The sequence below is a fragment of the Panicum hallii genome, chromosome 9, assembly GCF_002211085.1.
Source record: "Panicum hallii strain FIL2 chromosome 9, PHallii_v3.1, whole genome shotgun sequence".
NCBI lineage: Eukaryota > Viridiplantae > Streptophyta > Magnoliopsida > Poales > Poaceae > Panicum > Panicum hallii.
Window position 1 is genome coordinate 4,340,277 of NC_038050.1, and position 104,753 is coordinate 4,445,029.

Consider the following 104,753-nt stretch of genomic DNA (forward strand, 5'->3'; position numbering starts at 1 on the left):
CCGCTCCCCCCCACTTTCTCGTCTAACACCAGCGAGCATTGGAGTTCCGGCGCTCCAACAACCATAACCCTGCCGCCGGCCTCGACCACCACCCCGACCGCCGGCGGCCGCTCCTCCCACTTCCTGCCCACCCTTATGCACCCCCAACCCGGAATCCTAACCTGGTGACGGCGGCCGGCGGCGCGGGAGGTAGCGCCGGCGCGTCGAGAGGAGGAGGAGGAGAGGAGGAAGGAGATCATGCTGCCCATGTGGACTATACGAATCTCAAATATTGGAAAACAGATGAGCTTTCCACCTTCTGAAAAATGTATTCTTGAAAATGTATAGGATTAGCCCTGCTGCCCTGCATGCCTGCATCCGATTTGTTCCCCACGGGCCCACGGCATGCTTGGTGCGAATGCAGCGAAATTGCAAAACGTCATCGGCAATACCGGCAGGAGCGAGAGCGACGCCCGCTAATAATACAGGTCGCGCGCGTGGGTGGCTGTCGACCTATCGCAGAAGGCCCAGCGCAAGCTGCCACGCGCATGCAACGGCCCAACAGCTGACGCTTGCATGAAGAGGCCCAGCGCAGAGGGCTTTCGTCCGCGTGCAATGGCTCAGGGCTTGACGCCCATGCACAGGCTGTCGCATGTAGCAGGAGGGCAACGGTCTCACACCTATGGAGATTTGTGCAAACTTATATTAAAAACAGCTACAGTTTATGAACCGATTATATTCAAATTAAATTTTCATTTGCATTATTATATTTTTTTAGGATGAGATCTTCGAAACTAGACACACATATAGCTATGTGTTGGATGAGGTTTGTTTGGGAACAATTTTTTCAGAACATTTTTTTATTCTAGGAATAATTTCTATTTTCTAATGGAACATTTGTATTTCTTAAGAACAATTTTTCTTAGAACATTGTTCTAGAACAATTTTCTATTTTTTAAGTTGGAACAATTCTCTTGCTTTCAAATGAAATTGTTCCAACTCCAGCCTAAAAAGTTGTTCCAATTAATAATGGATGATTGTGCACACAGCAGGACGGTTATTCTTGTGAACTGGATACGCTAGGCGCGCTCGTGGAATTATAAAGAGGTCCAAAACTGTCGGCCCAACAAGCTAGCAAAGAAATAAATTGCGGAGATAGGAAAGCGCTTCTGTGACCGAACGCATCGTGCATCGTGGTCACGCGCGTTGCTCCTAGCAGCGCCCTGCCCCACCATCTATGTATGGTTGACTGGTTCCGCAGCTACGTTTAGATGGAAAAATATGGACTTCTTCCAATCCACGGCCTAAAACCCGAAAAGATTTGCTGCCATGGGCCTTATGTGACTATTTTGCACGCAGTCGCGCGAGCTACCTGGAACAGCGCCCGGCGCCAACCTCGCCTGCCCCCGGCGCCAGCTCCCAGACGCACGCGGCCCACCGACGCAAGCCCACCCGCGGTTGGGGAGAATTGGGGTGGCGGGCTCATTTATCCCACTGGGCCAAGACACGCAAGGAGCCTAGACAGGGCACATGCCTCTTTTATCATAGTATATCCCTTCTGACAATAGCGGACCACACAATTTGTCAATCATGAAGGATTATCTATGCGAAGATGTTTCACAATTTGTCGATCCAGAGCCACCACAAGATAGAAAATTCTAAGACCCCATTTGAAACTTTAGAATTAAATTTTATTCTAATAATCATAATTTATATATAAATTTATTAAGTTAATATGATTATATATGCAATATATTTGTATATTATTGTTGTCCATATAAGGAAGATATTTATATGCTATATTTTTATTATAGAGAGGTGAGCCAAAAAATATGCTATAAGTTACGGAATAGAAACGTAGCTTAGTGGTGTATAGAATCAATTTTCATTTCTCACCGTATAAATTTAGGATAGGCGTATATCTAAACTTTGGAAAGTGGTTGAAAAGTGGTGAGATGTCAAATTCTAAACCAAATAGCCTAATTTATTAAGTAGATTTCAATTCCTCCAAAATAAGAGGATCCAAAAGGCCCTTAAAAAAAGCGAGGACCCATGTCGGCGAGGTCATGAGCTCCTCGATGTCTTTAGAGATGAATAATTTTAGTTATTAAACTATGTATTTTGGTTTTCCATTTTCTAAAATTTTCCATGTGCATTCCCTTTGTGTCTCATGTCTTCCTTATTGCATCAGTATTGCCTCATTTCATATGGCACATGATTTTGTCCCTTTGTGGTGGCGACTTTGGTCAGCTTGGTGCCATGGCTTCAGCGAGACCTACTTATTTAGGATTCTTTCACCTCGTAAAATCCAACCAGCAGCTGCTACGAGAGAAGTGAGATGTGATGGTACAAGTAAGAAATAGGATTAAAGGTGGCGCCATTAGTTAACCGAAATAAGTTTCCCGCTCACTAGTCCAATTTGAAGGGTGAATGAAATGTATGGTATGCTAGAATTGGGTGGGCATGAAAGAAAGAGACCTCAAATGGCCCGTGGCGACATAATATTTGAACACCATGAATAATTTTGGTGTATAAAGGTATTTTGCTTTGGGGCACTTGTGTTCTTGCCACCTACAATGTAATTGTGAATTTATCCTTATTTTTCTTAACTTTGTGATTTTGCCCAAACTATTTTCAAATCAACACCATTTTATCCCTAGTCAACATGATTTTTTAAATAAACAACAAGGCTATACGGTGAAGTTTAGCCTATTTCAATGCATACAATACAAGCCCATAAAATGGAAGGCCGCAATAAAAAAAAGTTCCAAAAAAAAACCGACGGCTCACACGCGCCAAGCAAAGCCCCATGAAAACAGTCGGCGAAAGTCCAATACCAGGTGCGCGGAAGTGGAATAATCTCTCAAGTATCTCAAGATATTTCTTTATCGTTCCAGAACGTAGTTTTGTACTCTCAAGATATTTCTTCATCGCTCCAGACCGTAGTTTTGTACTCTCGCTGGCAGACCATTTCACTGACTGGCACTCGCCAGAATTCACTCTAAGCATTATAGTCCCCACAAATCGGCACGCACGGCTGTGTATTCTTCCTCTTGTTTGCGAAAATAATAATTCTGTACAGGCGAAGGACCAGTCTGCAAAAAGGGGAAAAGTTCAATCATGTGCTCCGATCCTTATCCGTTCTACCACTTGCCTGTCTCGCTGCTTTATATAGCTTTCCCGAGCCAATCCACTCGCAATTCTGCTACGCGAAAGCCACCAAATTCACTGCAAAAAGTGGCGCAAATGATGTCTTCCACCACACTCCGGCCGCTGGTGCCGGCGGTGGCGTCGCCGTCGGTTTCGCACCTCACCACCGGCGCCTCGCCCGCGCCTGGGCGGCGCTTGGCGTCGTCGTCGGTGCGAGCCGTACGGAACTACGACTCGATCCCGAAGCGGGAGCCCTTCAGCTCCAGCCGCAGCATCCTCGACGAGTTCCTCAGGCAGGAGAAGCCCCTCGTCCAGCGCACCAAGGACCAGATCACAGGTACGATGCTCTGCTGCTGGAGTGCTCTCGCCTCGTTGCTCCATCTCCATGGTCTACTTTTGTGAATTTTTTATGCTTGTGATGCGGCATCCTGCCGGTGTCTTTTTAGTTTAGCTTTGTTTTCTGATTTTGTCATTTTCCTGATTAACCTGTACTTTACGATGCCACTGGTATGTTGTTATTTTTGCCTAAAATTAGGTAGATTCGTAATCTACCTTCTGTTATAGTAGTTCACCCCCCTGGTATTTTTGTAAATCTGTAGGGCCAGATAGCTAACGTGTAATACTGAATCACAGATTTCTGACTGGTTAGAATGTGGTGGTAACAAGCACAGGTAGAAAAAAAAAATGTTCTGCTGTGCTCAGTCTTCAGTATATTTATTTAAGGCAATGATATCTGAATTAGTTTAGTGGGATATGCTTGTTACACACACAGAGTCTCGTTGTAAGATGGAGTTTGTGCTGCTAAAGTCTGTAAATAGGCATACTATTCAGTCTTCACTATCGACGAGGCTGCACTTTAATTAGAATTGCAGAGTTGTTTCATGAGATGCATAATCTGAATCCTGATGTCCAACAGTGAAATTAGAGGCATCTTAAATTAGGCGGATATAGTGCTGGTGGAGAAATGTAGATAAAGTTTGACCGAACTAACAAACATTTTCAGTTAGCCTTTTTTCTAACTTGTTTGGATCAGGTAGGAATAGGATCTCAATTGAGTAAGTTTGTGCCTTCTAACTGGTCATATAAGCTGTTTGCAACTACTTAACAGTGCTTCTTCTTGTTCGGGTACAGATTATTGCACGACCATAGAAGGTGATGAATGTTGCAGCTGTTGGGATGCATACTTTGAACTGAATAAACTTGAGGTATGTGCTAATTGATCCATAGTCAGCTAATTGTAATCCGGCATGTTACCTGGACTCATCTAACTCTCCATCTGTTCAACAGCAAGAGCTACCCAAAGAGGAAATCGCAAGGATGGTGAAGGATTCAGAGGGAGATGTGAAATACCTGATCGATAGCATCCATCACCGTTCAAATCTACGGAAAAAGATGGCTGAGAAAGCTCGTCATACCGTCTCATCAAGCTCCCAGGGGCAAACGGCGAAGCCAAGGCCTTTCCCTGTGCCTGACGGGTTGCCGAAAACACAGGAAGAGCTTGCCGAAGAAGAGGAAGCCCTGATGCCGGAGTCTCCTTACACAAGGTTACTGAGAAGGATGGGGAGATACCCTGATTGGTACACCCCGCGCCCTGATCATGAGACCGACTGAATCAAGTCCATTCACCACCATCCAAATGTCCCTTTTCGAAATTTTGTGGCATGATAGCCTGAAGCTGTATGTGGCCTGTGGTAAGATTAGTGTTGCTGTTGCACCTATGCAGATTAGGTTCTTAGGTTCTTCCTCCCTGGTTTTTCTATCTTAACTGTATAACGTTATCTGTTTTGTGCTGTACAGCTCTTACGTCCAGCATAGCTTTTATTCCGCTCTGTACTCCCCTTCGACTTCGAGGTTCTGTGTATTGATGCATCTATGCATGTGTACATATACTGCGTGTAGCCTGGAATAAAAATCTCTGGGTTTTTTTAGTGTTTCTGGACATCATAGTTTATTTTTCTTTGGGGAAACATTCTGAACATCACAAGTTAAGATTGATGAATAATGGCTTTTTTAGCTGTCGTTCTGATGGCATTTCTGCTGACCGCTCATGACTGCCATTTTTCACTAGTTCCATTTGTTACAAAATGTGTCTAAAATCTGCGTTCATCTTCCTACTCGCCGATTGCCTCGGCCTCGGGACAGCGCAACGCCACCAGCGGCGCAGGCCGCCCCAATGTCCGGTTCCGGCGTCTCAACTTGCCAAGGCAATAAAATGCCCCTGCCGCGAAACCCCAGTCCAGGCCCCACGCAATTCACTGGGTCCTAGAAGGGCAGATCCGTCCACTCCACGCCACCCGCCCGGCGAGTAGGCGACGCGCCCCTTCTCGGCTTCTCCCATGCCTGGCCTCGATTGGGACCTGAACCTGGACCCCGACCTGCAGGCCGCGGCCAGGCGCCTCAGCTTCTCCGACGCCGACTTCCCCTCCTCCCGCCGCGGGCTCTCGGACATGAAGGTGCCGCGTCTGGATCCGAGAATCCACGCCACCTCGCCCAGAAAGAACCGTCTCCCGACGATCAACGAGAAGAGCTCCGATGAACTAGCGATGGCGCAGGCACCCGCCCTCGAGCAATGCACCTGGCCTCCGTCATCTCTGGGGACGGCTGGGTGGCTGTACCAGGAGCGGGGAGAGACGCTGACGCCCACGGGCGGTGCGCCCGTGGCGACTTTGCTTCCCCTTGCGCTTCCTGGGTCATCGCAGTCTCAGCAATTGCTGGAGGCGGGAGCGGCGGCGAGAACGTTGGAGCAACTGCGACAGGAGGAATCGCTGGCGTCGTTTGGGGAGCATCAGCAACGGTGCCAGCAGGCTTCGGCCATGGAGGCAGGTTTGCAGCAGGCGTGGGCGGCGGCGGCGGCCGCGGCGCTGCCGCAGTCGCAGGTGCGGATGCTGTACACGGTGGATGGGGGTGCCGCCGGGTACGAGACCAAGTGGGACGAGCTGCACCCGGTCTGTCAGGGGCTTCTTCTTCAAATCGAGTAGGGCTTGCTATCCGCACTTTGCTTGCTGTTCTACAATTGAGAGATTGGTGAGAGGGGCGTTTATATCCACGAGGTTTGGTTGCACTGCATTTATTTCTTTATTTGGTGAATGGAGGGCGCGTTATGTTGTTGAGATCAGAATCGTGGGGGTCACATTGTGTTTGATTTATTTAGCACGGTTTAATGGAGGGGTGCATTCTGCTTTTGGGATCAGAGTTCTGAGCTTTTGGGTTATTGTGTTATTTGATTTGTTTCGTGTAGTGAATGGAAGGTGCTTTGTGTTATTGAGATCAAAATCATGGGTTTCTCTGGTCACATTGTGTTGTTGTTAGTATGATGAATGGAGAGCGCATGGCGTGGTTTAGATCAGAATTGTGGGTTTCTGGATCATATTATGTTCTGAATGTCGTTAAAGGCACTTCGCATTCCTCACCATTGTGTATGAAACTTCCTGCCGAATTTGTTTCTGGTACGTTTTTGTTTCCTACTGTAGTGACCTTCTGGGGTTTTCCACCAGATTGTGTTTATGAATTCGAAGATTTTCGGATAGATCTCGATAGAGTTTTCATGTATCAAGCTTTTACTGTGCATCATTTGAAGTGATCTGTGATAAAAATCCTATGATGATCACCAGGTTCATGCTTGATTTCAGGGAAAATATTAGGGAGTACAGAGATGATAGTGAGCGGTTGGATCAGTGCAGCCACTTTGATGACCTATCACCGTTCAATTTTGAATTTGATGCTGGTCAGATTATTCAGGTCGGTTTTACTACTTTTGTTAGTAGTATTCTTAACAAACTTTTTGTTTAATAGTTGTTCAATCTGCGGTGCATGTTTATGGAGTAGTAACTTCGTTATATGTTGCAGCCTTCACAGATCAGAGTATTGTCGGTGATATTAAATGTTCTTGAGTATATTCATTTGCAATTGCATGTTTGATATTTGCTTCAATTATATTTCAGCCTTCATAATTTATTACACCACCAGCTTATATCAATTGTTGTTATAACCTGGATTTCACTGGTAGAGTTGTCTTAATTCAAATGTTAGCACTGCCATCGCCTGAATGCTGTTTTCAAGTGGACGTTTGTTTTGAGTTTGACAAGGGCTGTTAGAAACATATAATGTCAGGTAATTGGTGTAACATATTCTGAATGATTGGAATGTTCGACAGAGTTCTGGCTCCTTCCTGTCTAGTTTATTTCTTGTGGAACTTACTTTTAATGAAAAGGCGCTTCAAAATATAGGCTGTTTCACATAATTAGCACCTTTAACTTTGTGAGACTCTTTGTCATAGGAAGATTTGTTTTCTTCATGTAACAGGAGGCTGTATCTATTTCTACCATCATGAATAGAGAGAAGATTTCAATTGAGAGCTTAATGACTGTTATCAAAGAAATTATGTGCAACACCGATTTTGCTATACGTTCGTATGTAAAGCTGAGGCCACGGTTTGTGCGTTTAAGTACTGGAATTGCAAATCACTCTGGATCTTCTGATGCTCAGACTGATTTCAGTCAGCTCTTGACTATGGCACCAAGCTTTCATCATTGCAGTAGTGCTACAAGGCGGCCTTCTCCTTTTGTGCAACAAACAGTTGCCAGGTTTGAGGATCATCTTGGAGAATGCTGCAAATGGATTCTAGAACTAGAACAGCTTGTCCAGATTAAGAACGATAAAACCTTTGCAGAATCTTTGGAATCTCTGTCAAAAGTTATGTCTAATATCCATGACTATCTAATCCATGTGGCGTCTAAGGTAAGTCTTACACAAATACTAGCCATGACAGATACTTCAGAATTTATCACAACATCTGTTTTTCTATCATGATAACAAAGCTCACAAATCAAGTTCTTCAGTCACTATGAATTTATAATAAAGTTGTCTCTGCAGGAATGCAAAGTCTCACTCACTGTTGTCTATGTTACTTTCTGTTTTGAGCTTCCTCCTAGGTCACCTGCTCCTGTCCATCTTATTAACTTCCTGTTGAAATTCTAATAAAAACGTGACCTGATGCATATTTGGATTTAATAACAAAACGAGGAGGTATACTGAGAAAAATTTGTTCTGTATATGTTGATGACTGTAGCTTGATATAATATTTTTATTTGGTAACCGACTGCTCTTCCTAATCCTATCTGTGTGTTGTATTTGCACCCTTCTAATAGAACACACTTGACTTTGTAAAGAAAAAGATAATCTCCTGTTTGGAACTACTATCTTGGTACGTTTTCATTTATACAAAATTTATATTTTGTTTGTCCAGGTGGAACATATTCATCAGAGTGCTGAAACAATGAAGACTCAGTATCTGAAGGATCAACAATGCAGGGGTGATTTGAGTAATCCTTTTCACAAGGCAAATAGAAGAGAGGAAGCTAAACAACAAGCAACTGCTGGAATAATCCATCCGATGTTGCATCTATCACCTCTAGGCCAGCCAACAACACTGGTTGCTGTGCCAATGATATCAAGCCAGCTACAGCAAACTTCATTCCCCATTGTAGCAACTTCCCCAAGCTCTTACCCAGCTCTTCCGCTGCCTTCTGTTTTGCCTTCATTCAGCATGCAAACAAGTCCTGCTCCATCAACCAACCCTTTCAGTTCATCCGGGTCTGTGTTGCAGTCAACACCATTTGGTTCATTATCCACACTTGAACTTGGATCCATGCCGGTTTCATCTTTGTTCAGGACTGGCATCCCATCTTCTGCTACTTCGCTTTTCTCAATACCATACGGAGGTATACACCACATGCTATACGCAACTGGATAGAATCAGAAAACAATTTGGCCTCTTGAATAAGAAGTTACAATTTGTTTACTTGAAGTTCAATAGGGACTAAATGGAATCAGCAGCAAACACAATTTGAAAAATATGGTCAATATCATGTGCCTTCTTCATGCAGAATTTGTAAAAAAGTAATGCATTCTGCTGTTGGAACATGAAGGATAAAATGCATACAGGGATTTCTGGCATATTCGATGCGTCCTTATTTGAATTCAATCAGGCCTGTATGCTGTTTGCATGTATCAGAGTTGCATGCAGTGAAAGTGGTCAAAGGAGAAGGCATCACACCTTTTCTTTTATCGTTCCATACTTGCAATTGTGATAGTCTTTGTTCATTGTTCCTGATAGTTAGTTTCCATTGTTACAGGATTAAACTTACTCCCTGCCTGATCCTCATGGTTAATTTGGCATTTTTGTTCCAGATAATTATAATCCTGGTTCTCTTATTTGTTCATATAGGTGGAACGGCAGCTTCAGACATCAATCGTATACCTTCTGCTGTGAGTGAACTTTGATTTTTGCAGAGAGCTTTTCTCATGTCATCTTATCATGTTGATTGCTTTATCCTTTCATTAAATTGATGTCATTTTCCTGTGCTTGCCCAATTGTTCACAGGGAAGGAAGCCACCCAGAAGAAACCGCTAGCCGTGCATTTCATCTTCTCTTGTATGTCCATTTGACTCCATCCCTTTCCCCTCCTTTTTATTGCAGCAACTTGTGGTCAACGTGTTACCCCATGTTTCTTTGGTCTATTGCACGGCACATTTTTACACTTCCACACACGTTCAAAGCTTTGACTATTGCACATTCCTGTTGCTACATACTAGGACCAAAAATTTCAGCTTCTTCAATGGTGCAGTAGATCATAGAAAAATCAGATCAGGACCTTTGTACAGTATACCTGTTTAGAGCATTGGTTCATCAATACCAGTATACTTCTGAAGTGGCAAGTTGCATGCTTGTTCTGTGTTCCCGAAAAAACCCATAAAAGCAAAAGCAGCCACATGTGTTGTCATGGAGGGTCCCTGATGTGTTTATGGCACGTTGTGATTTCATTATCAAAGTCTGGTGGTTTGCCGATCTGGATGCTCCCTTGTTTCGTTATTTCCTCCTTACACAGATACTATTATGTATCTGCCTCTGGGCTACGTCAGTGCTTACGGCAGTTCCTATGTCAGAAGCCTAACAGAAAATTAGTGGAATTTTCAGATGTCGAAGTTCTACTACTTGACGATTCCTCAGCTTATGCTTGTATAGAAAAGCAACTTTAATTGTTATATGGACCCTATGCTGGCGATCATGTCATTCATCTTTGCCCCCTCTGAATCGTTCTAACCACCCATGCGGTGCCCCTTCAGACGTTGTTTATTTCTGTTGGAATCTGGACTGGTTCAACTCTAATCCGAATCTAAATGTGTTTCCTGAATCCTCCCTCGCAGTTTGGAGGTGTCATGGCTGTGCGCTGCTCTCTCTTACGGCTCGTGGGCGGCAACCACGTGAGATCTGTGACCTGAACTGGGGATGGGGAAGCTGCGAAGAAGCATCGCCCTGGCAAGTTGGCAACCATTCAACCAACCAACCACTGGAGGCTGGTCAATGCTTTGCTTTGAGGCATAGCAAAGTGACGTCACTGTGGCGCGTAAAACTAGTGGGTCGAATGTGCTTCAGGGGTCGTCGTCTCAAGTGGAACCGGAACAGGTTCTTTTCCGGTGGTGGGAATCGGAATGCTCAGAAATGCTCCTCCTCTCGAATGCCAAGAAGGCAAGAACTGTAATTTTGTGCATTTTAGGGATCCTGTACATGCTTTGGTATAGCTTTGATGTGAAGATGGTGACCGTAGCAACGATTGTATATAAAAGAATGATAGAATTGACCAAACTTTGTCAAAGTGTGGCAATGCTCGCTGTTTACAATGAGTCGTCAGCCGTTAGTACATCTGTGTAACACAGCTGTAGTATTTTTGATAATAAAGGAAATTGACCTTAGAATTCTTCGGCATTAACGGTCGATGGTTGCAATGCTTGATAGAAGATCACTGTTGTACTTATCTACAATGTGTAATCAATCCCGTGACTTCTTCAAACTCGATCTCTTGAAAATTTGTTTGGTTAGATATACTAAAATTTTCTTCTCTTCTTTTTTGAAAAATGTTTGCCGGAAAATATCATCGAAACAATATTCTTTTTCGAAACAGTATTCAGTAGATAAGAACAAGAAACATAATAATAGCAAAAGATCTAAACGCGGAAGCCGGAAGGTACCCTGCCCTACAAAAGAGCCACTTTTTATCTCCTTTTCGGTTTCTCTTCCCAGAACTTTGCAACATGCCGATATGGCGATATCCGCCCACCACACTCGTTCCAACCTAAACGGGGCCACCCCCGTAAACAAACCCCGAAAATCCGAGCGGCCTCCACGAACTCCTCCACTCTGCAACGACATAAAAGAGCCGCGTCGTCGCTTCCCTTCCAGCCTTCCAGGCTTCCACACGCATCTCCCCCTCTTCCTCCCCGACCTCGCCGCCTCCGCCGTTGACCCCGGCGGCCGCCGCCGGCGAGGCAGCACCTCGCCGGACGCCCACCCGCGCTCCTTGATCTGCTTATTCCCCCTCCGGCAATCCCTGTAGCCGCCTCCGGCCGCCCTCCAGCGGAACCCTAGATCTCCGATACCCCGCGCGCCGTCCCGCCGACGGCCACCCGATCGGAATGGGCCGCCATCTCCAGTAAGGTCCAGCGACCCAGGAGTACCCGCCTCGGCCTTTGCGCGTGTGCGAGGCGCCGCCGCGATGGCGATACGCATCACCGTGTCCTACTCGGGCTACGTGGCGCAGAACCTGGCCGCGTCCTTCGGCCTGCGGTGCACCAGCGCCGCCGCTGCCGGCGCTGGCGCGGCGCCCGGCCCGGGGTCCCGCTTCCTCCAGGACGCGCTATCCCGCCCCTTCTGCCTCTTCGCAACCTCCCGCCGCGCCGACCCCCACCATGACGCCGAGGATCACAACCACCCGAAGCCCAGGCCCAGGGCTCTGCCTCCGGCCGCCCCCGCGGGAGGCGGCCATTCGCTGTTGCTGCCGCGGTCGTCCTTCACGAAACCGCCGGTGGATGACCCGCCAACGTCGCTGGCCGTGGGCCTGCTGTCGGTGTTCGCGTCCGGGATGGGTTCGACTGGTGGCATTGCGGGGGCCTCCTCCCTCGCGGCGTCCCCGTCAATATCAGCCGGATTCAACCCTGCGGCGCTCCTTCCGTTCCTGCAGGCGACCAAGTGGCTCCCCTGCAGTGACATTGTCACTGCTGCCACGGCGTCCCGCGGCTCAGGACGCCCAGCAGTTGCCTCGACTGCGCCTGCACCGCGAGCAGCAGGTGCCTCAACAGCGCCTGCACCACGCGCAGCTGTCCCATCACCCGGTCATGCACCACGCAGGGCTGTCCCATCGCCCGGTCCTGCACTTGTGCCATCACCTGCTGTTGCTGCTCCTTCCAAGGTGGGCATTCAAGCTTTGGTTGGTAGTGCCAGCATTGCCTCAGGTTCAGCTGGAATTGGTAGTGGTGCGATTGCCTCCGGTGCAGCTGGGATGGTGAGGAAGAGTGGTGCTAGTCTTGCTGCTGGTGCAAGGGTGAGCAGGAAGGCCGGTTGGCTCTCAAGGTGGGTGAGCTCATGCTCGGATGATGCGAAGACTGTCTTTGCTGCTGTGACTGTGCCACTGCTCTATAGATCATCCCTAGCTGAGCCGAGGTCCATCCCTTCCAAGTCAATGTACCCAACATTTGATGTTGGTGACCGAATCCTTGCTGAGAAGGTATAATGATTTCCATTCACTGTATGGATTTCTCTTGTCTATGTATTGTTTGTTGATGTTGGTGACCAAGCATTTAATGTCTGCGCCTATCATGACTGTAGGTTTCTTACATTTTCCGGGAGCCGGAAGTTTTGGACATTGTGATCTTTCGTGCACCTCCAATCCTTCAGGTATGATAATCTTGTTTCTCCATTTTTTTCTGATCTAGTTCACCAAGGTTAGATATAACAAGGACGATCTGTAGGCATTGGGCTACAGCTCCAGTGATGTATTCATCAAGAGAGTTGTGGCGAAGGGTGGGGACATCGTTGAAGTAAGCTTTTATCCCAATGGTAGTAACCTCTTTATGTTTTCTTTCAGTTTTACAATATTGTTTGTTAAACAATTTTTCGGTGTTATATGATCCACTTATGATTTGTACCCATCGGCATTCCCTGTATTTGATAGGTACGTGATGGTAACTTGTTGGTTAATGGAGTAGTCCAGGATGAAGAATTTGTGCTGGAGCCAGCTGACTATGAAATGGATCCACTGGTATAACAGCTTCTCTTCTTATTACATACTAAAGCACCATTATTTGTAGTTTGTACTTTGCGGTAAGTTGACACAATAGTTATGTGACATCAATCGTATGTCAAATAACTTTTGATCCTGTGAGAGAAGATGTTAAGATGTCAATTATTTGATAAGTTGAAACAGCGTGTTCAATAAAAATTGATAGGTTGAAACATTCAATTGGCTGCAACCCCAATTTTTTGTGTGCTATCTTGGTTGATCTCTATTGGCTGGGCCTTTTATGGGTTGATCACATACGAGTATGAAGCTAGTAGTTTTATCTTCCAAAACGACATTAGTGTCATGTGCTAATTAATTGTTGTTGCTTGGCCAGACTATCCCTGAAGGCTATGTATTTGTATTGGGGGACAATAGAAACAACAGCTTTGATTCTCATAACTGGTATGCTAAACTTCTAGTAGAGGATTTATGCTTCATGTTTTAGCCCTGATTTCCACAGTAATAGCTCATGTGTTGTAATATCTCTGCAGGGGACCGCTTCCAGTGAAGAGCATTCTAGGGAGATCTGTGCTTCGGTACTGGCCACCATCGAAAATAACAGATACAATATGAGCATGATATGGAGCAATTCACAGTCGCCGCCTCCTGAGATATGCATTGTGGCAATACCACATGGAAAATCCAGTCCCATCTTTCCTCCTTTTTTTCAGGCTGGGCTTTACTGACAAGTGATAAGCTGAGCCGCAGTTTTTGCATTCTTATTTATTGGATGTCGCCTTGCCGCAGATGCCCATTGGCAGCTTGGCTGACAGATTAGTTTTTCCCTCCCTACGGGCAGATGCTCTTTTGAAGGAAACAATTCCTGTACTATGTAGCTTAAGATGGAAGCCCTGTATGCATGTTTGTAAAGGCAGATGAATGAGCAGCATGTCTGGCAGTAGGCTTAGTATCACATGGCAAGTTCTGTTATGTTTTGAGACATGGATATGATGTTTGAAATTTGTGTAAAGGAAATAGAAGCAGAAAAAATTGCTCGTTCTGCATTATGTGGCTCTCTTCATTCGTGTATTGGCCAGCATGGTGCCGATGCCGAGGGAGGGCAACCGTATGGTTGGACAGAATTCTGTATTCAACCCGACAAGGAATTGTATGATGTAAAATTTTGGACTTCAATTTTTGCCATACTAGCTTATTATCTTGAGGTGTTCGTGTCATTTTAGCGAGATCAGCCTGTGTACTGTTTTATTTTTCCTATCTTAGCTGATGCGTTCACTTGTTTTGGAACATCTAAATCATGTGATACTGTTATTAGTATTTAGCGGGCAGTGATGGAGCTCAAGTTCATGAGAAGTCTGTAGCTCTCATCTTCGTTGATAGAGAAGAACTGAGTATTGTACAGCCATTGGACAAAGAAAGCAGATATAACTAAAAAATACAGGCTGAGAAATCAACAGTACAGCATGACTGATTTTTTTGGTGGATCCGCATAGCTATAAAATTGAATTAGGCAGATACAACTCAACACGCAAGGCACTAAATAACAGCCGTTGCACAAAGGTACTATGAACAATGTAAGACGTTACTCACATGGTTGCCAGAAGCAACACAAAACTGTAACAAGATGATACAGCAATAGCATTTTTTCAGGTACACTTCCAGCCTAATCAAGTATACACGGAATTGATGTATATGTGCAATTTCCTATCATCCCTATGAGAAGCAGATCAGAGCAAAAGCTATCACCATTTTACATCCAGCGACAGCGGTTCTGGTGGTAATACAAATGACATAAACTCTGTGAACGAAACATTTGAAGTCAGGCTGCCCCAAGTAGTAGTGTCCACTATAGGGAACGGTTGTCTAACCTTCTTCACTGAAATAGCCTTCAGCCTATCGTCATCTTCCACCCTAGCTATAATGTCAAGAGTGACTCGCTGGACTATTGGTTTCGTTTTCCACTCTGGAACATCTTCCCAGATGGGATCCTCTTCAGTGATGTCCCTTTCAAGCTCCAAACGGAATTTCACCAAAGGTATCCATGTCACTTTAGCTTCAACGAAGCGCATTGAGCTATTCATGTGGTTTCTTTTGCTAAACCAAGTCTTCAAGATCCTTTCAAGCTTTATCAGTCTTGGGCTAATTGAGCAGAACAAACATGCCGAGATCAATCGATTTGACAGGTTGACTTGACACTTGTCCAGCAATAACTCCATGGTGTCATCTGACCTCAACGTAGTCTTCACATGGCCTCCAGACACACTGTTCTGATGCACAACAATAACGACTGATCCTACAACACCAACTTGAAGTAGCGGGGCACAGGTTGAGTAGCTCCAAGGCCATTTCTGGCTTAGGTCATTGTTACTAGTCAACAAGCTTCCATTTGCTAAAAGACCTATACTGTGTGGGTGGGAAAATGAAACTTTCTCTGCACCAATGACCTTAATTCCAACGCCATCAGCGACAAGTATCCTCTTCAGCCTTGTATATGTGAGATTCCCCTGCACACGAGGAGCAACATAAGATTCTGTAACAATCGAGGGAGAAGTTACAGTGTGCATTTCCTGCTGTTAAGAGTTAAGATGCTGAGTAAAACAGGGTGACCATAAGTCTACAAAAGGAAAGGCAAAATTAGCCTATGAATGTTTTGTTGTTAATTCATGAAAAGATGCTAGCACAGAATGTGAAGAGGATAGACCTTACTAATTTGTTAAATACTGGGCGAACCAAGAAAATTTGAAAAGTGAGTCTAGTACTGGGCACACGACAATTGAAGAGTCTAGTAAGACAAAAATTTTAAAAGCGACCTTGGTAGCAAACTCTAATCAAATATGTAAAACCTAGCCAGCAAAGTTATAAAACAAGAAGCATGAAGGTGGTGTTGCTGCTAATGCAACTTGCACGCCTTTATGCATTCATAATAGCACGATCTTATGAATAGGTAGTCAAAAACAGATCAAGAAAGACTTCTGCTAGCTAATTGCTTTGCACGATGTTATTCATGTCCTTTTCCATTACACCCACGACAGCCAGCAATACTCTGATTACATGGCAAACTAAAACAGAGTGTTTGCTCTGTTTTACCGTTCGTTCCATCTTATCTTTTGTTGCTGAGCTACACCCTATTCCAACTTAAACAATTATAAAGATACATTCACTTCAATAAGAAAGCAGGAAGTGAAAAGAAAGGAGCATCCCAAATTTAAATATCTAATAACAGGCATCCACTTGTATTCATGAGTAACAGATTCCCATATTATGTGTGACAATTAGTATCTAGAGAAACTTAAATGCATCGCACTATGCTTAATCACACCACATGCCTACATGGACCATTTCTAGACAGCTCCAATATAATCAAGTCAGAACAACACCTTGAACCAAGATAAGTGTTGATTCTGTACAATTACCAAATACTAGCAAAGTTTTGGGCAAAAAAATGTTGAAGTCTCGGCATACCACATGAAATTGCACACAAGTAACAAACTAAACCAGGGATCCGTACTGATTTAACGTTGAACTACTACACAGCAGCAATCAATGTGAAGTCATCAGCAACACTAAATATTGTGACAAAATATATTGAGGAAGATGTACTTCTACAGTAAAAAAGCTGCTACTAAATCAACTCGGCTGTTGAAGTCTAACCATCAAGGCTTTGAAGTTTGAAGTAACACAATTTCCGCACCAACCCTAACACGCAAGCAAACCGATCGGATGCAACATCGGGAGCAGCAATAAGTCAAAGTCAACCCACTCACCGATGGCAACTGGAGCTCGACGAGGCCGCCATCCTCATTGCCAGCGAGCTTCAGCTCCACCGGCCCGACCAGCTCCACGTCCCTCACGCCGGAGCTGAACCCAAACGCGCCATCGCCGGGGACGACGTCGATCCCGTCCGGCCCGTCCACCTCCTCGACCGCGGGCGAGGTGGGGCGCCTCCACTTCACGGCCTCGTCGGAGAACCGCGCCAGCGCCGCCATCCCGCCCGCCCGCGCCCGGAACTCGTACCGCTGCACTGCGCCGACGCGGACGGCGTCGGCGTCAAGCGGCCAGACCCTGACCTCGGCGTCGAGGTCCCAGTCGTACTTCTCCGAGACGGCGTCGATGACCTCCTCGAGGAAGGTGGGCTCCGGGGCAGGGTCCTCCAGCTCCGGGTCGGCGAAGGTGGAGACGGAGGTGTTGGAGGAATCGGTGAGGAAGGAGAGCGAGGCGGAGGCAGACGGGGATGGGGCGGAGAGGAGCAGCAGCGCGAGGAGGAGGGAGGTGAGAGGGAGGGGCGAGCAGGCCATGGGGGTCGGAGGATCCGGAAGATTCTAGAAGGATTGGAGCTCGAGGTCGAGGAGGGGTAGGTCTCCAGGGCCGCCTCCCCCGAAGAGGGGGATCTCTTCGCGGCGGAGGAAGAGCAGAGACGATGAAGCCTGGTGGGTGCGCTCGTGGATGGTTAAAGCCGTACAAGCAAAGGCTGACGTGTGGGGCCGGGAAGCAAGATTGGTTACGGCGTGGCGCCAGCCGGTCTGGGCCAAGGCAGCTTTGCTCAGTTGAGCCGGCTACTCGCTTCGCTTCCTCTGCTCCGGTCCGTAAGTCCGTCGCCCTATAGAATGAAGCGCGCCTGAGCAGACGAACGCAAGTGGTGGCAGCTTCCCGGTGGGGAAGCGCGTATTTCGTTTTGAAGTCACCATGATATTTACATAGCCTCTCTTTTTTTTCTTTTTATCTATCAGAGAAAATATTCTTTTCTCCATGGCGGGCATATCCGTATTTTGTTGCTACGGACCACAGAATTACTAGTACCGTCAGTACGGATCATAACTCAAAATACTGCAACAATGATAAATAAGGTCCCCACAGGCAAAACCACATTCCTCTCCACTACCATCAATGTTCTCATTTACAAGATGAAACACACAAGCGCTGCATCCAACATCAATCAGACAACAGAATCCTCCAGGCTCCAGCACAAACCTACTTCGGAACTTTCAGAACTACAAACATCCAAAGTGTCATCATATTTGACCTCCAGAAGCGACGAGTTCGGCACATCACATCAGTAACGAACATGTGATACTGGCAAACAAGTGCTTCGCCAAAACGGGCCGATTTTCAGATGAGCACAGGCTGCAGAGGAAACCATATTGAAATTTAGCAAAAAGTCATAGTGATACTCCACAGTAATTGCGTGTCATCTACAAGTAGTCAGCAGAGCAAAAGGTGCATTGCTGATCCAAGCAAACGTGCAGACTGATTAGGAAAAATGAGCTGTCCTTTTGTCCAGACCAGGTATCTCAGCCGTGCATGAAAGTGTATTACCACATAGACCAGGTATCTCAGCCGTGCAATAATCATTAAGTTCTTGCATTTGACAGATCAATATAGTCAGACATGACAAAGATAAAGTATGTGAAGCTAAACAAGAATACCATACTATGGGGGCAAAATAATATTTTCCATGCTCAGCAAAGTACTAGAGTGTTGTAACAAAATAATATTAGGATTTGAAAACGTCTTTCAGAGCACACTTTGACCATTAAGTTCTCTTACAATATAGTATTATCAATTATTACAAAATTAATACCCTATTAAAGGTTTGTGAAACACAAATTACTGATATAACTTTCTTACATAGATATGGATAAAATTTGATTGGTTGTTGGTTAAAACTTATGAAGTTTGACTCTTTCACACCCTCATACGCCCTATAGAAACAAATGGGGGGATTATCATTTACCTTAACTCTTCCTAAATCTTTTTGCTTAATGCAACTCCCTGAAGGTTCCGCATTCTTTTTTATCCATGGATGTTTCATTATGTCTTCAAGAGAAAGCCTCTTGCTTGAATCCTTCACTAGAAGCTGCATACAAAGTCGCAATTTAAGTCAATTGTCCAACCCACACTCAACGCTTTAATTAATCTCTAATATATGATATATATACAACTAATAATTTTCGACCTTACCTTGGAAATGAGATCCTTTGCTTCTGAAGATACACAAGGACTTGAAGGGAATGTCAAATCCACTCTAACTATCCTGCTCAATTCATGTGGCACAGAATGTTAAGGAATGAATATAAGGGAGAAAAAGAAAACAGATGTCTCAGGCCATACCTTCTCAAGGTGTCATCCTGTTCATCAGCTTCAAAAGGAGGTGAACCATATAAGAACTCATAGCACAGGATTCCTAAAGTCCAGTTGTCAACGGCATAGTCATGAGCTTTTTTCTCTATCATCTCTGGTGCCAGATAATCAATTGTGCCACAGAGTGTGTGTCGTTTAGCATTTGACCGAGCTGCCCATCCAAAATCTGCAATTTTAAGCCGGCCCTGGAGAAGAAGGAAGCTAACTAGTTATCCAATCAAACACTCAGTACTTGGTGCATCAAGAACTCAAGACAGCGGCATGAGGCATGAGCCCTGATTCTGCGCCCCCCCCCCCCCCCAACTTTCAGAGACAGGCAGCATAACTAACAATTTTTCTGCTAGCATTTAGTAATGTCCATCGCGACAATAGAAGTTCTTTAGAAATACTGAGACATTTAAGAAGCACTTGCATTTGCATAACCATTTATCCACATATGTTATGCGTATCAGCCACAATATATGTGAATTTTCAAATCTATTCGTAGAGGCATCCTGCATATCCTGCTCAGCATGAATTACATGCAAGATGAGTTACCCTTATTGAGCTGTAACAGCAAATATCATCTTCATCATTCAGTGCCTTGAATTTCACATTTCGATGGCTGATTTCACATTTTACAGTTGTCTACCCTTCCTACACAACATATAAACATCGTACACTCACTGTTGTTTACATGCAAAAATACTGAAATACTTTTATAATGTACAGTTGTAAGGTTTCTTAGTTGGTCAGGTCTCACCCTTGTATGCTCTATCTGTAATTTTCTACAGGTGTCCTATGTAAGGGCATGATACAGGCCCCTAACTGTATCACCCGGGGTTCTTACCCCTCTCTTTCTTCTTAATATATTGATGCGCAGCTCTCCTGCGGGTTTGAGAAAAAAAAATGTACAGTTGTACAATGTACACTTAAGAGGAGCTAAACATTTAGAGAAAGATTTTCAACTCTATGAGATTTTATGCTATTAGCTATAGATTGGACTCTTGAGCAAAACTTACAGCAACGGTTCTATTAGAGTCTTAGAGTTTATGGTGTCCAGAAATAAGATCATCAGCTAATTAAAAATATAACAAAATGGTGTAAAAAGTATGGGCACTACTTTTGAGCAAGGTTTGCTGTATAACAGTAATAGTTATGTTAGAATACATGTTGAGCAGAAATAAGACCATTGGATTAGAAAAGCTACAACAATACAAGGCAGTTAAAGTACAAAGACAATAATACCAGCATTCAGGTGCAACAATGGCATAAGAGGAACCAACCTCAATATCAAGTAGCAAATTCTCTGGTTTGATGTCCCTATGAATGACCTGCTTCTTGTGACAGTATGCCAGTGCACCAGCAAGGCTTGCGACGTACTAAAACACGTAAGGTTCAGTGCCATTAGAATCTAATAAAAGAATGGCAAATCAGAAGGAAGCCTGCATATGTATATCATATTCTAGGGCTTGGTATGACACTGCTAGCACATGTTCTTGGCCATTATTGGCACTATCAAAAGCTGACTAGCTGAAACGGTATCATGCTAAAGGAAATGCTATGTGTTTTCACATTGTTTCATGTATAATGTATAGCTCGAGGGAAGTAAACCGCAGAGTGCACTTCATAAGGTCGCAGTTTGTGGAAAACTTTGTTGCAGCTTAACTTGTAAAATGGGATGGATCCTTTGCATTGTATTGCAGAGTTTCTAAGGATATTTAATGTTGCAATCAGATAATATGAAAATTAATAAACCCCTAAACCATTTTGACAACATATAAAATGGAACTAAAGTTTTCAAATATCAAACGGTTTACTACTTCAACCACCTCTTTTATGAACTGTAACTTCAACTTGTTTCCAATGCACAGGGAACCACTATTGAGGAATCAACAATTAATGAATTATACATTAAGTTGGAGGCGTTTCTAAAGACCCTCTTGCTCTCTTTCATGAGTCGTGTAGTAGTATCATACAATTGCCAACTTAAGACCTAATCATCTCATGGACTAGTTGTCTGAAACTTTGTAGAGATGCTTTTCTTCCTCCTCATTCCTTTTTCTCTCTTTCCTCGGTCGTTTTCATCTTGGCTTCGTTTTAATAGAAGTAACAGTAGAGGAGCCAACTGTATCTCCCTCACAAATATCATTAAATTGCGGCCATAAGAGGCTTGCTTGAAATATTATGCTTCAGGCTAACATAATTTAAGTCGTAAACAGTAGAAGGAAGCGCAATGGGTCCAATCCAACCGGAGGCACAAAAGTTTGGGGTGAAAATTAACAGTGAAACAAAAACGACAGGGGAAGAGGGGGGTCTTACGGTGGCGGCGGTGCGCTCCGTGAAGTGGCCAGCAGCGCGAAGGACCTTGTATAGCTCACCACGGGCTGCGTATTCGAGGACGAGGACGACGCGCTCTTCGTCCTGGAACCAGGCGAAGAGGCGGAGTACGTTGGGGTGGTCGAGTCCATGCTGGATCTCAATCTCCCGGCGTAGGTGCGCGTGGAAGCGGTACTTCTCCAGCTTCGCCTTGTACGTCACCTTGAGCGCCACCACGTACCCGCTCTGGATCATCGCCACGCGCAGGTTAGCCTCATCGGAGGCGAAATTTGGGGGGAAACTGGGAGAATCGGCGGGCGATGCTTCCGAGAACCAACCTGCTTCTCGCGGGCGAGGTAGACCTTGCCGAACTTGCCCTCGCCGATGTACTTGCCGATCTCGAAGTCAGACATGCTCCACTCCTGACGCGCCGCCATCGCACACGAGGGTGGCGGCCGCGGGAGAGGGGCGGGGTGAGGAAGACGGCGACGAGTTGCGAAGAGGAGGAGGCCGGAGGGAGGACACCGCGGGTCGGAATTTGAAATGGGGAGCGGCGGCCGGCGGATCGGGACTGGCAGGCGGCAGGCGGCAGTCGCGTTCGGTTTTTTGGGGGGATGGGGGGGTTGTGAACGTTGGAGGAGGAATGGGATTGGGGACTCTGGGCTCGGCTTTGCAGGCTGGAGAATAGTACCACTTCGGGCCAATAGACCGCATCTCTTCGCAGAACATAGAGGCCCATCGTCTGAGAAACAGCCCATTTGCGCGCGCCTCGTACCCATCCTCACGGGCCCAAATTGGTTGAGAGTGCAGGCAGAGCCCAAGCAGAACGGTCTTCTCCTACTACCCCTTCCGCCCTGCTGCAGGGTGCAGTGCGCCGCCGTCTACCCAGCGGCCGTTCTGCAGTTTCCACGGCACCTGTCCGGATGCCGTGTCCGAGTCCAGTAGCTACCTGCCAACCTCTGTCCTGTCGTCGCACAGTGGCGTAACTCTCTATAATAAGGTCGCTGCTGCAGTAGCTTTAGACCCTGTTCGTTTCCTACCCTCTAATCTTCAGACCCATCACATCAAAGAGAATCTTACTATTTAGAATTATTAAATAAAATCTGTTTATAAAACTTTTTCACAGCTGGGTGCTAATTCGTGAGACAAATTTAATGAGCCTAATTAATCCATAATTTGCCACAGTGATGATACAGTAATCATCCGCTAATCATGGACTAATATACCTCATTAGATTCGTCTCGCGAATTAGCACTGGGGTTCTGCAATTAGATTTTATTTAATACTTCTAAATAATAAGATTCTCTTTTATGTGACCCCTTTAAACTTTAGGTCACAGGAAACGAACGCACCCTTAGTTTCAGTTCTCAGGGTGTGTTCGTTTCCTCCCCTCTAAAGTTTGGACCCGTCACATGAAAGAGAATATTGCTATTTAGAAGTATTAAATAAAATCTGTTTATAAAATATTTTGCACAGATGGGTGCTAATTCGCAAGACAAATTTAATGAGCCTAATTAATCCATAATTTGCCACAGTGATGCTACAGTAATCATCCGCTAATCATGGACTAATATACCTCATTAGACTCGTCTCGCGAATTAGCCCTGAGCTTCTGCAATTAGTTTTGTAATTAGACTTTATTTAATACTTCTAAATGACAAGATTATCTTTGATGTGACACATCTAAACTTTAGATCCTAGAAAACGAACACACCCTTACTCTGGAAATCCGTTGCTGTTAAGTAACAAAACTGTTGAACTACTGTAGGAGCTATGTCCATTAACCAAAAAAATTGTATGAGCTACTAAGTGCCCTTACCTAGGCACCTGGTGCTCGTGGTGTCTCTATCTTTCACTCTCCAGCTCGTTGTTGCCACCTTTCCCATCACTACTCCAAGATTACACAAACGGACAAACTAAAAAAACTCTGCTGCACGCATTTGAAAGCGAGTCCGGGCAGCACCGAATCCCAATCAGCGACGCGCATTGGCAGACAGTAATCATGCGCCTGGGGTTTGCGACCACGATCTTGATCGCCGTTCTTTTTACCCCCACCGCTCATGATTCATGCCGGCCGGCCGGTGCGCTATTAGTATAACGGCCGGCGCGCGCCTCGCCTGGCCTGGATCACGCACGTTATGGGCGCAATGGATTCCTCCTCGTGCCGTCCAAGGCGGCGGCGTGCATGGCACGGCGATCCGGTCTTCGATTCCCTCATCCTCGCGCTGTCACACGCAAGCACAGTCCTGCTGGCTGCCGCCGCGACGCACACTGCCCTAGCCTAGCCTAGCCCAGGCCTAGCTATTGAGCACTGAGCGCAGCAGCGAGCGATCGATTACTAAACAAAAAGATTGGGGGGGGCAAGGATCTGATGCGTGGGAATGTTCTTGGGGGGTGGCGCCGATCGATGGAAGGCAGGCGCAGCGCAGAGCAGGTGCTCCTGCCGTGATGATGGCGGTTCCCGAATCTTTGCTTGCCGCTCCGTGCCTGTGTGCGTTGGGTTGCCGCCTCTGGCAGCGCGCGCCCGATCCGCGCTGGATTGGAAGCACCAGGCTTGTTGTTTTCACTACTCTTCTGGTGGGTGTGCCTGGCTCGGCTGCCGCTCGCGCTCTTCCCCGCGTGTGGAAATTCCGAGGAATAAAGCGCGGTGATCTGATAAAGCTGTGACGTATCCGGCTGCCATTGTTAATTTGACGGGGGCAGTCCTCCTGAGCCCCCTGATCACACCACTGTGCACTGGTACTGTGTCTAAATGGACACAACGGAACGAACGGAACAGTATACCAGGGCATGGCATTGTAGAGTGCAAATTCGTCAAGTATTCGAGCTGAGGGGTGAAGGAGTAGGTCATCTTGTAGAGACCTCGTATATTAAGCCTTTCTTCCTATATAAGAAAAGCTTAATGGATCGTAGGCATGCATTCTACGATAAGCCTAGAACGCGGTTCGATACCGAATTTCCAAGGGCATTCCAAGCTCTCGGTCTCAAGAGATCGAGACCACCGAAAGATTCTGGTGGCAAGATCACCTCGTTTCCAGCGTGGATTCGCGAGCGCGGACGCCCAATTTTCAAGCGCGTGCCGTCTCGCACCTTTTTGAACAGCTTGCTAAGCGCAGGACGGGCACGAATCCCGAGCTTGACCACCATCATCATGCTTCCTTCCCTCCTTCCTACTGGTACCATCATCTGCAGTCCCGTCCCTCGCTCCGGCCGGCGAGAAAAGACGCGGCGGCCCCACCCGATATTCTTCTCTTCTGACGTGCATGCATGCATCGAGCAGCGTGCGGCTCAGAGCACACTCGCTCACTCCTCACGTCGCAGCCGCGGCGAGGAAGAAGGTGACTCGCTCGCTCACTCCTCTCACGTCGCAGCCGCAGCGAGGAGCACGCAGCGGAAGAAAAAGCATGGAAGGGTACAAGAGTTTGTTTGCTCATGTCACGTCGTGTCATTCGGCGAGACGCCGACGGGCGGCGGACAAACATGTGTTGGCCCTGCACCCACTCTGCCTGCCTGCCTGCTGCCTGCACCCGTCCTTTCGGCCGTCCATCAACGCATCCATCCGTCGACTCATTCATCTTTCCCGAACTCCGAAAGTGCTGGCCAGGCCAGGCCCAGGCACAATTGAGTGACCTGACCAGACTCGACACCCTCGCCACTCGCCCAAGATTTCAGCGTGCCCAGACTCCGATTCCGGAGTGCTTCTTGATGTCTGATGCCTCTCTTTCCCGGTCTCTCTCTCTCTCTCTCTCTCTCTCTCTCTCTATCTTTCCCTCCCAGGAACCCCTTCCTCTCCTTTCCATCTTCACTCATGAGCCATCATGAGACACACCGCAATTTTGGACCTTTCCATGTTCTGAGCCCTGATCAGTTGATCATCACTAGCTTCCCTTCTAACTCTGAGCTTTTGATTGTACTACCGCTTCCACATTGCTTTTGTGTCATCCAAAACATGTGCTCCTTTCATCAAGTACAACATTGCCACTGGTTTCCAAATAATAGCAAGAAAATTCCTATGTTTTCTATCCGTTACCAAAGACCATGCATACAGATCAATGGTGCTGTGCATCCATGGGAAAACAAAGGAATAAAATGAACAGTGCGTCTACTCCGTCCTACTAGCAGGATAGCCAGTGGGGGTCAGTGTAGCGTGTACCATCATGGCACGGAACGAGCTACTCCTGGTAGAGTAGTAGCTAGCACACGCCAGACATGGTAGGTGGCAGGGGGGTCGAGTCGAGGTCGAGGAAGAGAATCTCCCATGCATCGCATTCGCATCTCTCTCGTCGAGGCCTCCCATGATCAGTCGTCGTGTCCGGGAGAAGCGAAGCAGCCGCAGCGAGGTAAAGGCCGGCCCGGCCCGGGCAAGGACTAGGGAGCCCGGGTTTCTAGGAGTCAATCCATCCACCGGCGCACCGCCACCAGACCACCAGGCCACCAGGGAGCCGAGCCGCTAGGTAGCTAGCCCAGCCTCCTGGTAGCGGTAGCTCCTCTCGCTTTTGCGCGTGTCGCTTTAGCGCTTTGCGTTTGCCGGCCCTCCCTGCCGCTCTGGACGCCCTGCCGGTGCCGGCCCTGCCTTTGCGCCCATCGGGGTCGGCCCCAAACAAGAGGTGACCCTGCCCCGGCCGGCCGGCCGCTGGCACGGCGTGGCATGCCGCGCCGCGCCGAGGGGACGAGACGAGCGCTCGGCGCGGCCGCGTTGGGTTGGGTTCGGTCTGGATCAGGTCGTGCTGCGCTGGCGCAGGAATCCAGGGGGCGAGGCAAGGCGTGGGGCAGGCCGGGCACCTGCACGCGGTCGTCTCCGCCGGGGCACCGTACGACCGCCTGTCGGCTGCCGCTGCCCCGCCCCCGCGCGGCACGCTCCGACGCGCCCCCACCCAGCGCCCGCCTCTCGCTGCGCCGCCGTGTAATTTGACTGGGCGGCGTACGGGGCGCGCGCCCCAGGCTGTGTTCATCATTCGCCGCCGAGTTGCCGCCTGTTTGTACTTGGCTAACGACCCAACGCTCAAGTGGTTTTGCCGTCGTGGAAAAACATTCTTTTTCCTGCAGTTTTCGGCGCGTGTCTGACAGATCGGAACCGATCATTTGAAGCTTGAGATTAGTATTCTGAAAGGAACCGTGAAAGGATGCTATTTTCGCAGATCAAATGGGAACGGAGACCTGGGTTTGGCTACCAGTTGGAGTAGCTTTTCTTTTCTGCTTGTGATTGGTGAATAATCTGTGAGGGGATACGACCGTGCTGACGACAGGCGGCCCCACGGGGCCTTGGGGGATGGGCCACCACGCCGACCGACCGAGACCGGTCCGGATGCCGGCCGGATGCGCTTTGCAGCAGGGATACTAGGGCAGCAGGGGAGGATTCCAGTCTGCCGCGGCGCGGCGTACAAACATGCCAACATGGGCCGCGCGCGGCAGCAGACGGCAAGCGAAGCACGGTATGGTACTAGCATATGCGTCTTGCCACGTCCGGACAAAGCCTGATTCCCTTCGGAGCACTGTAGCAGCGCCCTAGGGATCCTTGCCGAATTCTTCGGGCTGTGACCAACATATGATGAGTAGAGTAACAACCAAGTGATGTACTCGTACAAAAATCTCAGTAACAACGACATGCTTGTTTGTGTAGAAAAGTTGATCCCTGAATTGAACAAGGGATAACCCTGTAAAGCTTTCTTTTTAGCATGTTCCAATCCCCTATTGTTACTTGTACAGCTTCTGCATTGTTCTCTTCTCTGAACCTGCAAATGCTCGGAACGTGACAGGCAAGACCGTGACATCGGTAACAGCACTCGTAATCATGCAGTGGTGATGACCAAAACACCACGCCAAAAGCAGCTGCATGCCTCTTGTAGCTTGTTCAAACCAAATTGCAGGGGGGGTGGGGGTCAAGGCGGGTTGTCACCTCTAGCACGAGTCACAGAGCTCTGGCGTTTCCCGGGACGGTCAAGGCAGTTCCCTGCCGACCAACCTGGTGGGCGATAAGCCCATTTTCAGAGCCTTCCAAGGCCCCAAATTGTCAGGCTCACCACCCACATCCCACAACACTTTCTTTTTCTCCTCCATTTGGATTTTGGAACAAGAATGCAGCCACGCGGCTGTACTCTTGCAGGCGTGCATGGCAACGACACATGGCCTTGTACTCTTGCGGTCTCTGGGAAGTCTGGGCTGGCCTCTCCGATCCCGGGCATTGACTGCATGATTGGGGAATGGAGCCCGTCTCCACTGCTAAGCTAGTATTTGCTCATGAGTCATGACTCATGAGCATGTTCCTTTCCTTTTGGCTTAGAAAATTCCTGTGATGATTTGATCTCTCTATCTCGCGCAACTTCTAGTGCTCCGGACTCTGAGTTGGAGTGCCATGATCACACGCTCCCGGGCCGGGCCTACCCGGGCTGATCGTGACGTTGCCGTCGTTGCGTGCCACGGCCCGCTGACTGTGATCCACGGGCTCCACAATCACCTCCGTATACTCCTATCGCTACGTGTTATACCCATGGATACACGATGATACATCTCGTCACCGTCACGCGTATGTACGTGGATTCGTAGTTTCCTACGCGCCGTTACTCTTTTTTTTTCTGATGAAAGTACGGTAAGGAATCACCTCTGCATTTTCAGGAAAGGGAACAAAGATGTGCTTCTTTTGAAAAAGTGCCGAAAAATAGACTGTTTATTCTCGAAATTATATTTCAGAGGAATGTACATGGGGGTAAAAACCATTTGTAAAATTAGGATCTAGGCTAGATAATTTGGTAAAGGTGAACAATGATCACCTGCATATGGGTACAAAAAAGAGACCCCAAACGGGGAAGGGACAACTTGGTCAGTTAGAACTAGAACATGGCAGTGTTCCAAGCTGTGAAGTGAAGCCCTACCATTCATCATTCCAAGGTAGTACTGCTGGTGGTCCCCACGTTCTTACATTCCTAAAACCCCTGGTTCTACCCACATGCAGACAACAAAGTGTCCAAGGTAATTACACATCAAGACAAAGCTTAGTTTCTGAACAGAGACAAAGCCAAGGCACAGGGACAAAGCAGCTAACCCTAGCTCAATCCAATCCAATCCATGGCAGGATCCTTCTCCTCCTCCCCCAAGCTCCAACCTCTTTATAAACCGCCACACCCCAGTACCACTGCCCCACCCCACCCCATCCTCTCCTCTGATTCATACCACAAAGCAAGAACCTGAAAGCAACCACACCGCACCATCTTTGCCATCTCCAAGAAAGAGCCCATCCCCTTCTGCTTCAAGAAGCCTTTTTGAGATATTGAGTTTTCGCCATCCATCACCATGATCCAAGAACTGCTCGGAGGGGCAGCCATGGACCAGCAGCTGAAGAGCATGAACGATGGGAACCCGGCATCTCTTCCCCTGTTGCTGCACCCTATCGTCTCCAACCCGTCGCCCACGTCGTCCTCGTCGACGTCGTCACGCTCGTCAGCGCAGCAGCAGCGGTCGACTTCGGCGACGTCTTCGCCGCAGGGGCAAGGGCAGGGGCAGCAGCAGGGGCAAGGGGCGGAGCAGGCGCCGCTGCGGTGCCCCCGGTGCAACTCGTCCAACACCAAGTTTTGCTACTACAACAACTACAACCTCACCCAGCCGCGCCACTTCTGCAAGACGTGCCGCCGGTACTGGACCAAGGGCGGCGCGCTCCGCAACGTCCCCATCGGCGGCGGCTGCCGCAAGCCGCGCCCCATGCCGACGCCAGCGAAGCCGGCGGTCTCCTGCAAGTCCATGGGTGGAGCGCCGTCGCTGGGCCTCGGCGTCGGCTTGGGCATGGGCGCCGGCCCCGCGCCCTGGGCGTCGTCGCAGCAGGCGGCCGCCGCGCAGCTCATGGCGCTGCTCAACAGCGCCAGGGGCGTGCAGGGCGGCCACGGCGGCAGCAACATGCACAGGCTCCTCGGTCTCGACACCATGCCCCACCTGCCCCTCCATGTCTTGCCTGGCGGTGGCAATGCCGGTGGCGCGCCGGCGTCGCTGTGGCCGCCGGCCGCGCCGCGTCCCATCCCAACACCGCCGCTCATGGACTCCCAGATCGGCATGGGGGCGCTGGGGCAGCACGACGTGCTGTCAAGCCTCGGGCTAAAGCTGCCCCCGCCGTCGTCGTCGCCCGCGGCGAGCTACTACAGCGACCAGCTCCACGCGGTGGTGAGCAGCGCCGCTGGACGCCCACACGAGTACGACGGGCCCGGCGCCACGTCCCTCCCCTGCACCACCGCGGCGACCTCCCTCCCACCGGCCGCGTCGGGCGTCTCGGCTGCGCTGAGCAGCGCCACGGTCGGGCTAGACCTCCCGCCGGTCTCCCTACCCGCGCCCGAGATGCAGTACTGGGCCGGCCCGGCGGCGATGTCCGTGGCGTGGCCGGACTTGCCCACCCCCAACGGCGCGTTCCCATGAGAGCCGGACCCGACGTACGCGGCTGTTACTACATGACACACTAGCTAGTACGTGATCAGTAGCTGGATCATCAGTTCAGCCTTCGGTGTAGCTTTATCGTGCGCGGTTTGACTGTGTTTTGAGTGAGAAGCAAATCCACTCGGGGGGAGGTTAATCGAGGGTGTTTAGTTACTGTTGTTTTTGTTGATCAGTGGGAGAACGGGAGTAACTTTTAATTGCTTACTGTTAATCAGAGTTATCTTTGTTCCTTCTCGATCTGCTGTAGTGTAGTAGGGGTGATGGATAGCTTTGTATTTGGTGTTTTACATGAGGCCGATCATGGATTGATCATATAAGTCTCAACTCTCAACGGCATGATCAATATGCATAGATGATGGACTGGTGTGTGCCTTCAAAGGTGTTGTAGATCATCTAGTTTGGTAAACCTATTTGAAGTATTATATGCATGTGTGTTAGCTAAAAAAGCTTAATTTATGTATTATGAATGGTTTCAAGACTGCATTTCCTGCAAGATAGTACATGTAACCAGTGCTCACAGTTCAGTAGGTATCAGTACTACTTTCACTTTGGTTTCTCATGGACCTCCAAGTACAGAGTTGAATGCATGCGGCTGCAGGTTTTGCTGCAAAAGCAGCAACTCTCCTCTTTTGTTTGCGCCGGATCGATTTTAGCTGGCATTTTTTTGGTGATTATCCTTTAGTTGGCTGTTGCCAACGTGCGATCCTGTTCGGCAGAAATATGTAGCAGATCCACTAAAGTTTAGATCTTCCATGTACATCTCCTTCCTAACAGTAGCTTCGTTCTTTTAGTTAGTTCTGTTCCCATCTAGTAGATGACTAACTCTCCGTTCTTGTGATCACCTGCCAAACAAGCTAGCTAGCGAGCAGTACTGATATGATGCCCAACGCACGATAAGATACGACGAGAGCCAAGTAAACACTTCCATCTCGCATCACCAATACATAATGCGCCTAACAGGATTTTAACCGACCCTGCTAACAAGCATTTGTTGCCTATGTTTAGGCTGCCCGCACCGAGGTATATATCCCATCCTCCAGTACCAATATAGAGTAAAAAGAGCTGCACCGGAAACCTCCGTCCCATACTCTACCAAAACGGAGCGGCCTCTGTCCGCTACTTCCACATTCCGCCATCGCGGAGGACGTGGCATGGACCCGCGCCCCCTCGTCTCCCTCCCTTCCCTTCAGACCACCCCTGCTCCTCCTCCTTCTTCCATACCACTCTCCACCTCACCGCCCCTAGCCGCACCGCCCTCCTTCTCCCTCCCTCCGCCGCGAGATCTAAAGGCAGCCGCTGCTACGGAGGCCGGCGTCCCGCCATTGGAGGCCGGCGCGGCGGCATCCCGCCGCGCGAGCTGAAGATGAGCCGGCGCGCGGCGGGGCCGGAGGAGGGCGGCAGGGCCATGCTTGCGTGCGCAAGGGCAACGACGGCCGCTTGGGGCCGGAGCTGATGCTGCCACCGCTGTCCGGAGCTGCCGCCCCCCCCCTGCCGCCCATGCAAGCCGCCGCTCGGAGGGGGAGGAGAGAGATAGAGAGAGAGATAGAGAGAGAGAGAGAGAGAGAGAGAGAGAGAGGCGAGCGGGCGCTTGATGGGGAGGATCTCACCACGACTCGATTTTGGTAGCCGGTTGGAGACCAGGTGGCTTGGGAGGAGGACTTCACCGGTGGCGGTTGAGCTTAGGCCGGCGGTAATGGCGGCCACTGGAACTCTAATACCCGATGATTGGGGTCATGCTGCCGAGCAACAAGTGGTGGAGGAGGTAGCTGGGAAGGTGTGCTAGTTGTGGGTAGCGGTGATTTGGTTTTGGTGGCTGGAGGTGGGAGTAATCGGCCGGCGGGTGAAGCTCTGTTCGCTCAGTTTGTCTCTGGTAGAGGAAGAAAGAGAGCAGGCGAATGGAAGGGAGAAGGAGTCAGGGGACATAAGAGAGGAAAGAAAAAAAAGAAAATAAAAAAAGATAATTGGAGATGGTTGAATAAAATACGTGGTGGTTGATATAGAGTATGAGAGTGTGGAAGAAATTGGTACAGAGGAAAGAATCTCGATGACCGGGACGAAATATTTCTTTTAGAGGATGAAAATAGACTATGACAAGTGTGGACAGCCTTAAGTGCCTACAAGTACACACTTCCCTAACACATGTCATATGTATCCAATGCATGATGCATCTCAAAGTTGGTAATCACGAAACTGTCATGGTGATCTCGGTAACTAGCAAAAACAGCAACTAGTTGGTGATATTGTGATGAAAGCATGAGACCCTGCATGTCTAGCTAGTACAATCCGATTGGGCCATCATGGGCACCTAACGGGACCATGCGTGCCAAAAATCTGCTCGTTCAAACTTGTTTCTGAATTCTTTTTTTTTAAAAAAACTTGTTTCTGAACAAAACCGAGCTCGGAGCTCCGAAACTGTACCCTGAAGCTCGCCTTGCCTGCTCCATCTCCTTATCTCCTTTAAGCACGACGTGCAGGAAGCGAGGGAGCCGGTTTTGTCTTCACTTTGAGGCAAGAACGCACTCGTCTCAGACCGTCACGCGACAGAGATTCAGAGCAGCCATATCGGAACGCTGGCGCAGTCAAGTGCCCAGAGGGAAGAAAAAAAGCAGAGGCCGGCTGAGGGACTGTCTGAACTGGCCATGCATGCCACGCCAAAGCTGGCAGATACACGCATTCAGACCAGTGCTTGTACGTACGGAGAAAGAGGGGGAGAGAGCGCAGTGGCCAGGGGGCCATGCCATGCCGCCAGGGACATGGAGACTGCCCTAGCTAGGAAGGTGCATGTCCATGCATGCTGTGCACGGCGTGTGTGGCCTACTAGTAGCTAAAACGGCAGCGTGCAGGTGGGATTCGATTCTCCACCACAGTGCGCAACCAATGGCAGGGCTGGGCGGCTGGGCGGCATAGCCGCATAGCTCGCTGCTACTGCTTGCTACTGACTGCTGCGAGATGCAGCTTTATCATGCCAGTGTGGTGCCGTGCCTGCCTGCCTCGGGTTGGTGGAGAGGGAGGGAGGGAGGGAGCGCGCGCGCGAGGAGAGAGAGAGAGAGACGATTGGTTCCTTTTGTTCCGTCGCTGCCTCTCACGCAGCATGCACGCACCCGTGTCCTCCATGGCTCCATCCATCGCTGATCGCTACGTACCCCGGTAGCAGGCACAGAGAGTACATTACATTAGCCTGAAGAGGAGACGGAGAAGGGCAAGCCGGAAGCGAGCGAGCTACCATGCCGGAGCAGTGGCGTCCTCGGAAGCCGGAGCGCGCATGTAGCAATATTCCCCGTCTCGATGCCGGGCTCTGCGTCGATCGACAAGCCTGCCGATTTCTTTTCTGGAGTGCCGCCGGAACCGCTAGGCTTTATCCTGTCTCTCGGTAACCGTTGTTAGTTCTGTCTCCCCTCCCAATCCTTTGCCAGTTTGCTGTCGGGCTCCGGTCTTTTTTATTAACGCTTGCTTGTTTGCAGTTTTTTTTTCACGGTTCGGCGCGGTTGTTGGAACTCGCTTCTTCATTTTGTTCAGGACTCAGGCCCTGAGAAGAGAACAATTGTCTCTAGCGCCAACTCTTCGGAAATCGAAACAGGGTAGTGCGGTACTAGCTGTGCTGGCGGTAGGAGTATGCTCCATTGCCAATTTGCTTAACAGAAGGCGTGTCATAGCCCCTTTCCTTCCTTCGTTTCTCATGAAGAAAAATAATTTTAACTATGGTGAAGCTTTTCTTTTCATGAGAGCAGGCCGAAGGCTGAGTGTGAGGTGGTTGCTGATCAATTACAAGAAGAGGTATTAGTGGGGACGTACACATGCCCTCGCCAATTTTAGGTGAGGATGGGTGGGATGGTGTTGACGCACAGTTGGGGCCAAGAGCTAGAAGAGAGCACTTGGTGATGTCCACATGTTGATAAACTTTTTAATTTTAGGTGGGCCAGGGTAAAAAAATAAAAAACCTGCTAAAATAGTAATGATCGGAGTAGGTTCCACGACAACACAAGAGCCGTGGATATCCAAAGCAATACCAACTGTAAACTAAACTGTTAGACCACTCCAGCGTATCCTCTATCAATCCTCCTACCTTAAATTTGAAGGGCGGAGAAAAAAATAAGGGCCTGTTTATTTAGGTTTATAGATTATACTATCCAGCTTATTTGGTAGCTTATATAATCTAGCTTATTTTTTCTGGATTAAATAAACTGAGTCTTACTGTTTGTTTGCCTAGCTTATTTGAGCCCAGCTTATTTGTCTTAGACGTGTAAAGACAACAATGCCCTTTGGTACTAGACTTATTCATTTGCTTACTATTTTCACAACATTAGCAGTTTTGAAGGTCAGGGAGAGAGGGGTGCGTGGGGAGGGGAGGAGGGAGCGAGCCAGAGAGAGGGGCGCGTGGGGAGCCAGCCAGGGAGAGGGGCGCGTGGGGAGGGGAGGAGGGAGTGGGCTGGTGGGACCCAATGGCAATTGCGGGTAATTTGCTCCTCTTTGCCATGGGTAGTGGATCTTTTGGGTAGAAATAAGTTGAAATAAGCTCCACTTGACTAGCTTATGAGATTGTGGTGTTTTTTATTCTAAATTATATAATCTGAGCAAATAAGCTGCCTGTTTGTTTCCTTTACAGATTATTTAAGTTGGTTTGTATAATCTACAGCTTATTTAAACTTAAACAAACAGACCTTAACTCCAACGTAACTTTTACTTGAGTTCCAAAATAAAAAGATCTCCAAATCTCCCCATTCACCCCCTAAATTTCAGGTGCCTCTAGGGAGTCCTCCATCCATGCCCCCCCACTCAAATGCCTCTTCTTTCTCACTCCCAAACACGTGCTGTGCTCCCCTCCTGCCGCGCAACGCCTCTTTTGTCAGGACCTTCGACGCATCCCGCTGCCACCTTGCCATGCTGCCTCGCTGCACCGCACGCTCGAGCTCTGGACACCCTCCGCCTCTCCGCGCCACGCACCCTTCGCTCACCAACGCCACCCGCCCGAGCGGCCACACGAGCTGAGCTCCGGCCGGCCCCTACCCGCTAGCACCGCACGAGTCGAGCTCTGATTGCCCTCCGCACGCCGGTATGCCAAGCCCGAGCTCCAACCACCCCTCCCGTCAGCGCTCGTGCTCCCGAGCTCCAGCTACCATGGAGAAGAAGAAAGGAGAGGCAGAGAAAAAAAAGGAAAGAAGACATGATAAATATGATAAATAGGCGTCACATGTGAGGAGGAAGTAGAGGCCGAGATTTAGAGATCTTTGCTGCAGTTGGAGAAAAAAAAATCAGATCCTCAAAAAATAGAAAGGGAAAAAGTCCATTTACTCCCTCCAACAGTTCATTTTGTCCACTTAACCTCTAAAAAAATTTAGGCTTAATTTACTTCCCCGAACTATTTCAATTGGTCCAATTTACCCCCTATTGAGATTTCTCTTTTTTATTTCTCTACGTACAAGTGGAACTTCAACTTCAACTTTTGCAATGTAACTTATGATTTTTCATGAATATCTTTCATGCATAATTGTATCTCTGCGATAAATTTTATGAAAAAGTCAAGTTTTTAATGTATTGTTTAACATAGAGCATCATTTTCTGTATCCACTCACAAAATTTGAACTTAGAACTCAATTTTTACGCGGAGAAAAAAAGAAATATCATTAGAAGGTAGATTTAGACTAATTAATTGTTGGAGAAGTAAATTGAGTTTAATTTTGCTCAGAGGGTTAAGCGGATAAAGTGAATTGATGAAGGAAGTAAAATTGACCTTTTCCGATAGAAAAGGCCCCAAGTAGTTGGTCTAGTTTGGGGGTATTGCTAAGCGGATTCGGGATATCCGGTTGTTATTGTAGGCCGTGACGCGGGCATCCTATAATCCTACATGATCCGGCCCTCTTCCAGTGAAGTCTAGCAAAAGCTTTCACTTCATTTTTGTCATCAAAGGTACAACACTCCGCTGGCGGCCGGGGCCGCAGCAGGGCTCGGAACGCGCCATCAGATGGTGCACGCCGGTCCCGTAGGGTGGGGTTATACATCATTGCGGGTGATGAAATCGCCATCCATCATCTGAAGGAGGCGCGGAGCGCGGCCCATCAGCCCATATCTTCTTCCTCCGCCCATTATCTTCCGACGCCACGCACCCGCCGTCCGCCACCCAGTCCCTCCCCCACCCCACCGGCGCGGGCGGGCTATGGTCCCGCCGGAGCTCCGAGCCGGCCGCCTCCGTCCGCCGTCGTCGTCTCCATCGACTCCCCCGCCCCGGCGCGGCCCAACCGCCATTTGCCGCTGCCCGGCCGTCAGCGCCCCCGCGCCCACCTCCTCCACCGGGCCAGCCTGCCGCCGCTGGCCCTCCCTCTATGGCCGGCGGTGAGGAGCCGCCCCAACAATCCCGAACCCGAACCCAACCCTAACCATGGCTGGCGAGCAGAGCACCAGCGCGAGGAGGAAGAAGGCGTGTGGTTAGGCCGCCATAGACCGCGAGAGGCAGTGGGAGGAGAAAGCAATCCAACATTACCTTCAGGCGATGGATCCACGAATTGTAGCATAGGCTATGTATAGCCTCCCGGGCCCGCGCATCAGATTCACGCGTGCCGTGGTAGCGTGGTACCGTGTAAACGGCGGCTACAAAACGAAAGATGGCGCAACACGTAGACGACCGACGACGTTCAGTTCATCCGGCACGTGACGCGCTTTGTGATCGAAACTCTCGAGAGCGCCCAGAAACCAGCTAGCGTTAGCGTATACCGCACACGTAACCCATTTTGATGTCGATGGTGCATAAGGAGAACATACCAGACGTACGCACGTGCACCCTGAACACGCACGCGTGAATGTACCCCATAACACAATTTGTTTGTGTGCCTCTAACGCACGCACCTGTGAATGTGCCCCAATCCTCCAAACACAAATTTTGGTATGTCCCTAACACGCGTACACATGTGAAAGTACTCCCTAACACACGCAAATATGAACGTGCACCAACCACAAATTTGAAGTGCGGAAACTGGGGAAATCCGCGATCCAGTAATGAATTTGGATGCCCCAAGCACAAACTTTAAAATGCAGAAATCGGGGATACACACTAGCTAGTAAAACTACCAGCAGGCAGCAGAGACCAAAGTTCACAGATCAACAGGAGTAAAACTACTTGTACATATATAATAGTAACACACAGGTCGAAGCTTGAGAGTATCCAAACCTCAGTACACAAGAAGCAAGAGGAGGCTAGTTTCCCGAGGGAAGTAACCCCAGTTTGGCTACAACATCTGTATTCCACAGAAGACACAACAGGATTGCGATGTCATTTGCAGGAAACCGGGAAAACTACAGGACGATTTTTCACAAAAGGATGCTAGTTCTTGCCAGAGTATACAACATCAGGGCATCCCATGCCTGATCGGTTCTTTGGTGGATTGGTAAGATGGTTATCTGAGATGCGGCTCACATTGCATACACAATCTCACCGCTGCTGTCCACATCAAGATCCGAGTCGGATTCAAGGTCATCCATGTCGTCGTCCATGTCTAGTCCATCAGCTAGGACATTTATACTGCGAGAACAAGCAGGTGGTATGGTGGCCTCTGTCAAAATCTGCATGATCTGATCCATAGTCTGCATTGGCTGATCAGGTTCCTCGTATTGGTTGCTCATGCTTTCATCATCCATCAGATCAGCAGGAAGGTTCTTCAGGAACCAACTATGGTTCCGTATTTCAGGGATTGTTATCCGCTGCATATTTTATATAACAAGAAATGTCAAGAAAACTACATAAATATGACTATATTCGAAACAGCATATCTTCTGATTTCTGAACCTTTGATAGCAAGGATCAAAGCCTGGTTATTACAACAACAAACAAGGACTTACCATGGCAGGGTCGCCAACAAAAATCCTTGAAATTAGATGCCTGCACTCTAGAGATATGTTCACATTATCTGGAATCGCATACTGAACATTCAAGATACGCTGCAACAAGATGCCACTATTAGCTTATTTGTTAGCTAAAATGGGAGAACGCGTATAGTGAAACATATGGAAACAAGGAAGTACCCGACCTAGTTTATACATTTAGAAGACACGCGCACACTTGTGTGCACTCAACTTGTATACATAAAAAAATGTAGCTAAAGCATGAAAAGCGAATTAAGATTACCTGAATTGTTTTACGGAAGTTCTTAGGCTCTTCTGGGTCTTCAAAAGGATACGCACCAACAACCATAACATAAAGGGTCACTCCACATGACCATACATCAGCAATCTGTTTGTCATTAAAAAATCCATCAGCGAGGAGAAGCTTCCCTCATATGGGAGGTAACCAGACAGTTACGCTACTAATGACAAATCATAAGTGAAAGTTTTCTGACTGGCGCGCGCACACACATCATCATCATCATCATCAACAACAACAACAAACACACGCAAACGCCCCTGCGCGCGCTACACGCACGCACACACAGAGCACCAACAACCATAACTTAACAGATCACTCCACATGACCATACATCACCAATCTGTTCCCTCATACAGGATGGAACCGCCTAAGGGCTTGTTCCCTCATATGGTGGTTGAGGGGGATTAGAGGGGATTGAGGGGGATTTTGACTTGTTGGGGATCCATCCCAACCCCATCCAATCCCCTTCAAATCGAACAGTGACAAATCATAAGCGAAAGCTTCTGACCACTAAGTGCGGGCGCACAACACGCATACACAAGAACAGCAACAACAATAATGCCATCACTACTGCATGTTTATGGAACTTCAGTGCACTGCCATGAAGGTATACCCAGCTTCCAAAAACACATCTGTCGAGATATATTAGGAAAATGATAGAAGAAGTACCTTGCCATCATATTCTTTTTTCAGTAGAACTTCAGGTGCGATATAAGCAGGTGTTCCAACAGTCGACTTTGGTTGCGAATGAAGAACAGATGACTGCAGAAAATGAAGGATGCATGGCACTGTTCATTAAAAAGAAAAACCAAAACCATAGGAGCATGTCCATCATTCTATGAAAGTGTATTCATCAAGCCAAACAGCGAACACATACACATGCGCCCACGCCTGCGTGCAGACGCAAACGAGCACGCCCATGCCCGCGCGCCCTCCCACCCACCCAATATTTCAGAAAGAGTTGCAAATAATTAAACAACCGTAGGTAACATAACCCAGAAATATTAGCTAAAAATAAGATTAAGTTGACACAGAGAACAAACCTTGGAATAACCAAAGTCACATATCTTCAAGCGAGGAGCATCACTCCCATCTAGCAGTGTGTTCTCCAGCTTCAGATCACGGTGACATACTTGCTTGAAAACAAGGATGGAAAAAACACAAGTCAGCTTAATGAATGGATGAGTAAACAGTATCAATAGGATAGAAGATATGTCATTATAATAACTTGTACCATCGAATGGCAGTAGCTTACTCCTGAGATAAGCTGCTGGAAGAAGTAGCGAGCCTGAAAACACATACAAATGCATTTGGTAGGATCAAGAAAGAGATGCATCAATAAAGATGAACCGAGTGACAGGCACAAACCTCATCTTCACTGAATCGCACATTCTTACATATTCTCTCGAAAAGCTCACCGCCAGAGGCATATTCCATGACAATAGCAAGATGTGTCGGGGTTAAAATAACCTAGGCGTACATAAGAAATATAATTCAGAAATGATTAATGATGAAAGGCCGGGGAAAAACAGCATCACAATCCTGACTCACCTCTTTAAACCTAATAATATTAGGGTGCTTCAATGATCTATGGTTAATTATCTCGCGCTGGACATTTTCATCTATCTGCACACGATAATAAAATATATATATAAGAAGACCAAATGTATGACAATTGGATGCAGTGATAACTGATTACCTAGCATTTATGAAAGAACAAGAAAATACACAAAATGGGACAGATTAAGGAATACGCACGTGTTTGCATGAACCACGGACATTTGAATTATTTAAAATAAATCACCAAATGAATGGGAAGGAGGAAATTCCATAAAATTAGGCATAAAGTCTGGACATTGATAGGGATCATAAATAATATCGGACTTTTAGTATGAATTGATGTTGGTCTCTCAGGGGCAGAAGCCCAAAGGGAATTAAAAAGCATCTGTTTAACTATCCTTAGTTTCAGAAATTAGACAAATATTGATTATTATTCTGTCAAGAAGTACTGAAACAGGTGGCCAAAGAAAGAGTAAAGGAATGGTATAAAAAAATGCACGAGTACCTCCAGTTAGATATATACATGGATAAAACGTGGCCATTCAGTAAAGAGCTTACGCGCGTCAATGTAATTGCATGCCTGGGTGGAGCTGAATGGGATGGGATTATTTATGCATTCCACTTCATGGTTTATCAAAAGGATTCCACTCTGTCCCCTTGTCAGCTCTTGTACAGTGTCACAAGTCAGCAACTACCTCAATATTAGCTATCAGAGACAGGATAGGCTTGTCACTTGTGAAACTGGAAGAGTGCATATGATGGCAATGCTTATAATTTTACATGTTATGCAAAGGGAAGCATGGTTAAATGAAATTAACACTTAAAGTGTGGTTTTATCATAATTTTTCCAGTATAATGTGGTTTTGTGAAATCTACTCTATACTTTGTTGGGCCCTGGACATATAATCTTTCCACGTCGTCTGATAAGACATACACTCCTATGCATCAAGTAGTAGTACTTAGCTGTGGTATAGAGTTATGGAGCATCATTACCAATTAGATTATACATGTCTTGGGCCAAATCATACGCGATTACCATGGTCCCAATAACAGTAGATGTGGTATCCACAAATGTTGGATCCAGATGGATAAGTAGATAGGATCAATGGATCATGCCTAATGGCTAACATCAAGCGGTAAGAGCAAAATCCAGTATATGGACACAGCCAACAAGAAGTATAGTCCCAACAAGTCAGTTACCTGTGTTATTTTTAATCATTATCTGAAAAGAAAATGATAGGACCTTAGGGGCCTAGGACTTCAAAACAAGGAAGTCTTTGCTTTATTTTTTTTATGCGACAGCAAAAAGGGGAAACATTTTTCGGGATTCACTAAGTAATAGTAATAATTCAATACCACATACCGTATATTTACTAAATTCACACAAAATAAATCCAACTAGATATATTGGGCCTACATAACCTATGACATCATAGTGGTGGAGGCGTGGGAGTGTGGTGCTCATGACCTGTGTTTGATCCCCTGGGTGGCACAGGTGCGAAATACCATTTTCAAGAAAAAAAAATACCGGTGATAGCCACATCCCTTAAACTCAATGAAGAATCAAACAATCTAGATCTTTGTCTTTGTGCTTGCTGATATTGTTTAAGATTAAACCATAAGTCCAAGCTCACAACCACCTGGCCAGACGCATCAAAATTATGAAATTCACTTAAGCAAGCAGGGTGATTAAATTGCTGTTCCAATTCAATTATCAAGCTGGCACTAAATCAGCATAAGTTTGCTTGTTTAGTGATTTAAGTGGCGAATGCTTGATTAACCCCATTACAGCACACCCGAGCAAAATCTACACATAAACAAAACTATAATTTAAGGGTAATCAAACACATCAGATGGAACAAACGGCAAAAAGTTGCAGTCAATATTCACACAAGCAACAAATAATAACCCAAATTATATACGTCGGCTGAAGATACGGCGGCCCTAACCCACGAAACGAATAGCACGCGCACGACAAAGGATTCACCACTAATCGCGAGAATCCCAAATCGGATAGCCCCTTCCGAGCGCAGACGCACCAACGGAACCAACCAACGTGCGACGAATAGATGCGTGACTAACCACAATCAGCACCGAATCGAATCCAATAGGGGAGGGAGAACGGGATCAGCACGATACCTTCTCGCCGCGCTCGATGTACTTGACGGCGACGAGCTCACTGGTGCGGCGGTCGCGCATGAGGCGGGCGACGCCGAAGTTGCCGGAGCCGATGTCGCGCACGAGCTCGTACCGGTCGCTGTCGTGCATGATTGGCATGTCCATGCCAGGCCCCACCGTCAGCGCCGCCCGATCCGGCGCCGGCGCTGCCATGGCCTGAGACGGCGATCAACGGAGGCTAGGGTTTGTCGGGTTCCGTGACCCGATGCCCCGGGCGCAGGCTCCCTGCTCCTTCCCCTCGCTCCCTTTCCCTCCCCCTCGCTCGCTCTCCCTCTCTCACTCCTCTTCTCTTCTCGAATCGGCAACGAGCTCGTGCTCCCTCCCCTCCCTCTCCTCTCGACGAGTTGGTGATGTCACTGGCCGACCAGGAGAGAGAGAGGCTTCTCGCCTTGCGAACCGTTCGGGGGCTGCATGAGTGATGCTGGAAGTGGTTTTTTATTGGGTGTCATCTTTTAGGATCTGTGTCATAAATGGCCATGCAGGGATGAGCTTTCATTTGTGGAACTCTAAATAAGTTATTTGAGTGTTTATGCAGCTAAAAATGGTGACATTAAGTTTAAGAACATTAAATAACTACAGAAAAAAATCACTAAATACTGTGAAAAGAAGGGGTGAAAAGTACCCCTCCATTTCAAATTATAATTCATTTTGATATTTCTAGCTATGTGTCTAAGAGTATAATAAAAATTATACATCTAAAAATATCAAAATAAATTTTAATTTGGAACGTATAGTAAGAAAAGGAGAAATGTGCTTCCTTGCTAACGTGGTCCTTGTTAGAATTCACTTAGAAAGAGAAATTTGCCTCTGACTATAGGATTTTCAGAACATACGGCCAAATAGCAGTTTGGTATTTTAGCACCGATGTCTCAATGGCAGGTGATACCAGACCCACATGTTATTGAGACACCCTATGGTAAGAAAGCAGGCTGGTCGGTGGTATGCATGCGATTTCTCTTCACTTTATTTTAATCGACATGTTTTAAGTTGTGTAAATCGAAATTGCAACTTCAAGCCCCGTATGAGTAGCATCTGGTGCTGTGTGGGCCGAAGCCTTTCCCAGCCCAATTGTCGCAAAGCTCAGCCCATCTCACATTCCCACGCACAATTCGGCCCACTTGACTCGCCACTTAAATTTGGCAACGGCGCTTGAAGTTACAGCGCAAAAGGCAAACCTATAAAATGCGGTAAACGATTGGGATTAGGCCGTGCTCACGTCTCACTAACCTACAAGTGGAATTGCACCTTATTATATCTCCTCAATCCTTTTCATCAGCAGGTACCTACCCTCAGTCTCTGTCTCCTCTTTACAACCGAAGATACGCGGTTCTTTCACTATTTTTCATCTTGCTTTTCTTTACCTCCAATTGATCTATATCCATATTAAAAAAATAAAGCTTCTACTATCTATCTCATGGCAAAGATGGCAGAAACGGAACACAAGAAATCGCGTGCAAATCCTCTCACAATTTTGTTTTTGAAACGAAACCGGCAAGAGCTTTGCCGTTCTTATATTAATATAGGAGAGCGAGAACAAAACCTTTCACAAAATTGACACCTTTCACTATCTTTACCGCTCACATATGCGTATCCAGATCCCCGCTTACACATTAAGAGAACAGAGCGAGAAAGACAGGGTTCCTCCCTCTTTCCATCTCCTTGTTTTTTTCTTTCCATCTCCTTTTTGAAAGGCCCAGTTTCTTGTTTCCTCGAACCAGTTATCTGTATCTGCAGAGTCAGCACCACCAGAAAAAGGGCCCGCCGAATTCGGTTCCGGCCGCCTGATTGGCCGGTCGCTAGCTGTCCCTGCGTCCAGTCCAGCAACAACAAAAGACCGGCCGGAGAGCGCAGCACCGAATATCCATCCATCCATCCACTGCCCACATCGAGCGGCGGCCATGCCTTCCCCTATCACCAGCAACGGCTGGCCAATGGCAACTAACCCACGCGCTCAATTAACTAGCTTATCTCCGTGGCGTCGGCCACAGCCGAGCGGGCGAGCATGCTAGCTGACACCTCACCCCGCACGCCCGTCTTCAAAGCGGAAAGGACGGGCGCGCGCGGCAGATGCTGCAAGCAACCGCAAGAATATTCGCATGCTGAAAGCGCCTTGCGAGCCAAGCGACGCTGCTGAGCTGATCGGAATCGGAATAATCCCCGCGATATTTTATTTTTTTTCAAGTGCCAGTTGATGCGGGAAAAGAGCCCCAAAATTTTGCTCGGGGCAGCGAGGCGGCCGCCGGCAACGTGCTTCTGAACGCGTCGGGTTATACTAAGCTCCGGATAAGCATGGGCGGACAGAGATAGAGTTGTTAATGGTTGTTGACTCCAACTCTGCGAGAAGAGGTAAGGAGTGCTGGACGGGGCATGCACGAGACAGCGACGTGCAACTTATCGGAGATCCACGGGTATCCGGCTGGACGTGAAAGGGCGAGCAGGCATGCAACCAACCAGGGTGGGAGAAGCCGTTCGGCCTCAGGAAAGAACGGTGCAGACTTTAGCTGCTTCGTTCAGAAACATGCTGGTCGAAAAGGTTAGCAGCGATGCTGCTGATTACAAAGGTTTATGGTGGCGTTTTTTAAGCTCATGGTAATTGGTTCGCTACAGTTTATGGTCCATAGGGAATTCTGATCTCTGTCAGAAACCTAATTGCAACTACATGGTTGGGCATTGGAGCTGTACTGAAGCTCAATCTTCAGAGACGCTGAAAAAGACGTATGTGATTCATTAAAACGGCAAGTATTCGCAATCAATAACATGATAATAACTTAACAAACAGAAAACAGTATGTGAATCTCGCATGTACTATATAATTCTCAGGGCGAAAATTTGGATCTGCCCGGGAACTAAAGTCAAGAAGCCTCATGAAAACTGGTATCAGCTTTTCATGTACATGACAACCAACAGCCCAACTCATGATCAGTTCATCTCTTGGGCGCTCTCATCTCCCAATCTCCCTGTATGCATGGCCTGGCTGCACTACAGCCTCTCCCTGACTGAAGAATCTGTTATTGCCACAGATGCGCAAAGCCGCGACGCTATCTCTACACTCCCAACCGACCTTCTGCAAACGCAGCCTTACAATCATTTCCGGCTGTAGCCTTCATCAGACTTGTCATCTTCGTCGCTGCTGCTGCTGCTGTCGCCGCCGACGGTGGCTGCAGAGACGGCCGCCCCTGACCCAGAGAACTGAAGGGGGCCCTGAGGAGACCCTGACAGTGAGCTGCTTTGCTCCTGAGAACCCCAGAGGCCACCCACCAGCAGAATCGACTGGCTCACCGGAGCCACGCCGGGCGATCTTCTGTTGTGCAGCCGGTATTTCTGAATATGAACATGAGATGATCGAATTGGTTTCCAAACAGGATACATAACTAGAAATGGCCATTAGGAAGAAGTAATAGCTGTATATAGATGCCTGGACAAATAAAATGGATAATTGCTCACCTGGAGATGGCTTTTCACTTCGTCGTTTGTAAGCCCGTCCACTTGCATCACCTCTCTGATCTGCTTCGGAGTAGCAACTGCGATCACGATGGAACAAGTCTGTAAGGCTCCAATATTCGTTGTATTTTTGTAGCTACTAATTGTAATTTATATTTTTTGAACAAAAGGTGAATTGATTGGTCGCTTTTCTTACCTTGTGGACCGCCGAGTTGATGCAAGGCAGCAACAAACTGCCGGTGAAGCTCCGGCGACCAGCACCGCCTTGCCTTCCTCGCCTGCTGCTGCTGCTGTTGAGTCTGAGCATGCAGGTTAAGTCCAGGACCAGATGGTGACATGGTGGCAGACAATCTTGCGGCGGCGTTCTGCCTGTGTTCATCAACAGCAGGGACCGGAGAGATCGATGTCTTTGCAGCCGGTGGTAGCAACGACAGACCGGGCAGCCCGACAGTGCCGGCAGCGTTGTCATCCCTCCTGAAGCACGGTGGCGGCGGCGGCGGCACCGCCGGAACAGCCCGTATCGGCATGGGGCCACCGAGCAACTTGGGCTCCGGCGAGGTCATCGCATTCCGTTGCTCTTTCTCGGACTGTAAACACGTATAACCAGTCTTTTTCAATAAAAACCGGAAACTTCTTAATAATCCTAACAAGTAGGAACGCAATTCAAATTCGAGCGTTTGGCGAAAAATCAAAACTGCAGAACAGCTTACCTTGGATTTGGCGTCGGAATCCACCCAGAGCTGCGCGGTGCTCATCCATTTCCTCTTGTCGCCGTCGTCCGGCCTCAACTCCAAATCGCTGCCTTTCCTCGCGGCCTCCTCCTTCAACTCCTCGATCACTGCCACCGCACACCGTGTCAGCTAACCGCGCCGCGGAGAAGAAACAGAAAGAGGGAAAAAAAAGGACGCAACGCGACACAAGCCAACAACAACAACAACAGGAGGTGTGGTGTTCTCACCGTCGGCGAGGAGGCGGACGCAGAGCGGGAGCTCGCGCCTGAAGACCTCGATCTTGCGTCGCTCCTCCTCGAGGCTCCTGATGCAGGCCTCGATCCCCGCGGGCGCGCCCTTGGCCGCGGCCGCCGCCATCCCGCCGGCGCTCCGCGCGGCGAAGAGCCTGAGGTCCAGCCCCAGATCCAGGCCCATCCCGATCTCCGCCACGTCGAGCCCCATGCACGCGAACCACGAGCAGCGAGAGCGAACGAGCACCGCCACCACAGAATCTCCGCGCGGAATCAGCGACCGGAAGCCGAGACGAACACGAACAGGGAAAGGAAGGAAGGAAGAGGAGAAGGCGGTGGTTGGGCGACTGGAGGATCTGGATTCCGGAGGTGCGGCCGCCGGGGGGGCATATATAGACGGGCGGCGGCGGGCGGGGGCGAATGGAATCTGCGAGCTGGACCGCAGGATGGGAGGGGAGAGAGAGAGGAGAGGGGAGGAGAGGGAAGGGAGACCACGCGGCGCGTGGGGTGGGTGGGCGCGCTGCGTTGCCGATTCCTCACGTCGCGCCCAGCGCGAGAAGCTCGCGGCCGGACGTCGTCCCACGCACACTTCCCCCCGGTGAATCACCCACCCCACCCCATCATCATCCATCGCTGCCTCGAGTTACCGCTTCTCACGGCCCCCGCTCCCGACACGGCCCCCGCGGTTCCCCCATTTCGCACCCCGGCCCACGGCAGCCTCTCTGAAGTCCGAACATTTGCACCGACACCCCTGCCTTTCCTCTGAGATTCACGGTGCGGTCCCTTTTTCGGTTTCCTCTAGCTTGCGTTCCGTGCAAGTAATGACAGCAGGCGTGTGGTTAACTGCATCTCGCCACCGCCTTAAAAGCTCTCGGCGTTTGCGTGCCCGGGCGAGGGATCCTGCGTGGATGGCGATGCCCCTTTTTTAGACCGGGGGTGGATGATTCGATGACGATTCCTCCCTCGCCAGTCGCCCCGCTGTTCTTCCATTCCCTGGTCTCGCGGGCGCGAGGCCCATCGGTTACTTCGGGCGGCGCCGTGGCGGAACGGCTCGGTGTCGCGGCCCCCGCGCGGGTCGGGGAAGATGGATTGTTCTTGGGTGGCGGCAATGACCGCACGCGCAACGCTCCGTAGTACGGTGGTCCTGCCATTTGTTTTTCTCTGGCTGTCCTCACGATGGAAGAAGGGGCAAGTCGGTGACACAAAAGCCGTACGTTCCGGATGGTTTTCTTGTGTGTGGCTTGGTATGGAGATTTTTCTTTTCGACGAAAATATGGAGATCTTTTCGCTGGGGAAAGGTGACTTCTTGAATAAGTGTTTAATTTGGTGAGACATGGGTTGGTAATGTACGTCAAGCGCCAAGCCAGTGGTGGTATTACCAAACAGCACAGCTATATTTGTTAGATGATCCAAATGCAACAAATTCTTATACTATTGTTATCATCATCTTTAAGAAATTGGTCCGGCACATTTTAAGACTAGCAACACTACGTACACCTCAGCAACAAGATTATGTATCATACAGGCCGGCATATATCTACAATATAATTCAGTGCTTGCACATAATGAGAATACCAAGTAAACTTACAGCGTTATCACGGTAATCTAGTGCACTATTGTACCGCAATATGTCTCCATCGTAGAGCTTGAGATTCAACAAGAGAGGACTTAAAACTTCACATACAGGTGAATCTTGCACAGTTACCCGTCTCAATTATGTACATGTAACCCAAATGGCCAAATCATGGATAGCAGCAAGAAGCAAAACCCCCACTCGCGCACAGATGATCCGCCTCGCCGTGCGCAACCGGCCAACCGACGCGACACGGCACGGCCGTGACTTCCCTTTCCCGGCGAGAGGAGGATCGCAAGTGGGCGCATCTGGATATGGATTGGCCAGAGATCCTCTCCCCTCTGGGGGCAGCGCAGGCGCGGCGGAGCAGAGGCAGAGCAACGGGGACCGTCCGCTGCCGCGGGGCCCGCGCCCACGCGCACGCTGTCGGGGCGTGCGCGGTGACGCGTCTCCCACTCAGAGCCCCCCAGGTCGTCGTGCGCGGGATCGGCTCGCCGCATCCGGTAGCTAGCTAGCGTACGGCCTCCGCCCGCCCGCCCGCCCGCCGAGTTGCCGCGCGACACGTTACGCGCGCGCCGCACCTTATCTCCATTTATCCCCCGCCGTTTTTCTTTTCTGGAAAAAATTCTGTCCCTCCGTTTCCGTGTCGCAGCTTGCCTGCGGCAGCCGGAATCTGCACTGTTCTTGGCTCGTTTTCGCGTCAATCCTTTGGGTTGGGGATGGACTGACTTTTGCACCCTGAATCACAACGGTTTGCTTTGCCTCATTTTCACTCCCGTGACTGGAGCGAACTCCTTTTACCAGGTACTGCTACTCTACTTTTTTTTATTGTCGCTTTGCTGTGCTGTATGCGATAGACAATACTAATATCATATTTAGCATAGTTTATTTTAGCTTTAGCTTCACCTGTTTCATGCGAATTGAGATACTATAGCATAGAGATGTTTTATAAGCTCGTATTAAAATGAAGTAGAAGTCAAGTGAAGTCAGGCGAAGCTAGTTTTTCTGGCTCCACCAGCTTCAGCTGTGAAGCTATTTTGGCATAAGTTATACCAAACGGAGCCTAACCCGATTAGTTCGCTTGCGGAACATATCCCATAGAACATGATTCATGGGAGAATATAAATTAGATAGCTATTTTGAGTGACTAAGCGCTCTAGGTTTATTGTTGTGGAAATTGTATCTAGACTCATAACAAATGCTCATATTTCTTTTAAATTTATTCCGAAATTAAACAGCACTATTATTGGCATATATTTTGATTTCGTTAATCTCAATATATATTGGCACAGTCTCCCGAATATGCTCATAGTTAAGATGTGTGTGTGTGTCTATGTCCGTTAATAGTGTACAAACATTGTTTTTTCTAGGGAAGTGTGCAAACTTTTTTACTATTGTTTTTATATAAAAGGTATTAATCAAAGCTACTCTATATATTAGGGACCTTTTCCATCCAAAATGCCATATATCTACAAAAACCCAAAGTATATATGATTGGGCAACTAATCGCATCTCGGTCCACTCCATCGTGTAGCTAATCTTCTAGCACTTTACCAAGAAGACAGAATCTTGGCTGGCAAAGGATAGATGTCGATGTCACTCCTTGAGACCTCAAGAGAAGATTGGAACAGACACAAGAATCCATTGTACCTGCCCTCTCTTATCCAAACCGTAGAATGTGGATTGCTTGCTATCTCCAACGAGATGAAAGGCACGGTGTGTCACCTCTGAGTTGTGGCCACTTGAAAGCATCCGTGAACACAGCGTGAAAAGTGGTTGTTCCTAGTATTTTGTATGCACCAACTAATTTTGACATTTTGTACACAATACCTTATAGCTTTATCCTTCAGAAAATGGGAAGCATATTGAATAGTACGTTTGCACTTAAATAGTTTGCGTGTCTTACTATTTATCTAGATTCAGTTCTTGAACCTACCGACTCCATCAAGTTCGCCACAAGACAGTTTCATGCTAGTATAAAACTTCATCCAGAAGCTGATCAACAAAGAGATGCCACTGAAAACAATTGTCCATCAAGAATTGATTTCCAGTGCCGGCCTCTAACCGTATGAAATGAGAATCCGAGAGAACCTATACATCTGCCCGCATCTTGACAACGGTAGGTTGGGTTCTGAAGCAAAACAAAAGGCGCGCACTTTGGACGTGCAGGCTGAGGAATCTCTTTCTTTTTGAGCCACCATGCCCTGATGCACCCGAAAGGAGGAATAGCCAGATGATAGGACAAAGGGATGCCCCGGAAATGCAGAGTGTGGACTGCTCTGGACTCTGGCCAAAGAAGAGCATTATCAGTGCTGAATAGGATTCCTTGATTGGTTAAGTGTCTCTCCAATTGCACGATGAGTGGCATTTGATGCCTTTTCTGTGATTGCTACCTGGCTAGGCTAGCTCGTCTTTTCCCCTACTGATTATGCAGGGGCTTTTTATCCCATGCATGTATGTAATAACTCGAGCGAAGGCCTGATTTCTCAGTCTCTCCAATTTTAGGGATGTTTTTTTCCCCTTCTGTAGATCTGATTATTTACCCATGGACATTTGAGAACTAGTTCCAGCTAGCTAGTGATACTTCCTCTAATCTAAATATAACTCTATCTAGGCTTGTCCTAAGTTCAGCCTTTTTTAACTTTATCTAAAGGATTATATAGATTGACAGTGTTTGTAGATTTTTCATGAAAAATAGTTTCATAGTATGATTTTTTTTATTTAAATAAATATTTTTAAATGAAGTGAAAGAACACCCGCAAAAAAAAACTGAAGTAAAACAACATTTAATTTGGCATTGAGCAAACCTAGATAGTATTTGTGATACGAGTAAATAGAGATCTAGATCCTGCAGTATCTTGTACTGACCTGAGATGACGGATGAGAAAAGACAACCCTATCCGGCTACATATATTTGTCTATTTGTTGGTTGTTCGGTTTTATAACTTATAGCATGACCTTTTAGTTTCTCCCAAAAAAAAAGCACGACCTTTTAGTCCCTGCGGTAAGCAGCAAAATTCATTGAGCTCATATATATATTGGTGAAACGCATCGATTGTATTCTCCTTGAAGTACTGACCAATGTGAGTTTAAAATGATGATACAATATACCATGTCATCAAGGTAGTAGACTGGAGAACTATGGATCCAAGCGCCGTCTGGAAATCTCTCACCACAATTCAGATAGGGTCAAGAACTCATGGAGGTCGCAAAGGAGAAGTCGCATTCCTGGCCGTACCTAAACCGGGACTAACCTAAAACGGCCCATGGCTGCCTCGAGGAGCCAGAGGAATCTACTAGAACAGCATTGCCAACATGGCCCTTCCTAATCCTCTTCCTCTACGCGTTCAACGACAGCTTGGCCCCTGGCCCTAGCGTCCACACACGTATCCAGGTGTCCGAGAGAGAGATGCAGGGACGCAGTTCTCAAACCATTTTTTAGTAGCTTTCGTTTGGTTGGGACTGCGTGATTGGCTCGGGTGCAGGAAACGTCTGACCTGGAGCAGCTAGTTTCCAACATGTGGTTCTTTTGTTAGCAACTGACCTTATATTATCTCAAGCGTTCAGAATCTTGCGGACATATCCACAAGATTCGCCAGCTAATAATGGAGGATAGGCGAGACCTGATAACATATAGAAAGTCGGGCCCTTTGACGTAGTAGGAACTAGGAACAGCATGTCTACACAGTTGCTCTTGATCTTTTGTTGATGCCTTATTATACAACTAGGAATAGGTGCGTAGCAGTTGAGATCTCATGGCTATGAGAAAGGGTACGTAGATGTTGTTACTACAACAACAAAAAAAAAAGCATAATTTTTCCCCACAGTGGCTAGTTTTTTTTCCTCTCTGAATATTGCAGTATTCACACCATTTCCCAGTTAATGAGCATAGAAGAAAAGTTTGACCTTGGTATTTCTTCACATGGAGAACAGGGACCTAGGAAGCAAGTACAGAGTACAGAGCTTGTAGCCCTGTCCTGCACTCGGATGAGGACCGATAGAAGTGGCGATAAAAAGGGTTGCTTGGCCAGTTGCCAATTTCCAGCCATTTAACTCTTTTTTTATTTACACAAAAAAATGTTTGACTTTTGCAGGAGTGCGTTGAAGCAAAGGGAGGGAACGCCATCAAGTCTCCACGGCGCACACCAGCACATCGAGCTGCGCTTTATCCTTATCTTTCTGCCTAAAGATGTTGGCTTTAACCTCTCCTTCCTCTATGATATTTTCGAGACTCTCTTGTTAAAAGGGCATGTAAACCACACTGGCCCCCGTGTAATTTCAGCGACTCAAAATTGACCACAGCCATACTCTCATTCTTGTATGCAACGCATGGAATTTCCGTTGTCGAAATATTGGTCGCTTGAATTTTGTTTGGAGATCATATGGATTTGAAGCATGCTAAAGGGTATTTGAATTTTGGAGTCTCTTCTGAATCTGAGTAGCATAACTGAACAAGTTTGACGACAGCCAGGTATCCCCATCTTCGTTTGGAGCCAAAAGAAAGAAAGTTCGGTGGAGCGGACAGCGGAGACTGAGAGAATCTGAAACATTTGAGGACCTGAGCCCCTCCTGTTACATCAAAAAAAAATCTGAAACATTTGAGGCCGTCGTCCACTGATTTTTTACCGGAAGCAAACGATGGGGGGCGAATCCGGAGGCCATCTGGGCGACAGGGACGGGTGCACGGGCCACACGGCACTCACCACCAATCTTCGGCGATCTCTCACCGGATCTTTCTCTCTTCCTTTCCCCACAGCAAGTATGATTCACGCCCAGCTCGCGTTGGTTGGAATCTGGCCCAATCTCTGCGATGGATACCGACGCGACGCACGCTAGGATCCTGTGCCCCTCCCCCTCGACTGAGACGTCGCTGTGCTTCGCTGCCTCTATTCCTCGCGTTTCTCGGGGACCATCGGTTTTCACTTGAGAACCAGAAAATTGGGTCGCCGCTCGACTCAAAACACCAGAAAACATGCGTGCTGAGGAGCTGCAGGCTCCGCTTCTTTTCTTCCTCCTAGAAACTCGCCGTTCATGTCAGTCTCAGAACAGCTTATGAAGAAATCCGATCAGAAGAATAAATATAAATGAGTCATGAAAAAAAATCAAAGATTCGGTTGCACAAGCCACAAGGGCACGAGGAAGCTGCACTCCTGCAGTATTGGTCCAACGACCCCACTTCACACGATCCCGGCAACCCCTACCTGGCTGCAACAATGACCAAAGACCACGACGCCCCACCTAACAGCTAAAACAGAAGAGACTCCGACCTTATCAGATTCACATTCTGCTCGTGCAATGTGCACCGGTTGACACCGAAAATTCTCAGAATTCCAAGAAAACAGATTACACATCTCTCATACTCTATATATTTTTTCTCTCCATCACAGCATCAACAATAATACTTTTATATTTTTGGTAGCTCATACTATAAGAACATCTCCAGCAAATTACTCATTTCTCTCCCTAATACCAAAATATTGTTCTTTTGGTAATGGAAGGTGCTCCAGCAGATTATCAATTCCATCGCTATTACCAAAAAAATTTTGGTGGTCGCCAAAACACACCTCTCTCCTGCTCAAATGCAGGGGATTCCTCCATGCATACTATCCATTGAGTAATCTGCTACGACACTAAGATCGCTACCAAAAATATAAAAAGTGCTATTAGCAACGGAGAGAGAAAATATACACGATATTGGAGATAAGTAATCTGCTGGAGATGTTGTAACAGATTACTCAATGGATAGGATGGACGGAGAAATCCTCTATATCTGAGCAAGAGGTAGGTGTGTTTTGACGATCACCAAAAATATTTTGGTATTAGCGATGGAATTGTTAATCTGCTAGAGCACCACCTATTATCAAAAGAACAGTTTTTTGTATTAGAAGGAGAAATGAGTAATGGAGATGCTCTCACAATCAAATAAGAATCCGAAAGCACCACGGCGAATGGTAGCAGCGGGTGAAAACGGTTACTAGAAGTTGCATCCTTAATACAAATCTGAAATGCCATCCACATGATAAAACAGATGCAGTTTAAGTGAACCGTACACCTGTGTCCCCTAAACAAATGGAGGAACAAAGCAACCAGTACAACTCAGTGGGAAGATACAGCAAAAGCGGGTGCAGTACTGCTACAAACTTCATCCATACCAGGAGCTAAAAGGATGAAAGGTTCACTGAAAAGTGGAAACCCCTGCAATCCTAAGAGACAAGCGCTAGTGCTCCCATTTGCCCTTTACGGCGCCATGAGCAGTTGAGCACTATCGTTTGAGGAGGCCAAGCAATCGCATCCTCAACCCTGACCCTGAGCATAAACATGGAGGGGCCATAGTACCAGTAAGAACAACACACTAGAAGCGGCACACACAGAGTTACTTATGCCCCTACATTTTCGGAGGGTGTGAAACGGTTAGTCAACAGTTGATAACTTCATTAGACATTGAGGAACCTACAGGTAATATTCGGAAAGTGCCAACAACTCCCACAAGTTAAAATTTCACATCACTCACATAGCTCCTAACTGTTCCATGATTACACATTCTGCAAAACAAAATCACCCAGGCTTTTGGGTTTTAGCAGATCTGGATGGCAGGTTGCTACTTCGTCTTGGTAAAATGGGGAGCAAGCAGCTTTGAAACCGTGAAGCCGTTGAACGATTCAACTTGCAATAGGTCCTTGAGCTTCTCATCGCAGATTATTTTCCTCCGATCAGAAGGATCCTTCCACAAAAGAAACAAAAGGAGCATAGCAATTAAGAACAGATTTGCTATTGTTTAAAGAAATAAGCACAAAATAGGAAATGGTAGTGGATAAGGCTAGTTCAGTCTTCCTTGCTACTATTTCCACAGAACCAATCTCAATGAACGTGCAAATACATGAACAAAGGCTGGACTATAAAAGATAGAAACTGGAAAACTTCAGGCCCAAATGGTTCAACTCAATCAATGCCTTGATTTTTACAAAGTAGCGCCACTTTAGAAATGTTTAGTATTGAATGAAGGGAAAATGGAGCTCAACAGCATCACTGCGACTGAAATTTAGGAAAACAACATTGCAACTGGTTGAGCTAGAAAGTAGCACTCAAAAGAGAGAAAAACGGAAATTATGGAATATACTATTACCACTGAGATTACCTTTTTCTTTTTTATGGGTGGACTAGTTAGCACAAGCATATACATGACAAAGTTGTCTATGGTACACCACAAAGAGAAATTAGATCAGAATATGAGTTACATGAGGGGAAAAAACAAAATGGAGAAGTGCAAGTCCTACCCGCCTATATATAGCTTTGATTGACAGGGGAGATGGGGGGGTGCATACACTACCTTGTGGCTGACAACTTAATGACAAGGCATTTTGCAGAAACACCCCGGGTACTATTTACCAGCACAACACAATTGCAATGTTACTTCCTAACATTTAGTCTCAGTGATGCTGCTGAGCTAATGTTCCTTGACTGAAAGAGGTGACAGCGACATGTATGACAACTAAAGTTCACATTCTTGAATCATGAGGCATGCTAATTCTTGCAACAAATTTAAAACTGGTTTGGCTATTCAGTGACTATTTGAAAAGACAAGCTCACAGCACATCTAAAAAGGGTGAATTGCTCAACCTAGATTCTAGACCAATCATGCATCAGTCACCCAAGTTATTACTTATTACACCATTTCTTTGGATGTCTAAAAAGCAACACTGGGCCTGAAGCTGCAGAAGTGCAACCATAGCGTGGCCAATGAACCTACACAGGAAGTACTGCAATCAGGGTTTCGAAACCTGTTTTCAACAACCACAATTTCCCAGACCTTTGGTTGGGAGCCAGGAGACATCTGACAACAGGTCGGATCCCAGTCATATTATGTTCTCTTATTTTCTTTCAAAATTTCAATAACTTTCACAAAGGGCAACATAAACAGATAGTAGAGTTGAAAACAACAAGAAAAACATGTCAAAATGCCCTAGATTTTTCTCCCAGTACCCACAGGGAATTCCTGTTTGTAAACATGCATGTACATGATCTTTGTATAGGACCTATTCTTTAGGCACTACTCCTAGTCTGTAGTGCTATGGTTATTGGCCAAGGGCCATCCGCCTGTACCTCTACATGTACATCACCACCACGATGTTTGTATCGTGGCAATCAATCGATTCTCAGTTGCTTACACAGTTATTGGCAGTAATTTGCTGGTTACTTCTGCGACTTGGAACTCTGGCTATTACCCATAGTGGATAGGCAGACAGCCTTTTTTTTTGGAAGGCAACTGAAATAAAAGAAGGGCATGAAAGAAAATATATCTTGAATATTAGCCACACTAGAACATCTGCTGAGGTGGCTTCTATGGGTTCCCAAGTGAAGGATACAGCAGAATACAGATGATACTTGCAAGTGATCTGGACCAGGGTAATAAGGCACTAGATGCTTATGTAGCAGGCAATATCATTCATTGTCTCATTGATAACAAACGCTGACGCTCCATATTATTTCATGATAACAGTGGATCCAAAAGTTCTAGTTTAGCGGAACTCATAAGCTAAAATTCCAAATAGAACCCCAAATATAATTACATAATGCAAGAGTACAATTCAAAAGCAACAGCTCAGATGGGATGTGTATTCAAGCATAAAAAACAAGCCTTAAGGATCACAAACCAACTAAACCACATCAACCAAAATCTGAAAGACCAAGCAATTCCACATTGATAATGCAAACAGCAACGCAGTATCCAAGGAAAGAAATTTACCTGCAGGTTGTTCTCTTTTATGTATTCCCACATTCTCTTCACAACATCTGATCGTGATAACATACTCTCACCGGTGCCAATAAATTTCACTAAATCATCGGAAAGCTGAAGAGGGACAAGAAGACCAGAACCAGACCCCGAAGAGCCACCCTTTTGCTTCTTTCCTGCAAATGATATTTCAGCAACAGATTGATGAGAACAGAAATCATGATTGCATGAAGACAAGTAAATATTTCTAACCTTCATTCCTGTCTCTCTTTTGTGGCTTCTCTTTGGGTGTTGATCTGTCAGGAGAGGCAGGACCTGACAAATCATACTCAAATAAATACTTTAGAGCTAGAATTGGGAAGGTTAATAAACTAGAGATAGGCTAACAAAAAACAGCTAACAAAATAATCTAACTATGGGGCATGGAACCTGGAGGCCATCGTTTTCCTCTTGTGCAAACATGATAAATGGCACTATGCCTAACTAAAGCAATAAGCAAAGCTAGTAAACAATCAGGCAGAAGCCCACACGAAAAGTTTCAATGAACAGGGATCAATTAAGTACAAACACTCACAATAGCCAAAACAAACTACAGTCAAGGAACACATATGAATAATAAGGGTCAACATGAAGAGTTCTTAAAGATTTCAATTAAGTTCAGGTTTAGTTGCATTTTCGTCCACGATATGAACATCTACGGTGTTAATATTCCATTCCTCATCCTTGATTTTCCTTCCTGAGTCTTTTTCTATGTTCATTTCCTTTTACCACTCCAGAGCAAACTCTACTAGCTATATCCGGTTTTTTTTTATAACATACTAGCTATATCCTTGGAGAGGGAAAACATTGGTGTTGCACTGGTTCAAAGCTGGTACACGCAGAACTAAGAGTAGGAAGGATTGGTACCCTCAGAATTCAATGGCCAGATATGCTTGGTCAAAGCTTTATTCATTTGGAACATATCGATGGAATTCACATTGAAGATCTTCTTCAATCTCTCATCAGGCAAAATCTTCCTCTTATTGCTTTGGTCTTGTAGATTATTTTCTCGAATATATGCCCAAAGCTTCTTCACAACCTGAAAGCAAACAAGCACAGCAAGAAAAAACTCAACGATAGTAGGCTTTTCATGATCAATTGATCTGCCATTCATCCAATGGAAGATAGATACAGAGACAGAATTAAGTTAATAGTGTCACCTCTGTCCTGGCTAACTCAGAGGCACCAACAAACTCTTGAAGTGCGGGGGAAAGACTGCATAATTTTGTAAAGCCACCACCCCTTTTCTTGCCACCATTACCTTTATCCAATCTAATATTGTGAAAATAAAAGGCATATTTAACACGATGTGATTATCCACAAAGAACCAGAACTGCCACTAAGAAAACTTGTGCACATGTGTAACAAAGCTGGTAAAACATATTTAACAGTTAAAAAACCAGAAATATGACATGAATATGCATGAAGCAATAATAGGAAATTGATTTCTTAATCTCAAAAGTCATATAAGACTAAAATTCCAGAGTAATTAACAGAAAGAATAATGGTATGGGATAATTGACAAGCTTCAGGTAGCCAAAGGCCGAGAATAATCTGTCAAGACCAGTAGTTGTACTAATTTCAGCTACCATATTCCCATGCATATAAGAACTACTCCATTATGATCCCAAGTTATCGAAGAACATATTGAACAAAAGGAATGAAAAATGAGTCAAATCAAAGCTAACTGGTATAAATGAGAGTCACTGATGGCCTGTTCTGTTAACGAACTTCAAACATACAAACATGATATTCATTCCTAATGGAAACAACAGTTTGTTGAGTCTGTCGAAGTAACAAACATCAGTGCACCTTTCAATGCATCCATAGTAAAAGGAACAGATGTGACACTCCATAACTCATATCATCTTTCAGCCAAGCCTCTCATGGTGGACTGGTTAGAGCGTTGAACTCCAGGAGTCGTTGAAACTCCCGTCCCAACCCGAGTTCGAAACACGGCACCTTCTTAGAACAAAGCCCTGGGGGAGTCTCCACCCATGGTCAGTTTTTTTCTCATATCATCTTTTAAGATAACCAAGCAACAGCACAATCCAAGTAGCTAATATTCCACACTCCATATCACATGTTGGGATTTATTTGTGGAAGAGATCACAGGGGCTAACTGAGGCATGATTCTGGGCATTGCCTGGACGTTGTCAGCGCTGCATAGGTGCCATGGTCAGCTACCGATTGACTGCATCACTGAGGTGGGGCTGAGAAGGATACCGGATGATAAATTGCTATTCTTGCTCAATTAATCCATACAGCTTGGCTGGCCTATAAAATTCCATTTAGGGATAACTTTCCAATTTGACTAAGGCTCCATATAGAAATACCTTTCCAACTAACAGCAATAAGATACTATGATAATAATCTCAATAAAAAAATTTAGCGAAATTAACTCTGGATTGGACCACTGAAGCTGCAGTGGCTTTCACGGCCCATCTTGTGCCTAGCATAGGTTAAGTACCACACATGACATCTCCAGTCCTTATAGGGGAGAATACACTGTGCAGTGCAGAAAGAGTGTATCAATGCTTTTTAAGATGTCAATGAATTAATCAGAGGGCACAAAGCAAAGGAGTAAAATGGGCACAGCATATGAGGATATTATGCTAGAAAGCAGAAATTAGCAACACTTATAGATTTTAGCTCAACAGAATATTAAACACCAAAAAAAATATCTACAGAAAGTGGGAGGTGCAACTAATAGCACACCAGAGTACAGAAATTCACCAAACTACACTCACTAATACATCAAACTCACACAAACATAATCATATCTAAACCATCCTAACTAGGCTATGGAAGCCATAAACCGTAAAAGATGCAATGACATATGCTTCTTTCCAGCATTCAGACAACAAATTCAGAAGAAATTTACAAGCCAGACAAAGCAGAAATCACCATAAAACAACTGAGAGATTGCACTAAATTCGCAGGAAACTCAGCAGCTTCATGCTGTAAACAAGTAATACCGAAGGCATGCAAAATCTTACAACACCCCGCCATTAGAACCAAAATCACACCACCAACGCTAATCAAAGAGCCATTTCCTACAGTGCAATCCAGAACCCTCCGGGAAGGAATGCCGAGCTGGACCCTCGAATCCGGAATCCCCCTCACTATTCGCATCGAAAAGCACACCACAACGCACGGCGCCGGCACATTCCCTCACGATTCGCCCAAACGGCGCATCCACAGAACCCTATACATAGCAGCAAATGCAAGGGGAGAGACGGAGAGCAAAAGCCCCTTACCGCTGCTTCTTCCGGGCGCCGCCGCTATCCCCATCCTCGTCTTCCTCCTCCTCCTCCTCCTCCTCTTCCTGCTCTTCCCCCTCGCCCTCCTCCTCCTCCCCCTCGCCCTCCTCCGGTTCCAGCTCCGGCTCCTCCTCCTTGGGCACCGCTGCCTCCTCGGGCTCCTCCTCCTTGGGCTCCTCCGGCTCGGCCTTTGCGGCGACCTCGGCGAGGAAGAGGTCGACCTGCTCCCGGATGAAGGCCTTCTTGTGAGAGAGGTCGGCGCCGAAGTCCTCCTCGAGGCGGCGGCGCAGGGCGGCGGTGGTCGTGGTGTTGAGGTCCGACGACCGCAGCACCTCCTGCAGCCGCTCCACCAGCTCCGAGTCCGACACCATCGCCGCCCGGTCGGTTTGAGGTCTGTGGCTGGCTGGCGCACGGGTGCCGGGGTTTCGCCTGGTTTGGTTTGCTTGGGCTGAAATGGGGTGGCTTGCGGGCGTTGGGCCGCCAAATACACCGTCACTCACGTGCCCTGCGAGAGGGTACTTGCCTTTTTCTCTCTCTTGTTGTGTCCGTAATAATTGATCAATTGTCAAGTTAATTAACTGATGGATGAGTAAAGGCATGGCCATGAACTGAGGGTAAGTATAACTTACATCATATGGTACCGGGCTTAGATTTCGTGAATAATTTCACCTAAGCCCTTATATTATCAAGACCGCCAGTTCTAATTTAGATATGTATGCTAGGATGAACTAATCCTACTGGTCTCTAAGTAACATGAAAAGATTGATAGATGCACTGCTTCTAACAGCATGGTAATTTAGGACAGTATTTTTTTATTTCATAACTCATTTTTGTTGCTCCTTAAGATTGATCACATAATGAGCCTCTGGTTCGAGGCAACTTGTAATATCTTTTTTATGATTCTTTTTTATCTGTTTGTTAAGAATCTAAGAATAGAGATAGCGATACGTAGCCTAACGAGGGACGGATCTTGAGCTCATCAAAAGTAGTACACCCCTATATCTCTGCGGTGCGGCTGCCAATGCAACCCCAAAAAGCTAGCATGACAAGACCCGGGGCCATAGCCATGGGACTGTGTATATAACGTAGTTTAAAGAGGTTTAAGAGATTAAGTCCGTCTTATCTCTTATTTATCTCGTTTATCTCTTATTTATCCTATTTAAATAAGAGATAAAACTAACCGATACGGAAGGAATCTATCCGAGATATGTTCTGGTACAATTCCTTGGCTTATATCGGTTAGGATTTTGTAACCCTGACCTCTCGGATATATAAGGGAGGACAGGGGCCCTCTCAAAACAGATCTCCATATCATTCTACACCAAAGGCAATACAAATCATCATACAGGACGTAGGGTATTACGCATCTTGCGGCCCGAACCTGTCTAAGTTTTGTGTTCCTTGCACCTTCGAGTTTCTAATCTCGGCATCCCCTCACCTAAACTTACCACCTTGGGTATACCCCTCGGTGGGCAGCCGGTAAAACACCGACAACTGTGTAGCCTATAACGGGCAAGATGGGCTCAATTTTTTATATTCGATGGATTCTTAATGGCAATTGGTTTTAATTAATTTTTAGAGCTTTCATATTAGTCTTCGTGCAACATGCTAGAAAAGTAGATAATTCATAGTTAGTCTCACAACAAAAGAAAAACACCTATTAACCTCGATTGCGGTACTACCATTGGATCTAAGTATATCTTTAAATTACTAACAGTTTTTATGATAAGAATAACCTAAAATACTCCTACTGCCTACTTCCAAATTACCCACCTTTATTAATATAAAAATAATAGTTCTAAAATACCACCTAGCACATTATTCTAAAATACTCACATCTACCATCATATCAAAATTAATCCCGTTCCATATGCTTTCACTTAGACATTAAGTTACGTCTATCATCTAGTTATACAATGGAATTCAAAGACCAAAGGGAAAAGGTTAATATATATCATGCATGATGACACACAATGTAAGTGTATAACTAACATCATGGGGTGAAATATTAAAAAATAACCTTATACAACTCATTAATATCATGTGGTGAAATATAAAAAATAATCTTATACAACTCATTAAGGAATAAGAACTATAATAATAAAGAATACAATACGCTAAATGTAACAAGAATTTTGTTTTTTTTTCTAAAAATTGTTGGCCTCAGAGTCACCATAGATTTGATTAGCTAGTACATATGGGTATTAAGTATTCTATTTATATTTACATGACTAATGGTTTTGCTAATATGTTAATGATATTAGAAGAGCATGCACCCTAAACTTCAAATATCAAGATAATATATTAGTTTACTATCTCTACACACTATTGTTCTATCTCGGGTGGTCTTTAAAAGTAGCAAAAATTATCTTAAAATTAAACAAATATATTTAAAATTAAACAAAGATATTTGAACGTGCCTATCAAAGCCCGCGATAAGGAAGGTTGAAGGAAAAAGCTGCAGAGAGAAAACGAAACAGGAAGGAAGCCGTGTACAGCACTACGTGATGTGTGTGCTGCATCAGAAGAGCATTGACTCGCTGGACTTCTTTCCCACAAAGCCGCGTGGCCCCCGATAGCCACCGGCCGGAGCCGCTCTCCCAGAAAAACAACAAACCAACCCCGACTCCCAAGACACACCCCCCAGCGAGAAACTAAAAAAGCCCAAATGGCGGGGGGAGGTCGTCGTCTCCCCTCCCAGCGATCCCCTCCCACCGCGACGCCATTTCCGCCACTCCATGTCACTAGGGTTTCGCTCTTTTCCCCATAAGCCCTCGTCCCGATGCGCTGGTGGAGGCGCTCCGGTTCCCCCTCCGGCTCCTCCCAATCCTCGTCCGCATTCACGCCCGCGTCCCCCGCGCGCGCCTCCACCTCCCGCCTCATCGGCGGCGGGGGCAGCGGCCCCAGCTCCCGCCGCGATGGAGGCGGGGGTAGCGGCGAACCGCAGCCGCGGCTGAGCAGGGCGCCTCGGATGCGCTACGTCGTCGACGACCTCGAGATCGGAGTCCCCGCGATCGGCGTGGACCCTACGGCGAGGAGGGACGCGGCGGCCGGGTTCGGGCTTGCGACCGCGAGCTCGACGCCGATCTCGAGGTCGCCGAGTAACATGGAGGTGGCGCCAGCGAGATCGTCATCGACGCCCATGCTGCTGCCGCATCCGCTGCCCCTGCCAGGGGATGGGGAGCCTTCGTGCCGCGGGCCCGGGAGGCCGCTTCCGTCGCCGACGTCGAGGATGCTCGACGGGGACTGGAACTTGCCTGCAGCGGAGGCTCCAGGGGTTTTAGAGACTGGGAGTGAAAGGATGCCGCCATTGCTCGCGCGGAGGTGATTCATTCTTAGTTTTTATTATTTTTGATCCTCGCTAGCCAAATTCACCCCTAGTTTAATTAGTGTGCTTGTAAATCATGACGCGAGTAAGGGTGTCACACTCACAGCTTGAGGATTCCAGAGTCAGTTTATGATTATTGATTAATAGCAATCTGTGCATTTCAAAAAGGGTAACACTATTTAGTCATGCTGTGGCATCAGTGAGATATCAGACACTTAGTTTTGGGCAGGTTATTTTGCAGTAAATAAGAACAGTTTTGGGGGTGCCTACGGGGTTTAGAGACTCAGGGGATGGTATCATTTGCTGTAGGGTATAGTGATTTTGATGATAGACATCAGGGTTCAGGAATGGAGCTTTCAGATATGGATTATGATTTTAGTAAGTTGAGTAGTTGTAGGATGTTACTAACTCATGTTTATTGGAGATCATGACATCAGGTTGCATTTGGATGATACATCACAGAATTGTATTTCTTATGTATTTCGTCACATGTATTGAGTTGCGATGATCTGTGCACATGATGCTTTCACTGCAGATTTCGGCATATAACAACCCATAAAATTGCACACAATGATTCTCTTAACTTTTGGTGACTTGATTAGATACTAACATGATGGAAAGAAGTAGCTAGGATGGGATTTTAATAGATGAATGACTTGGTGACTTGCTGTACTGTCATTGTACTAGGTTGAAGTGGATTCCTGTGAAGCTTCTAAACTGAACTGAAAGACTGGACAAGTTTAGGATCGTTAAATCAATCTACTGTTGAAACAACCTAGTTCAGTAGTGCTATTAATAATTGTACCATGAACAGTAAAGATGCACAACACTTCATTTTTATATTTTGCTTCTTTTGAACATTTGTACTCTGCATGACTCATTGCTCAAACTATTTCCATTTCGTCAATATGTTTTGTGTTCCTTTGGAGCACTGCAATTCTGTATCACTGGTGATTCTGATGTTCATATTTGTGAATTCTTTGATGTTTTGTATATGATAATAGAGTGGTGGCCCAAACTCTACCAAAGACTCATGAGCACAATGACTTTCGGTTAAATGGGACTACCTGTGGTGAACGGAGAAAAGCTTTTAAAGAGAAATTCCAGGATAAGAACTCAGATGAAACTTTGAACTTCAGATTGAACATTCCTGCTAGGAGTGCACCGAGTAGTGGGTTTTCGAGCCCTGTGCAAAGTCCCCGAAGATTGAGCAATGTAGACTTCTCATCTGCTGCAATATCCATCCAAGATACCAATGTATGGTCAGCACGGTCTATCTGGTCTTCTGATCTGATGGGATCTTCGCCTCCTTCTCCCTCACCTGATAAATTTGCGGGTGGTCAGGAGCGTTCTCCTCGCTCAAGTCCACTGAGAAATCCAGTTTTAAGATCAAGAAACCCAAGCGCTCCTCCATCACCAATGCATCCAAAGTTGTTTCCGGAGAACCATGTTTCTCGTAATGAAGGCAATGGAAGTGCCAGTTTTCACCCGTTACCTCTCCCTCCTGCTTCTGTAAGCCCAAAGCAGACTAATACTAGCCACCAGGTAGTTTCAAAAGTTGAGATGCCGTCAGTGGCTGGTCAATGGCAAAAAGGAAAACTCCTAGGCAGTGGAACATTTGGATGTGTATATGAGGCCACTAATAGGTACATCATTGTATTTTATCATCATGAAGCCATGGTTGTTACTTCATTTTGGATTCTGAATGTTATTCTCTTACTTCTACATATAGGCACACTGGAGCTCTTTGTGCCATGAAAGAGGTTAATATAATTCCAGACGATGCTAAATCAGCTGAGTCTCTGAAGCAATTGGAACAGGTTTGGCCTTATTTCTTTGCTGTTTATTCTGCACTGATGGTATCACTACATTCAAATTTATATGATTGTTCCCTACCAAATTTGTTTACATAGCTTCATGGGTTTTAAGTAACAAAATTTTGCCTTTGCTTATATTTTATTTGCATTCCTTTTGTACCTCCTGTGATCCTACATACTGTATGCTTCTCAAGTTCAATCCAGTCTCAGGAATTTTATTGAATAATGCTAAACTGATTGTGGTATAGCACTATCTTCTTCTGCATAAAAATTATGCATGCATGCACTTATTTTGTTCACTGGCTCTGACATTTTTTTCAGGAAATTAAGTTTCTTAGTCAATTCAAGCATGAAAACATAGTGCAGTACTATGGCAGTGAGACTGTAAGTTCTCCTGTGTCATGTTAAGTGCATTTAGTATTTACCGTGCCAGTTTTGAGTAATATGTAATGGCTATTTGTTGAACCCTTGCAGATTGAAGAGAGATTCTACATATACCTGGAATATGTTCATCCTGGTTCAATCCATAAGTATGTTCATCAACATTGTGGATCACTGACAGAATCAGTCATACGTAACTTCACGCGACATATCCTCAAGGGTCTTGCTTTCTTACATAGCCAAAAGATTATGCATAGGTAACTTATCTATTTCCTTGTTTTCAATTTTTTTTAAAATAACAATATCTCAACTTTGCCTATTAATTGAATCTAGCCTAACAGCTTAATAGCTCTTACATTTTGTTTTATCATATCCATTTAGAGTAGGTAGTACCTTTTTGTTGCCATTTTAGTTTCAGTGTTTGTTCACTTTGTTGTGTTTTCTTAAGCTAAAAGCTTTATCTAGATTCTTCTGGAGGCTGGTTTACACCAACCTACGTTGTCTATTAGCAAGTATCCTCTTCTTTTGCAATCTGCAAACACCCTATCTTCTTTTGGACCATGCTATTGCTGAGTTTTGCATATATCAGGTTCTTGTATTATGCTGAAAATGTACAAGTGTACGTTAATATAGTTTTGCTCTTGCAGGGATATCAAAGGTGCAAATTTGTTAGTGGATATTAATGGTGTAGTGAAATTGGCTGACTTCGGAATGGCTAAGCATGTGAGTTCCAAATTACCTATAGTTTTATGTTATTCACTATTACACACAATTATCCATTAGCCAGTACCCCTGAATTTGGTTTTTCAAAAACTTACCATTAAGCTTATCATTACCACATCCAAGATAACAATAGTATGTTCATCCATTTCATGGCAACAATAGTATGTTCATCCAAGCAACTGCTTCTCTCTCTTAAATGGTGCAGGAGAAATTGAGACCATAATGATTGCTGTGCGTACAATATGCTGCTCAACACAAATATTTGATATATGGAGTAGCCACCTAGGATTAGTATCTTGAATCACATTGGAGATGTTGCAATAGAATTATTCTATAGGATAGATTTGTAGAGTGTGAGATCCTACCTGATTCCACCAAAGATACTCTATCCAAAATCTACCATGTATTTCAACAACGATCCATGCAATTTTACATAGATGCCTCCAGTTAAAAAGTTGAAGTCTAAATGAATGATCTACAGTATCAACAGTTTTCCAAGTTTTGCATTACTTTCTGTGGGGCGACTCCTGATTAATATAGCAGTCATTTTTGTCCTGTAGACAATAGGCATATATATTATTGGTTACCCTTAGCCTTTATAGTTGATCTTTGCACATTTTCCTCTCTTTTCAGCTGAGTACTGCAGCTCCTAATCTTTCATTGAAGGGAACACCATACTGGATGGCTCCTGAGGTGCGAACTGGTTATTCTTCATGTTAATTTCATCATTTTCTTTTCTCTCCTGATTGCAACAAGTCTGATTATTCTCATGTGATGTGCCTGCTCTTTTTTGTATACGTCATTCAGAATATACAGCGTTGAAAAAAAATGAACTTGTTAGTCTAGTAGTGTACCAGTTTTCCTTTTTTAGAAAGTCCAAACTTAAATGGATGAATCCTTGGTGGCAATAAATCCTCTGGTGGTTGATTAATTTAACCAGGTATACGCTGTCCCCCCTCAGCTCACCCTAGCCCCGGAATAAAGAAGCTCTCTTGTTTCGTAATTGATTGATTGATTGAATTCCAAACTAAGTCAAAGGGGGAAGAGCAGGAGCATTTTAAGGTCTGGTTAGGAAGCCGGAGATGGTAGAGAGGGTGACGTTCTTTCTTGAGCTACGGCACATTCAACCTTTTCGATCTACGTGGGCAGGTTAAATAACAAATCAAAGTTTCAAGGGTTAAACCCTGGCCTTTCCTATCGTTTTTTCTGGGCGGATTGTCCATGAATCCGAAATGAGAGAAGGAGGGAAGGCGCGCTACAACTGAAAAGCTCTCAATATTTCCAATTCGACCAACTTTTCAAATTACGAGAAGCTTCATAAAGCGCTTCTTTAGGAGTTAAACCAAAGCGCTACCCTGAGATCGGACTCTCAGGGTAGCCTCTTCAGGAAAATGAATATCTCCGGAAAAGATTTTGAGTTCTGTATGGCTTTTTTTTCTCTTCACTCGGACCAATACCAGGACTTAGCAATATTTGATTGATCACAATTCGGTATATTCATCCTGAAGAAAGCTCAAAAGCGCTGTTTGATGAGCCTGCGTAGTATTAGGTAGTTGGTCAGGTAAAGGCTGACCAAGCCAATGATGCTTAGCGCTTTTTCGCCTTCTCTTCGCTCTGGACAGGAGCGCTAATGGACACGCAGCGGTTTGATAGTGTACTCGACCATATGACTGGCTAAAAACTTCATTAAGAGAATACCATCGAATCGTGAGAAATTCGAAAAGTAAACAGTTTTAACGCCACACTCGTCTGTCCTTTTCTACTTAGTTGGACAGTCAGAAAATCGTATAAAAATTGTGTGGTGGAGAATGCGCGTTAGCGCAACGGCTTTCGCGCTAGTTGCTCAAAAAATCGTCGAAATGCATTTTGTTCTTTGTATTAAAAAAGTCATTATTCAAAGTTGATGAAATAAAAGTATATTTTTGACCTCACTTCCATGACTTCTAGAGGAAAGCTAACTGCTTGCTGGCTATTTAAAAATTTGAAAAAAATTGGATTTCTTTATTTTATTAATTTTGGATCCAGAAGAAGTAGTCTTTCTTTGCGGCTACACCTCCCGCTTTGTCAGGTATATTCAAATACAGTATCAGGAAGCACTGCTTGGGGGGACCAGCAAATGCGCCTGTTCTGGCAAATGCGCCTGCCTGCTCTGTTAGTTAGGTAAGTAGCAAATGCGCCGCTATTGGTTTGGTCAAGGTTCTCCCACGCAGGCCCACCACGCTTCGCGCCTGCGGCGTTTTCGCCAGACGGTCTTTGCCAGTAGTGCCATCCTCCCCGCAGGCTGTCTGTATGGGTGGGTTGTCCCTTGCTGCTACGTTCTGGTTACTTCTTCCATTTTTACTGTAATAGAGTTCAACTCCGTTGATTGAATGTCAAAGTCTTCGGCCGCAGTGTTTACTCAGGAAAAGATAGTGCTTACTTAAGTAAGGCATTAGGGGTGGACTGTCAGTATATGAAAGAGTACTTTTGGCTTTCATTTTTCATAAATATTTTGAATAAAAAAAAGAGGGAATTTGCCAAATCCAGAAGACAGACGGGATTCTAGGATTATCCTTTTGGGCAAAGCTTGATACATCCATGTCTAGCTCATGTCGATCTTCGTGTCATTTTTCTTTCATTAGCTCAGTAGGATAGTCCACTGGTAAGGTCGGGACCGTGGTCGTCCGTCTCCGCTTTGCCGGCCGATAAGATCACTGAGATTGACCAGCCAGCTGGGTAGCTTCCTTTTCTACACGCAGAGGAAGAGGGCACTAGTAGCCTTATCACGTCAGGTAGCTTGCCCCCTTTCCTATTTAGCTTTGCTTGCTGCCTATTATGAGAAAGATAAGGATTTCTAAAAACTTTTGCGTTCCTTTTTCTTTTTAATGTGAAGTGAATAAAGAAATTATTCAAATAAGAAGTGAATAAAGAAATTGAACCAGGAAGTTGGCACAACACTTTAGTGACTTTAAGTTACCTTTATGAATGAGAACCTTAGCAGACCTGTTTTATATAAACAGTTAGTCTTCTCTAGAATTTCATCCGTGTTAAGCAAAGTTTAAAAGAAGCTGCCATGTTTTCTCTCAAAGGTTTAGAAAGTACCGTGTTAACCAAAAAAGTCTACACTATTAATTGGTATTTAACGGTCTACACTGCTAAATAGCTGGAATTTGGAGTAAAAAGTAAATACAATTAGGAGTTGATTTCCACAAAGTCGTAAGAATAATACAAAGATGCTGGATGAACAAGGCTAATGCGCAGACTTTGCCCAAAGCCCATACGATCCAAGCCGAGTCACTGCCCAGTGCCTGGAGCACTCTTCACATCCCTGCATGCATGCATGCACGGTCAAATTGATTATCCAGGGCGAGAACTGCCTTCCCATGATCTCATGGCACTGGGATGGGAGAGGGAACCTGGAACAAGGTGCAGTGGGAGACAGGCCTGCTGGACTGCAGCAAGAGCTGCCGGCTGATGGTCTGACTGGAGTGGGACCTATATTTTTCAATTTCAAAGTCTGACGACCTGTAGAATTCTTATGATGGAAGTTTTCCTAGCATGGACTATGGTTTCTTAATTATGAATCAAGGAAAAACATCTTATAATGCTTTATGACGGGCACATTGTCTCTGCCTCTGACTTTGAGACAACACGCCAGCAGAAGCGCTTGAATGCATCACTTGCTGCTTTACCCCAAACCATCTTAAGCAGGAGTTAGAAAGAGAGAGGCATGTCTTCAATCTAACGAGAGTAATGGGCACTAGGAAAATATGGTACTAAAAAATCACGATTCAATCTTCCCAAGGTAGGGTCTAGGGTGTATTTATGTGTTGAAACTTATAGTGGATACTTGCCTTTGTGATAAATTTTCACATTAGATACTGTGATGACCTCTTGTAACAATTTAGTTTTGTGACCTTGCTGTTGGCTGTGCTATTGTTTATTTTGTTTGAATAGATTACTTGCTTATTTCGAATTAGAGGTGTAGTGCAGTCACACTAGTACATTTTTATATTGCAGGTTGTTAGGGCCACACTCGATAAAAGTGCAGGTTATGATCTCGCTGTTGATATTTGGAGCCTTGGTTGCACAATCATTGAGATGTTTACAGGAAAACCACCTTGGAGCGGTCTTGAAGGGGTAAGTTGTTTGTGGAGGTTTCCCTGTGTTTTGAGTTGTATTTATGTAATCAGAGTAGAACATCTTTCTTTACCTTAGGTTCATCTGATGAATGCTGATAATTTGTCTTACATAGCACCTTGGCCTGATCAAAGCTGTGAATACGAAACAAATAATGATTTTTTATTGGTACATGTGTGATTGCCTGCCTAATCTTGGCCATATTAGATAACTCACTGTTTCCATTCATGGAGAGTGGTTTGTGATCAGCAGCCTAAAAAATGAATTGGTGTCTTATAAGGTTCTTAATCATGAACTATGTATATTTTGTGGTGCTACAGCCTGCTGCAATGTTTAAGGTGCTGCGCACGGACCCACCAATTCCAGATAATCTGTCCCCTGAAGGGAAGGATTTTCTGAGATGCTGCTTCAAGAGAAACCCTGCTGAGAGACCAACAGCAAGCAAATTGCTTGAACACCCATTTATCCAAAATTCTAATCATTTCAACCAGCATGGCTCTACACCCTACAACCAGCATGGCTCTACACCCTCATTTGCAGCAATCAAATCCCCAGTAAGCCTTCCCACCTTTTCTCCTTCCTACATTCACATGATATCCAATGTTTCAACTTTGAAGCTTTATGCACTTCTATAATTCAGCTCGTTGATGACAGGATACTGGGCACAGCGGTGCAAGAGATAAAGTACCCTGGAAGAATGATTCATGCATGAGAGGGAAACATGCAAATGGGTGAGTACTTCTGTCACCTTACGCTGTTTCCTGATCTATATTGATGAAAGGTTCGTGTTATTTGAGACTGTCAATTGTTAACCCCTGGCATTTTTTTATTCTGGTAGTGAAACAAGCAGTGCTCGGTCTTCTGGGTCATTGGCGTATCGATTAACGACACCCCTACCCAACTCAGGAACCAATAGCTTGTCACCTCCACCTTTGAGTTCGGCCTCCAGTTCTGGCTCTGCAAACCATACACCAAAGGGTATGAATTTTTCAGTCACATACCCTCAGCCTAGTCCATTGCCAAAGCCTAACGGGAAGGAAGCAATAAATTTGATTTTACATTGAAGCACAGCATGCCACCTATCACAATATCTGGGCCACAAAGGCTCACACAAACAGTCTGAGGGTACCACCTGTCCCTAACCTCTGGTCCTTGTATCGCCAGTCATAGTTGACAATTTTCTGGGTCTTGTAAAGTATTTTCCATGTAAAGGAGATCGCCACGGTATGATCACAGGAAAATGCTGCTAAATGAGGGGGCCTTGTGAAGTCTGTTGTAATATTTGGTTTCTGGGGGGAATGATTGCATTTCCCATGTAACATATTTATTAGGGTTTAGCTGTAGGTAAAACTAATGGTCCTGATTGTCAACACATAGGACATTAGGTTTAGCATGTGTTGTTGATGTTGTGTAATGATCATACTTGATGTAATCATTGTTGATGATTTTTTGGGCCCAAGTAATAATATGTCAACTGGCAAGGGGGCTGCAGATCACGTATCGAATTTCTTCATCGTGGCAAACTGCTCATTTGGTTGTTTATGAAGAAAGGGTTCATTCGTGTGGTTTCTAATTTCTTTTGTAGTGAAGGTTGTTCTTAGACTGTTAACGAAAGGATGTATATGCCATATTCCCTTGGGAATGTCGTCTCGGAGGTAATCGCAATTGCGTGACTTAACTGCCATGTCTTGACTCTTGAGTTTGACCACGTTTTGGTGTGGTGTGTACCACTTACCAGACGATGCAACATTTTTGTGCATCGAACATAACTAAGTGTGCTGGCGCCATCGATTGTATATGATGTATTTCTTTTTTTGAACGAAAGTCATATGATGTATTTCTTTGAAAGCTATAGGCTAATTGATTACGCAGGTTTTATTTCAACAGTGATGAGGTGAGTAGTGGGTAAGGAGTGGCAATCAGCATCCATGTTGAGATCTGTACTCTGCGACTAACAGAGATAACTCTAATCATTACTTACAGAAAGCAACAACATAACCATGCTGCCAATTAGTAATGTTAAAGTTATACAACAGCAGCAACCAAAAAAAACTAGCGGAACGCTTCATTATTCTTCAAAGATCGTGATTTGTTGTATTATAGTCATCTGGTATTATTTGTTTCTCCATTACTCAAACTTCAACACCATTTTTTTTTAGGGGTCAGGAGGGGAAAAAAAAGAAGGTGAGAAAAAAGATCGTATCAATTTTACATGTTACAACTATAGTGTACCTGACTGGTTATCAGTACAAAAATGGGCATATACGTCTTGCATGTCTTCCCCTGTCCCGATGTAGTAACTCTTAATGTACGTATTGAAAAATGATCAGGTAAAGAGGAGCCAAAGAAGTGTCTCCAAGAAAACGACTGTGAATGACATCAATATTGCATCTTGCAAACAGTGATGACCCTATTGCAAAACAGTGCAAGCCCTACGCCAAAAAGAAAAAAGGCCGTAATTTCGTCAGTGCCAAAGATCGCTCTTAATAATTGGCCCAGTTTTTCCAGTCTTCAGATGGTAACTGTAACCATGGGACTCGAGTCATCACTGAAGAGTGGAGATCTTCAAGTCGATTCCTAAGCTCATCCCGTTGTAAGCGATCGGTGCGTACATCCACATCTCATCAGAACTCAGCATCTGATCATGAACACAATTAATCTTGTGAGACGCTGATAACAGACCCAATGCGCATGGCTAGAGAACAAGCGTGCCTGCTTAATTACCTTGATCTGCTGCTGCAGGAACCTGACGTAGTGAACTGCCTCCTCAAGCATTGTGCTGATGTCAACCTGCAGAAATGTGTTTCATGGCAGTTAGCAAACACTAGCACTGGCAATTACTTTGGTTCCACTGGGCACAAAACGATCAATTACTTTGGTTCCATTGGGCACCAGCTTCTGCAGAATCTTGAGCCTCTCATTGATCCTTTCCCTTCTTCTCTGCAATCGGAAAGAATACTCTGAATCAATTTATTGTGAGTCGGCTAGAAAGGTAGTGCAATGGTCCATCTGCACTGCCGCGCATTGAGCTCACCCTTGCGTAGAGGCTCTGGGGATCGGTCGCCGACCCTTTGGCTGCCCGGGCCTTCGCATTGCCGCCGCCGCCGTGAGCCCCCAAGCGGCGGTTCACCTCGGAGCAATTGGACAAGGACTCGTCGGCCGAGCAGCTGCCTTTGCTTTGCGAACTCTCCTGACTGAACTTCTGCGCCGTCTTGGATGCCGCCTTCTTCTCCTTCTTTTTGTGCCGTCCAAGATCCCCGCCATCGTTGCCGGCCAGAGCCTTCCGCTTCGGGAGCGACACCGCGGCGCGGGCTGCGGCGCCGTCATCGCCTCCGTTGCGGTGACCGGCCGTATGAGTGTGATCAGCGGGCGAAGGGTTAGGGGCCGGGTGGACGACGCTCGAGGTTCCCTCCTCCTCCCCGTCGCCGAGGAGATTTAGGTCGATGGAGGACGTGCACAGCAGCGTCGTGCGCGTGTTGATCCCGAGCGACACGTCCGGCTCGGCGAGGTAGTAGTAGCAGCAGCCACTGCCATCGAAGTAGGCTCCGCTGCCGCTGCTGTTTCTGTTACTGGCGGCGCCATGGGGAGGCCAGTAGCAGGCCCCGTTGCCGGGGTCAGTGACATGGCCAGGCTCAGGCCAGTACGTGGAGCTGGTGGCACTGATCTCGCCCAGCTTATTATGGTGCTGATGCTTCTGCTCCCGCTCGTCGTCGTCGTCGTCGTTCGGGTACGGGTACGGCGCCGCGAGGAACTGCGCCACGATCTCCGACTCCTCGTCCGGCGCCGGCGCCGCCGGGTACTGCGAGCACCAATGCGCGTCTCGGGACTCGAGCCAGGCGGCGAGCTCGGGTTGCGACATTGCGCGAGGACCGAGGTGCACCTGTGTAAGCTCAGCAGAGAGAGCAGGAGTGACTGATCGAGGCTTGGTCTTGGTTGAACGCACGTAGGTGTGGCTGGCCGGATGTCGAGAGATCAGTGAGTATTTGTATGGCCGTTGGGACAAAACTTAACTGTTTCTGATACAGCTCAGGTAGCTGGCTATATGTGCAACTCGGGGAGAGAGTCTGCTTACAAAACTCTGAACAACTTTCAGACAAGAAAAATCACGCGTAGATGTCCGTCATCTGAGGATGGGACAGTAGTGGTCAAGATACGCGGAATGGCTCTGATTCGGGACTTGCTTGTTTATGAACCTGAAGAACATTCAGTTTGACCCCCAAAAAAATAGAGCTAGCAAACTGGTAGTTTGAATTGCAGGTCGAATTTTGTGAAGGAATAATCGAGCGGAGAGATCGTGGAGGCAAGTAAACTGAAACGGGAACGGAGACAGCTGCATGGTGATTGTGATGCCTCACTTGCACGCCCTTATACTAAGCTGCACATGCATAGCTGGTCATTCTATTTGCACAAACAATATTCAGAGGGAGTGTGTTTCAGAGTGATCATTTGTCTGTCAACTGCAAGCAGGCTCTGAATCCCAAAGTTGTGCTCGACATGGTCTCCATAGCTGTCTCCATCTGGTTTTGGAACATCTAGGAATGGCAAGTCCATACCATTAGTCCATGCGTGCAAATTGCAAAATCACAAACTGGATTGGCCGGAGCCAGCCTTGAACTTGTATCTCCATTTTTTGTGTAGTTTTGGACGTTTGAGTGTGGAGAATCGCCTCTTCGTCCTTTCCAAAGTGTGAGAGCTCTAAATTATACCAACCGAAGAGCAATCATTTGAAGATGTATACTGTATGATCAAGTTGTCCTACACAGATCAAAATCGCCCTGAAAAACATACTCTAACGCGTCATCGTGTTAGATCATTATTGATACTTCTTTTTTGAGATAATGAACAGCTTAGTTGGTTAAGTGTTCATGTTCGTACTGTTTTTTTTTCTTTTTGAAATAAGAAGAAAACGTTGTCCTGGACGTTTCTATTGGCTAAATTCTTTTGACTTGCATCAAGGGCAATTTCCATATCTTTGGACCTAGGCGTTGGAAGCACGTATACATGTTGACAGTCTTGCAAACTGCGATGCTGGAGATTCTGTAGCTGTCATGCATTTTAGTTTGCTCCTGGACTTTCCATTTAGCACCAATGCTTCAACCAACATTACTGATGGCCCTTCTGATTTCGCAAGTGTTGAGTTTCACTCCCTCCATTTTAAATGTAGTTTGTTTTAATTTTTCTAAGTTCATAACTTTTGCTATGCACCAAGACATATGTTATTTCTAAATGTATAACAAATACTATGCATTTTGGAATGGAGGGAGTAGAGATCAATCGTATACTCTAGATTCCTTTCAAGTCCTGATCGAACCAACTTGATGAATGACAGTGTGGTTGGTAATGTTTTGTCAAAGTCAGAAAAAGATACTCTAGAAGTAAAACCCCAAACCAAACAGTCACTGAACCAGCCCAACTGAGCCACATACTATTACTTAGTAGTATCCCTCAGAAAATAAGGCAATAAATGAAGTCTCTAGTTGTTTCTTTAGCACATAGGAGTAGTGCTAACCACTAACCAGGGTGCCGACACTTTTTATATTTCTTAGCCCCTCCCCTCTAAAAAAATCAGACATTTCCTTATGAAATTCTTTTTTTTTGCTCTTAGGAATCTGGTCCAGGCTTGTTGGGCCGAAGGCGAAGAAAAGAACATAGTGGGCCAGATTCGAGGTTGTCGGTTGCTCTCCACGCGGGGAGATTCGAGAGAGATAGCGGACGCTCTCAATTGGTTCCAAAAAGTTCTTCTAAAAAAAAATGGTTCCAGCAGTCAGCAAGAAAAAAGAAGAAGCCACCCAAGACAGAGAAAAAGAGTGAGGCCAGACTGTGCTTCGAGAGCAGCAGCTGGTACTCTCTAACGAACCCAGACTTTTTCCTGCTACTAATCCCGTTTATAGGCCACAGGTAGGCAGGTGCTTTCTCCATCGCAGACTAGATCGGCAGCCACGAGCGCCAACCGCGCAACCACCGCGAGATTCCCGTTCAGATTTGCGTCGCCGCCTCGTGGGAGCAGAGCACCCCGCTCCCGCGGCCCGTGTGAGATCCAGCGCCGCGACACGTCGCGCCGCGCGCAACCACCGCGGCCGGCCGGCGCAACGCCCGGCTGCTGCTGCCACTGGGCGCTGGCGCCACTAGCTACTAGTACTACTAGTAGTCAGTAGCGACCAGCCATCTCCCAGCGATAAACAACCAGGGCACGGCAGGCAGGTGGTTAGGCCGCCGGCCGCCCTCTCGCGTTCTCGCGCCGGTCGATCCAATCGCGCGATTAGGCGGGCCGTGGCCCGTGGCGTACGTTGCGCGCGGACGTACGTGCCCGGCCGGGACGCGAAGGCGCGCGAGGAACACGTGGGGAAATGGATCGGGTGGAGAACACCCACCCGGGCCGGCACGCAGCTAGGCCCCCCGGCTCGCCGGGGCGCGGACGGGGACGTGTCGCTTGCCGAGCTGCCCCCGCACGGAAGCCGACGCCGACGCCGCGCGGCCGTGCACCGAACCGAGGCGCGCTGGCTCGCGCCCGCGTGACCGGCCGGCCCGCCTTAATGGAATGGAAAAGGTCCGGGGGCGGACGGACCAACGGCGGACTCGAGCGGCTGCCGGCTGCGCCGAGGAGCCAATCAGCGCGGCCCGGACGCCGAACAGATGCGCCGGGGCGTCGGGTCACGGGCGCGATCGTACTACGTGGGCGTGGCGTCCGCGGGGACGTAGGGGGGATTAGTCCGTGGAGTGTGGGGGGGGGCGAGGACTTGGTTTCTCCCACGCATGTGCCAACTTGCAGTAGCCAGTAGCTGCTTGCTCCTAGTACGTACTAATCCAGAGGCGAGCGGCGTGTTAGGTGCGTGGTGGGCAACGTGACATATCGAGTGACAGCAGAGGCTGCTAGGGACAACAGGTGCGTGGTATTAACAAATAGGGCGCCATGCTTATCTGTTAGTGGTGGTACGGTGGCAGGCTTCTAATTGACCACATGAGGTGGTTTTTGCAAATTGCAAGGATAAAACGTCATGCTGCCATTGTTAGCACGTAAAAAGGCGCTGCTGGCTGCTGGGAGAGGATAAACTGGAAACGCCACATGAATTTGCCGTTTCAACAATATAAACCCCTTCAAGTGCTCAAATCCTTGCCTCTTGGGCTTTCTGAAGAAAAGGCAACACCTTGGGTCTAATTTAACATCCTCCTTCCTAGTAACTCCTCCACCTGCTTACGTGGATGACGTCTGGCTGTGACAGTACGCGTGCCAGCAGGAGCGGCCGTCGGGCCCATCTAGAGAAACCGTGGCAGCCGCGCCACGGCCTGCCTACCCAGCTGACGCAGAAGATCCATTGCATGTAAGTGATGCCACTTCGGCCGACGGAAGCTCATAGGCAACGGGCTATTTTAAGCGACCCCCCGCGGTGACCGGTCTGTTGGAGGTTGGAATCTTCCATGCACGCACCTGCGGCCCCATCGCGCGGTCTGCCTGCCTGCGACTTGCTGCCGGGTCGGTTTGGTTTGGTTTGGTTTGGACTTGTAACCGTAACAGGGGGCGAACAGGCAAAGCGAAGACCCTTTCAGGCTTTGCAAGTTTACGCATGTGCTTCAAAATGCTTTCAGACTTGCGCAGTCCTCTGCTCCCACCACTGCCAGTGGCGTGCTAGTATTATTATAGCGAGAAGGATTGACTCAATTTTCATTTTGCACTCCTGTTGACCTGCAGCACAAGAAACTAGCTGTAGCTAGCGCACCATTTGAGGTTCAGGCTCTGAATCACACGAAGCTCTGAGGTAAGCATGACGTTTATTCAACCTAGGTTACCTTTTTTTTTCCTACGAAAACTAGAAAATTACTTGTCATACCAATAACATAGTAACATTCCAAGGAGACAGGTAGTAATATAAGCACCAGCGAAATTCGCGCTTCAATTTTTTTCCCGCTTCGAGAAAAAGCACCAGCAGAAGTTTTTGACAGATTATAACTCCTAGTTCACTCTAGCTGAACTAAGAAAGCCTAATCCATTGTTAATTGCTTATTAATTCCCTCCAAGCTCGTGAGCCCATCTGGCCACGTTCAGCGGCGAAAATGAAATGAAATGAAGCGTGGCTTAGCGGGTGATCGGCGGGGTCGGGTATGCATCCGCAACCGGCGACGACCGCAACTCACATCCATCCACGGCGACGCAGCCGCCTCGGTCAGCCCTCGCCACACTTCCTCCCACATCCACACTCCCCTCCACACTACCGATCCAGTCGTCGTTCTCGTTCCACCACGGCGCTCGGCAAGTTGCGCTCCCCGGCTTCCCCTTCGCCTCCTCCCCCTCTCCCCGTGTCTTCCCCTCCACGTTGACCACGACTTTTTCGTTGCCGCCGAGTACCTGCCTTGCCTGCCGCCTGCCGCCTCCCTCCACTCCACTCCACCCACCCGACTGACCCGAGTGAGACGAGGCCCAACCCCACCACACGCCTTCGCCGCCACTCCACCGGCCTCCCACCCGCTGCCGCCGCGCCCCCACCGCGCCCGGCGCCCCACCTGACTGTCACTGTGCCGCGTGCGCGCCCACCCCGGCGACCACCTCACTCCCCCCACCTACGACGCAACTTCCCACGCCCCATCGCACCCGCCACCGCTTTAAAACCTCCTCCCCACAGCCTCACTCTCCCCCACTCACACACCACCAGAGCACAGCGAAGAGCGACACGCCCAAGCAACCACCACTCCACAGCTAAGCCAGCCACCGCGGGAACAAGTCGCACCGGCGGCCGAGAACTCGTCTCCGGTCGATCTCCAGCGAAAAAGCCTACGCTTGCCGTGCGCCATGTCTTCCATGGAGCTGCTCCACGCCGTGATCCCGGAGAAGCAGCGCGAGGAGGCGCCGGCGCCGGCGACGACGACGAGCAGCAGCGCCACCGCCACGAGCGGCGACGAGGGCTCCCACGTGCCGCAGGGCTGGGCCAAGAGGAAGCGCTCGCGCCGCCAGCGGTCCGAGGAGGAGAACCTCGCGCTCTGCCTCCTCATGCTTTCCCGCGGCGGCAACCACCGCGTCCAGGCGCCGGCGCCGGTCCCCGCCGCGGCGCCGGCCGCCGCGGAGTTCAAGTGCTCCGTCTGCGGTAAGTCCTTCAGCTCCTACCAGGCGCTGGGGGGCCACAAGACCAGCCACCGTGCCAAGCTGCCGACCCCTCCTGCTTCCGCGGGCGCTCCGGCAGCACCCGTCCTGGAGTCCCCCGCCCCCATCACCGTCGTCGTCCCGCCGCCGATCGAGGTCCGCGAGCCGGCCACGTCATCCACCGCCGCGTCCTCCGACGGGGCGGCGGCCTCTAGCAGAGTCCACAGGTGCTCCATCTGCCACAAGGAGTTCCCCACCGGGCAGGCGCTCGGCGGGCACAAGAGGAAGCACTACGACGGCGGCGCGAGCAGCGCCGCCGCCTCCGCCGATCTCCCGGCCGCCGCGGCGGCCGCCGAGACGTCCGAGGTGGGGAGCTCCGGCAACGGCAGCTCCGCGGCCCGGGCGTTCGACCTGAACCTCCCGGCCGTGCCGGAGTTCGTGTTCCGGTGCGGCAAGGCCGGCAAGATGTGGGAGGAGGACGAGGAGGTGCAGAGCCCGCTCGCCTTCAAGAAGCCCCGCCTCCTGATGACCGCATGAGCCGCCGCGCGCGCGGATCCGACCCGTCCGAAGATTTTTGGTCTAGCTGCAGAGAGTTCGGTGGAACACTATTCGTTCATTCATTCGTCTGGTGCCAGTATTACAATTGTTTGATTTGTTCTTGTTACAGCTCTTGTACAGAGAGAGTGTGCGAGTCAGATACATAGCCGCCACACATACACCCCATACGTACGTAGGCCTTCCTCCTCTTGGGAGAAGTATACTTGCTTGTATCCTTAGCTGTCAGTAAGTAGTATACCGTAGGTCATACTCCATTCTCATACAGAGATGACTGGTGAATTAGTGATGCTTTGTAACATAAAGTATAAATGGATTGGGAGCCTTCCAGAAAGTGAAACTCTCCATAACAGAGTTGTTTGACGCAATTATGGATGAAGCTCGGCCGTGGGAGTATGCTGGAATATCACACCTTTACAGGCTCTTCCTCTGAATTTCTCAAAGATCTGTTATAGGAGGAGAGAGTTCTTTAGGTCGCGAACTATTAACTGTGTAATAGTCTTTTCGATTTGTGGTGACTGTGCTCTTGATCAAGAACACAGCACGTTGTAACAAACTTCCCTCTTCTTCTTAATGAAAAACGTCCCCAGACGCTAAAAAAAGATTATCGAAGGATCAGATGCCTTTCTCGCAGCACCTTTGTTTCATGTCTGGCTGAAGTTTAGCAGGTTGATCGATCGATGGATCCGTGTTCTCTCGTCACTCTTTCCAGCTCGGTTCACCCCTGTCCTTGCTTTCATGCGAAGAAAGAAACGGAGCCACGCCGACTGCTTCGCCCCCCGCCTCTCGGAAGCAACGTCCTCTACAACCTTTCGCAGAGAGTTCTCTGCCGCCCGGCCACTCGTCGATCCTCACGTATTCAGTGACGACGTGAAATCCCTGGCTGCCGATAGGCGATAGCTTGGTCAGGTCCGGGATTCCACGAGCTTCCGTTCCATCCACCACTTGCCGGGCTGCTGGTTGCGGGGCGGGGCGGCGACACCCTAGGACCGCCGCAAGTGGGAACAACAAACCTGGGGCCGTTGCGGCTTCGGGAACGCCGACGGGCGGCGCCCACTAGCGGGTGGAACGGCCGCCGACAGCGACGCCGCCCCGCCCCCGCCCCGCCCGCCGGTGCCGATAAGTGCGTGCCGACTCGCGCCACCCCGGATCGCTTTCGACGCAACAGCTCCCCGCGGCCGGCCGGCCGCCCGCATGGTTCGGAAAGGGGCGCGCCGGCCTCCCTCGCCCGTACGCGCCATGACGCTTCCGTTCCTCCCGCCCACTTCCGCGCCGAACAGCGGCGGCCGCGATGAGTGGCCCCCGCACGACGAGAGGACGTGGCGCCGACGACGGCGTCCGCGGCTGGGTCGCGTATGGGCGGGGCGTTGGAGGAGGGACGGAACGGAAGCGTGCGTCGACGACGGGGCCGGGGCGTGGGGTTGGGCATGTTTCACGTGGCGTGGCGGCGTCGCGTGTTGCGTTGAAGATTTCGTGGGCGACCCGCCACCGGTCCGCGACGGTGCGCACGCGTCCTTAGAGAGTTCGGCCGGCGACCCGGCGCGTTCTGGATGCGGGGATATGTTCGCACCGGTTCCGTCCCGGGCTCGGCTTGTGGTCTTCTGGGTCCACGCCACGGTGACGTGCGCTATGTTGGCCTTGCCACGACGGGGTTTCCTGGAGCTGGAGATGCCATTTGGAGCATGTGTGGTGCTGCTGCATCTCTGCTAAAGTCGGGATAAGGCGATGAGCCAAAGCAAAGCCGGCCAAACATGGCATGTCCAAAAACAGGAGAGTTCTGATACACGTCTTCCTTGCTGATCTCACGAGCCTTTTTTGCTAGACGTGGAAAGGACTAGTTCCGAAACTGCTCCACCTGTCAGTGTCCCGTAGCTATGAGCTGTAGCCTTTTTTTTCTTTCGTTCGATTGCAGTTCCAGCCACGTCGGAAAAGGCCTACGAGCCGCCCGCACTGTTCTCCTCTGACGGCTCCCGATCGCCGCTGCGCTAATCTGATTCTTTTTTTTTTTGAGGGGTGCTGCGCTAATCGGATTGGTTGTTCATGCCCCGTGCTGGACCAAACAAGGCCTTGCATTAGCCGATGGGCAGGGCTGGGTTCCTACAAGGCCGTGACTGCGCGTTGACAACACATGGGCTCCGCTTTTCTCTGCGCCCCGCCCAGCTAATGTGTGACATGGGCTTTTCTCCTTCTTTCAGCTCTTTCTGGGCCATTCATTCCTACCGCGCGCCTACACTCCTTCCCGCCCACGCGTCATTCATGGGCCGGGAGACCAGTAGAGGTGGCCGGGCAGCGCTTCCGCCTTTTTACATTAACAAAATAGGCCCATTAGGTGGTGCCGTCCAAGTTACTGGCTGCCTTCAAATTAGTTTCTTCAAGTTCTTCTTTTTCCCGCTTCTAAAATTCAAGAAGGAATTCCATTCTAGAATGCCCAAAAGCGGCCTTGCAAGCATGAAGAGTGTGTATGTGTGTGCTTCTATACCTTGTAATACAGCAACCCATGATCAAGGTCAACAAGAAGTGAGCAACACGCGCATCACTGGAGCATAACCCTAGTCATGCTGCCTAAACTCCATCGTTCCATCCCCGTGTCTCCACAGCACCGGCTTCATTATTCCTTTCCTCATCATCCTTACCAACTGTTATAGCATACAATTAAACAACATAAATACTGTGCTGAAGTAATATGCAATATTTCTTCGTTTTTTATAGGGAACAATAATTTGACCGAGTTCACAACCTATTGCATTTCCATGGGCACCAATAACTGCTGACTAAGTCACGATTAGTATTGGGCTAGTGAGCGAAGGGCAGCCTATTTTTTGTCTAATCGGCTGCCTATTTAGTAGTAGATCAGAAGATGGAGTAGGTATAGGGATGCAAGTTATATTTATTTTGGATCATCAGGTCGATCCAAAAATTTAATAAAATAAATTAATTTAGAAGTAGAAATTAGCTCGGATGGCATACCATCGTAATTATTTAGTTGACCTATAAAACACCGTTGGGTACCCACTTGCATCCCTAAATACATAGAATACAAAGATCATGAGTTGGTTACTTACTTGGTTTGGGCTCAACATGTAATTGCGAATTTCTTTGCTTGAAAATGGGAACAGGAAGCCTGCAACATAATGAACAAATCAACAAAAAAAATTAAAAACTGGACAACAGGTCAAAACTATAAGAAGAAGTAAGAACAAGTGATCAGCAACATGAATAAAGCCAGCAATCAAATGTTAAATAAGCACCACCAGCTAGTCGGTCGACTAGACATGGCTAATAACTCACTAGTTAACGATTAATTGACTGATCAGTCAAGTGGTAGCCAATACAACACAATCAATGCACCTGATAGGTGCTCAGGAACTTTTTAATTATTTATTAATTAATCGTGATTAATCAAGCGATTTGAACTTCTGATGAAGAAGAGATGAAGGGATAGGCAAAAGATGAAAGCGACTTTTCTTGCAGAGACCAGTGTACGCGGCTGCCGCTTATTAGTTGAGGCCAACGATTCAGTAGTAGTACTAACTGTGATCAGGGTTCATCACATATCACATATGTACGATTTCAATAAAAGATAGATACTGTTCAATCACCAGCCATATACTAGAAAGCCATGCGTACTCAAAGCAGAGAAGCAGATGGCGATGTAAAATCAAATATATCACAATAATGAAAAATTATATAATTAGAAACCAAGCAGGTAACAAAAGCATTTCATCACTGATACATGCCACAATGGAAAGTTGTTGAGGACGCATCACTATATAGTGTTAATTATTATAATGGGTAATTAGAAACCAAGCAGATGGAAGTCACAGGAGTAGGCATTTGAAGCAATAACACAAGAAAGAAACTAAAATTACCTACCTGGGGTAGTCGCTTGATCCATGTACTTGGAAATTATACTAGAGCAATAGATGACTTCTGAATCAAGCTGTTTTTGATCACCAAACTTCTCCACAGCTTGCCATATTGTCACACCCGATTTATAAGAACATAAATCGAGCAATCATATATGCGCCAGGATCAAGTCACGCATATATACAACAGATTATCAAGATATCACAACACATGTCACGAATAACATGAATATAAATCGTAGATAAATCAATAAATGAATTATTTTATTACAACCGAATCAAGAATCGGTTCAAGAGTTGCGGAAGCGTAAAAGAGATACATGAAGAGCTGGGCGCCACAGGGACGTCGACTGGGAGACAAACGCCTAGAAGTCGTCGAAGCCGCTGACGTAGTCCTCCACGTTGCCGGGCACTGAGCAGCAGTCGAAGATATCCGAAATAGAACAGAAGAGTAGAGAGGCAAGTGTGAGTACAAACTCGTACTCAACAAGTATAACACAAACTATGAGGCTCTAGGCTGGCTGACTCAACTGCATTAGCTTTTAGTCTTGGCAAATTTTATTAAAGCTAATTACTACAAGTGGATGAATTACCATAAACCCAATTGCATAATAAATTAGTCAGTATTAATTAAGAACTACTGAGAACCATCCAAACCAAAACCACCCGGGGAATCGCCCTCGTCAAAGGTTGATAACCCCACTAATCAGACGGAGGATCTGGGCCGCTCATGACTGTGAGCACAGCTGATATATCAGTTTTACACTCTCGAGAGGTTGCACAACTTTACCCACAAGTCGTGAGCTACGCTAGTTGTTCATCACACTTCCTTAGATGAGATGGCTAGCAAGCACACTACGAGACCGTTACAAAGGATCACATTGGTAAGGTGTAACCGCTAAGGATTCTGGATCAGCAACGATGGGGCCCACCTCCGGGGGTACAAGACACACAGCACAGACCAAGCCGGAGGAGCAGGGACCATTGAAGCTTACCACCCCTCTTGCCCACGCAGGTAAGTTACTCCCGAACCAACACGACCTAATTAGTAAGTCAAGACCGTCCCATTCCAGTCTTGTGGTTGCGCGGTTGTCCCAGGTTGTCGCTCTATGAACCGGTCCTTATGGAGAGTGGCCAACCAAGCACTAAGCACCGTGCTGGCCCCCTAAACCATGTTTCTAACAAAAACATCTTTTAAGGACGCACAAACCACTCAAGCACACAGCACAGAGGGTCGGCTCCAGAATTAAGTTGCATAAGACCATTAATCAAATTAATTAAAAAGGACCAAATGTGTTATAGCGCAGCAACCTAGCACAACTAACCACAATGCAACCCAAAGGATATATATATAGGATATAAAGTGGCTAGGAAATCCTTATAGGCATACAGAATTTAAATGCAGTATGAAATTGTATTTAAAAGTGATAGGAGGTTCATGTTATACTTGCCTTCCTCGTACTCTCCCGGCTGCTGCTCGAACTGCTCGGAAGACGGCTGCTCCTGGTACTGCTCCAAAGGCTCCGCGTCTACTCACGATCATCAAGCATAGTCCACACATACACACATGCACACACAATAGCAAACTATAAGAAAACAGTACACCAATTCAATAGAACAGCACATGAAACTAGCCTAGAACTAATCTACGCGTTACAACGATCGCGTGGATATAAAGAACACCTAAAACGGAGCTAAAACGCGAAAACTACGCTTAAAACAGGATCCAGGGACCTATTTGTAAGAAAAACAGGACTTCCAGGGGCTTCTGGACAAAAACCGAGGACTAAAACGTAAATAAAGCATAGACTCAGGGGCTAGCACGTGAAAAGGCATGGCTTGGACGGCGGGTTCAATTTCCAAAGGGGCCAGGGGCCTAAACGGATAAAACAGGATCTAACCGTAATTAGTTTTGAACTACGGGTGGACTGCGGGTTGATTCCAAGAAAATCCGGGGGTTCTTTAGCAAAAGAACAAGGCTGAAAGGGTAGGCTTTAATCTGGACTGTTAGATCTAAGGCGGCCGGCTGAGATTAGATCCATTAACCGAAGGGGTATCTGTGGATCTCAGCCCTTGGATCGGGATCTGGCGGTTGGGATCTAACCACGATCTAGATCTAATCCCGAGCGCAGGATTTGAAACAGACGGCTCGGATCAAATCTGACCCGCGAACCGGTACGGGCAACGCTAGGCCGCTGGATCGCGATCGAAGGGTCACGGTTCAATGAGGCTCCGATCTAATCTCATCCGTGGATTTCCGATCGGACGGCCAGGAACAGAAGGGGGCGCGGCTGGCGGCGCTGCTCACCGGAGCTCGTCTCCGCGGCGGCGGGCGACTGGCGATCGCCGGAGAAACGCGACTGGGCGCTTCCGGCCTCGGTTCGGGGTACGGCTAGCATGGGGAGGGAGAGATGACGACGGCGAACCCGTCTGGGCAGCCAGCATGGGGAATTGGGGTTCGGGGCGATGCTCCCCACGGCAGAGGCGGCACGGGGTCGCCGGCGAGCGGCACGGTCGGGGTTCCGGCTCGGGTTTGAGCCGAGCCAGGCACGGCGCAGCACTAGCGTGACCCTGGGATCCTACTGGGGGTCTTAGCACGGGCATACGGCACAGGAGGGGGCGGTCGACGGAAAGGGCCTTACCCGCGGCGGTGAGGGGAGGTGGGAGCTCGTGGCAGGTGGCCTTGGGGTGGGCCGCAGGGCTCCAGGTGCCTCGGTCGGCGGCGCCCACAGGTGAGGAAGGTCGTGCCGGGCTTGGGGAGGCCGAAGCTGCGCCGGCGAGGATGGAATTTGGCGACGCAGGGGCGGCAACGGCGGCGGCGCCGTTGCTGTGGTACGGGCGGGGTGTTAGGGTTGGAGGCGGCGGAGCACGGGTGGGGAGATGAGGGCGCAGGGGTCGGGGGTTCCACTTATGGGGCGGCGGACCCCTCGGCATGCGGGCCCAGGCGCGGGCGGCGCGGAGGCCCCGGCGGCAGAGCTGCCCGGCCGTTGCGGAGGGGAAGGGGAGGAAGCTGACGCGTGGGGCCCGGCTGGCAGAGGGAGAGAGGAGGGAGAGCGGGGGAGCGCTGGCTCGGGCTGGTGGGAGAAAGCAACGGGCCGGCTTGGCCCATGCGGAGGAGAGGAAAAGGAGGAGGGGTTGCTGGGCCTCGGGTGGCCCATGCGGGAAGGGAAAGAGGGGGCCCGGGATGGAAAGGGGAGAGAGGAGGGGAGGAGTGCTGGGCTGGGCTGCCTTCTTTCTTTCCTTCTCCTTTTCTTCTTTTGTTTTTCTAACTCACTAATTCAAACAAACTATTTGAATTCAAACTACAATTTGAATTCAAATCTATAAAGTCAACACAATTAAAACAATGCTGCGGCATGAATGCACAAACACTTTAATCCTATGATAAATTTTATTTTCTTGCGTTATAAAATTACTTTAAATACGAGATAAATTAGAGAAAACTCTGGAAAATTTATTCGAGCCCAAATAAATTAATTAAAATTTGAGGAAATTACCTTAGGGTGTTACACATATCAACAACAACAACCCATGCCCCCAGGTGCCCATATTTCTTCCTGGCCACCAAGTAAACGACTTCCTCTTCATCATTATTCAAGGAGCAGAGAGCAGGCTGAGACATTGGCAAGTTGTGCAAGGCCAGCTGCTCCGGTAGCAATCCAGAGGAGTCCAGCACATGGGAAATGGCTGGGTCATCGATTATGATGTCAGAACCTTGGAGCATGTAGTCCTGATGCCAATCCTCGTAGGAGTCGGTCATCCGTGTGTTGCTCCACGTGGTTAACACCCAGTTATCCACTCTGAAGGATGGCGCCCCTGTTTCGTCGTCATAGCCGGGAAGGCGAACGTCACTGATTTCCAAGTGAAGAAGCTTGAGGCAACCATGGCCCTTGTCGTCATCTCGAATGAAAGAGATGCCCCGGCGTTGCCCTGCAGTGCCGAATGGAAATCCTCTCCCCTGGTTATAGCTCAGCTCCTTCAATGGCAAGGGAAGAGGCACACCACGGAGGGACGTACGGTTTGGTGTGTAGAACATCGCAGAAGACGACGCCACGCCAAAGATCAACCCAGCCCATGGTACCACCTTCCCCTCCGATGGTTATCACTTTACCTGTGTAATGCCGATGAAGCCTAATTGAGTCTACAGGGATTTTACTGGGAACTCCCTCTGTGGCGCCTCCACAGACAACGTACAGCTACTCCAACCCTGGATCGCAGACTCGGAGTGGAACAGGTGGAGCTTGAACTGGTTATAAGTGCCTGTAGGGATCAACGCGGCGACGGTGTAGTGGCCATCCGGACGAGGAAGGAGGCCGGCATGGAAGCTGTTGAAGTAGGGGTGAGGCCGCCACAACAGCTGGAGCGACGGGCAGGTGGCATGAGCCCGGTAGACGAAGTAGTCGCAGTCGTCAGGCGAGAGGGAGAGGAAGATCCCGATCCCATGTTGACGGAGGGGAGGAGGAGGTCATCCACCGTGAAGACGATTTCGGGGGGGCAGGGCGAGGTTCATGTCGGAGCTGTGCACGAACAAGATGGAAGAGGATGTGGTGGGTGCTGGAGAGAGAACGACACCTCGATGGTCCTCTCGTTCCTGGTGCTGTCGCTGGCGATGGTACTATTACTGTGGCGGCCGACGACGGCCACGGTGTTGAGGATGACCCAGTCAGGACGGCGTTCCATACCTGATGACGGCGGCGCTGGTAGCAGCGGGGACGGTAGAGATGGCGGCGCCGGATGCAGCGCGGGGGCGGCAAACTGGCGATTGGAAACCATTCTTGGGGATCTTAGACGGTTAGGTATTAGTAGTACGTTCAACGGATGATGAACAGGCCGAGTGAGGAAAAGGCCCAAGGCCAAATACCCCTCCCTGGCCTATACATGGCCGAACGGGCGGGTCGGGATGGGCAGCGCTTAGGCCTTCTTACATTAACAAAATAGGCCCATTAGGTGGTGCCGTCCAGATTACTGGCTGCCTTCAAATTAGTTTCTTCATCAAGTTCCTTTTTTCCCGCTTCTAAAATTTAGGAAGGAATTCCATTCTAGAATGCCCAACCAAAAACGGCCTTGCAAGCATGAAGAGTGCCTATGCGTGTGCTTCTATACCTTGGAATGCAGCAACCGTCGATCAAGGTCAACAAGAAATGTGCCAGTTAACCATGAGCCGGTGACGAAAAGAGACATAGAGGCCAAACGTTACCCGCTTTGCAAAATTCTGTTCTTCCATTCACCCAGCCAAAGTTGAACCGTAAAGATTTTCTAAAGGTGCATCTCTAGTGATTTTATTCTTGCATTTTTTACTGTAGAATATATTCTGACGTCCATATATTCCGATCTTGGTGTCTTGTGTAGATTCATTCTAATTTTTTATCAGAATATACGGCAAATCGGTTACATTAGCGGATATTCGATCTGGACATCTGCTCACTCTAAAGAAGATTTGTTTCGCATCTGCTGTTCTCAATAATAATGTAAACAAAACAAACTACACTTTCTAGAAGATGTGTTCCAACCGTACTGTACATGTAGTAGCTTTGCGTATATGGGCTCTGCAACACAATTATATTTGCGTGTCTTCCTTCGGCAATTAACCGGGTCTTTGATTTATGCCCACTCTTTGATAACTATAAAAGTTTAAATAATTTTGGTCACATCAACCTTATTAACAACCCAAACTTGTTTACAAAACCTGCCGAACTAGTTAGTGATCACTGCTATGGATCGCCACAGGCTGTATATTTCCTCCGTCCCAAACTAGTAGTTATTTTTATTTCTTTAGATTTATAGTTTTTGTTGTGATCTACATATATATTTATATCTAGACGTACAGTGAAGTCTATAAATCTAGAAAAATTAAAATAATTAATAATTTAGAACGGATGAGGTACTTGCTTGGCACACTGTTTCGTTGCCACTAATGCATGTGATCGTATCCATCCAGATGAGATGGGCCCTCGCTGTGACTGAAGCTAAAAGGCGTTACTGTATCAGAAATGGATCCTCCTAGCGAGTGAATGATGATGCCGTCCAGGATCTGTGATCTTCAGAGGATCTTCTTCTCGTACGTTGTTGAGGTTGAAGATGCCACATATGCTAAGGTTACAGACACAGACACACTGTTGCTGAACGAGCGTATGGTCGGTAAAGTGTTGGATCTTCAGTAGTGCTCCACATGGTCCAGACCTGAAATTAGGACCCCACGAATATCGGTCGGTAGCAGATCGAGGTTGCCACGTACAGGCCGGTTTGTAACAGCGCGGCCCACCGTAGCGAGGAGGCCGTAGGCAAGGGGAGCCCTGCCGGGTGCCGCCCTGCTGCGTAGGACGGCAGGAGCCACAGCAGGCACGGCCAAGGCCTAGGGGAGTTCAGGACCAGCGATCGGAACAGCTTCGAGCCGCTTCTGCTTGCAGCGGCGGCGGTGGCTGGGACAGGTGGGGCGTCTAATTTAAGCCATGGGTGCGGCAGCGTTGACGAGAACGAGGACAGGGTGCGAATAGCGGCGTGTCCACCGATTTTGTTTAATTCAATTATTAGTATTAGTTCCTTTAAAACACGTCATTTTTTTAAAGAAAAACTCTGCTGTGGTTGAACTAAAGAGCGCCAGTGGAGTTCTTCTAAGACGAACGGCACATTGTGCTGTCTCAAGAGCGAGTGTTCCAAGTTGTATTATTATATTGTGAGCTACTCAAACTTTATTGTAATCATGTTCCTGGTTAATAAAATGCATTGTTTTCCTCACAAACAAAAAAAGCTTATTTGTAGCAATGGAATCAGGCAAGGCGAATGCAAGACAATGTTTTTCTTGTATAATTCCCGGAGCTAAATGGCTAGTGGTACCCGGAGGAAAACTAGATCGTCAAACTTACAGAGGTCTATCCATCTACGTTACATCAAAACTCACCACAAATCCACAATTAGACATGTCCTCTTAAACTTGATGACCTACGAGGCTACTACAAACATGTCAGATCAGCCCCTATATGTTTCAGTTTTCATAAACGCCACCCGGTCAAGATTCTCTCTGAATTAGCTCTGCATGTGAGGTCATCACAAGTTACATCACGGCACATGCCCTAGGGCCATGCAGCCAGTAGCCCTAGCTTTTCAGAGCTCCATTCAGAAAGCCCAGTCCTTGACCCTCAACAGATGTCTGTCCGGTGACAGATGTCGCCATCTGTCACCGGACAAGGCCAATGCAAGATCAGTGTACCGTCGTCGGAGTAGATGTCTCGGAGGCCGATCAGCTCCGTCTGTACGCGAACAGCTCCGTCTCAGAGGCCGGCGCCATGATTGAGTTGCGATCGCTAGTCGCTACCAGGGCGCGATTAGATTTGGTCAAAACGCCGGGGGTGAGATGTTGGTTTTATGGACTAAATATTAAAGAAAATCTTATTATTTAAAAATATTAAAGAAAATCTAATTACAAAATTAATTGTAGAACTTTTAGACTAATTCGCGACACGAATATATAAGGTACGTTAGTATATGATTAGCGGATGGTTACTATAGCAAATTATGGATTAATTTGACTCATTAAATTCATCTCGCAAATTAGCATCTATTTGTGCAAAAAGTTTTGTAAATAAATTTTATTTAATACTCCAAATGGTAAGATTCTTGTTTGACGTGACGATGCTAAACTTTAGATTTAACCACGTACGGCCAAGGGCGGAGGACCAGGGGCGGATCGTCGTGGAGGCGAAATTGGGCACCGGCCCCTACTTTCTTCACGCGCTACCCCACTATAAGCCCGCTTTCTCCATGTAATACCCTAGCGTAAATCTGCATCAGCATGCTTGTTTGGATGATTCTATGAGCACGAATCTATGAGACTGAGCTAAACTGGCCCATCTTGTTTTAGCTCATGTTCCGCCGCTGCATACGGCGACCCTCGCATCCGCATGAAACGGGGCGCCGCCGCACTGACGCAGTTAATTCCAAGTCCGCCCCTTGGCGCAGTCAATCCTCCAATAATGAAAAAAAACTAAAAAACACTGTAAAACAGAAAGAAAAAAGGAGTAGAATCTTAGGATCATGTTCTCATTTCATCATCAGATCTGATTATCTTGACAATTGCATCTAACCTTTGCTAGAGAAGTCACTGCAGGCTCGCTTAGGAGGGCTTTATCGGCTTCAGCTTCACCTATTTTATGCATATCGAGACAATGTAGCGTGAAGGTGTAAAAATAAACTAGAAGCCGGATGAAGGCATTCTTTAGCTTCACTAGTTTTGGTTTCTGCGGTGAAGCCGTTTTAGAGAAACCCTCCCAAATGGTTTGGCTTCTGTGGTAAAGCCGTTTTGGGAGAAACCCTCCAAACGACCCCTACTTATACGCATAAGCTAAACTTTGTGGGGAACGATGCATATATCCTCGAAACAAAAGAAGCAAATCTAACAAACCTTTCTAGTTCTCTGAAAAGGACACAAAAGGAGAAGGTACTAAAAGGCTGGTCTCCACTCTGGTCCCACATGAACCGGTAACAACTAGGCAGCTGCTCCCATTTCCATCCAAGTAGATGGAACAGCAGCTGTATTCACATCAAAGGAAACGTTAACTAGCGAAGGTTCTAGCAGAAATTACGCCTAAACGTACCAGCACATGTTTGAAAACGCAAAATGTTGAGCTGGAAAGCCACTCTAGCTACGCCATCCGACGGGCGAGGGAAAAAAAACTAGAGACCTAAGCATATGATTTATATCTGCCTAAAACTCCCTCGGGTCGATGAATATGGAGTGCCCGGCCGGCGCCTTGGTCCAGTCCCCGAGCGACCCCGCGCTGTAGCCGTCTGCGAGCCGCTTGATGCACCAGAGGTCCTCGGCGCCAAGCCGCGCCCAGTGCGGCACCCCGGCGCGGACGGGCTCGCAAGCGCTGACCTCGGTGGCCACGACGCCGCAGCCGCCGTCGCGTGCCATGTTGTGCGCGTGGCGGCACAGCGCGCGGGCGAGCCGGGGGGCGTCGGCGCCGGCGCCACCGAGGCCGTAGAGGAAGTAGAGCCCGAACGGTGCGAAGAGGTTGGGGATGGAGGGGATCCCGAGCCACGGCGCCGCGCGGTCCACCAGCCGCGTCGCGCCCGCCGCGGCGCGCATCAGGCGCGGCGCCCCGCGCACCTCGAGGCGGAAGGCGTCCATGCAGTTCCACACGCTCAGCACGGCCCACGACGGCGGCGGCGCGGCCAGGAACGCCTCCACGCCCTCCAACCGCGCCCCCGCCGGCACGGCCAGGAACGTGCCGAGCGACAGGTCGTTGGACAGCACGGCGTCGATGTCGGCGGGGAAGAACTCGACGCCGGCGAAGTGCCAGCGGTAGAGCAGCTCGGCCTCCCGCGGCTCGAGCCACACGATGGCCGCCCTCCGCGAGGGCCGGAGGGCGTGGCCGAACACCGGGTGCACGAGCACGGACGGCGTGCGGAACTTGGCGTAGCCGCAGCGGCCGGTGAAGAGCCGCACCGACGCCTCGTTGTCCTGCTCCGTCGCCATGTACGCGTACTCCGCCCCCGTTTGCCGGAACCACTCCTCCATCCGGTCCACCAGCTTCTTCCCGACCCCCTTCCTCCTGCAGCAGCCACTCCAGTCACATTCTTGATGATAACGACATTGGCAGATCGAAAACAGGTATAATTAGCTAGCTAATGGCCGGCCGGTGTAGTACGTTAGTTTCTTGTTGGGCTACTTGCACGTACGTACGTACCTGTGTCTCGGGGAGACGCGGAGGCCGAGGACGTAGCCGACCTTGGTGTAGATGGGGTCCTTGGCGTGGGTGGTGCCGGAGACGACGGTCTTGACGCAGCCGCGGACGAGGCCGGCGATCTCCGTGCTGTTGGGGCCGGTTGCTGTCTCCGCGACCTTTCCATATCGGCGCGGTTCAAACATGCGTTTCGGGCAGTCCATTAATTAGTTGGGTTTCTCCATCCGGGACCCACGCCGGGCCGGGCCGGGCCGAGAGGAAACTAAACGAAACGAGACGAGGCGAAAGGAGACGAGAGGGAGGGAGGCATGGGGGGACGGGGCGGACGGCGGAGGACAGGTGGTAGGCTAGGCTAGCTAGCGAGGTCGAGCGAGCCCAGCAGCGGCTCGCCGCCTGCATCTGGCTGGGCCAGCTGCCTAGCCTCGCCGCAGCCACCACGTAAGCAGCAGAGCAGACAGAGCGAGGGATCGTCCGAGCACGTAGTACGTACGTACCAGCATGAGGAAGGCCGGTGAGTGGCGAATGCGGCAGAGCGGGTCGCCGAGGAGGTCGGTGAAGAGGCACATCTTGCCGCCGCCGCTGGACCCGACCTCGCACGCGCGCTCCACCGCCTCCACGCCGCCGCGGTCGCGGGCGCTGTCGTACTCCCGCACCACCACGGTCGCTGTCGACGCCGCCTCGACCATCTCCCTGCTCGCGGCCTCTCCGCAGGGACGACGACGAAGGCGCCGGCTAAGGAAGGAGCTGGGTGTGTTTGGTGCTTGATATAGTTGCGTTGCGAGAAGAGGCGAGGCGAGGAGGCAGAGGAGGAGGCCGCGAGTATGAATCACGTGAGGGCGCGGGCGGGAGGCGAGGGCGTTCTTTTTGCGTGCCTGGCTCCTCCACAATTACTCCTCCCCTCACACGCACGAAGGGAGGAGTAGCAGCGCGGCTATCCGCCGCCCACTCAGGCAGCAATATCCCCGGTGCAATAACTGGCGGCGCCTAGCTCGCCTAGGCGGCCGGGCTCGATCGCGTGCGCAGCGGGACAGGAGGCGGCTGGCTAGCAGCAGCAGCTCAGCTAGAGCTAGCTTAGCTAGCAGCAGCGCCGCTTTTGGAGGAGGAAAGCGGGCGTTGGAGCGGGAGAGCCGCGGGCTTTGCAGGGAAGGGAAGAAGACCGGTACGGTGGGATCGGAGGGAGAACAGGGCGCCACAGCCTATAGCGGATGGATGTGGTGAGTAACTGGCGAGTGGTCAGTGGTGTAGGGATCCAACAGGCAACAGGGGAAGGCGGCTGGCCACCGCTAGCTGCTCCGCTGATGAGGGCGGGTTGCGGCTGCTATTTATACACCGGTTTTTACCCTGGACATCGGGGTGGACCCCCACCAGGTAAAAAGGGCTCTGTGTGGGGCCATGCATCGACCCCGCTGTCTCCCATTTTTCACTTTGTTTTAACATAGGTTAATCTTCTCCTCTTCTTGTGATGTTTCGAGAAAACCCACTTTATTCTTTTGATCTAGTCGTCAGGCGACGATCATGCTTCTTGGCGGCGGCAGAGGAGCATATAGTAGAGCCTTAACGTTGATTAACAACTAACAAGGCTAAGAAATACGCGAAAAATAAAACTGAAATCATCGTCTACATGTTAAAAATTACCCACCACAACTAGTACTACTCGTATAAGCTATCTCTATTACCCACAGAAATGAAGCCAACACTTTTCCAACTGTCTTTATTGCAACTTGCGCATTTAGAGTTAATAGCTGACTCAGACAAGAAGTTCTTGATGCTAAGTATGCTACAAAGCATAGTGGTGTTGAGATGAAAGACGAGCTCATTCTATGGATCCACAATTGCGGATAACCGAGAGGGATGCATAAAGAAAGAAGGCTAAAGACCCATATGACAATCGAGGCACTGACATCAACGTGGACAATAGTTGGTATGGGAGGAAGGATACGTGCGTTATGTTGTCTCCTGCGATATCCTCCAAATTCCATCCTCTGCATTCTTCATTTACAGAATTCTCTACAAGATTCTCTCCTCTATATTTTATTTCTCTCCAACAATGTTCTCTAAATCTCGTTCTCTATACATTAAACCCTATATTAAAAACGTATTTTGTTCCAAATTTTTGTACGTACGTATTTATCATACCTCAGACGCTATGGACATATTTTATTTTTATTTAATTCAGTGTTTGAAATGTAAAGAAAAATAGAGAAGAGGAGAGAGAATCTCTATATATAGAGGAAACCTGTAGCGTTCTCTATTTTAGAGGATCATTTAGAGAACGCTGCTGGAGCAATAGAGAACGGAATCTTCTCTATATATAGAGTACAGAACCCTTTACAGTTACCCGCTGGAGACAGTCTTGTTGCACAAGACTTATTACGTCCGTGGCTCGAAGCCACCGTGTCAACTAGACAACAAAGTAAGATGTAATAGGTAGAGTTTGTAGAATTACGAGGCCTGACAATGATAAGGAACATCGTGCAACCATATTAATTTGCTAAGCAGGACTCATGAACGGACAACACAAAAGGAGAGTTGTTGGGTCATGCTTGGGCCGCGTATATAGCTTGAGGTTACGGTGTTAACCAAGCAACATGTAACTCGAAGAATGTTGACGGTGGAACAACTACTTCTAGTGACGAGAAACATCGATAAACATCTATATCATTGCATAAAACAGTATGAGTGAGGAGGATACCGTACAAGTTACATGAGGGTTAAAACATGTGGTAGCTACGTAAATTTTCACGGGCTAGTCTTGGTTCCTAGCTAATTTTAATTAAACAACTAACGGTCTGTTTGATAGAGCTCTCGGAGCTCATGCTATGCTGATTCCTAGAAGAGTTCAACCAAGATATTTTTTAAAATTGAGAAGTGATTCTAGCTAAGGGGATGGGAGCTGAAACTAGCTCTTCTAATTCATTTCTCGCACATGATCATTTTCATCTTAAAATTTAACCTAAAGAATCATGGAGAATTAATTCTAGTCAAAGAATCATTTCTTTTAAGAGAATCACTGTTGGAATTGTGGCCTATATTAGGCCTATACATGGCTGGAGTTTAGGTGGCCCAATTCCATATAGGAAGCCAAGGTGGTGTTGTAAAAGTGGCATGTAGGACTTTAGTCCCACATTGCTCACTTAGGTGGACATATACCAACATATATGTGGAGCTTTGTGAGCCCCTACACATGTGAGACAAAGGGATGAAGGATGCTATGCTGTGAACACACACAAGCCACACACGCACGCGCGCGCGTTATTATCACGTGACTTGTGACTTGAGATGAGAGCAGTGTCTCTGAGCCGGCGAATCAGGTTTCTGGGAAGTGCGCTCGCACGTCCGCTCGCGTCCTTCCTCTTCATCGACGGTTTCTTCACTGCATCCGCGCGGGATCCACTGTAAATTAAGCCAATATTCCATGCATTTCTTTTATGATGATCTCGTGGCCAGATCTGGTGTCGTTTATGTTAGATGTATAGTTTTGCACGAATTCATCTTGATCTGTGTAGTACTAGGGTTATTCATGTTAGTCGCTAGTAAATGTATGTTCTCTCATATGCTGCTCTGGTTGTACAAATTAATCTTAAACCTTATTAATTTTCTAACAATCACTTCCTAAAATTAGAAGTAGGAGGAGCTCTGCCAGTATTGGATTTTGGGTGTTGCATTGTAAACTTGGCTTTTGCTCTCATATTCAGCGTGACGCCAACCGTGGCATACAAAATGCATGACTAGGGTGGCTCTAGGTTCTTGGATGACTAACCCATAGTGTTGCCTGATCATAATGCTTGAATAAGGCGATAAAACTCGTTGAATGTTGAGCAATGAAGAACAGTGTTGTGGTTTCGTCTAGCATGTCAACCAAAAAATTGAAGGATCACAGATCACTTACCTCCTTGGGTTGTTTTGTTTGTTAGTTTCATCGCAGGGAATTCTTATCTGTTCCAATGGGTTTAATTTTTGCTGTTCCCCATGTTAGAATTTTGCCGAGAAGAAATCCCATATCTACTGTACCTAATAACTGAGAAGCAGAAGATTAAGGCTGTCTCAACTCACTCATGCACGTTCTTGTGTTTCACGCAGATGTTGTGATCCTCACGGCACAGTGAAAAGCATCGAGTGAACCAAGTTGCCGCGCCGGATTTCCTTTTGTCGTTCATCCGGGGAAAAATCGTTGCTTATCTCGACGCGCACTTTCACTCTCAGCAGAGATGTGAAGGGGAGAGAACAGAGAGGATATTTCGACAACCAAACAACGAGTTCAGGCAAAAGGAACTTTTGCTTAATTACTGACATTGAACCGTGTCCTTTTCAGCAAGTTTGTGCTATACGGCGATAGAACACTCTGCACGCCGGTGTTGAGCTCTGAGTTATCTACTGAAGCAGAAACGGGATCGACGACCATACGGCACCGACCGAGAAAAAGGGACAGAGCAAATAAACTCTGCAATTATGAAAAAGTGCAGGTGACTTTCAGTCTGAGGAATGTGCGCTCGACGACGTTAACGTCGAGCATGCGAATAACTGAATAAAGTTGTTGAACGTAAAGCCCAGAGCCGTTTCATGAAACTGATGAGAAGCCCGAAGCGTGTACGAGTAAGAGGTTTTTCGCCGCTCCGAATGGGGCCTCGACGGCGATCGCCTAGCTCTAGGATCGGAGGGGGAGCGTGAACATCGGCGGCAGAGCAAGTCCAAGGTGTCCCCGGCGGAGCACGTCGTCAGTGGACCCCAAGTGCCCAGCCGAGCCAAGTGCGCGCCTGCAGCCCAAAAAAGCTGTGAAAAGAAAAGCCCGTCCTGTCGACGGCGGAAGGGGAACGGACGGCGAAACTCGAGGGGGCAGCGAGAACTGAGAACATGTGGCGTCAGGCCGCGTGGCGCATTACCCGCAGCCGCTTTCAGGAGATAGAGCAGCGGCCAGCGGGGTTAGATCAGATAGGGTCCGCGGTAAATAATGGCCGGAGCGGCATGATGGCGCCGTCGTTCTCTCATCGGCGGCCGTATTCCTCTGCACTGCAGCGCCGTCGGCCGTCGCTGCTCAATTTAATGCACGAAATGATGCAGCGATGATTATCGTTAATTACCACTCCCTTCTAGTCACTTGATTGATTATTAACTTTATGAAAGAGGCTGCCCCACTAGGAGGTACTTATGGGGAGTGCGTATCATTTGTCATAGAGAGGCCGTTAGTTCTCCCTCTAAAAACGGCTCCGTTTCTACTACTCTGAAGTACTATTGCCAAATTGGCATCAGCCATTGAGCTAATAATAATAAGTGCTATTATTCAGAAAACTTCAGTTTGAGCAGCACACAGCCGGCGTCCAGCCACACAGAAGTGATGCAACCAGAGCTGCTGGCCTGCAGTTGAACGGGGCAGAGAGATGGTACGGAACACATGATCTTTTTCTCCTTTCAACGTTAATACTGGTCAATGAGGGTTTAGGCGCAGTTGGTTAGCTCGTCCGAGAGCGTATGGAGGGCATCGCCGCAGGGGTCGGTTTCGGCACGCTCCTTTCCTGAGGGGGACACGAGAGCAATCGGTACTGGATAGCAGCATGACCTCATAAATTCCCCTTCCGTCCGCATTCGCCTTGGCGTAACCTCCGCATGAGATCGACCCCTGGTGCTGCGTGCGTGGCTCCATGGATCGCTACAAGCTTGGCTAGCTAGGTTATGATGAACAACTCGTACTAGCAACAAAACACTCTCTGATTACCTAGCTTGTTTGTGTCTTCGTGTACAGACAGCCTACGCTATCCTAAACTCATGGTAAAAATCTTCCCTGAACGTCCTTTCATCCGGAGATATGCAGTAGATCTCTTGTTGGCGCGGCACTCACCGCTGGTGAGGTGCTTGCGTTCTCTCGAATGGTTATGCGCGGCGCTTTGGCTAATGCGTGACCATCAGCGCAATCTCTATCGCTCACTACTGCTGCACGTAAGCGTTTGGGATCTCTCAAAAAGGTCGGCCCAGTTTCGATTTCTCATGCAATTTTTGAGGGCGAGGAGAGAAGGGTCACTGGTACGCGGGAGAGAGAGAGAGAGAGAGAGAGAGAGAGAGAGAGAGAGCGCAATAAATAGATAAAAAACATCATTGTCCTGTCTCAACGCCTCCTCTCAAGTCTCAACCATGTACACTGTATGATTTTTGCAATGTAACGTGGCATTCTTTCAAATACCCATGATATGTCTTTTCTTTCTTTCTTTCTTTCTTTTGGAATTCAAGGTTTGCTTTTGCATGATACTGTATTGCTGATCAAGCTAGCGGTTAAAAAACAAGACTTTGCTTCGGTCCTTTTTTCAAAATTTTCCAAATCTTAACGCAAATAAAAAAATCTTGTCAACAAATGGAGCTAATTGAACCAATATAGAATATAAACTAAATTTATGATTTGATATAGAGACATGTTTGAATGTTAGGCCAGGGAAAATTGTGATATCATTTTATTTGGTTACGCAAGTACATACTTTGCTCTGGCATAGTACATTCTTAAACTATTTTGATTTTTATATTGTGAACATTTCTAAAAGGGTTATGCTGCAGCAAAAATAAAAAAAGAGTTCTCCCACTGACATACAATCTATCATTAGAAATGGTTCGCCTAGCTGCTAACAAAAACTTGTTTATTTGATTTTTTTAACTGTTATGTCACTTCCTCTTTCTTTTAAAAAATAAATAAATATAAGGCGCATGCAGTTCAATCTGGTGTAGTATCCAACATTGCACATAGAGCAATACTATCCCATATATTATAAAATTAATTAATTAATGACTATGAAATTGACGTAATATGAAGTGCCGATCAAAAGAATAAAGTGTGCGAACTTTGAGCAGTTACGTGTGCGCCTTAACATTTTTTTCTTCCTAAAAATATACTTCATTTTCCTAAGAACATGGAACACTTGAGAGATAATTAGGGCCGGGTTGGTTTGGAGGGGCTTATTATAAGCCCCACCAATAAACCTCTTTTTATCCAAACATGAGGGTTTATTGGTGAGACTTATGCCATAAGCCTCATAAGCCCCTCCAAGAGATGCTTATGGGCTTATTTTCTGTGGATCCCATAAACATCTCTCACCTTTTCTCCATGTGAGGGGCTTATAAGCCCCTACAACCAAACACCATTTTGAGCTTATAATAAACCCCTCCACGTGAGAGACTTATGGGCTTATAATAAGCCCCTCCAAACCAAACATGCCCTTAAGCTGGAGTACATACTAACATCAACCAACATAACCATTTTTCAAGTGGCCTTATCCAATAAGTGTACTCTAGGATGTGGAAATATTTAACAAAAATAATGGAAAACTTTTTCAAGCAAAACATTCACGGACCAAGAATGCAAGAATGTATAGGTTTGCCTATTCTGTTTACAGTGAACATGTTTTCCCTCCTAGAAATTAAAGTAGCTAGTATGAAATAGTTAAAGGCAACTTGTTTACCAACTTATGCCTACTCCTTTTTTTCAGTAAAACCCATTGATAAATAACTAAAAAATAGGCTTTTGCTAAAAAGTACCGTACTTTCTAAGCGAAAATATTGACATCTCGGTAAAATTCGTCTGTTGCAGGAACTTTATAATTAGGATATTTTTGTGGACAACTGTTCTGTACACGTAATCAAGTCTAACTATCACAGCTATCACACCATTTTCATTCCTAGGCAGGAGTATCTTGAAAGATTAAGGCATCATCGCATGATACCATGCATGCAAATCAAAGTTTCCTCGTAATAGTACATCACAAACAAGCTGCTTGTAGCGAATCTAACAATGCAAGTGCCACACTAGCTAGCCACACACACACTGCAGCCGGGAGACTATATATGCTCGCAACTTGCAGTCTCGCCCTGCTACTAGCTGCTGCTGTCTAGTAGCGTGCATCCAAACAAAGGACAAGCTCAAGACAATCTCCTCGATGGCACTATACAATCGTTAGATCCTGCTGGTTTGTTTTGTCAGGCTCCCCAGAAAACCGTTACGGAGTTGCCAGACACGAGAGGATCGGAACGGCCGCCGCTGCCGTGCCGGAGATCGATGTAGGGCCCTGCAGGCTGGCTGGCTCTCAAGCTTTAAGACGACGTCACATGGACGACCATATGAGCCCCAAGGGGTGCGGATGCCAAGCCACAAGCTAGCATGTATCGGCCTGGTGACAGGGAAGCAGGCTCGCGCTAATCTAGGATTAGTGTCCTGCTAATCTCGCGGATTAGCCCTGACCGAATCCACGTTAAGTGACTGCCAAATGGATTGTCCGGTCTGATTGAAAGGTGTGACCCGAGCAAATTAAGCTTTGACTCCGCAGTGCGCGACATGGGGAAGCGCGCAAAAAGGTTGCCCTTTTAAGTGGCTCGAGGCATGCATGGATTAGGTTATTAGGGTAGTGGTACTATCTGAGTCTCCGTCCGTCACTAATCTAGCATCGATACTACGGGTACGGAGAGTACATCCTGGACAAGCTACTCCCACCGTTTTAAAGTATGGACCGTTTTAGCATTTCGAGATGCATAGTTTAGAACTATATCGATACACTATGTCGAGATACATAGTAAAAATTATACATCTAGAAATATCAAAATAGCCTATAGTTTAGAATGAAAGGAGTAACTAGTTATCATTTAGCTTATTTTTGAGATCGGAAAGTCTACTAAAATCAGGTGTTTTTGGCTAGCTCATTGATTGATCATCAGTACAGTGAGCATTAGTACAGTTTCATCAGCAGCGTTTTTATCTTCTGGCTTGCTATGGAAGTGCAGCAGAACTTTTTGCTAGCCACGGGAGTACTTCATGTTTGGAAGATCGAATCATAATGTCTAGGACAGCGGTTACTTTGACGGGGTCCCAGCTTGGAGTAGATCGGGCTGCAGCAAATCAAGTGCATGGCCAAGTGTCCTGGACCTGTGGACCATCACCAACGCTGCACTTGTCTGCCGCCATCATGCATCGAGACCATAAAAAAGTGACCCGATCGAGACCACGCTCTCTGAAAACTTGCTCGCGTCGTCGATCGATACCTGGCTATCTGCCGGGCTGCCACTAGTCACTTGGACGCGGAGTTAATGGCACCCACATCTTCAGGGCTTGGTCGGTCGGAACCGGTACACGCCGGCCGGTGAGTTTTTCGTTACACGTTTCTTTTTGCAGCAACATGCAGGGATCGGAGGCGGTCAGACGCCGGCACGGAGTACTGCTCCTAGCATAGCTTAAGCGCCGCACTGTACTGTGCTCCTTTGATTGCGAAGCCCTAGGCTAAACCGGCTAGTGCAAATGCGTGAACCGACCGACATTGTATAAGGCCTGGTTAGTGATACGATCCGATCTGTCACCGCGTGCCGGTCGATCCTCGGACAGTATCACGGGCGGCGCATTCCGGCAGAGGTGGCCGGTGATCGGAGGGGACACGCACGCATCGCCAGTGTTGTTGTGTTCTTAGCTTGGTGGGTTATGTGCCACTTGGTCTATAGCACCTCGCTAGCTTGGTCTCGTCGCGAATGATGTACGCCCGGAGACGATGAGATCGAATTTTATCACGTTACGGCTGCATGGGAATCGAAGAACGTGTCGATTCGATCGATTTGCATTGGTTAGTCAAACTAATCGCGGGCTAGAGAGAGTAGCTAAGCTAGATGGTGGCTATAATCTCCGCCTAAATTGCTTCACCTAACCCTAGTAAACTCATCACCAACTCCGCCATGATCTACTCGCTGCCATATTCTGCACCACGTGGAACCGGCAAGGAAACTTGACCATGCATGCCGGGACCGTGAAGAACGTACGAGAAAAAGAAAGAGAGAAGATTTTCTTACGATCTTACGAATTGAAGGCGAGACTTTTGGTCTAGCCAGAGGTTAGTAGATGCCACGTAGTACGTTGCGTTGAGAAGAATCACAGCTGAAAGAACTCGAAGCAGTAACACACCGTTAGTCTTAGAGCTCGAGAAGGCAAGCAAGTGCATGCATACCGAACGCACGTCGTACTGTCACGCATGGTGGAGGACAGGGCGATGTGGGGCGTGCTCCCGCGTGGACTTAGCGATGGAGACGCGCACACGGGGCGGCCGGGCGACCAAACGGCTCTTAATTTGGGCGCGCGTGGCCTCCATACCGGCCGGCCGGCCCTCCCGCGCGCCCGCCCGGCCAGTCGGCACGGCGGCTCTACGTGGACCCCGACATGCCGCCTCCTGCATGCCCCCGTTGTTGCGTGTCCGCGGCGGCCACGCGCGTCGTGATGCACGGCGCGGCCCGATATTCCCCCCACCCCTGCCGCCTCGCGCGTACGTGCAGCGAGCAAGCGGCCAGAGCGACAGGGCCGGGCGCGCGGCAGCCGGCAGGGGTACGCGCGCTAGAGACGAGCGCGGTCTGGGCGTGCGCGCCGCGCCGCGCCGCGGTTGGGGGGCATGGCCGCATGGGCCGCGCGGCCGGCGCGGGCCGTAGGCGTGCGCCACCAAACGGCCGGCGCTGGGGGCCAGCGCGGGCGGCGCCCACGTACGGCGTCGCGCGGTCGGCCGGCCGGGTGGGCGTTCATCAATTCCCTACCGGATTTTGGTGCACGCCGGGCGCCGGCGGCGCCGCTCGCTTTTCCCTCTATCGGTGGTGAATGATCGATCGGAACGGGGCCCGGCCCGCGCAACCTGGGTTCAACCGTTCAACGATGATGCGCTTCGCTTGGCGTGGCGACACGTATAGGCGGCAGACCCGGGTAAGTTGGGCAGGTGTGAGAGTCAGTCTCACTTTCACCGCTGTCAAAAAGCTCAGGAGGAATCAACGTACGCGCTCGGTGTGGCCTGTGGGTACGTACGAAGCTAGCCAGCAAGAGCAGCAATCGAACCGTATCTTTGACGCTGACCCGTGACGTCGTGAGTGAGGGTAGAAAAGCCTCAACAGTAAAAAAGGCATCGTCTGCATGCACGCTGCCTCTCGTCGTGCTCAGGTCTCTCGTTTGACCGATGAGCTCCAAGCGTATGAGACAAAAAGAGTTGTCACGCAAAATTGAAATGACAAGGGTACGAAGAGATAAGAGCTTTTGGCCTTCATGTACCGTATTGTCCTTTCATGTACTTCTGCTATATATTATAGGGTTTCTAGGATAAAGTCCATTTTTAAAATCTTAACTATCGGGATAGTTCGAAACTACAAAATCAGATATTATACACCAGCCAACTATTGAAACCGTGCAGATTATCCCACTCGAGCCAAAAGCACCTGGTTTTGGTTCATATTACCCGTTCGACGTGGCGTCAGTTGCCACGTCAACTTTTCTCCTTCAACCCTCTCCTCTCCTTTTTCTCTCACA

At 47.8% G+C, this 104,753-nt stretch overlaps 12 protein-coding genes and 1 pseudogene across 15 annotated transcripts; 6 read left to right on the forward strand and 7 right to left on the reverse strand.

Moving 5' to 3' along the window:
* Positions 1-3,176: 3,176 nt before the first annotated feature.
* LOC112875373 (CCG-binding protein 1) lies at positions 3,177-5,064 on the forward strand. Its single transcript, XM_025939202.1, has 3 exons — positions 3,177-3,466; positions 4,261-4,334; positions 4,417-5,064. The coding sequence occupies exons 1-3, from the start codon at positions 3,226-3,228 to the stop codon at positions 4,738-4,740; spliced, it is 639 nt and encodes a 212-aa protein (XP_025794987.1). The 5' UTR covers positions 3,177-3,225; the 3' UTR covers positions 4,741-5,064.
* A 129-nt stretch (positions 5,065-5,193) lies between these two features.
* LOC112875372 (nuclear pore complex protein NUP58-like) lies at positions 5,194-10,818 on the forward strand. 4 transcript variants are annotated; one of them, XM_025939199.1, is made up of 7 exons: positions 5,194-6,103; positions 6,759-6,867; positions 7,432-7,866; positions 8,375-8,849; positions 9,319-9,396; positions 9,512-9,562; positions 10,336-10,818. In XM_025939199.1, the coding sequence occupies exons 1-7, from the start codon at positions 5,466-5,468 to the stop codon at positions 10,668-10,670; spliced, it is 2,121 nt and encodes a 706-aa protein (XP_025794984.1). In that variant the 5' UTR covers positions 5,194-5,465; the 3' UTR covers positions 10,671-10,818. The 4 variants fall into 4 exon arrangements, 3 of the variants coding, with proteins under 3 accessions (XP_025794984.1, XP_025794986.1, XP_025794985.1); XM_025939201.1 differs by having other exon boundaries at positions 9,356-9,396; positions 10,336-10,469; XR_003225184.1 differs by lacking the exon at positions 10,336-10,818 and having other exon boundaries at positions 9,264-9,396.
* Positions 10,819-11,266: 448 nt separating this feature from the next.
* On the forward strand, positions 11,267-14,406 carry LOC112876293 (probable thylakoidal processing peptidase 2, chloroplastic). Its single transcript, XM_025940371.1, is given in 7 exon segments — positions 11,267-12,689; positions 12,791-12,859; positions 12,934-13,002; positions 13,137-13,223; positions 13,579-13,646; positions 13,736-13,810; positions 13,812-14,406. Coding segments are annotated over 7 exon segments (1,419 nt in total). The 5' UTR covers positions 11,267-11,681; the 3' UTR covers positions 13,855-14,406.
* Positions 14,407-14,763: 357 nt separating this feature from the next.
* LOC112876391 lies at positions 14,764-17,636 on the reverse strand. The gene is made up of 2 exons (XM_025940489.1): positions 16,967-17,636; positions 14,764-15,706 (listed from the first exon to the last, which is right to left on the reverse strand). The coding sequence occupies exons 1-2, from the start codon at positions 17,495-17,497 to the stop codon at positions 14,945-14,947; spliced, it is 1,293 nt and encodes a 430-aa protein (XP_025796274.1). The 5' UTR covers positions 17,498-17,636; the 3' UTR covers positions 14,764-14,944.
* A 369-nt stretch (positions 17,637-18,005) lies between these two features.
* On the reverse strand, positions 18,006-22,217 carry LOC112876392 (serine/threonine-protein kinase Aurora-3). Its single transcript, XM_025940490.1, has 7 exons — positions 21,977-22,217; positions 21,642-21,884; positions 20,606-20,701; positions 19,311-19,525; positions 19,161-19,233; positions 18,934-19,056; positions 18,006-18,323 (listed from the first exon to the last, which is right to left on the reverse strand). The coding sequence occupies exons 1-7, from the start codon at positions 22,073-22,075 to the stop codon at positions 18,309-18,311; spliced, it is 864 nt and encodes a 287-aa protein (XP_025796275.1). The 5' UTR covers positions 22,076-22,217; the 3' UTR covers positions 18,006-18,308.
* A 6,496-nt stretch (positions 22,218-28,713) lies between these two features.
* Positions 28,714-30,247, forward strand: LOC112876850 (dof zinc finger protein 4-like). Its single transcript, XM_025941029.1, has one exon. It carries the CDS (start codon positions 28,926-28,928, stop codon positions 30,030-30,032), a length of 1,107 nt encoding a protein of 368 aa, XP_025796814.1. The 5' UTR covers positions 28,714-28,925; the 3' UTR covers positions 30,033-30,247.
* Positions 30,248-37,131: 6,884 nt separating this feature from the next.
* LOC112873815 (serine/threonine-protein kinase SAPK8) lies at positions 37,132-42,352 on the reverse strand. Its single transcript, XM_025936883.1, has 9 exons — positions 41,881-42,352; positions 39,733-39,807; positions 39,550-39,651; positions 39,416-39,469; positions 39,225-39,317; positions 38,851-38,943; positions 38,164-38,268; positions 37,878-37,976; positions 37,132-37,739 (listed from the first exon to the last, which is right to left on the reverse strand). Exons 1-9 carry the CDS (start codon positions 42,070-42,072, stop codon positions 37,452-37,454), a joined length of 1,101 nt encoding a protein of 366 aa, XP_025792668.1. The 5' UTR covers positions 42,073-42,352; the 3' UTR covers positions 37,132-37,451.
* Positions 42,353-44,683: 2,331 nt separating this feature from the next.
* LOC112873814 (transcription factor HHO5-like) lies at positions 44,684-46,843 on the reverse strand. Its single transcript, XM_025936882.1, has 5 exons — positions 46,319-46,843; positions 46,071-46,198; positions 45,557-45,947; positions 45,364-45,440; positions 44,684-45,240 (listed from the first exon to the last, which is right to left on the reverse strand). The coding sequence occupies exons 1-5, from the start codon at positions 46,530-46,532 to the stop codon at positions 45,004-45,006; spliced, it is 1,047 nt and encodes a 348-aa protein (XP_025792667.1). The 5' UTR covers positions 46,533-46,843; the 3' UTR covers positions 44,684-45,003.
* Positions 46,844-54,267: 7,424 nt separating this feature from the next.
* Positions 54,268-60,365, reverse strand: LOC112872553 (upstream activation factor subunit spp27-like). Its single transcript, XM_025935585.1, has 6 exons — positions 59,925-60,365; positions 57,825-57,936; positions 57,532-57,703; positions 56,878-56,940; positions 56,638-56,801; positions 54,268-54,615 (listed from the first exon to the last, which is right to left on the reverse strand). Exons 1-6 carry the CDS (start codon positions 60,296-60,298, stop codon positions 54,493-54,495), a joined length of 1,008 nt encoding a protein of 335 aa, XP_025791370.1. The 5' UTR covers positions 60,299-60,365; the 3' UTR covers positions 54,268-54,492.
* A 2,157-nt stretch (positions 60,366-62,522) lies between these two features.
* Positions 62,523-71,800, forward strand: LOC112872552 (annotated as a pseudogene).
* A 534-nt stretch (positions 71,801-72,334) lies between these two features.
* LOC112876924 (transcription factor bHLH85-like) lies at positions 72,335-74,154 on the reverse strand. The gene is made up of 4 exons (XM_025941104.1): positions 73,330-74,154; positions 73,170-73,235; positions 73,020-73,085; positions 72,335-72,933 (listed from the first exon to the last, which is right to left on the reverse strand). The coding sequence occupies exons 1-4, from the start codon at positions 74,152-74,154 to the stop codon at positions 72,841-72,843; spliced, it is 1,050 nt and encodes a 349-aa protein (XP_025796889.1). The 3' UTR covers positions 72,335-72,840.
* Positions 74,155-78,899: 4,745 nt separating this feature from the next.
* LOC112876635 (zinc finger protein 1-like) lies at positions 78,900-80,288 on the forward strand. Its single transcript, XM_025940784.1, has one exon. The coding sequence runs from the start codon at positions 79,078-79,080 to the stop codon at positions 79,900-79,902; it is 825 nt and encodes a 274-aa protein (XP_025796569.1). The 5' UTR covers positions 78,900-79,077; the 3' UTR covers positions 79,903-80,288.
* Positions 80,289-92,120: 11,832 nt separating this feature from the next.
* On the reverse strand, positions 92,121-94,756 carry LOC112878287 (probable N-acetyltransferase HLS1-like). Its single transcript, XM_025942735.1, has 3 exons — positions 93,964-94,756; positions 93,473-93,627; positions 92,121-93,337 (listed from the first exon to the last, which is right to left on the reverse strand). The coding sequence occupies exons 1-3, from the start codon at positions 94,153-94,155 to the stop codon at positions 92,488-92,490; spliced, it is 1,197 nt and encodes a 398-aa protein (XP_025798520.1). The 5' UTR covers positions 94,156-94,756; the 3' UTR covers positions 92,121-92,487.
* Between the last annotated feature and the right edge of the window lie 9,997 nt (positions 94,757-104,753).

Bases quoted from the DNA above. Each gene is read 5' to 3' on its own strand.
- LOC112875373 (XM_025939202.1), top strand. From the start codon at position 3,226: ATGATGTCTTCCACCACACTCCGGCCGCTGGTGCCGGCGGTGGCGTCG. The intron at 3,467-4,260 runs GTACGATGCTCT...GTTCGGGTACAG, and splicing joins CACCAAGGACCAGATCACAG to ATTATTGCACGACCATAGAA. The intron at 4,335-4,416 runs GTATGTGCTAAT...TCTGTTCAACAG, and splicing joins TTGAACTGAATAAACTTGAG to CAAGAGCTACCCAAAGAGGA.
- LOC112875372 (XM_025939199.1), top strand. From the start codon at position 5,466: ATGCCTGGCCTCGATTGGGACCTGAACCTGGACCCCGACCTGCAGGCC. The intron at 6,104-6,758 runs GTAGGGCTTGCT...GCTTGATTTCAG, and splicing joins GGGCTTCTTCTTCAAATCGA to GGAAAATATTAGGGAGTACA. The intron at 7,867-8,374 runs GTAAGTCTTACA...TTGTTTGTCCAG, and splicing joins TAATCCATGTGGCGTCTAAG to GTGGAACATATTCATCAGAG.
- LOC112876391 (XM_025940489.1), bottom strand. From the start codon at position 17,497: ATGGCCTGCTCGCCCCTCCCTCTCACCTCCCTCCTCCTCGCGCTGCTG. The intron at 15,707-16,966 runs GTGAGTGGGTTG...CCTCGTGTGCAG, and splicing joins TCGAGCTCCAGTTGCCATCG to GGGAATCTCACATATACAAG.
- LOC112876392 (XM_025940490.1), bottom strand. From the start codon at position 22,075: ATGGCGGCGCGTCAGGAGTGGAGCATGTCTGACTTCGAGATCGGCAAG. The intron at 19,526-20,605 runs GTTGGTTCCTCT...CTTCTTCTCCAG, and splicing joins ATTTGCTACTTGATATTGAG to GGCCGGCTTAAAATTGCAGA. The intron at 19,234-19,310 runs GTATGGCCTGAG...TGAATTGAGCAG, and splicing joins CAGGATGACACCTTGAGAAG to GATAGTTAGAGTGGATTTGA.
- LOC112876850 (XM_025941029.1), top strand. From the start codon at position 28,926: ATGATCCAAGAACTGCTCGGAGGGGCAGCCATGGACCAGCAGCTGAAG.
- LOC112873815 (XM_025936883.1), bottom strand. From the start codon at position 42,072: ATGGCAGCGCCGGCGCCGGATCGGGCGGCGCTGACGGTGGGGCCTGGC. The intron at 39,470-39,549 runs GTTTGTGCCTGT...ATGTGTTTTCAG, and splicing joins TGCGATTCAGTGAAGATGAG to GCTCGCTACTTCTTCCAGCA. The intron at 38,944-39,224 runs GTTTGTTCTCTG...CATTTTCTGCAG, and splicing joins GTGACTTTGGTTATTCCAAG to TCATCTGTTCTTCATTCGCA.
- LOC112873814 (XM_025936882.1), bottom strand. From the start codon at position 46,532: ATGGGGCTCGACGTGGCGGAGATCGGGATGGGCCTGGATCTGGGGCTG. The intron at 45,948-46,070 runs GTAAGCTGTTCT...ACGTGTTTACAG, and splicing joins ATTCCGACGCCAAATCCAAG to TCCGAGAAAGAGCAACGGAA. The intron at 45,441-45,556 runs GTAAGAAAAGCG...TCGTGATCGCAG, and splicing joins TCAACTCGGCGGTCCACAAG to TTGCTACTCCGAAGCAGATC.
- LOC112872553 (XM_025935585.1), bottom strand. From the start codon at position 60,298: ATGGTGTCGGACTCGGAGCTGGTGGAGCGGCTGCAGGAGGTGCTGCGG. The intron at 56,941-57,531 runs GTACCAATCCTT...ATGATTTGTCAG, and splicing joins CTGGCCATTGAATTCTGAGG to GTCCTGCCTCTCCTGACAGA. The intron at 54,616-56,637 runs GTAAATTTCTTT...CTTTTGTGGAAG, and splicing joins TAAAAGAGAACAACCTGCAG to GATCCTTCTGATCGGAGGAA.
- LOC112876924 (XM_025941104.1), bottom strand. From the start codon at position 74,154: ATGTCGCAACCCGAGCTCGCCGCCTGGCTCGAGTCCCGAGACGCGCAT. The intron at 73,236-73,329 runs GTGAGCTCAATG...TTCCGATTGCAG, and splicing joins CCCAGAGCCTCTACGCAAGG to AGAAGAAGGGAAAGGATCAA. The intron at 73,086-73,169 runs GTAATTGATCGT...ACATTTCTGCAG, and splicing joins TGGTGCCCAATGGAACCAAA to GTTGACATCAGCACAATGCT.
- LOC112876635 (XM_025940784.1), top strand. From the start codon at position 79,078: ATGTCTTCCATGGAGCTGCTCCACGCCGTGATCCCGGAGAAGCAGCGC.
- LOC112878287 (XM_025942735.1), bottom strand. From the start codon at position 94,155: ATGGTCGAGGCGGCGTCGACAGCGACCGTGGTGGTGCGGGAGTACGAC. The intron at 93,628-93,963 runs GTACGTACGTAC...CGATATGGAAAG, and splicing joins CACCGGCCTTCCTCATGCTG to GTCGCGGAGACAGCAACCGG. The intron at 93,338-93,472 runs GTACGTACGTAC...TGGCTGCTGCAG, and splicing joins CGCGTCTCCCCGAGACACAG to GAGGAAGGGGGTCGGGAAGA.